We start from the raw sequence: 142,720 nt of genomic DNA on the forward strand, positions 1-142,720 counted from the left end.
CCTACAGCTGGTGCCTTCACCACTATGTTGACAGCTGCGTTGGCAGTCACAAATCAAACTGTTTGGAGGACGGGGAAAAAATACTGATTTCCCTACTAGGCATCATGTTCCAAGCTTGGGCTGTATTCACCCCTCCCCCAACTTTTTTAGCAAATGCATCTAATCTCTATTAGCCTCCAAATCATTTGAGCCGCTCTTTTCTGCACTTTTCCTAACTTGCTTCTCTCCTCCTTCCAAGGGGCCCATGGTACTTGGATGAAGGGGAGTGCTGAGCCAGGAGGAACGAGGGGAGGCAGGGGCTTGGCAAGTTCAGGTGATCTTGTTCTTTGGGAACTGCATTCACTTTCTGCTTGCCCCCATAGCACACACTGAAGATGTGGGTACCAGCCTCTATTTTGTGAACGACTCCATTCAGCAGGTGACCTTCTCCAGCTCTGTGGGAGTGGTCATCCCTTGTCCAGCAGCAGGATCACCCAGTGCCACCCTTCGCTGGTACCTTGCTACTGGGGATGACATCTATGATGTCCCACACATCCGCCACGTCCATGCCAATGGAACTCTTCAACTTTACCCCTTCTCGCCATCTGCCTTCAACAGCTTTATCCACGACAATGTTTACTTCTGCACTGCAGAGAACTCCGTGGGCAAAATCAGGAGCCCAAACATCCGGGTCAAAGCAGGTATTGGCTGGCTGAGGGAGGGCAGTCCTTCTTCTCGACTGGTAAGGGAGGGTGTTGCTAGCTAAGTTTAGTCCCAGAGAATCATATTTGCTGGGGGAAGGAAAATACACTGGGATGCAATAGGAGGTGGTATTCAGCCGGTTCGGACCGGTTCAGGCGAACTGGTAGCAGATATCACATCCTGGATCTATGCTGTCCTATTTAGGCACGTTTTTGAGGCCGGGCACCTGTGCATGTGTGTGTGCTCACATTTTTGGTGCTGGGCGAACTGGTGGGTAAATTATGTGAATCCCACCTCTGATGCAATAGGTCTTCAGTAGCCATGATGGAGATCTGATTCTGCTTTCTGGATGGCACATTCCTTTGTGAGCTACAGGCTAAGCAGTTGGAGGACTAATTAAGCAGAGGGAAGGGAGGAGCAGGTGGGAGACCATTTTTGGTCAAATGATCAACCAAGTGGGTGGACAAGGAGCCCCATTGGTTTCATTAGGTAAACTATTAAACACCAGTTGCCAAAGTGCACAGACCAGCTTGATACTCAACTTCTTCCTTCCTTGCCTCACAGGATGGGATAGGACATTAAAGACCAAGAAGTGAACTATTTACTTGAATTACAAAATGTTTCTATATGTGCACATGATTTTATTTTTATTTTGAGGGCTCCGTGCCATGATGATTTCCTTAGAATTCTTAAGAGGCAGCCTTTAACCTTCTTCCTTTGTATTCTCTTCTCTTGGATGTGAGGAGCAAGGGGGAAGAGACTCTTTTTAAATAGACTTGTGATAGTCCTTATTTCTTGCAACTTTATTTCTTGTTTCCTTCTGGTTGGGAAATTAGCTCAATTAGCTCAATAGCTTCACAGGGGGTTAGCCAAATAAATGCATTGCAGCAGCCACCTAGATCTTTGGAACACCAAGACTAGATCCATAGTCATTCTTGGGTGGTATCAATAATCAAGTGTTGTATATATCTGGGGCCTCCATCCACTGGCTCATTCTCCATTGCAATGGAAGTTCAGCAGGGGTCAGGCCTATGAAAATCCTCCCAGGTGTCGTGTCCAAAATTACATGTCTCCATTTCTTCAGTTGTTAGGGCCCAGCACAGAAAGGAGCAGGTTCAGGTGCAAAGAAACTTGAGGTGTGCCTGGAGAAGCTGAGGTACAGCTTCTGTCTTGGGAGTGGGGTTTCACTGAAGGGCCCCTGGAAGCCCCCAGAGACATCTAATGCATCTGATCATTCTGGAGGGAAGTTTGTTCAGTGGGAGCAAGCTAAAGGATTTGTCTGCTGTGGTCAGGCGGGGAGAGATGCACCTCTGCCCATAGGCCAAACCTTAGCTACGAATGGAGAGCAGCTGACCCACTTGAGACTGAGTCAAGGCTACGATTGTTTAGCTTCAGTTTGCAGTTCAACTCAAAAGGTACCCCATGGAATCAGAAGAAAGCACAGAACCTTTTGATTGGTGATTGGAGGAAGAGCTCCAATATTTGGGACTTCATTAATTAGAAAAATAAGTGAATGAATGTGAACATGGTAGAAGGTATAAAGTTATGCATGCTTTGAAACAAAGGATTAAAGCATTTTTTTCCTTCATCTTGTTAAATCTAAACCCAATGGAGTCGTCTGAGATAAACGGATATGGAAGAGTCCCGAAGGTGATTTTTCAAAAGGCAACTAGACTTTCTTTGTTTTTGCTTGAAGACATTTCGTTTCTCATCCAAGCAAAACCTCTTCAAGCAAAAAAAAAAAAAAAAAAAAGTCCAGTCGCCTTTTGAAAAAGCACTTTTTTCAACTATGACCTGGATGACTGAGAATCTCCATAGACATTTGGACATGGAAGAAGTTGAAAGCAGGCAAAGAACAATGTTTCTTTGACATTGTGTATTTTAAAACGAAGCTTGCTGCCTTGAATGTGGCAAGTGTCAGGAAAACCATTTTATGCTTCTTGTCTGAATTCTGAGCTGATAAGGAACAGCAACAACAAGGAGCCATGTGTGAGAATGGGCTGGGCACTCATGTCCTGCTTGTGGACTTCTCAAACTGGACATGGAGGATAGTGGGAGAACTTCCTAGGAAAGAGAGGGTAGATTGGTGATTGACAATTGATGGATAGAAAACCAAAGAGCAGGTTCAACTCTGCTCAAATGAAGTTCTCCATAAAATGGAACAAATCAGAATCATGATGAAGTAAAGGGAGGGATATGAAGAGAAATGCTTTAAGATTTTTGTTTTGATTGCTTCGTAGCATGTTCTGTTTGATTTATAATAACATATTTCATACTATGATCATTCTTTGTACATTAAAGCAATCTTGGGGGCATGTTAAGCCCTGTAACTCCTGCTAGGTCTACCTTTAAGAATTTTATCTGAACAGCCTATATCCAATTTAGCAGAAAAGCTAAAACAGGGTGTCCACCTATAAAGTATTATTCAATGGTGAGGACACCTGATATTATGAGGTTGGGAAAAGGGCAAGGAATGAAGGACAGGCAAGAGGGAAGCAAGAGAGGAAAGAGTCCTAAAGTACAACTCCTCCTTGCAGTTGGCCATTTGGCTAATGCTGGCCTTGGAATGTAAGTCTGGATAATCATCTATCAGAGAAGCTCTGGTGGATTTTACACTGAAGAGAAGGCTTGACTAGACTACCTCTGAGATGCCTTTTAGGTCTCTGGTTCTATGAAGTTCTGGAAGTTTTCAAAAGCAGCCTCTTCTTTCTTTCTTTGTCAGGTGCCCAGCCCCCTGCAATTCTACTCTAATCTTAACTCACAGCCAGTTTGACCTCTAAAGATCTTTGGGGTTGGGATCAAAGGGTACCCTGTGTGCTTGTGTTCCTGTGAACGTCTGGGCTAGACTAGCAGGAGTTTCCTGGGAGGAGGTAACAGCAACAGTGAAATGCCACCCCCTAGAGAGGCTTATTTGGCACCTGCCTTGGTGACACTTTGATCCCCAGAAAAGGCTTGTTTCTTTATTCTGTTCTTTCATTTTACACTGGTTTTAATAAGCTTTCCATTGAATTGTTTTTTTTTTTTTTTTGCAGAAATTCATTTTTAAGAATCTCAGTTAAAAGTCACCCATAGCAATCAGTTGCACTGAAGACAAATCGTTAACCTGCAACAGTTTTTCAGGTTAAGAACATCTTCTGTCAGCCTTCAGCTTATGATGGGACATGTACTGTATTTCCCATCTTTGTCTTCTCCTGTTTTGACTAGAATGAGATTTTTGAAGCTGGAAAATCAGCAGATCAGGATAAAATACATACCGTATTTTTTGGAGTATAAGATGCACCTTTTTCCCCCCTAAAGGGGGGTGAAAATCTAGGTGCGTCTTATACACCAAATGTAGCCCCACCCACCTCCTTGCAGTGACCTCCTTGCAAGCAAACAGCAAGAAAAAACAGCTCCTTTCAGCTTCAGCACAGCCTAATTAGCACAAGTTGATTGGATCGGCCTCCCGACTCTCAGCTGATTTGCTCTCAGCTGTTTTGCGTAGGGCTCTGTAAATTGCTGGCACATATTTTTTTTCCCCTTGTGCTAATCAAGCTATGCTGAAAAGGAAAATGAAAGTAAAGCAGGCTGTTTTCTGTTACAAGGCAAAATTGCTCAGAGGCAAAGGGAGATTTCTTTTTCTTTTTTTCCTCACCAAAAAAGGTAGGTGCGTCTTATACTCCGGTGCGTCTTATATTCCGAAAAATACAGTATATAAGGTGCAGTCTTATCCTAATTATTGAAGCTATGGTCTGGGGCATTCTTTGGTATACACCCTGTAGGGCAGTGGTGGGTTTCAATTTTTTTTACTACTGGTTCTGTGGTTGTGACTTGGTGGGCATAACTTGGTGGGTATGGCTTGGTGGGCATGGCAGGGGAAGGATACTGTAAAATCTCCATTCCCTCCCCACTCCAGGGGAAGGTTATTGCAAAATCCCCATTTCCTCCCGATCAGATGGGACTCGGGAGGCAGAGAATAAATGGGGGTGGGGCCAGTCAGAGGTGGCATTTACCGGTTCTCCGAACTACTCAAAATTTCCACTACCGGTTCTCCAGAACTGGTCAGAACCTGCTGAAACCCACCTCTGCTGTAGGGTGAAGAGATGTGGGAAGGTGTGAAATTAATTTTGGGTGAAGTATACAAGTTGCTAACCTGTCTGCTCACCTATTGTTTTTCTTCCCAGTGTTCAGGGAACCTTACACAGTTCGAGTGGAGGATCAAAGATCAATGCGTGGAAACGTGGCGGTTTTTAAGTGCCTCATTCCTTCTTCAGTGCAAGAATATGTTAATGTTGTATCCTGGGAGAAAGATACAGTTTCTATCATCTCTGGTAAGAGGGGTAGCGGCAGTGTTCCCCTTTCTATTGCATGGTATTTCTAGGGGATCTCCTGAAGGTCTACTTTTGGGTGTGTCTCCAAAAGTCATTGGTCAAAAGTACAAGCTGATCAAGCTGATCACAAACCTTGGCTAGGTTTTCCTCAATAGTAGATCTCTCTGAGGATATTTTTTGCTTCAAGTGGTTTGCCAAGCTTCTAACAGGTTTTTCACCATTCTCCCAGTATCTTTGACTTGGGATGTCAGTACAAGTTTAATTTGCTCTGGCACTATTCAGCTCAGACCTGTTTAGTTGTATCTCCTTGCTTAAACTTTGGTAGGATATCTGGCCATGTATGCCCAAAGAGTTTGGAATTTATCTTTCAAATTTGTCTCATATATATCTTAATGGTTTTTCTTTTATATAGCCTGTGTGATAATACAGCTGTGCATGTCACCTTTATAAACTTTGCATTCAAAGATTGGAGAAATAGCCATTCCTGCATGAAATTTAAAAGAGAAAATGTGAAGCTGATTTTTTGTTCATGTCAAGAGATAAGGGGATTGGGATTGGTTGCTGTCATGAAATAGGAACTAAAGGTAGTCCTCACACAATGGCCATAATTAGGATTGAAATTTCCATCGCTAAGTGATGCAATCATAAAGCGCCATGTTGGTGATGATGCCTCATAGCAATGGCAGTTCTGGCTGCCTTTCTTAAGCAGATCCTGTGCCGTCATTAAGTGGATGATGTCCCATGGTCCTGATTTGTGATTTCCTGACAGCTTCCCCATTGACTTTGCTTGTTGGATGTATTACATCACTGGGACACTGCAATGTCATATTGCAAATTGGTCACTGAGTGCCAGGAATCACAATCTTATGACCACAGGGATGCTGCAGTGGCCAGAACTTTGAGAACCAGTCCTAAGTACCACTTGTTCAGTGCTATTGTAACTTCAGTGGTTGGTGAACATGTGGTCATTAAACAAGGATCACCTATATACAGAATCAAAGTTTGTGCTCATCTTGGAAATATATTAAAATGGAATCCACCATAGATGAGTAGCTTTCTTGAAACTGTCTTACAGTGAAATACTCTTGAGTGAATTTGAGGGCAAAATTCTACAAGGCCCTGCAGTGGATCTTCCATCCAAGAGAAGATTTCATAGCCTTCAGTTGTGCAAAGGCTATAAGAGTTTGAATAAGCCTGGAAGAGGAAAAAAGGCATGTGCCTCACCCCTCTATTTGACCTTTCTAGAGTACAAGCTGCATGATGAAAAGAAAGGGGAAACAATAAATAGCTCATTGATTTGTGCTTGCCTAGAGCATTTTCTATTTGATCTGTAGGATAAAGGTTGTCCTTTTTTGAGAAATTCCGGATAGGTCCTACTGGTCTTGTGATCTTGGAGTCCTGATTTTAGATGCTGTGGCTTGGATAGCTTGGAGGTGTTGGTGAAATGGATGGAACGTACTTGGCTGTTGAGGTACTTCAGAAAGCTGGAGTCTACAACTAAGAAATGTTCCTGTATAATCTAGTGGGGAAATTCCAACCCCAGGTTGATGGGTGGGAGGGAATTGTCCAAGTTTTTCTTGGCTATGTTGCTGCTCCTGCCGGAGGTACAGCTTTTGTGTGTATGCGTGTGTGCGTATGTATGTGTATATAACTTGCTTTCTTTGAAAAAAAGCTGTAAAGGTGATTTCTTTGTGGCAGAGACTTCAGCAAGTCTGCCATTGATCAAGTACTTGTGCTGTTTATTGGAGGGGAACTGAAGAGGGAAACAGTTTTAGCATTAGGGCCTCTTGTGGTACCTGGCAAGCCTTTGAGGCTATTGGTGGAACATAATTCTGTCAGTCATAATTCATATTCAGGAAGTCGAAATTGACAAAGGACACAAGAAATGTCAGTGTTATAATGGAGTCCTTCAGTCTCCAAGGATGGGTCTGGACTGCAAGGGTTAAACTTATGTCTTGGCTTGACTCTGCATGATGGCTCTAAGGTGCCCTGACTTCTAGGTGACATGAAAATTCTTATAATGTCAAACTCAACTTTTTCATTTCTTTTTTTTTTTTTCATTCAATCATCTCCCAAATCTTTAGTCCTTGAAGCAGCTTCACATCACTTTTGAATATTTGGCAATATCCAGTGTGAATTGGCAAGGAAGACAGGAAACCCAGCTTGACAAGATATTGTTAATATCCAATTACTGGATATTAATATTTCCTATTGTATTGTTAACTATCCACCCATTTAAGCAAAGAGTGAGAAAAGAGTTAGCTAATAATTCCTTTTCTGAGGCTTGTCATCTTGCCAGGTAGCAGAGCATGGTTGCCAAACACGTGGCTGGTTTAATACCAGATCACTAGTACCAGTCGATGCTGTTTCTCTGAAGCATCTCACTTATTTAACGTCTGAAGCCTGATATTAGAGGCTGACATCCACAACATTTCACTTGAAGTCGAGTTTTTTTCATCAGAGTACTGCCGACGTCACAGATGGGTCCAGAAGGTAACTGGTATTTAATCCTAACCCTTAAATACTGACGATGGTTCCTGGAATGTGTTGTTTCCATTTGTCTCATGTGCTGCTTGCAACTTTAGAAAAAGAGACAAGGAGTTTCCTGTCTTGCTGCCATCATGTCACCTAACCCTCCCACACCATGTCTTGTGAGAAACTTTGGCAAGTCCTCTAGTGCTGCACCTTCAATTCGCCTGTACCTTTGAGCCAGCCCATCTCTAAAACTAGGCTTGCCAGGAAGCAATTATTGTTGACTCATGGATTTTAAGTGTTGAACTGAATTGAATTGAATACTTTATGTGGCCAAGTGTGATTAGACACACAAGGAACTTGTCTTTGGTACAGAAGGACTTAGTGTTGTGTTTGCTATTTGATAGATTTCACCAAGAAAAAAAAAAGGCGGGGGGGTGTTATAGCTGATGGCTGACCTGCAACACTTTAGCAGTCTTATCCAGGTACCAAAGTTTCTTATTGTTGCTCTTCCAAGATCCTGCCACGATTGAAGAAAGACGACTTTCACATTATAATCTGGTCTTGACATCATCATTGCCTGAGATTTATGGTGATGCTCCTGTTCAACTTTTGACTTGCCCATAGGTTTTTATATAGGGCATATTTGGTGCTGTAGTCCCCACTCTTTAGATGTCCCACAGCTGGAGGCTTCTGGTCACCCCCTTGTGTATCTTATTGGAAAAGCAAATTGCCTCATTGGAGAACTGGTCAGCTTTTGCAGCACAGAAGTCCTTCCCCCGGGGCTCCCCCCAGGCTCTCAGTTACTGAGGTTTAGGGGTGGGAAGGTTTGCTGCCCCTTGGAGCTCTCCTTTGTTCTCTACCACCACTTTCCTTGAAGGGTCATTACCTTTGCCAGCCTTTCCAGGCTGCCTGGCTTATTTCTTGAGCTTCTCAGAAGCATCCACTGTGAGGCAAACCAATGGCCTGTTTTCATAGCCAATATTTTAATGCCTCCAATGGCCTGTTCTTCATCAGTTCCGGGCTGCAGTGGCTGCAGTAACTTCTTCCTCTCCCCCTTGTTTGTTAAATTGTTGGCTGTATTATTTGTTTAACTTGGCAACGCTGAAATTTACCCTGAAATCAAAGATAAATTCCCTTGTAGAAGGTTATCCTATATATGAACCATTATTAGTCTGCCTCATTTTTGCTTAATGCCTATCTCACTGTGCTTCTGTCTAAAAATGTGTGTTTAGTCAAGTCAAGGGTTGAAGAGAAATTATAGGTTTTTGAAAACCCATTTACTTTGCTGGTGCTCCTGTCAAGATCAGTCTCGCCTTGAGTTCTGACTCCTCCTGCCAAGAAGTCCTTGTTACGGATGCAGGAGTTTAAGAAAAGGTCGTGGGATTAGGAATGGGGCTTGAGGCCATCCCTGAACAGCCACAGCTCTGCAGCTGGACAGGCATCTGGATCTACTGGGGTTCTAATTGGAAGTATGACACAATTCAGAAAATCTGGAATAAGGTACTAGAAATCCTTCTGCAAAATTTCATTTTAAGCAGCAAAACCCGGCCTGGGCACATGTTCTTGAGTAGAGGTGAGACAATGAAGCACAGATGACATTTTGCCAAGTGTGAGGAGGAAGCAAATGCAGATATCCCAGAGACTGGAAAGCCTCAGGTGCCAACCATCTCTTCCTTTCTCCTTTCTCCTTTCCTTCTCCTCCTTTAGACCTTTGTATCCTTTCTGTTGAATCTGTTCTTCAGAGTCAAGTAGACTCAGCTAAAGTAACGTTGTACCTCTGCTGAAGCCTTAGGAGATACCTTGGAGAATAAGGCTCAGTTTCCCAAGGGAGGCCATTTTTTTTCAGCTGGGAGCGGGCAGTGACAAGCTTCTTCGTTCTGCAGGCAATACTTCTGGGGTGAATTCCTAATTCTCTCTGAATTTTGGAGCTGGCAGTTGTAGAGATGTAGGTCCTTGTCAGTGCCAGAGCTTCATAGGTATCCTGAAAAATGTACTATTCATCCCATGATAATTTAAAGCTGATAGACAGATCACTTTGAGTTGAGAGGGGAGGGGGGGCTCTGAAGCAGAAGGCTGAGAGGCAATCAACCATTTTCTGTGGTGACCCCCTTTGAGACAGGGATTACAAGGAACTCTGTGGCAATCCAGGCCTCCCACTCTGTCCAACCAAGGTGGACTGGGAGCAAGCTGGCTGCACCCTCCTAGCCCTTTGTCTGGGAGCCTGCTTTGTTGGATGAGGCAGGAGGCTCACTGTCCAGAGAAGTGAACACAGAGGTGGCCCATGTTCCTGCTGTGAGTCCCTTGGTTTGCCCTGTCCTTTTCCTTCTTTTCACATCCTAATCCCCCCCCCCCAATTCTAAGCCTCACTGCTAGCAGTGGTCAGGTTGTGGGACATCCTGGAGCTGATTCAGTGGCATTGTAATACTTTTTAGGATGCTCTTTTATGGGTTAAATTTTAGCGTTTAATAATCTGGGAATTTCACAAAATTATATTTTTAGAAGTTGTTTATTTCCTCTCCAAATGTAATGAACTCCTGGAGATTCAGCATGAAGCTACACCAAATTAAGGCTGCTGGCGATATTTATGGCTGTGGCATCCACATTCATATTCTGCTGTCTGAGCCAAGCCTTTGCATCATAATTTGGCTGCCAGCCTCCACAGAGTGGTGCCCAGAGGTCTCGAACAATGTTACCTCCTGCCTTGTGGCCTGATCCAAGGAATCCCTGTGCTGGGCACATGTCCCCCTGCCCTGCCTTTTTTCCAGGAGCTCTCTCTCTGAGGAGTAGCAACTTCTGCCTCCCACCAAAGGCTGTCTGGTATCACAAGGGGAAGCTGGGTCGCCAGCTGAGCGTGGAAGGGCTGAAACCAGATCCCTCTTTCCTGGCCCTCCATTGCTGCCCAGAGAGGTCCCTGTTATTAGTGAGCCATGGTTACGTGTCACTGCATGGATGCAGCCCTGCCTCTCTGCCCCATCCCACCCTCACCTGGGAGTTCACAGTTTGGGGCAGAAGAATTGCATTCGACTAAGGAGGTCTCATCACCTGCAAGGATTCCCTCCTCAGGTGACCCTTTTGATTGCTTGAGGGGAACGCAATGAACAATCCCTTTCCAGGAGTTGCTGAGCAGGTTCCTAAGGGGGCTGGGCAGTGGGGGAGGGGAGAGATTGAGCTCATCTCCTGTAGTGGGGGAGGTGGGAATGTGCAGCGGGGCCACTGCTGGCCAGCATAATTCCCTTCCCCAAATTCAAGTCCAGGTTCTGGTTGAAAGCATTTCAGCCATATTGAGTGACTCCTTCGGTTGGGCAAAATCTTCAGCTTTTCATTCTACTCAAGCCAGCCAAATGATGCAAGTCTTGACATGTGTGCAAAAAAACCCATTCCCGAGCTCCTTGGTGGGGCATGTGCTGTGAAATGTGAAATAATGATCCGTCCTCATTTGAATATATTCTGTATCTCCTTGGGAATTCCTGCGTGTGTCTGATGCATTCAAGAAACCCCACAGGGGCTTTGCAGCAAAGCCGCCTGCTCGCTCATGCACCTGGGGTCCGTGCCGGCCTTTTCCTTCCCCACTGTTGACCAGCCCCTTTCTGATGCTTATGCCAGATGAGAGGGGTCAAAAGCATGGCATCCCTGGCACCAATCTCAACAACAGGATGAGATTCTGTCTGCAATAATTCCACCCCCACCCCCCAGTCTTGGTGTGAATTTTATCTAATCACCATGGCAACAAGATAAAAAAAAAAGTGTGAACACCATGTCTCTTTTACTGTGATAATTCAGATTTAGATATTCAGATCAGATGGAGATGAAGATTTCAAATGGAGCAGCAAAACAAGGAATGCTGCTGCGGGTGCCTTGGTGTGTGATCATCCTGCCCTTTTGAGTGAGGAGGAGGCATGTCGCCTACTGATGTATTTGAAATACAATTAATTTGTCAAATCTATATGTATATAGATCGAATGATATATATTCATATATATATATATATGTATATACACGCACACACACACATATATACACACACCAGGGGTGGCTTCTACTTACCTTTACTACCGGTTCACAACAGGATCGAGCATGTGCGCGCCTTGCTTCTGCGCGTGCGCAGATCGCTGATGACGGCATCCAGGGCAGTGGGTGAGGCCTCCTGCCGGTTTTACTACCGGTTCTTGTGAACCGGTCAGAACTGGGGGCAACCCACCACTGACACACACATATATGTATACGTATACATACACATATGTATATATGTATGTGTATGTGTGTGTATATATACACACACACATAAAATATATATGTGTGTCTGTGTATGTATAATATATATATGTATACGTATATATGTATATAATATATGTGTATATACTGTATGTGTGTGTGTGTGTGTATGTATATATATATATATATATATATATATATATATATATATGAATATATATCATTCAATCTATATACATATATATATATATATATATATATATATATATATATATATAGAGAGAGAGAGAGAGAGAGAGAGAGAGAGAGAGAGCAGCCATAACGTTTTCCAAAGTCCCAGAGAGATTTAAAAGTTCCATGTTGAGTTCTGCCCCTCAACTAAGCCCTTGAGCTCCTCCTCCTCCTTCTCATGCCCATGTGTGCTCTGCTTAAAGCCCCCCTTACATGGCAGTGCCCAACTGCTGCATGGGCCTCCTCCTCTCCTCCCTCAGTAGGTCCTGCTTCCTGAATTTTAATTGGCAATTAACTCTGGCTGCTTCAGGTATCTCTGCTCCTGAGATGAAAGCCAGCCCCTGGGGAGGAAGGGGCTTTTACCCATCTCCCTGCCTTCTGAGTGGGTTAGGTTTAGGATAATGGGGGAGGGGTCTTGGGAAGGAGGGAAAAGACCCTGGTTGATTCTGGGTGGGGGGTAAGAAGGTAGTTCCAATGATTTTGAGAACTCTCAACATATTTATAATTCCCAAGTCACCAGCTTGTTGTTGGTTGTTTATATTAGTGCTTCATGGGTGGATCATATTTTCTAGGATTTTCTGGCCAGATGCTGAATAATTCAGCAAAGTACCAGGTAAGGACAAGACCTGGTGATTTGAAATTATAAGTGCTGTGGGAACCTAGGCCAGTTCCACAGAGGATGCTGTTTCTCTGCCTTGGTCTTCAGAGTAACTAGATGGTCTCCACCTCAGGCTCCTTGGTGGGGCAGGATGGAACAGTCCTTTGTGCACAGTCCCCAGGTGCACAAGTGAGCGGGCAGCTTTATGGGGGGCCCTGGCCAAGGAGAGGTTCCTGGGGTCTCCTGAGAAGATATCATTTCCACCAAGGGGAAAGGGGCCCATGTGGAAAGGCAGAATGGCCGTCAGAGGCTGGGGTTGTTAGCCACGTGGGCTCTGACCTGCAGAGGATGGGTTGGGTGGAGGGCTGTGTGTGCCTCAAAGGGTGCTGAAGCCGGTACAGGTGGCAGTCCCAGGAAGCTAAGCTATGGGCAGTTGACTTCAGCCTTTGGCTGCCCATCACCTTCCTTTGCTGTTCTGGATCTTTAGGAGCTGGTGGGTGATAGCAAGCTCGGCTGGGAGCAGATGGTCTTACATTGCAGGAGACAATGTCCAACATCATCTCCCCTTTCGGCCCTGGGCTTCTCCTTCAGGGCTGAGGATGGGCGTCTCTGGCTCACATGGTCAAGAGCACTGTGCAAAGAGAGTGAATTGGGTTCTAGCACTTTGTGGGTGGTGGGGGGTGAGAGGAAGGAGAAAGGATCTCTGCCTGTTCAGATCCCCAGTGACTTTTTCTCCCAAGAAGCTTTGAAGCTCATGTCTTGCTGGGGTCTTTCCCTTCTTCAAGTCAAAATACAGTCCTTGAGTAATGACCATAACTGAGCCTAGAATCATGGTTATCAGTCATTGTGGTCATAAGTTGAGGAACCCGTATTACTGGAAGTAATGTTTCAGCTTTTTTGTACGGTAGTAGTTAAGCAAACACCACAGTTATTAAGCAAACACATTAATTTGAATAGGCCTTTTTTTGTTGGAAACCAGCAAAAAAACACAATCACGTGACTGTGGAAATGCCATGACTGTCATAAAGATAACCTTCCTGACATGCAGTCATGTAACTGAGGTGCATGTGACTGTTTTATGACAGCTGGGCCTGCTTTAAGGGCCATAAAACACTCGTCCTGTGGCTGTTGTAACTTTATAACTGGTTGTTAAGCGGGGACTAGATGTAATTTGTTTTTTACTCTCCCTGCTCAAGGCAATATGTAGCATGTTCAAACTGGGGCATGGAGAATTGAATTTTTTCCTGGTGCTGGCTGATTAGGTGTCTCCCCAGAAAGCTTAACTGCCATTTGTCAAGGTGGCCTGTGAAGTCTGTTTACTTCATGAGTTCAGAAAGCAGATGCCCACCCCCCACCACCCCATGCTCAAACAGGGCAGGGCAAGGCAGGGCATTGATGCGAGCATCTTCCTCCTCCTCTTGCCCCAGAGCCAGAGTTGAAAAAGATCATGAGGTCAGTCCCTCGGGATGCCATCTTTCTCTTCCCTGGCCCCATCTCTGCCTTGCCCTGGGAGGCAGGCATGCCTTGCCCACATCTTCCCTTTCCCCCGTTCTCTGCTGTTTTTACTTTCCCTCTCCTTGGCTCTTTGTTTTTACCTACCTTTGTCTTGGCTGCTCACCTGAACCTCTCAGCCACCCACCCTTCCAGACTCGTGCTGGACCTGCTGGTGGCAGAAGGCTTCTTAATGTCCAGAACCCTCTATGCCTTTCCTGAGCTAAAGCCTCAAAATCCTGAGGAGGGGGGAGTGGAGGCCTGTTCTTGGTCACAAATCTGCTCTAGATTTGCTGAACGTCACCCAGCAGTTGCCCTGTGGCAGCATGGATTTCAGGGGCTGTAATAAACGCTGTTGGGAATGGTCCTCAGACACCCAGCAGGCAAAAACACAAAGGTCTTGCAATGTAGAGCACATAAGATAACTGCCCTATCTATAGGAGCTTCTTTCGCTACCTCATTGTTTGGCCCAAATAGCTCTTCATAGGAATCTCCAATGAGAGCAGTGTGTGTGTTTTTAGGTAGGCTACCCCAAGGTGAGAGATTGTATGGCTTCCGGTCCAAATAGCAATAGCACTTATATACTGCTCCACAGTGCTTTTTAGCAGGGTTGCCAACCCCTGGGCTGTGGCCCACTACCTGGCTGCGGCCCATTCAGAACCGGGCTGCAGAACCAGTGGGCGAGTACATGCGTGTGTGCAACTCTGCTGGCACAAGCAACAGGCAGACAAGCATGTGCGTGCAGCTCCATTTGTGTGAATGGCGGAACCATTCCCCCCTCCACAGGTCTGCAAAGCCAGAAAGACCATTGCTTTACAGCACTCTCTGAGCAGTTTACAATGTCAGCATTTCCCCCCCAACATTTTACCAACTTTGGAAGGATGGAAGGCTGAGAGGGCCTTCAGCCAGTCAGGATTGAACTCCTGACACTAGGCAGAGTTTGTCTGTTATACTGCATTCCAACCACTGTGCCACCATGGCTCCCCAATAATTCAAGAAAGACAAGGAATGACATGCTACCTTGGAACTCAAATGCATGTACCTTGCAATCAAATACTATTAGTTGTGGAAGAAAGTTCTGAAAACCATATAGAGTCTTCCAAAAAATAATTGTCTGGGGCTCAGTAGGCTTACAGGATACCTATCTACAACTTCCATCCAGGAAGTTCCTCAGGGACCCAGCATCAATTCAAGGCTCTCTCTTTTGACCTGTTGTCAGTTTCCATCATATTCATGAATATGATGGAGAGCACTGTAGTTTTGTTCAAATTCATACTTCAAACAGTACAACAGCATCCTCCAATTGTCACATACTTTACAGCATCTTGGTGCCATCTTGGATATCAGAAATGGTTCATTTTCCCTCTCAAAGGAGCAGCAAATGGAATCATTCAAGTGGTGGTTGTCCTAATCAAGTTCATGTACTGTACACATGACCTTGCACTACTAGATCCACTTTACCACAGATACCACTGATGGGAGCCAAAGACAGCAGAAACTTCCTGGAACTGTAGTCAGCATGGTAAGATCTGAACAAATTCTAGATTATTCCAAAAGATCAGTATATACTAGCAGGTTGACCATTAAAGGCCACGTCAAGAAAGAGGGAAGCAGCAGAGGAAGATGGAGGCAGACAAACTTCTACACTGGGCAAAGGAAACCGTATCCTCTCTCATGGCAGATCTTACTTGGGGGAGCAAAAAAGCATCAAAATGTTTTATCTTAAAGAAGATAGATCCTGGCAAATGGTGCCTCAGTCCCAGATTGTTTGACTAAATAGAGCCGATCTTTGGGATTGCATCTATGGAGCTTCTAGCAATTCCCTTTGATTGCACCAGTTCCAATTTAGAGAAGGATTCACCCAAACAGAATGGGAGAATTCAGGCTTGAATAATTTTCTAGTTAGTTTAAAAGCCCAGTTGGACTCCAACGCCTTACCTCCTCATAATCTCCAGGTGGATCAACTAGCCTCCAAGATTCAGAATAAGCTCCCCTCTACCCCGCCTGAATGCCAGGGCCTTGGCTGTCCTCAAAGTGAATACTCCATTGGTCTTCTGGGTCTTCTTTTATATGACAGTATAAGATTATCTTGTGCATCTTGGCTGCAGCATCCTTCAGTTGAACTACAGAAAAGAGTTCCCTGCCAAAACTGGTCTCTCTTGAGAATGCTCTGATTCCATTGTAGGAAAACAATATATTGAATTTACCACAAAGGTCCTTTTTTCACAGTTCTTGCAGCCCAAGCAAATATTGCCAGGAAGAAGAGAGATCCTTGTTGGGAGGCCCATCTGTGTTGGCAATTGACGTGAAGATGGTTGTATCCATCCAATATTTCTGCTTTCTCAAATTTTATTTCTTGCAGCTCTTCGGTTTGTCATTTTGAAACTGAGGAAAGGACCCTCCTCCAACGTCACACACTTCTCCAGCCCTGCAACTGGAGCTGGTGGAAAGGAAGGACCCATTTCACAATGGAAAGGGAGCCTTCCCAGCACGTCCAGCATCGTGCTATTCTTACATGTGCAAAGAGGTTAGGTTCTTGTAGTAAAGAGCAGGTGCTGAACCCTTGGACGGGTGACAGTTGCATGTCTCCACCCCACCCGCATTGTAAAGATGACTGCATAATATATGCAGTGACAGAAGCTGAGGGATGTTGGCTCCCCCCCTTCCTGAAACAGGCTGGGCTTTATTCCTGCTTTCCAAGTCTTTCATTTTGTAGGAGGAACAGATGTGTGGGCTGCAAGCCCGTTCTTCCCCAAAGAGAGAGGGTTGCCTTGTTTGCATCTCCAACTCCTCTCATTTTTAGGACAGAGAGCCCTATTTCTCTTGGTTGCAGAACACAGCCTCCCCACACACCAGGGGGATGCAGCTGATCCCAGGCTATGTTATTTTCATTCTGGAGGGAGCGAAGGGGAAGGTCGCTCTTCTTGTGCCAATCCCTTTACTTCCGTCCTTCTATTCTTCTGCAGGGAACCTCATACCTTTCCCCCAAACTTGTTTCCTTACTGGCCTAGGTTGTTGGGCCACCCTCTTCTCCTGAGAGAGAGTCCCTATGTGTGCTGAAGTGCAGGGAAAAGTGAGGAAGAAGGGGAAGGGAAGCCGCTTATTCAAGTCAGTTGCCTTTTTCTGCCAGAGAAGGGAGAGCAGGGACCTAGAGCAAGAGGGGCACAAGCTACGTGAGCAGTCTCTAACATAGTTAGCATGACAGAGATGGGAGGGGGGAATATGGAATACATATTGTGTTCATTTTGGGTCAGCATTGAATCTTAAATCAGGCTTTCCTTTTGTCCTAGCCCAGCCTATTTTTTATTTGATCTTGCCACCCAAAGGCTACAGAAATGACTTTGTCTGCAAACGATTCTGTACATTTCCCTAATTTAGCACAGTTTGGATTACTGCTCATTCATTCAAAGTTAGTAAAATGCCTTCAGAGAAAGTATGTTTGGTGAGTCAGTGGCAGCTGAGTGGAGGTGTGTCGCATACAGGGTGGAGGTTAGAGAGGTGCTAGACGGGGTGCCCACTCTGGATCCAGAGCGCTTGCCTTGCTTTGGATCAGAAGATGCTGCTGGTGGACGGCTGATACTTGTCTGAGCCCCCCTGCTTGCTCTGCTGATCTGACTTCTTCTCCTGATTGGTCAGTTTGGCTTTCTCCCCTCCACCCAATTGGCAGAAAACAAGATCAGGAAGTGGGTTGCTGCTCTCAGTGTCACCCCCTGTCCTATTCTGGGTCAGACTTCCGATGCCCCCCAAGGGTGTGTCTGGTAAAACCCTCATTGCTTTTATGTACCTTGGGAGCACCTTTGGGTAGTATTGGAAAAGGGGAAAGTTTGGCTAAGGAAAATGAAAGCCTGTTTCCCCCTAGAGCTGGTAACAAGGTCAAGGCAGGGATCTCGGGGGGGGGGGGGGGGCAGGATGAGGACAGGTGCAAGCAGGACATCGCCCAAAGTAGCAGCCTGATGTTTAGAAGCTCATGGCCAGTTGAGATGTTTGGAGCACAAAGAGCACCGCATCAGGCAGTGGGTGGATGGCAACCATTTTGTCCTCTGCTCTGTTCCCTTGCAGAAAGTGCTTCCTTGCTTGGCATGAAATGTTTTGGGGCTGTTGGGAATCAGCTCAGGAGTTTCTTCGCAAGTATCGGATCATGAGAGCCCTTGGGCCGGTCACTTTCTATCAGCCCTAGGAAGGAGGCAATGGCAAACCACTTGTTGAGAAACTCCAGGCAGTCTCCCAAGAATTGGACATGACTGAACAAGGAAAAAAAGTCTTAAGTGCTTCAGAGAAATGCTTTTTGGAGGAAAGGCTCCAAACACCAAGGAATTCTTGATTAACACTCTTCCCCCCCCCCACACACTCTTTTTCCTTTGAAGTCTATCCATCACCTTCTTATTCATGGTGTTACCATGTTTTGATGGCCTTCAGAAATGGCTTGCATCAAAGGAGATTAATCTTCATTTACAACAAGCCTGTGGCTCTTGAAGAGGCTGCTGAAACTGAATCTCCCTCTCAGAGAGTATCGGAGGTTCAGCCCTTGACCTTGCCTGGATCTGTATGGACAGAACAAACACTTCTAACCCTGACTGCAGCTGGAAGCAAAGGACTTGCTCTGAGGCTGCTCCTGCTGGGTTGCTGTAGGCCTTTATGTTGAAGGAGGAGCTGTGCAAACATGCCAGCATGGATAGCAGTGGTGATGTCCTCTGGCATCTGGAGGAGTGGAGATGCCTTTTGTCTGGCAGAACTGCCAGTTACAGACAGCAGCCAGGATGTGGGGCTGAGGATAGAACCTTAGATCCTGGGCTGAGCATCTTTTGCACAGCAGTTGGGCGCACCAATCCCTCCCCCAGCATTCCTGAAATGGTCCCCAGCACCCTCTGAATCCTCTGCTCTACCCATTACTCTTGTGGGTCTGGTTTAGATGGGATCTTGTGATTGCTTGGTCTTCTGTACCAGTTTGGGGATGCTTTGAAGGAAATGGATTTGGGCAAAATATGGCTACTCTTTTGGCTTTTCTAGAAGAGCAAGATTAGCAACTGTCTGTCCCATTTATTGTCTCTTCTGCACAATGTGCCACAGGATGTTGCTGAGATGAGCCTTGTTGTGGTCCTGCTAAGCAATGAAATATGGAGTTTCAGCATATTCTTTGGCTGGGAAGGATTAGGATTGCAATTCATACCTAGAATTGCCTTCCTGTGAGAAAGGGCTTCCCGTTGCTCATGTTGTTACAAGGCATTTCCTTAAAACTATGGATAGCTGTTTCATGTGGCCACTAAGTCCTGACCTTCTGGGGTGGCGGGTCTCTGCCCTATTCACCTCCCCCTAGTTCATTGTTGATCCTGCAGAGGAGTAGTGATTCTAATGCCTCCATCTAGTCTGCTGTGTCTCAGGACATGAAACAAGGAGGGCTTTTCTGTGTTCAGATTAGGTAGCTCTTTGTCCCAAGATACACAGCTTGGACCCTGTGGTGGCTGTGAGGGGCTCGCGCTGAATGAGCATGAGGGGATTGCCGGCTGCCCAAAGGGGTCGGGGGTTGCTCTAGTGCAACTCACAGGGTTGGAAAAGTTTGAGGTGGCTGAGGGATTGCTGTTGAATTCAGTGTTGTTGGGACTTCTTGATAGGATAAAAATGGATTTTTATGATTAGTGGTGGAGTAGCTATTTGTTTTTTTTAGGATGTATCTGAAAAGCAGCTTCTGGAGAGAGGCAGAATTTAGGAGGCAGATTTTGTAGCAACTGATGCATTCCAGCAAATCAGAGAAAGTCTTTGCAGTGACTTACGTGATTAAATACGTGAAAGAGGGTGGGGGAGGGGGAGAGATTGTTTTATCCTTGGGCACTAGGGTTGTAGGCTTACAGTTTTCATGTTGATAATCATTGCATGCTGCCCAGAGTCACCTGTAAGGGAAGAGTGGCCAAACAGACCGATACATTTTCTGCTTTCCATAGCCACTCTATTTTTTTGTGTGAGAGAACTTTCTAAATGTTTACAATTAGATAGTTTATATTCTGTTATTCCCTTTGATAATTGCTTGCTCTTCCTAACAGTCATCAAATGCTTGGGTGTTTGGGGGCTTGTCTTATGCTGAGCCCCCTGAAGTTGATGTTTGGGGAGCAACTGGCAGGAGAACTAGGATACCTGGTTTTCAAACCATCGTGAGGTCCTTGGTAAGAATCTGGTTTAATATTTATTGTTGTCTACTAGCCAATCTCTCAAGGCTTCAGATCTCAGTTGCTCTGGTTTTGGTCAAAGGGAGCCATTTCCAAGATTGAGTGCTAACATTTACTCAATAGCACATTTGTACAGCAGTCTTAGACTCCAGCAATTTTTATCTCTGTGATGAAGCCATGTTTTTAATCAATATTCTTGCATTTCTCTTAAACTTCAGATAAGATACTATGTCTCCAGAAAAATTATGTTTGATCTTTATTTCTATTGGATTGGGGGATGGGGGGGGGGCGGACAACTTTTAAGCACTAAGAGAATGCATGAAGCCTAAGAATTGGCATATTAATCATGTTTTCCCATAATCTGAACAACTTTTTCAGTTTTAACTGGATGTGAGAGAAGGATAAAAATTAGAGCACAATTATAGGTGGATTTGTTTTCAGGGGGCAGGTGCACAAATCCCATTTTGCTTTTGTCCTTCTGTCTGTTCCAGTTAAGAGCAGCCTCTGAAGGATCCAAAGTCTGGTCTGTGCTGCCTCCTTCTGGTGTCCCTTGGCACTCTCCAAAGGCTCCTGAAGCCCCGGAGAGGACAGGAGCAGGCATTCTCTTCCTCAGATCCCTGTCCTGCTGGGCTTCCATCACACAAAAAACGCTTCTAATATGCTCCTATTCTTAGCTGTGCACATGCCTGGTACTTGGATGGTCACTGCTTTCTTTATTAAATCTCTGCCCCTCTCACAGTTTCTGTTCCTTTGGAGGAGGGATGCTGAAGCTGCTCATTGTGTTTCCAGCAGAACAGCACCCAGTCCTTGCCTTAGTTTCCAGCCCACGCCATCCAATTGTGCACACTTCTCTTGGATGCTGGAGTGTTATGGGGGTGGGGGGGGCAATTTGACTTTGCAGAGGGAGTTAAGGGAACCTGATAGAGAGGCACTGTTTTGCCTGAGGTAGTGGCAATGGCCTCTGTTCAAATGCCCCCAGCGAAAAAGAGTCAAGGAAGTTTGGTCCTTGGTAATGTGAATCCCTTTTTTCTAGTTCTCCCTTCTGAAACTATTCTGCCCCCTGCTTTTCATGACAGCTCTTTGGTATTTGAAGGCATTTGCCATCAAATACCCTCCAGACTTCTCTTCTCCTGCTAAACATATCCATCCTTCCAGGTTTTACTTGCAGGCCCTTTTCTCTTGGTTATTTTCTTCTGGACCGACTCCAATTTGTCCATGTCTTTTTGCGAGTGTGATACTCAGAGCTGGACTTGGGATTCTAAGTGCAGCCTAACCAAGGCAGCCTAAAGAGGAACTGTGACTTCTCTTGATTTCAGCAGTATCCTTCTGTTAGCGCAGCCTAGAATTGCATTTGTTTTGTTTGCAGCTGGGTTATGATGCGAATTCAGCCTGTGATTCCCTTAAATAATTACCCAGTTTCTTTTTTTTGTTCCAGTTTATCAGAATCCTCCTGAATCTTGATATTATTCTCTAAAGCATTTGCTATATTATCTTTGTGTCATCTGCAGATTTGATAACTCTTATCCTGATTTTCCTCCAAAACAATTGATCAGCAATGTGGAACAGAATATTTTCTTCTGAAAAGACCATTTTCTAAATTCTGTAAGAGCACAACCCATGGAAGCAAACAAACCAGACAATTTTAAAGCTGTATTTAATGTTTCTGATTACCATAATTAAATTTAATGGAAGATTCTTTGCATGAGTTAATATCTTAAGAAGTTTCTGTGCCTTTCATTTGCGGTGAAACTATTATTTATTTACTTAACATTTCTGCAATCTACTTTGAATACTGACAGCATGCATAAGAATTTTCAAAATCAAATAAATCAGACAAGAAACTCCCCGTTACACATAGAAAATGAATGCCACAAAATGATCAACTCAGGTTAAAGAAAGAGGAGTTTTTGTGACTGACTTTCACAAAACTAGGAGCAAGAGCAGTCATAATGTCAAAAATTCCAGAAGACGTCTTGGTCCTTTGATAAGAATAGTTTCAAAGCAAAGCTTTGGATTTTTTGATTAGAATATCTGAACCACTTTAAAATGCTTAATATAAGTACTGGAATTGAGGGTGTTCAGAAGAGAGATGGATTGGATCCCAGTCTATCGAGGGCACTGGAAAAATTCTCCATTTCAGATTTCCATCCGATGGGGCTGGCAATTTCTCCACCAGCCTTGGAGGCAGGGCTGCCAAGGGCACTTGGGAGGGGAGTGGGGCTGTCTAGTCCTGGTTGCTGCATGATGTATGGTGTGAGGGACTAAGGTGACAAGTTTATTGCTTGCTTCTGATTCATTATATGTCTTTATCTCTATACCATGGTAGGGATATTTCCTGGGTGATTTTAACCCAATGAACCCTTGCTCTCCCAAGGGAACAATGGAAATAAAGAGGAAACAAGGGTATCATCTGAAGGTTGCCATATGCAACCATAAACTTTGTCCTGTCAGAGGATCTGGTGAAAAGGTGAGCAGAGGAATGAATATGGATGGGTAGCTCTTTTATTGCATCCCTAGAGAAAATGTTGTAAGGAGAAACTGGAGAGGGTGAAGGACTTCTGGAAGGAAGGGATGAAGTGGGGGAGAGGAATGATGGCTTGGAAATAATGCGTCTCTAGGGAACCCTAAGCAGAATTGCTTGCCCAGTCAGTTCCAAGGCTTAGAATTTGGAAGACAGAGGCAGAGCCATTTTGCAAAGTAGTGGTCGGGGCCAAAACAAAGCTGGATTTGCATGGCATAATTATAAGGACTGTACCTGCTCTACGATCACTTTCCAGTCTTGTGTTTAAGGTTCTATTGGGAGGTCTTCAGAAGCTGCATGGGAGCTTTAAGCTCTGCCCATGGAGGGCTAAGCTGAATCTGCCCCTCCTGCACAGGATACCCTGCTGGAGGGCTCCTTGTTCCCCCCCTCTGCCACTCAGAATGTGGCAGCTGACCAAGGATCCTTCAAGCTTGGTGGCATTTGCATTGCTTGGCCAGAAATTTCCAGACATTGGTGGAGTTTCCCTTTGACGAGTTTCTTAACTTTAGCTGGAAAGACAGAGAAGCAGAAACTGGTTTATTTTATTTATTTATTTTATTTGATTTGATTTTTATACCGCCCTTCTCCAGCAGGACTTATGACGGTAAACAGCCAAGGTAAAACATAGCATACAAAATTTAAAACAATTTAAAAAGATATTAAATAATTTCAGCCCACAATTTAAAAACACCCCAATAAAATCAATTACAAATTAAAACCGAAAGATGGGATCAAGCCAGCCTGGCTAGATGAAATAAGTGAGTTTTAAGGGCCCGACGAAAAGTCTGGAGGTCTGGGATCATACGTATCTCTGGGGGTAGGTCGTTCCAGAAGGCGGGTGCCGCCACAGAGAAGGCTCTCTCCCTGGGGGTCGCCAGGCGACATTGTCTGGCCGAAGGCACCCTGAGGAGCCCCTCTCTGTGCAAGCGTACTGGCCGGTGGGAGGCTATTGGCGGCAGAAGGCGGTCTCGTAGATACCCAGGCCCTAAGCCATGGAGTGCTTTAAAGGTAGTCACCAACACCTTGAAGTGCACCCGGAAGACCACCGGAAGCCAGTGCAGCTCACGCAGGAGGGGTGTCACATGGGAGCGCCCCGTCGCTCCCATAATCCCCCGCACGGCCGCATTCTGGACCAGTTGGAGCCTCCGGGTGCAGCTCAAGGGGAGCCCCATGTAGAGATCTTAAAATCTTGCATGGACTGAAAAACAAGGACAGATCAGCGGTGGGTTGCCCCCGGTTCGCACCGGTTCTATAAAACCGGTAGTAAAACCGGTGGGAGGCTCCGCCCACCGATCCCAACATCATCAAAACGCTTCTGCGCATGTGCAGAAGAGCGCGTGCAGCCCCGCTGCGAACCGGTAGTAAAGTTAAGTAGAACCCACCCCTGGGACAGATACCTTTATTTCCTGTCTGTAGTGTTAGAACTTGGGGGATCCTAAATGAAACTAAATTTGGGAAGGTTGTGGACCAAGATAAAAGTTACCCTTGTACACTGCAGAGTTACAATGTGGTGGTAATGGGCCAATTCATGGTGGGCAGGACAATCCAGGTCATGAATTCTGATTTTCTTGTGGAATCGTGGCAGGCGATCTTGCCCCCGTCTCTCGTTGCAAGCTCTCCAGGTGTTCTTGGTCAGCTAGTGTGGGTCAGATCTGGCCGAGTGTAAGGATACTCTTTATTTCATTCATTCATTCATTCATTCATTCATTCATTCATTCATTCATTCATTCATTCATTCATTTCTCAGGCTTATATGCACCTTCAATGGGAAATAACTATAAGCAATATATGCTCGATTTGAGTAAAAAGTGTTAAAATGATACAAGCAAGATAGTAATAATGTCATCCATCCCTTTGCACCAAGGAACATACTCCCAATCCTATAAATCGTCACTTTCTGTGCAGGGGAGTCTACTTCCAGTCCCCAAAGCTCCTGTCCTAGTTTAGCCCCCCTCCCCCGCCTTCTTTCTTCAAGAGCTGAACAATTACGTGGTCATGCATGGTGGTAGTGGCTACTTTCCAAGGAACAGGCATTTGGTGGACATTTTGTGAAGTAATTCACATGGCAGGAGGAACCGCCTCTTGGAACTGGGGCTCCGCCTGATGCAAAAAAATGTATTCATTTTATTTATTTAAAAGATCTATACAACCACCCACCTTCTGAACAACTCTGGGCAGCTCCCAATGAGAGGTTGCTTTCCCAAACCTGCCTTTGGGACCTACAAGGGAGAACAAGGTTGTGAGTGCCCCTTCCCAGCGGGGCCTCAGTGAGGGCCCTCCTTGAGCCTGGCTGGCCTCAGGTCTGGCTGGAGTGTGAAGCGTCCTCTTGGCTCTTTTGGGGCTGGGAAAAAATGCATCTGCAGGCCTCAAAAGGAAGCCTTGGGGCAGTGTGGCTCTCAGTCCTCCCCCTGTGGTGCAACTTCACTCAGGCCAGAGTGTTTTGGAGTGGCAGGGCTGTGTCCCCATGATGGGCCCCTTTGCTGGGTAGACCTCCTTTCAGTTTAAGACCTCCTTTCCTCCTTTCTTTTCTGCCCAGGTAGCCGAGAAAGAAAGGCCAAAGCCACGAGGCTGAGCCAAAGTGCATCCCCACCCCCCACCCCCATGCTTGGGGCAGGGGTGGGTGTTGCAGAGCTGAAATCTGCCCCTGCAGCTCCATCTGGTGAGAAGCCTCCCTCTTCAGATCAGGCCAGTGGCTTTACAGTGGAGTCCTGAGAATGAGGATTACTTGGGAGGGAGACCCTTCCGGCTTTCTGCCAGCTGTCGGGGGTCAGGGCACTTGTGGCTTACATGAGCTTGTCAGCCAAGATGAAATGTTACTAAGATTAAATGCTACGCAGAACCCAGTTAGGCTTCCCGCTGTTGCATTTCAGGAGGGCTTTAGTCAGGCTGCCGCAGGGTTTTAGAGGGAGTAGCTGCTTTTCTGGCTTTGTGTGTGCGTGCGTGTATGTCTGTGACTGCATGTGCGCAGGCTAGTGCACCCCCACCCCCCACCCCTACGCACAAAGAAAACTCCTCTGAACCCCTGGACTGACTTCTTCTGGGGCTCTGAAAAATCAAGATTGCTGCTAAAAGAAGTGAAGTCTAAATAAATGGTTATTTGCATACTCACATGTAAAAAAGGTGCATACTCCTGGAAATCCCATTTGCAGGTTGATGTTGTTGAAGCTGCAAAAATGTTGAGGATATGTGTGGTTATAGCAGCATTTTGTAGCTTTGACATGACAGACTACTAGCTAAGCTTTGATGAACAAAAAAAATAGAAATATGTATTTTAAATAGAAATACAAGGAAAGTGAAGTTTGGATGTTGTGTTTTCTTCGACAGCTTTCCTTATCCAGACTAGCTGCTTAAATGTAACAAACTTCTGGCATGTGGGGTTAAAGATCGAATAGTAACTAACCAAAGAATTTCCTCTGAGTTGAACAAATTTTTAATGTATTTTGTATATACCTTGACAGTGTTGTTGAGTTCAGAAGAGTTTACCCCAGGTTATGTGTTTGTGTTGAACTCCTGGAGACTGCCTGGATTGTTCCTGCAGTTTTCTCGGCAAAATTTTTTGACAGTGGTCTGCCATTGCCTGCTTCCTCGGAGAGAGAAGGATTGGCTTATCTAATCTGGATCATCCCAGCCTAATAGGGACAGGTGGTGTGTGAAAGAGAGTGAACACGTGAGTGTGCATAGTGGCTGCATGTCCACCTAACCACAACTTTTCCCTGACTGCTGGGGCCTCTTCTCACATTCCCATATCTACTAGTTCACCTGCTGGCCAGGCCTGAAGATCGCAGGGAAGCCTCTGGCTGGGCTAGATTTTGTGTGTCTTGAAGCACACACCATCTGAGTCCCTTTTATCTTGTGGTGGCACTCTTTTTGATCATGAGCTCATTCTTTAAGATCCCATCTTCAGATAGTCAAGTGCCGTCACCCTTTATAAATTTATAAAATATACTCTGTGTGATAGAATTCGTCCCAAAGTCCTTCTTTTGGGAGCCCAGCTTTGTTATAGGACAATCCAACTTGATCACAGCCTTTTAGAGTTCCCTCTCTAATAGTGACATTAATCATGAATGTCTTGGATATTGGTTTCAGTCATGAAGGTTCTTGGAATCCTCAAGTACCATCTCATCTGCTTTGCAAGACAAACTGAATGGCCCTCAAGGTCTCTCCAATTAAAAGAGAGGATAGGGGGAAACCTATGTTTGTACAGGTAGAGCAGGACAATGGCCAGAATCTTTCATAATATTACTTATGTGTGTGTGTGGTGGGGAGTGGGGTGTGGGGTGGAGGTTGCATTGTGTCACTCTTCCAGAATGGATTTCTGATGTGGGAGAAGTCTTAAAAGGGGCCTCTGCTTGCAAATTCATCTGATAAAGGAAAGAGGTGAGTCCTTCACCCCAGCTGTTTCCCCAGAGGAGACTTCCTGTGGGTTATCTGCAGCATGCCAGGGCCTAAGCACTGGTGCCTGCTTTTAATCCTGGAGCCCTCTCCCTGCTGCCTGCTGTCTTCCCTCCCAAGTCTTGAAAATCAGTTTTGAGGGATTCTGGTTTTGAGGGATTCTGCAATGTTGGACTTGTCCAGCATATTTCCGGCTGGAATCTAGAATGCTTGTTGACTGTTTAAATAAACCAGGACAGTTGAGGGGGCTTAGACTGCCTGAATCTTCTAACCCATATGCTACAGGGCTGAGGCCATGTAATCCTTTTGGAATCACTTGGGCAAAGTTGGACTTGCAGGAAGACCAGACACAAGGGGGATCTACCTCTTGGTGGTCCTGGAGAAATTTGCCATTCTCTGCTAGCTTAGCACAAAGTGGGTGGAGCAGAGCCATTTTAACCTAGTTTCTAAGGCTGGCCACTGGACCTAAGCATTGCCCCCTCTTAAACCATGCTGGCAGCCATTTAGTCTAATACTACCAGGTTTGTTGCCTGCTGGGATTTCATGACTGCTTGAAAGATTCTGGCTGGGGAAGAGAGGAGCCCTCTTTGGATTAACCTGTGAATTGCTTTCTCTCTAGACTCTAGAGTCTAGAGTGTGCAGGTGCCTGCCTTTCTCTGTCCCCTGAAAAATCCCCATGTCCCATGACTGATATCTCTGATACCTGAAGTTGCCCTCAGTTGTTGCAGAATTGGATTTGGATGTGTCTTCAGCAGTGGATACCAGAGCTCTGTGATGTCAGGTTAGGAGGCAGTCTTCTCCTAGAACAGCTGCCTGATTTGGTCCTGGATGCTGATTGTTGGCACCCCTCTTTGTACAGCTGTTGTATCTCAAGACAGAATCTTCCAAGTACACTTCTTTGTCTCATGACTTGGCTGCTAAGTTGAAAGGGAGGGACATTCTTTGTCTCTTTGTACTGATGTATGTCACCAAACTTCTGCAAATGTATTTTCCTTGATATTTTCCATTTAAAAATTATATTCCTCTAACTGGGTCAGCCAACTTTATACTGTAAGCCTCTGAGAGCAATTGCTGAAAAAATCTGTCTTGAGTGCACATTTTCCAGACTTTCTCTTTGCCAGCCAATCATCCTTCCCTCTGAAGGAAGAACCTGCCTCTTAGTGGATAATGAGTGCCTGGGGAGATGGTCAGCCTAGGAGTGGCCTTCTTAGAGGGTGAGCGCTGAAGGGTCGATGGGCTGTAGCCCTTCTGTGCTGGGGTTGAGGAGGTGGGTAGCAGTACAGCCAACTGGGTGAGTGTTTGGGCAAGACTCAGGACTGTAGACATGGTTCCAGAGATACTTAGAAAATCAGAAGGAGATGAAGGATTGATGATGGGACAGCTGAAGCATGCTTGATGAGAGAGCTGTATGGGTGTGAAGGAAGGTTTGATGGACATCTTTATTGTGTGATGCAGAAGGAGGCCAAGAGTTTGCAATGATTTTGATGAAGGGACTGTGTGTGCATTGTGATCTGCTGCCATCTTCCTCTTGTCTAGTCTTGTGCCAGGCTGGAGGAAGACAGTTTGCATATGCTCAGAGTAATGTTTGTTGCACCACAGTGCTGCCTGCTGGTTTAAACCCAGTGGTAGTTCCAGGAGTATCCTGAACATTTAGCCAGCAAAACCAAATTTGGGTGGGAGAAGAGGTGGTGGGTGAAGCATCACAAATTGCATTCTCCCGATGATATGCAGTGGGTGAATAAGAATTAGAAAATCAATGGTTTCCTGCAATTAATGTAATGACCTATGCTAGAAGAGGTTATTTACACTGGAAATAGAACTCTTTCTGTAGACATCAGGGTGTCTTTGTCAAGCAGCAAGCTGATATTGAGCAGGCTTGGCCAGGAGATCAGGGTCTCATGTTTGGGTTGTGGTCAAGAGAACTTGGGAAGGGCAGAATCTCCTCTCCCCCTTGCTTCCTCTTATGGGGACAGAGGATGGCTTAAAGATATCAGAATAGCCAGGAACCAGACTGTCAGTGACCAGAGAAAGGTCAGGTTTGCTTTGCTTTTATTTTTCAAAATATTTTTGTATTTCCTTTGGATTGAGGCACTCCAGCAGAAAGCATGTAGAATAAATAGGTCATGTCAACTCATTGAAAGCAAATTACTTACCACAAATCAGCATAAACATGTGAAGAAACAAACAGAAAAGTGGTGACCTGCCTCAGGAAGAGTAACACTAGTATAGGATATAATAATATTGTTCCAGGGAGGGATATTCCGTGGACCAGGATCATCAAGGAAAAGGTTTTCTTCCTTCTTGTTATTTACAGGGATGCCCTTGGAATATATGGAAAAGCCTATATATGGTACTCCCGAGGATGATTGAAGGGAACACCAATGAGCTGCAAACGGGGCCCTTTTCTAGCCATTTCTTCTCAGTGAAAGGTGGGAACTTGTAAGGTGGTGCTGCATTCCATAGGTTTCTGAGTAAAGATGGTGCTTGCGTGGTGCTCTGTAGATGCACAGCAATCTCCCAAAAGTGAGCTTGTTGTTGGAGCAGTCTGATGGGCTGAAAAAGCCCCTCTCCCTGAATGCAAGGGGATTGGTGCCTTTTCCTCTGTTACAGAAAGGGCCTGTGTGTGCATGTAAGTCCAGCGAAGCTGAGACCGGCCTGGGTCCTTTCTTCTGTGCTGATCTGTCTAGGGCAGAGTTTCTCAACCTTGGCAACTTTAAGATGCATGGGCTTCCAGAATTTCCCAGCCATCCATAATATGGAGAAGAAAGAATTTCAAGATCCCACTCCTTTGGACTCTGTTGCAAGCCACAGCCCATGGTTTTTTCCAGGAGAAATTGTGGATAGGCTTCACCATAAGATGGCCCATCTCTGCCAAACGAACAGCCTGAAATTCTACCACGATGCCAGCAGTTGATGAGGTTCCTTTGCTGGATAGGAAGAGGTTGATGTTGTGACCCACAGTGCCTGGGCCCGGTGAGATGCTTACCAGCTTGGCCCTGTCTTTCTGTGGCTCTTTCCTCCCTTTGCCTTTTCAGTCCCTGATGAGGCAGAGTCGGCGGTCTTGGAGACCATCTCAGCAGTACTTTCCTCTAGGCGTCCTGCGTCACCTTGCTATTCTAGGTCGCTTGTCATTTTAGTACAGAGGAAAGCAAATGTGCGAATACAGTGTGCCCATGTGCCAGCCACTTTTACTGCCTGGTGCCCATGATGATGACAGCTTCCAGCTTGCCATCCTTGCAGATGAGTAACAGGCAAATGACTTGTCCCTGATGGCAAATACTTGCCACTCTTCACCCCCCTGCGGTACAATACTTGCCCATGTTACAGAGGCCCGAAACAACGAACAGGAACCTCCAGACAACGTCTGCTGCTTTTCCGCACTGCTGGAGAGAGCTGGACCATTTGTGCTGTGCGGGGTGATGAGTGTCAGGGATTTGTTCCAAGCCCTGTTGAGATGTGGCTTACATCTGTAAATCCTTTTCCGCTTCACGGCCCAGCCACGAGGCTTCATCTATGTGACTGCCCATCACAGTGGCCAGGCCTCTGCTGGCTGGGGCACTTGGGGAAAGAGAAGGCAGCCGCAGGGTGTTGCTGCTGCTGTGCTCACCTTCCAGGGGCAGGTGGCAACCTGTCTAGGCTGAGCTGCCTCTGGACTGGAGCTGCATTGCCCCATGTCCAGTCCCGAATCCTGATCATCAGCTCCTTCCATGACTGTACTGGATCGCTCTGGATGACTCTTTCGTGGCAGGGCGAAACTGGTTGTACAGCCAAGTGGCCCTGGTGGATGCTGGCTCCATTAGCTGACCAGGGAAGGTGTGCGCCAGAGGTAGGTGACCGCCTGCTCTCCCCCCGCCCCTTGCTCTGAGCAGCTGTTTCACTCTTGGGCCAGAGGAAGGTCTTCCTTAGGGAGTAAGGCATACTTGCATCAAACTGAAGAGATGGTCAGAATCATGGGGAGGGCACTTCCTGGTCTGAGCACCTGGGCTGGAGTCTCTTTTCACTTGGGATTATGGCAGGGTTAGGGTACCTCAATCACCTTTTCCCACTTTTAAGGAAGTCGCAAGGACAAGCATCTTCCCAGGTGGCTTCTTTTCTTCACTATTGGAGGGAAAAGATAGAGGGAAGATACAGACTAAGATCAGTTAGGAGCAACCACAGTGAGCAATCATTAAGAAGTTAATAGCTAATAATGTGCTTTAGGAATACCTAAGAAAAAAACCCACTGTTGATAGTAATTTTTGATTATTGCTAAACAAGGGACATGGTCTATTCTGTAAACAGTAAAAATAGTCCAAGTGGTTTCTTTTTCAAATCCAAAGGAGTTTGTGTCTCATTGCTCAGGGAGCTTGCCCATTCTGCAAAACCTCTCTCTGGCAAAGCCCTCATGTAGCCCGCCCGAGTGAAAAAGGGGCTTGCACCAAGTCCTCTTCTAGTTTGTGTATGGGGTGCCTTTCATGGAACTGTGAGCAGAAGACCGTAAAAGCTGAGCATAACAACCATGACCGTAGAGCAGGTAAGCTCTGTGTTGCTGCTGCTCCTCTGGGTTACGACTGGAGCCCTGGGACCCAGGGCGAATGAAGACACTTGGCGGGATCTTCTACTGGGTGGACCTCATGGCACTGGAACCTATCCCCTTCACTCAGGATTCCTCCAGAGCTGCCATCTGAGGCCAATTGTTTGCTGACCTGAAGGTATCTTTTCCTGTGCCAAGCAGAGAGCGTGCCCAGTGCGGAGTCATTCTTGTGCAAGGCTCTTGGGGTGCTGTCCCAAACAGGTACTCTTCCCTTCCTTCTATCCTGGATAAGATGTTAAGATCCCTGTGGTCCCAAACTTGTGGGTGCTGGCCATTTGGGGGTATCGTATAGGATTACTGCTGGTATAATTAAATTGACTTCCCAGCTACTCTTCTCAGACTTCCATTTGAGTGGAGACTAATTTCCGTATAATAACATTTTGTTATTTGCAATAAATCATCCACAGTAAGGTGACTGGGTTATGTCATTATTTGCAAACCTCCAAGTATAATTACCCAGAGCCTGAAAAACCTTCCTTTGAAGTGTTGGTTGTGCCAACCATTTAAACACAGTGGATGTGTATCTCCTTGCAGACTGTCCTGACTCAAAAATGACGGGCGCCAGGCAGGAAAGGTCCACCAGCATCCTGTCCTTCCCAAAGAGGCTTGAAGTTTCCTCAGTGTTCCCAAGAGGCTGATGGCCTGTTTGCAAGGGAGGGGCTCAACTTTAGTTAGAAAGGGAGGGAGGGGAGATGAAGCCACAGCAGTCATGGGAAATCCTCTCATCCTTGGGTAAGGAGAAATGTCTCTGTGAATAGCTAATGCAATAGTATTAGAAGACTTTTGTTCATCTGAGCCCCGTATGAAGGGCAGCCAAAGTGCCAACTTCTCAGATATATGTACACTACTGAACGTAAAGCAAATAATGCAGGGAAAAATCATTATTTTTAAAAATTATGTTTCTGTTTAATTGTCTGTTCATGTATTTGGGGAACACATATCGACAGATCCCATTCCTATCAAACAATGAGGTTAAGTAGCAGTTAGCTGGATAGAGCTTTAATGATCATTTTTCATTGATTAACATATGTCAAAGAGTCCTTATGGCATGGTAGAGGTTTGTTTCACAGCTTTTTCTGTGCACTTTTTAAGGGTGGAGCCGATGAACAGCTGGACCGGTTTGGTTCAGTTCAACTCAATTCAGAATTGCGTGTCTGAAGATCCTGCTCCTCTCTCACTGACCCGATGCCCCCGTGGGGCTGGAATTCCAGAATTCTAACTGGTGAATGTTTCCCTGGGGACAGAGATGCTGCAGACGGGATCCTTCCTCTTGTTCTGCAAGGTGACCTCTCCTCTGTCATTGGCAGCCCTTGCAAGCCCTGGGAGAATGGCAGAGCTGCCATTTGGTAGAAGATCCCAAAGTAACTTGTGAGTTGTTTCTACAGGTTGTGGTGGTGGATAGTAACTTGGGTGGCTTTGAAAGGAGAGTACTAAATTCATGGAAGACATATTTTATTTATTTATTTGTGCCATTTATTCACTATCTCAATCCTAGAAAGTTTTAAATTTTAGAGATAAATTTAATTAATTTAGTTTTAATTAGAATTTTTGATACAGACATAGACATATGCCTGTAGGTGTGCAGTTAGAATCCTAATCAGATTATTACCGGCTTCTACTCAAAAGACTGTGAGTAGGGGTCATCTGGGTTCAGGAGGAAAGGGTGTTTCATTGATGAGGAACTCTTTTTTTTTTAATAAAGTTTTTTATTTTTATTTTTCATAAACACATTTACATGTACAGTCATTTCCATCATTTTTCATTCATCTTTTCTTTTAACTTTCATTTTTCATTTTTACTTTTTCGGGGCTGCTCTTTTACCCTTTACCTTTACTCCAACCTTTCTTCTCCTCCCCTTCTCTTCCCGTTTCTCTTACTTCCTTCATTCTTCCTCTCCTTCTCTTTCCTACTTCCCCTTCTCTTCCCCCACTCCTCTCTTCTTCCCCCCTTCTAACCTTCTCCTCTACTTCTCTTTCCCCTCCCTCTTCTTCCTCTCCTTTTCCCTTTCTTCTTCTCCTCTCCTCTCCTCTCCTCTCCTCTCCTCTCTTTTCCCTTCCTCTCTTCTACTCCTTCCCCTCTCTCCTGTTGTTTCCCTTTTCAGTTCAATCTAAAGTGGTATTTGAGCAGCCCCGATTTCCTAATCATCTTTATTCTCATTTCAATTTCTTATTCAATTATTATTTATTTTTATTTCATCATTTGCGTACATTTTTATATCTCACTTTTTTCCCTTTTACCCCCCCCTCCCCTTTTTCCTTTTACTTGGCATCATCTGGGTATCTATTTTTCTAATTGTTTTCTCCTATCTATTCGCTATCTATTTTATCTCTATGTCCTTATTCATATTTCTTTTTTAACCAATCATAAAATTTATCCCATGTCTTGAAATACAGATAAAGATAAAGACTCCTCTTTATCTTTTATTCTCAATGTTAATCTATTCATTTCTGCACATTCTAAAATTTTCTTTATAATATCTCCTTCCAACGGAATTTTATCTGCTTTCCAGTTTTGTGCAAATACAATTCTAGTTATTATATGAATTATCAGTTATTATATGCATAATCAAATATGTATCTTCTTTGCTATAATTCTCTGGTAAAATTCCCAAAAAGAATATCTCTGGTTTTAACTCTATATGTTGCTGCAACATTCCCTCTAACCATGTTTATATTTTCAGCCAATATTGTTTTGCTTCTTTACACAACCACCACATATGATAGTATGATCCCGGCAACTGATGACATTTCCAACACTTAGCTGATTTATCTTTAAACATCTTAGCTAATCTTTCTGGTGGCATATGCCATCTGTAAAACATCTTATACAAGTTTTCTTTATAGGCTGTTGCCATTGTTAATTTATAATTTCTTTCCCAAAGTTGTTGCCATTTGTCCAATTCTATGGTGTATCCAAAATTCTTTGCCCATGCTATCATTGTTTCTTTTACTTCTTCATCTTCTAGTTTAATACGCAATAAATAATTATATAATTTCTTAATCATTTCCTCATCTGTTCCTGTCAATATTTCATCCAGTTCTGATTTCCCCAAATTAAAGGCATATTGTCTACGATCTGCTTCATATCTTGATTGTATTTGCAATCTTGTGTACCAATCTATCTCAATTCCTTGACTCTCTAGTTCTTGTTTTTGTTTCAGCTCTCCCTGATCTGTCAAAATGTCTTTATATCTAACAATATTCCCCATGTTCACAATATTTGGGTATGTCACCGCTTCTATTGTAGAAAGCCACATTGGAATATTCAAATGATATTTTTCTTTTACTCTCTCCCACACTGATAGCAACCCATTTCTTACATAATGTCTTTGGAAATATCCATGTATCCTTTGTTTCCCATACCATAAAAAGGCATGCCAACCCAGTTGTAAATCATGACCCTCCAATGTCAATAGTCTTGTATTCCTTAATAAAATCCATTCTTTAATCCATGTTAACACTGCCGCTTGATAATACAATTCCCAATTCAGAAGGCCAAACCCACCTCTAATTCTTGCATCTTTAAGCATTTTTATGTTAATCCTTGCTCTCTTTCCTTGCCACACATATTTCCACGTTATTTTCTTCAATTCTTGAAAATATGTTTTCTCCAGTTTTATTGGTATAGTTTGAAATAAAAATAATATTTTTGGTAATATATTCATTTTTATTAATGCTATTCTTCCCATTAGTGATAATTGCAACTTTCTCCATTTCTCCAGGTCTGTTTCAATTTGTTTTTTTCAGTTTGTGATAATTGTCTTCCTTGAGCGTTGCACATCTTGATGTCAGATAGATGCGCAAATATTTCACTTTCTTCACAATTTGAATGTCCAGTTTCTCCATCATCTCCTTCTTTTGCTTTTGAGAAAATTGATGAGGAACTCTTGTTGGCCCTCTTTCACCATGCCTGCTCTTGAAGAGCGACTGAATCATAGAATCCCAGGACCAGAAATTTCTTATTTCCAGGTGGAATTCCCCCTGACAGAACCCTGAAGAACCCCACTGCACACTTCCCTCCACATAGATGTAGTTCCCTTGAGGACCAGACACTGAGTGTGGTTAGTCAGCCAACTGCAGATCAGTCTGGTAGTGATATTCTGTATTGTAAATTGCTCTATCTCACTGAGAAATAGGCTGTGACCTACTTCATCAAGTGTGTTATTGAAATCCAAGTATGCTATATCCACAGAACTTCTTGGTCCACTAATTTAGTCATTCTAACAAAGAAGGCAGTAAGGTTTGTTTGGCATTCCCTCTTTTTAACAAACCCACACTGGCTTCTATTAACCAGCTTGGGCATTTTTTCCAGAATTTCCCCAGTCCTTGTAGTTCCTCTCTTTCTGTTTGGACAGGCAGAATCCATGTGGGAAAAATAGCTTCTTAAATACTAACTGGCTAAGGTTCCATGGCAGCCCCCTTGGAATGTATTGCTCCAAAATGAGGATAAGAGTGACCATCCTCCTTTCATCCCCTTCCAGGGAAGGCCTTGCTGTGCTACAGCCCCCAGGCCATGGCTTCTACTTGTTTCTTGAGGGCCTCATATTGTGTGCCAACTCTGGCAAGATTCAGAAGGCTTCTGAATTAACAGGCCCTCCATCATGCTCAGGTTGAATCTGAGCTTGTTTTCTCCTGGTCTTAAGCTTGATGGACAGCACTTCATCTCTCATTTGGCCTAGGTGAGGATGTACAATTGGGTAATATTGGCCTGTTGAGGCTCTCTAACTCTGAGCAGGATGGCCTCTCCCTGTGGTTTTCTGTAGATGTTAACAAATCTATCAAGCCCCAAAGACTTGGGGTGCCTCCAAAGAATAGGTGCAGGGGAGCTACTGTGGGAGAAGGGGATGTCTCTATGGCCTGCTTGTGAGCACCAAGACAACCTGGCAGAAACCGAAGGTTTGCGATGTCCTTCTGGTGCTGGGCGTGCTGGGAAGGAGGGCTGAGACTTCCATTTCAACTCCCAGTAGCTGCCAGCACCTTTCAACGGTGGTGGATTCCCCCCAGGCACTCTATCCTTTGAGCAGCAATAGAATGACAGAGTTGGAAGGGGCCCTGGACATCTTCTAATCCAACCCCCTGCTCAAGCAGGAAATCCTATACCATTCCAGACAAATGGCTGTCCCTTTCTTCTTAAAAGCGTCCAGTGACAGAGCACCCTTAACTTCTGGAGGCAAGCTGTTCCACTGGTTAATTGTGCCCAATGTCAGGAAATTTCTCTTTAGTTCTAGTTTTGCCACTGTCCTGTTCTCATGTTTGGATAGGAAAGCCCTTCGCTGCCTCCGGGGCTGCAATTGTCACTTTGCTCTCCGGCTGTTCTCCAGATGTCTCTCTGGAGTCCAGATTCCTAAGGGGGCTGGGGCTTCCTTCTCAAGCAGTTTCTTCCTTCTCTTTCCTCCTCTCCAAAGCAAGGCCCAAAGCTCCTGTGGAAATCTAGAAATAGGGGAAATAAACAATCACCCATCCCAGATTTCAAAGTCAGAATCAGCTGGGTAATCCAAGCCAGCTGCTTGCAGTCGCTGCCTCATGCAAGTGACCAAATAGTATGGCCAGGACACAAGTTTCTCGGAATGGGACAGCTAGGTATGGTCAACTCACTGCCAGCAGCTTGCCTCTGCCAAGTCACTTCTGCCAACTCACCACCACCAAGTCACCGCAGAACAACTCCACAAAGCCAACTTGGCACGGAGACAACTTGCCATGGGTGCCAGAGGGAGAACCGGGTGGATGCACAAGCAGGCGGGTGGGTAGAGCGCAGAGCAGTGGTGGTGGCTGGGGGCATCCTATTTTCACACACACCGCTGCCTCCACTGCTATTGCTGCTGAACCCTAAGCCAAAAGGTTTGGGGCCAGTGGTGGGCGGGGCAGACATTGGGAGAGTGGTGGCTGGGGGCATCCTGTTTTTACACCACCTGCTGTCACCGCTGCCATCCTTGGCTTGGTGTGTGTGAAAATGGGATGCCCAGGCTCCCACCTCCCCACCGCCCACCCCACCCACCACCGCCACCGCTGCCATCACTGACCTCTTCGACCCAAAGCTCAGCAGCAACAGTGGCGGTGAGGAGTGTGAAAATGGGAACCCCCAGCCACCATCATCACTCTGCATTCTGCCCACCAACCCGCTCACCCACCCGCTTGGGTCTCCGGCTGTCCACATCAAGATGTCCCTGTGGCGAGCTGGCCATGTGGAGTTGTCCTGTACCAGCTGGATGATAGTGAGTTGGCAGAGGCAACGTGGTGGTGGCGAGCTGGCCGTGGTGAGTTGTCCTAGACCCCAAGTTTCTTCCCTCTCCCTGCTGCCATTCTCCCCAGTCTGTAATATCAGTGGCCTGGGCTCGAGCCATCCTTCTCCAGCCTCTTGCAAGTTTGCCTTCCTCTTTCTCAGGCTGTTGTGCTTGTGACTGAAATAGCTATGATGGATTCCACCACCACAACACCTCTTCTACACCCCCCACCATTATCATAAATATTTCAGAATAATTGAATAAGCATTCATTCAGCATCCATTTCTGCTCCATTTCTTCTGTAGTTGCTCTGGGCTGGTGGCTAGTCTGGGTGGCAGGTGGTTGAGCTCTGGGTCTTCAGAGCTGCCCAGTGGCATCTTTGCTCGCTGGCAATGTGGTCAGCATGAGGAGGAAGAGCCGCTCTGGGTCTGGCACCTTAGTTCTGGCACTGAGATAGGAACTCAGTTTGATCCTACTGGAATCGAAGGCGCTTCATTAAATCGCCTGTGAGGACATCTGCAAAAAGAGCAAAGATCTCAGAAAAGCCATCTCTCAGAAGCCCCATAGAATCCCTGGTGCTTAAGCTCGGGTGGTGGAGAAAAATGATGAATTTATGATAAAGAATTATATAAAAGGGATGAATATGGAAAAAGCAGGAAGGTTGGAATAGATTATAAAAATTAATATATATAAGATGTGTAAGATGTGACCCAGACAACACTCTGTTCATAAAATATATATGATAAAAGAAAAATGTTAATAAAACTTGTTTACAAAAAAAAAAAAAAAAAAAAGCTCAGGCAACGGTGTCACTCAGCAAAAGTCCTGCCCCTCCTGAATTATTCCTTATCAATCCCAGAACAAGTGTCTTAACTTTAATTGCATTCTTTTTGTCTGGTTGTGACATTCTATGAGGGAAGGAAAGCTGTTTCCTAGTGGCCCATTGATTATTCAGCCAAGCCTGATTAATGCTTAATAGCTTATAGCTTCATTAGGGATCGAGACCTTTTTTACATAAGCAAGGAATATGAGAAAAAAATGGGAGCAGGCTGTGTCCAGAATCCAACAGCAGATTTGGGAAACCATCCATCCCATCTATGTGTGAGGGGCATCCGTTGCTGCCCCCCCCATCCCGACCATCAGTCCTTCTGGTTAGGTTCTAGGGACAGGTGTTCTTATGAAAAAGGTGCTCTTTGAGTCTGCTCTGGATGGCTTTTTCAGGCATTCTGGTCAGGAAGCCCAGGGTTGTTGGTTTCTTGATGTCCCTTTAGAAGGCCTTTGGCATATCTTGCCAGCCAGGGCATTCTCTGCTGCAGAGATAAGATCTTGAGAATGAAATTTCTCCCTCTTCCCTCTGCTTTTAGAAGGCTGCGTTTGGATGATTCTGACATTCTGAAAAATCTGGTCCAAACTTCATTCTAATAGGAAAGTGTCTATTTGCTTTCAAATAAGAAGAGGAAGGAGAATTGGGTATGTTCACAGTCCTGAATTATTTATAAAAATAGTAAAGGTGGGATTGTAATAAATAAGCGCTTTGCCTCTCATATTTCATGTTCAGTATTTGTATGTCTGGATAGGTATGATTACATTGGAAAGATTGGGATGAAAATGGAGTTTTTGTGGGAGGAGGAACTAACTGAAACCCTTCTGGAGCATATTTCCACAAAGTTTTATGCTGATAAAAGTCATAGCTAAAGACACTTGTATGTCTTTTTGGCTAATTGGCCCACAAAAGCCAAAATGAACTTTTATGCTTTTGTCGATCACATATCTCTGTAGTTTGGGGTTTTGCATGAAAAAGATGTTTATCTTATAATGTATTCTATAGAGACGCCATCGATGTGACATACGGTACACAGGTGGCTCTAACAAACCTGTCACCTGCAGTGGCTTTTCTGAAATGGACCTGTTCAGATTTGGTGGGGATCAAGTTTGAGGTAGGAAGAAAGATGGATGCACCTTGTGTTCTTTCTATGCTGGCGATCTTTCTGGAACAAGAAAATTCAGAAACTGTGTGAGAGTTGCAAAATGCAGAAAAATTTCCACCGAACTCCATTACTTATGATTGGGAGTATTTTCCATCATAAGTAGGTTATTGGCCTGATGGCTAAAGAGGATAAGGTACAATAATATTTTGATATTGAAATAAACACAACGATGGATTCTTTTATTTTTGTTGTTCATGAATTGTGACCCTCTTTAGTTTTAAAAGTGTGCTTCCTTTGCATTCAGAATGAGAGGTTATTCTATTAAACTGGGACGTTTTACATTTCCTGCAGTGGGAATGGTGGCTCTTGTTTGTCCATGTTGCCTTTCCTGTGGCTGGAGCTGGGCCTGAAGTTTCTCTGCATTTGTGCATTGATTGACTTTTGCATTTCTGCAGTGTGTTCTCCCCTTATATTGTCCAGTGGAAACCAACTTTTTGGATTTTTGATCAACCCAAATATAAGAGGTACAAATTAATAGTTTAGCACCACTGGAAATGGTGCTTCATTTACTTTGGAGAACCTGAAGCAGCTGTTTGACCATTCAGATAGTGACTTCCTGAAAGCTCTCCAAGGGAGAGATGCTCCCCGTCAGAATGCAGTGAAACTTTGCTGCATTCCTGCTGGAAGATCCTCACAAGACTCCCCGGGACTTCTCTCAGCCCATGAGCCTCTCAGATTCTTCCTAAGGAGGGGTGCCATTCAAGCAAACCTTCCCGCACTCCTGTCCCACTGGTGGCTGTAGTTTCCAGGACCAGGAGAAGTTAGAAGTCAGTAGCGATGGACATTTCAGACTTTGCATTCAGGCTTCCTGGGGTGAAGTAATGAACTGAGCTTCTTGAGGCTTCCCACAAATTCTGCTGGGAAGTTAACCCTGGCAAGGAGCAGAGATTTACATAGTAAGCAGCAAAAATCGTTAGCGGTGCTGCTAGTGTCCTGCTTAATTAAGACATACAGCCTTCGTGTGCGGCAGGAAAGGGGGGAGACAGTCTCTATTTATGGTCTGTGCAGAGGCATCTGTCAGGGAGAAAACACAGAGCTTGTTAGTGTGCGGAAGATGCCGCTTGCCTTGGATTTCAGCAAGCCCCAATTGCAGTCATTTTCCCCCAAGCTGTAATGGCAGAGGCAAATAAAATAGATGGAAAAATAGCAAATATTATTTTTAACCTGTTTTATACTCCAGATTGCTTCATTCTTCAGGACACAACAATTTTGGAACATCTTTAAGAGATTCCTTTTCCTAGGCCTTATATTTTATAACTCCTCCTTATTTTATGTCTGAGAAAATATGTTCCTTGGTTGTGTGGCTTATTTTTAAATCTACAGATGGTTTTGGCTTCTTCTGCCCTCAGCTTTTGCTGCAGCTTTCCACCTCAGTAAACTGCTTTCTAATTTAGCCAGAGGCTTAGAGCAACTGTGCTGTCATATTTGGTTGTCCATTCTCATCTCCTTTGCATGTTCTCATTCCTTCTTTGATAATGAGCAGCTAGAGTGCACATCTGTGCTAGCTTGCTCACTTTGTAATTCTTGTCCTATCTGTAGAAATAATGGTGGAAGTTCAGGGCCAACTTGCCATGTGGTGAATTTTCGATGGAACCATGAATAAGGGCATTTGAGGTGGGAATATATCTGAAAGAGGGCCACAGAGATCAGGAACCATATTGGAACCATAGATGGAGAGGAACTGGTGAATGTGATCTGAGCATCACTAACTGTAATTTTGAGAATTCCTGGAGCATCAAAGATTGGAGAAAAGCTAACATTGTTCCAGTATTTTTTAAAAAGTGGATTCGGGAAACTATTGCTTGACACTAATAACCAGAAAAGATAATCAAACAGTGGGACTACAAGCACCTGGGAAGGAACAAGACAATTTCTAGAAGCCAGCATGAGTTTCTTAAAAATTGATTGTGCCAAACTAATCTTGCTTTTTTTTTTTTACATTCGTAGACAAAGGGAATGCAATCGATGCAGTGCACATAGATTTAAATAAAATATAAAATAAATACATAAAGTTGACTGTAGATTCCATCTCCATGAAATGGAACAGTGCGGGATGGATGATCCCACTACCAGATGGATTTGCTGTTAGCTGTCCATGGTCCTTAATGGATCTAGGTCTAAGTGAGTGTCCCAGATGATGTGGGATACCTCAGGGTTCTGTCCTGGGTCCAGAGCTCCTCAACACAGACAAAGGGCTAGAAAGGTTTGCTGGAGACATGAAGATGGGGGTGGGGGGTGGGGTAGGGTAAGGAGATTGCTAACACCTCAACATTGGGGTTCAAAAGGATCTTGGTAGATTTGAATATTGGGTCTTTTCCAGTAGTTCTGTTTTCCTCAGCACTAGTGCTGGTGAGAAGGAAGTGGGAATCCTGGTAGACTACAAATGAAACCTGAGCAGCAGTGTGCTGCAGCTGCCAAAAGAGCCAATGCAGTCTCGGGTTGAATTCAGAGGTATAATGTTGAGATTATGGGAAATGACAATTCCACTCTACAGCTCTGGTCAAACCACACCCATTGCCAGTTTTGGTTACTACAATACAAGAAGGTGGCTGAAGGCCTGGAAAAAATGCAGAGAAAAACAACCAAGGTATTGAGGGTTATGGAGCCAAGTCCCATGAAGAACTCTTAAAGGAACTGATGTTTCTTGCTGTGGAATCAAAACTGATTTTCCTCACAGAAGAAAAGGCTGAGAGGGGACATGATAGCAGTCTTCCAACACTTGGACACTTGTCACAGGAAAGAGGGTGTAGATCAGGCCTGCACAAACACGTGGCCTACCAAACAGCCTTGTATGATCCATCAGTTTTGATTAATAAAGAATAAATCCACTGTCACCCTGCTCCTGCTCCCAAACAGCTGATCAATAGACCAGGTATTATTTGTGGCTCCGATGATTTTTAATTTATCGATATTGCCCTTTCTATTCTATGAGTTGTGCAGGACTGGTGTAGATTCTTCCTCTGCAGTGACAAAATCTAATGGGTAGCAGCTTTACAGAGATTCAGACTTGAAAGAAAGAGAAACTGTAGTAAATGAGAGTTAGTTCTCTCTCTCCTCTCTCTTCTCTTGTCTCTCTCACACACACCTGTATGTGTTTCCTTAAACATTTTCTAACCTAGGCAGAGTATTTGTGCAAGTGCAGTCTTCCTGAATGCTCATTTTTTGGAGGCAGAGAACTTCAGGGGGAGATGGAGACACGATCTTTTTCCAGGTTCCATCTCGGCCTTTGTGCTGCATTGCAAAATCCAGATATTGGGAGAGTTCAAAGTGATTCTTAGGGATGGATGGAGTTGCCCAAGGTTGATAAAACTGAAGTGACAAGCCAAGAAGTCTTGCTTAATAATCTGGGTATAATGAGGGTGGGGAGGGAGGGAGGGAGACCACTATGCCCAGTCGCTCTGTTCCCTGTTCATGCTTTCAGATGCAAACTTCTGTACAAATTGATCAGATTTTTTCTGTTCATTAGCATGAAATTTGATTAATTCTACATTTTAGTGGAAAAAAGAATCTAACCGGAAGAAGAAACATGGGAGACTGTGATATCTGGGAAATGGCAGACTCAGCCATGCATGGATCTGCATCTCCCTTTTGCCTCTTAGCCAGCAATCGGTTGAGGGAGGTGGGAGCCCTCTGCCTTAGTGGTGGAAACATTCCCTCCCCCAAAAAACTGAGTTTCTTTCCAAACTGCAGATGTAGAACCCAAACTCTACTGCTCAGATTTTGAATCCTGCCACGGGGACTTTGCTTTTCCTCTGGGCAGCCTTCTAACCTGCATCTCCCCTGCTAAATTGCTTTCTGAGAACTGGTTTCTTGGTGCTAGACTTGTACCCCTTGTAAAAAAATGTTTAATTTTTGTCACGGTGCCTTTCCTAAAGTCATGGGCAAACTCGGTGCCTTTCCTAAAAAGCAGAGAGTGATGGAAGAGCAGCAGTGATATCCACTTCTCCAAGAATGAGGTTAAATTGCTCAGGTTGGTTGCAAGGAGGCAGAATTTATAAGAGATTCTGTTTCACTCTCCACCATTTTATAGCCTGTCCATACCTATTCAAGAACTTCCTGCTCCCCCCACCCAACCCTACGCCTTACCACCCCTCCTGAGCAAAATTGCGGCCACTGCGTGGTAGTTGTGGAGGGTACCCAGAGAAGGTCTCAGCACAGCAGCTCCAGCTCAGCCAAGGCGTTGACATGTCCTACTCTGCCACTAGACGACATAAACAATCATTTACATGCTGGCCTATTTTATCTCGAGTCTGAGTGATTCACAGTCAAATGATGGATATAGACCAGGTTCCCTACAGCTGGATCAGCCTGTCTCATAGAGGGTCACATTCCTACAGATTCCATTCTCCTGCTACCATCAATTATTTTAGCCTTTTATTCATTTGTTAATCTGTTTGGATTTGGTATCAACCAAAAGGTACCAATTTCATACATTCCGGAAAGAAAACTTCCTTTTTGTTTCTCCGGCATCTTTCACTTATCAGTTTCTTTGGAGCCTCCTTGAGGCAATGCTGCCCCAACAAGCCGTGGAAAAATGGCAATTTTCCGTCCTTGCCCCACTGAAAAGGGCAACAGCCTCTATTTCAGGGACTTCAGACAGGATGGGCTTGTCAGGGAAGGCTACCTGGATTGGTTATGAATGCCTAGGACACTGGACGTCTCCTAGTAAGTTTGAGATTGAGGGTCAGGGTTGCCAAGGGGATGGGAACCGCTTGGGCTGAAAGGTGGTGTCTGTTTGCATCCCTTCTGTGAATGAGGAGTTAGCTAGCTTCTTTGCAATGTATTTGAATGTGGCAACTCAGACAACCACTGATCTGTTATGCCACAGGGGTAGGCTTCACTCTGTTGGGTGCATGAAATGTTATTCTAGTTACAGATAAAATACAGTATTGCAGAGGGAAGAAAGGAGGAAGCACTGAGAAGTGATGACATAAAATGTAAACAATAGAGTTTATGAATTAAATGTATGCAAAAATAATTGCAGTATAAAAGCTGCATTTTACCAAATCTGGTCTTGCCTGTTCTGATCTCTGGCATGAGTTGCTTGTTGGTGGGCCAGATAGGATGCCCTCCAATGAGCCCAGCCCCTGTTAACTCCTCCCCATCTTCCTTCCCTTCTCTCCCCTCCCACTCCCACTCCCCCTTCCCTTTCTCCCTCCTTCCCACAAAATCCATTTAAATGCAATTCCATTCTTCAGCCCTCTCCTTCATGCATGTCTAATGAATGTCAGAGAAAATGCTATTACAATGCAGCCAAGTAGGATCCAATCTTGTAGAGTGTCTACAAGTCATTTGGCGAAAACCCTGGGAGCGCTCCCAGTTTTATTACGATGTAATTAGAAATAAAATCTCATTGCCATAGTTGAATGAGGGATGGGTGTTAATCCTTTAACCGGGAAAGATAGAGCTGTACTTAGAGAAGAGATTAAGGGCAGGAGTCTGCCAGCTTAGGCAGGCCTGGTGGTTGAGGAACAGTGAAACCCCCAGGCCTGGTGGGGAAAAGATTTTTATGAATGGGAACCTCCTTTCTTCATATTTGTCATTCAGGATTTGGTGGTGGTTGGACTGAACAGGTAAAACTCTCACCGTGGTTTGGTTCGGTTGAAATAGTTCAGCCGGTTGAAACCAGCTCTTGACTTGGTGAGCTGTTAACCAGGCCATCAGCCATGAAAGCATGGCAAGATGCGCTTGGGTGGGGTTTTGAAAACGGCTCTCATCAAGAGTGTCATTTCTTAAGCCTATATGAAATGACCGGTAGTCCAGCAGTAGTCCTGGCTACTCATTCAGCTGGGGAGACATGCCCTCTTGCTAAGGGGCAGAGGCAATGAACCCTCCCTAGCCCTTTGGGGCACAGCCTAAGCACTAAGTAATAGGTGGCCCAGGATCCTCCTTCCCCACCCTCTCTGGAGGAAAAGATTGGCCCAGGACAATGGGTCTGAGGGCCCCTCTGGACCGGCGGCTGAGCTCAGCCAGTGGTTCTCTTTTCAGCCTGTTGGCTTAAAGGGACTTCTGGCTGTTGATATTCCTTTCTTTTGGGGAGGATCTGCCCCCACCCCATGTTTCCCAGAGTAGGGAATCCTTTAACATGCTTTTTGTTAGTGCAGCCTCCTTCCCTCAAGGCCTTTTCCTTCCTTGCAGAATATAAGAGCTGATGCTTCTGAAAAGCTATTCCATCAATTAAATGTGCATACAAATTGGACAGGGGAGAGCAGCCATTTGCAAAGCAGTGGTTGCCTGTTGCCATAGCAACTGCCTTCCCCCCCCCACCCCCAAATTCTGAGGCAGACAGGCTCCAGGCTGTTGGTTCGCAGGCAGCTGGGAGAATCTGGATTCTTTGTTCCCTTTCCCCGCCCTCCACCCTCCCCCCATTCCAGACTGATGACTTTGAACTTCAACCCACGGCTTGTACCAAGGATGATGGGTGTGTGGTCCTCCAGAGAAAAGGACCTTGCCAATGCTGGGGATGCCCTGGGGAAGAAGCTGGTATTGAGCAATGCTGGTGGCTGGGCATCGGCTGGGCAACTGGATCCCATCCATGCAGGCTGTAGAGCAATTTACACCCCCTCCCTCTGATGCCAATTACATTTCATTGCATTCCTTGGCAGGGCTTCTCCGCCAAGGTCTCTTGGTGGTTAGCCCCTTGCAGTCTTGGTGTTACTGCCAACACTGTGCTGTGGGTAAGTGAAGCACGCCTTATTGCTGGCATTTCACCTCCAACGTGTGTCTGTCCTTTGTACCTGCACAGACGCACGTGGATGAGATTGCAGATAGGTATAAGTTGCCCTCTCTTTCTGACAGGGGCTTAACCAGAATGTTTGTTTTAGTCCCAAAACTGTCTTAAGACATCTCAATATGTAAGGAGTGTTAAATTGGGGGCTTAACCAGACTACTTCCAGCCTGCCAATAGGAGAACCAGGAGTTCCCTTGCAGGCTGGGCCTTGGCTCTTTCAAGCACTCTGCTGCTCTTTGCTTCCCAGTGGAAGAGGTTAGAGCCTGCAAGGTGTCTCCTTCTGTTGTGTTGCTGCTGATTCCCTTTTGCACGGATTCTTTTAGTCTTCCGGGACCTAAACATGCTAACGTTGCTCTTTTTTCTCTGCTTGTCTCTTCCAGAAAATAGGTTTTTCATTACTTTCTATGGTGGGTTGTACATATCAGACGTCCAGAAGGAAGACGCCCTGTCCACCTATAGATGCATTACAAAGCACAAGTATAGTGGGGAGACGCGGCAGAGCAATGGTGCCCGCTTGTCTGTCTCAGGTAGGTCTTGCTGGGTCATTTGCCAGGGAGTTGGGCTAAGTTTTGGCTTGCTTGGATGGTTGGCATGTGGGTACTGAAGGACACTTTCCTGAATTTGGGGGGGGGGGCAGGCAAGGATGTGGGGAGTGTTCATGGCTTCTGTGGAGCCCTGCTGGTGGGAGGAAATCCTCCAGAACAGAAAGGCCCACCCACAGCAGCAACATGCTTTTTCTGAAGAACTATCGATGGGAAGAGCAGCCTGAGAACCCGCAGTTCTTGGGGCTGAGGAGCTGCCAACAACGGATTCCTTCACTGAAGAGGGGGTTGCACCAGCTGGCCTCTAGGATCTTTCCATTTTGTGATTCTGGTTTAGTTTCAAAGCCACCAAGCAGTGCTCAAACAGTTCTTGTATTTGTAGGAAACGCAGGAAAAAACCAGTGTGAATTTGAACCAGTGGAGTGGGCAGCCAGGTATCCTGCTAGTTTGTAGCTAGGATCATTTTCTAATCTTTATCTGTGTCTCTGAGGCTTCTGGTTAATCCTACTCAGAGAAACAAGGTAGGAGGTCTAAGTGCTGGTCAGGGGAGCCTGAACATCGGCCTGTTTTCTATATTGGGCCAGAAGAGTTGGGGATAGCACCAAGTGATGTTTAACACCCAAAATGGAAAGGAGACCTACCTTGGGGCAACTAAGGAAAAATATTCCCACCAACCAGGGTGGTACAAAAATCCTTCAGTGGTTCTTGAGTTTTAAGAAACAGGGCTTTCTTCTTCCATTGAGCCTGCCCGTCTACTCAACCTTCAGCTGCTGCAAACGTTTGGGGCAGCGGAGGAAAAACTGCTCCTGGTTGAGCCTGAGCCTTCTCCCCTCTTGCTTCCCAGCAGCAGAAGCTTCATGGATGTGGGGGTCCTACTGAAGGGAGAGCCTGGAGCAGGTTCTTAGCCAAGCAGCTCCAGTCTTCCCACTCTGCCCAGTGAGGGGAAGAGGCTTCTTCTCATGCTGTCTAGGCCTAAAAGAAGCATTCAGTAAATCCCTGCAGAGAGCAGATCTGTGAAAGTGCTGGGCTCTTGAAAGGCCTGTCCTCCTGATTCCTTTGCCCCCATGCAGAGTTACATTGTTCTCCTCTCTTCACATATCTTGAATAACAAACTTCTCATCTCTCATTGGCCGAAGCTGCAGAAGGCCCAACTCAAAATTTTGGTCACCTGTTTTTGTTTTGGGACAATGCTGATGTGATCTGGTATTGGGGGATGTAGCTGGGGCATCCTTTGTTGTGGTCAGAATGTGGTCATTCTCTATGGGCATCAGAATTATTTGCAGACACTCCCTGACACAGGGAGGAAGGATCCGTTTGATTGGTCCATCTCAAGAACTTGGTAGGTCCTGTTAGATTCCAGTGGGAACCTGGGCTTGTTCTTGAGACTCTGATGGTTTAACTAATACATCTTAGTCTCTCCCTGGAAGATGGAGTGGCAATGACTTTGGATCGGATCATACCTCTGCTTCTGGAGTCTGAAAACTCTGGTTTTCAGAGATGCTCCAGAGATGACTGGCAGAAAACAAAAAATGAATCTATGCATGGGTGAGATATTTATTAAGGACAACCTTGTGGCAATGAGTAGCAAAGCATGATTATTTCTCTGCTCTTACAAAATCTGCAAATAGCCAGCTAGTGGCCACAGTTGGTTCAATAAGCAGCAGTGCAGATAATTATGAGCAAACCATGTTATACCCATGTAAGATTTCTATTTTGTGAGCTACATTGGGCTGGCAAGACCCCAGTCTCCAATTGTGTCTCTCAAGAGTTACTTTGGATAGTGAAATGGTTGGCATACTAAATAAATAAACAAACAAACCAAACAAACAAAATTCCATTAATATGAAAGACTAGTTTGCATTCCCTTCACAAAATAATACCATCCAATGACACATCCGATGTCTTCTCTGTACTGGCACCTGCTCTTTGAAACAGTACCCATCCCCAAAGATTTTGGTGGTCTGACCCTGCTGGCCTTTAAAATCTTTAAAAAGTAAATTTTCCTTCTCAAGTTCTTGGCTAATAGATTGAATGAACCCATCTGGGAAAAAGGAATAATTTCAGAATGAGTTGCGGGGGGAGGGGCAAATAAATTTAACAATTTTTAAAAAATTAAAAATTGGTTTAAGGTTTTAAATATGTTGCCTTGTTGACCTTTATGCTCATCTGTTGCATATTGTACTGCCTTTTTATAATTACTGTTGTCTTAATCCCATGCTACTCAGCTGGAAGTGAATTGTGTGATTTGAGTGCCCATACAAATAGTTTGTTTAAAAGAAAGAAAAAAAATTGGTGCTCCATCATAGAGACCTGATGTAGAGAGGGCTCTACGTCCTGTTTTTTTACTGTTTTGTGCAACTTGGGAAAGCTGCCCTGCACATTTCTTTGAGATAGCGGAAGCAGCTTCACCCCTATTGGTATCACCCTCATCTGGAGCAGTTCCTAAATATTTGTCCAAATGGCCATGGGCCAGTGAGAAGACTCGGAAGATTCTACTTCTGAGTTCTGCTGGGCGAGAGCTTTAAATGGATGCCCATCCCTGGCAGAGACCTTGGAGCCAATTCGGGAGGAAAGATAAATCCTTAAAAGGCTTTGAGAGTACCTTTCATTGTAATGCACTGCATTTATAGAATTTGGGACACGGGTTAGGGTTAACAACTGGGGTGAGATTGCACCACCTGAATTCCATTTGTTTTTCTGTTCTCAGACCCAGCAGAGTCCATCCCAACCATTCTAGACAACTTCCAGGACCAGGAAGCAAAGGTGGGGCAACTAGTGGAATTGCCATGCATTGCCTCTGGATACCCGAATCCTGCCATCCGATGGGTAAAGGATGGAAGGCCCCTGCCTGCTGACAGTCGATGGACCAAGCGTATCACAGGCCTGATGATCAGTGATTTGCGTGTGGAAGACAGTGGGACCTACATCTGTGAAATCACAAACACTTTTGGGTCTGCTGAGGTCACTGGGACCCTGGAAGTAATTGGTGAGTGGGTGAAGACTTAATTCCCAGATGCTGTGTGCGAAAAGTCTTTTACTAGGAGGGAGAGGGAAGAGGACAAGAAGAGAGAGCATGGATGTGCTCCAAGATCTTCCATATTTTTTACAGAGGATGTACACCTGGGGGACCTGGCTGCTTGGGATACTAGTAACCTACCCTTATTTATGAATGAAATGTAACTTATTCAGGATGCAAAACCAAAAATATACTGAAGAGCTCCAGAATGGTCTCCTATGTGATTCTCCAATCAAAGAACAAATGCATTTCCACTAAAGTCAGAGAACTTATTTAAATAACACTGCCCATTGGGGCAAAACTCCTCAGCTTCACAGATACAGTTGGGGTATCAGCTGTCTGTAACTAACTAGGAAAAAGATCTTGGGGTCATAGTGGACAATCTAAGGTGTCTTCATGTAAGGCAGCTGAGGAAAATGAAGGGAAGCTTTCAAAGACCCGACCCATCAAGAGGCATCCCCATAGGAATTGTTGTGGGTCAGGATGATCATCTTCACCTCTGTGTTAACATCCTGCAGACAAGCCATGGATGATGGGATTAGGAAGAGAGGTTGGGTTGCTGGTGACCAGACAAAGATGGCTCCTATGTGGGTATCCTCCTCCTCTCTTGAAATTGGTTGTGCTCTTTGTCTTTCACAGAGCCACTGCGAGTCACCCTCACACCAAAGAAGCTAAAGACTGGTATTGGAAGCACTGTTATCCTCTCGTGTGCACTTTCTGGCTCACCGGAATACTCCATCCGTTGGTTCCGCAATACGGAGCTGGTGGTTCCAGATGACTTCGTCTCCATCCGGGGAATCCACAATGAGACGTTGCTCATCACAGCTGCCCAAAAGAGCCACTCAGGGGCCTACCAGTGTTTTGCCACCAGAAAGGTCCAGACAGCTCAGGACTTTGCTGTAATTGTCTTGGAGGGTGAGCATCCAACCCTGAAGAGGGGCTTCTAGGCTCCCAATGTAGTTCTGGGTTGTTTCCAAAGAAGGAGAGATCCTGAAAGGGGTTTCTAGCAGCTCGTACTTGTTTGAGAGGATCCCATAGCTGTTGCAGCCCAGATCCCCTCTCTCCTCCACATCCTGATCCATGGGATCTGTTTCCAGCAACAAGTGGGAGGAGAGGGAGAGAGAGAGAGAGAGAGAGAAAGAGGGAGGGAGGAGAACTAACTCTCATTTACTACAGGGGAGAAAGGAAATTATTGGACTGGAAGGTGTTGAACAGGGCGGCCATTAAGCCAGCAAGGCTAATGTAATTTCACAATGAATAGTATTCCTACAAAAAATCACTTTTGGGTCAGAGCGAGTATGAATTGCCAGGGCAGGAGGATAATTATTCTGTAAAATGCTGAGGGGCCTACAAAGTTATGCCCTACTCTTTCCAGGCTTTTGGGAATGTTTTGAGTTTTAGGGCTTGAAATTTGGTGTTTCAACATTTTTCAGCCCTCCTATCATTAAAAAGATGTGCTTGGATGGAGAAAGCAATTGCATTGATCCACGTCTCTGCTGTGGTCTCTCTCCTAGATGGGACCCCCCGGATTGTCTCCTCCTTCAGTGAGAAGGTGGTGAACCCTGGTGAGCAGTTCTCCCTGATGTGTGCAGCCAAGGGAGCCCCTCCCCCCACCATCACCTGGTCCTTGGACGATGAGCCCATCCAGAGAGATGGCAGCCACCGCACCAACCAGTACACCATGTCCGATGGCACCACTGTGAGCCACATGAATGTGACAGGCCCACACATCAGGGATGGAGGCGTCTACCGATGTACTGCGCGGAACTCGGTGGGCAGCGCCGAATACCAAGCGCGAATAAACGTAAGAGGTGCCTGTCTACTTTTCAATATCAGCCTAGGCTCTTCTTGCATTGGTTTTTCTTTCTGGTTGGTTGTGCTGTTTGTTCTGCCTTGTTCCCTTGCCTTTGTGTGTAGTTTCACCATAGGATGCCTTTTGGCAGAGCAGAGGGTGCTGGGGGAGAATGCAGATCTCAGATGTCCAAGCAAAGTGTGGGTAGAATGTTGCCCCCATGGAAACTGGGTGGGAGTGCAGAAAAGGCAGGGTGGGTTGGAGCTGAACTCTCTTCCAATGACATGGCAGAGTGCCATTCTGCACCCTAGCCCTTGGCAAAACTGGTAATATGAAGCCCTTCCCTAGGTTCCTACAGTGCAGTTCAGTGTTCCATGCATTTCTTTTGGACATCTGCTATGCCTCCTCCACGCTCCTTTGTGGGGTGCCTGGAAGCCTGTTGAATGGGAGAGGTCGGCCTTTTGGCTCTCACTCAGTAGAAGGGCAACAAGCACTTAGTCTCTGGCTACCATTCATAAAATGGCCCACTAGCAAGACGGGGTTGTTGCCTGCCATTGCTTGGAGTCCCAAAGGTGCTTTTTCAAAAGGCAACTGGACTTTGTTTTTTCCTTGAGGAAGACATTTTGCTCCTCATCTGAGAAGCTTCTTCAGTTCTGACAGAATTGAAGAAGCTTCTCGGATGAGAAGTGAAACATCTTCAAGCAAAGCAAAGAAAGTCCAGATGCCTTTTGAAAAAGCACCTTTGGGGCAACCATGACCTGGGTGACTGAGAATCTCCATAGACATGTCGCTTGGAGTGTTTGAAATCACTTGAAGGAAGCCAGCTTGACAGAACTATTGCTGGGCATGGGTGGGGGCCCCCTCCCACATTCCTCCTTCTTGGGAGCGAAGCCACCCTTTCCTTGAATTGCCCTAGCCTGCCCTTTTCTCCTCCCCTGCTTCAGGCCCTCCCAGCATCCGTGCCATGAAGAACATCACAGCTGTGGCAGGCCGGGACACCTTCATCAACTGCAGGGTGATTGGCTACCCATATTACTCAATCAAGTGGTATAAGGACTCATTACTCCTGCCGGATAACCACCGACAAGTAGTCTTTGAAAATGGCACTCTCAAGCTGATGGATGTCCAGAAGGGGATGGACGAAGGAGAATACCTTTGCAGCGTCCTCATTCAGCCGCAGCTCTCTATCAGCCAGAGTGTCCATGTCACTGTGAAAGGTGGGTGGCCATAAGTAGGAATTCTCCCTGGCACTCTCACGCCTCTCCTTCCATGGCAGGCTTGCTATCTATCAAGGCTGTCCCTCTGACAGGCTCCATGGCTGGCCAGCAGATGGACCAGGACTGGCACATGGCCCCCCTAATGCTGTTGGACATGCCTGGAGAGGATCAGCCTTGCACTAGGGGGTTTAGGCAGGAGTTCCGAAAGATGGCACCCTGGTTTGCTTGTGGGCTGGGTAAGGCCTTCCCTTGCTAAATAGCCAGCCAAGGAAAGGGATAGAGAGCCAGATGTGTAGTGTGTTCGTTTCTTGGAAGAGGGGAATGGTTCTTGAGCAGGCAGCCATCAGCAGGAATGGCTTGGCGGGGCCCCTGTGTTCCAAAGGGGTTTCCAGCAGCTTGCGCCTGCTTGAGAGGATCACATAGCTGTTGCAGCCCAGATCTCCCCCTCTCCTCCATCTCCCAATCCATGGGATGTCTTTCCAACAACAAGCGCTAGAGTCGAGTGGGCGAGTGTGCCGTGTAAACATGCACTTTGAAACAGCCGACCTTTGCTCAGAGCTCCTTTGGGGATGGCTTTCTCTGTTTGCATCTCTGTAAAGGATCGTTCTCTCATCCTGCCAAATGCACAGAACACTGTAAGCGTTCTCCAATTCATCCATTATTCAGCTCAGTTTGGGGAGCCATCAGCCCTAATGAATTAAAAGAGAGGCAGGCCTGCCTTGCCTTTCCATCCCAGGGCTTGCTCAGTGTGAGTTCATGGCTGGACTGGCCCTTGCCAGACTGCATTTTGGGGGCAAGGACTTTGGGGCGGGGTGGGGTCGGAGATGGTTTTGAACTGCATGAGTGCTTGCAAATGGGAGGCAGTTGCTGCAGCTCTGGAGAAGGCATAGCAGCTGTTCAGGCTTCCCTGGGGTTGAGTGTTGCTGTCTTGGCCTTCTCCTTTCAAAAGGGCTCCTGCTGGCTCCCAGCAGGTTTGCATGGACATTAGGTGAACAAGGTTGGCTCAGGCTTCAGGTTGGATGGTTCTTTGTATTTGCCAGATTTTATGCAACTTTCTTAGCAAAGGGAATCTGCTTGGATGCTGCAGGGAGCCCTGAACTCTGTGGTAATCGTTGGGCAACTGGACTGCCAATAAAAGGGGCAAAGGTTAAGCTGCCCTGCTGGCTCTTCCTTCCCCAAGGGCAGAGCAGGGGGAGGCCCTAGTTTGGAAGCTGCCAATCTTTCTTTGTGCCAAGAAATGGAAGGCCAGCCGTGCCCCACCTCAGGGAGATGAGAAGCTGAGGCTCAGCTGCACTGCTTTTCTGTGGGGATGGCTGGTCTCAGTGGCCCTTGAGTGGCCTCCACCTTGACTCTCTTCTGGAGGGCATTTAGTCTTACTTTGACAATCATTTGGTTTAGTTAATTTAATTCAACATTTTTGTTAGTTCATTACTTGTATTCTTTTGTTTATTTTTCTTGTAAACCATTTAGGAACAGGAAAAGCTCAGATGTGTTTGAGGGACAGGAGTTGCTGAGATGTAGCTAATGTAGCACTTTGGTTCTTGGCAGAGGTGCCTTCCAGGAAGGGAGCAACATGATGAAGCATATGTCATGGTGCAAATTCCACCTCTTTGAACTTTTGTGTGAAGCTGCATTGCAAATACTAAAGAATGGATCTAGCGTTGTGGCATCATAATACATTTAAACATTTTGACATCTCTATGGTTAGGAAGGCTGCTTTCGCCAATAAATCCAATCATTCACAGCATGCCTTCTTCCTGGCTAGGTGGAAGATCTACCTTTCAGAACCCAGAAGAGATGAGGTAGGCCAGGTATCCATGGGGAGAAGGAGATTCAAAGCTGAAGGGCAACAATAAAAAATGCCCATTTCCTGGGTCTCATCCGATAACATTTACAGGAAGTGGGATCTGGACAAAGTTAACCTATTTGGTTTGATTGAACAGACAGATAAGTAAGATGCTCCCAAAGATAATCCAGCTCAGAGCCACAAAGCACTTTAAAAGTGACAATTAGTGCCTCAAATCCCACTTAGAAGTCAACCAGCATCTAAGACATCTCTGGAAGCAGTCTAATATAATGGGAAATGTCATCTCTGCTCAGGCTGCTCATTTTGTTCCGGCTACACTCTGGAAGGTGTTCAAGGACAGCTCTGTGCCAAGCACAACACAATCACCCAGGAGGAGGCAGCTAGAGTGACTGAGTGTCCTGATCCCAGAGGAGACACAATTGGTGCACAGGATACAGCTGTGCAAAAGTCCTCACCACAGCTGCCCCTGTTCCTCCAGCAGGAGCTGAATCTGGAAAGACCCCTTGCTTGTGAAGGGCCTCCAAGCAGGAGATAAGACCCCGTTTAGAGCCCAAATTACTCTTATATCTTGGAGGAAGTTGGTCTAGCTCTGTTCTTCACCATCCAGAAATCAGACACCCAGCATTATTACACTTATGACGGTCAGCTTCATTCAAAATCTTTTAAATGAATGAATGAACTTCTTTTGTCCACAAGCTCATAAAACCCTGTGTTTCATATGTTTTGTGGGTGCTGTGGCAAATTATATGGGACATGTCAAACTTGTGGGGCAGTTTGGGGAGAGTAGTTAGATTTTTGTGTATGTTTTGACTGTCATGTGTCTGTCTTAGGACTTGCCACTAATTGATATGAATTTCTCATCTCAAAATGGTAGGAAACTATTTCCAGCAGTGACGATCAAAGGGATTTGTGAGGCTGCCATAGGCCTTGAAATGGGTTGAGCCTTCATCCGATTGATCCTGAATCTTCCACCAAGGTCTCTCTAGCCCTTTGTCCACCCTTTCATCACCATGGGCTCCTTGGGAAGAGCAAGGGATCTCAGCAGGGAAAGGGCACTGGGAAACAATTGTATCAGTTGTTAGATTAGAGAGAACCAACAGTTTTGGTGCAAGATATTTTCTGAAAATTCCAGAAAACAATTTGGATCTAAGAGGTTATCATATCTCCCTAGCCACAATCAGAAGACCAGCAAAGCAGCTCAGGTTAATAAGATTTATTAGGAAAATGGTTTTATACAAGAATTCTAGTAAGTAACCTTGCTTTCAAATGTGACAACTCATAATTGTTGGATTCTAGCTTTCTTTCTCTTGTGCTTGTACTATAATGCACGATAGTTTCTAGCCACATTCTCAATGTGGGATTTTTCCTTTCTGGTGGTTACCCATCCCTGCGGTAAAAGGTGTTCCTGTAAGTCCTGTCTATTCTAACAGACAGGCAGGCAGGGATTTCTCCACAGCAGAGAATTATCTGCTACCCATCCAACTTCAGGTTGTATTCTTGCTCTTTTGCAAATCTGCTATTCAGCAAGCTTGAGTGTGCCAAATCTTCCCATAAGGGCTTGCAACTGTTTTGCAAAATAGGTAAGACTTATCATGAAGGGAGAGCTGTGGCCCCTGGATGTGTGGCTGAGAATTCCCTTGGTCCCCCAGAGCTATTTCCAAGCTCTCAGGTGCTGTGCAGAATCTCTTCCCATTGTCTGAGCAGGCCTCCCCTCAAGCCATGGGCTCATTCTCGGGGGGGTGGGGGGGGAGGGGAGCAGCTCCACTAGGCGACCTATCTCCTCTTCCTGCTTTCCCACCCTCCAGGGCCCTTTGGTGTCCAACACATTCCTCTTTTTGACAGTTCCTCCTCTGATCCAGCCCTTTGAGTTCCCTCCGGCTTCCATTGGGCAGCTTCTGTACATTCCATGTGTGGTCTCTTCTGGCGATATGCCGATCCGCATCACTTGGAGGAAGGACGGGCAGGTGATTGTCTCAGGCTCTGGCATCACCATCGAGAGCAAGGAGTTCATGAGCTCCTTGCAGATCTCCAGCGTCTCCCTGAAGCACAACGGCAACTACACCTGCATTGCTAGCAATGCTGCTGCCACCATTAGCCGAGAGCGGCAGTTGATTGTGCGAGGTAAGGAGCCGACTGGGCTTTGGTGGGGAAAAGTCCCTGATGGTTCCCAAGGTAGTCCTGGTTGGCTTCCTGCCCAGGAAGGGACTGTGCTCCTTCCCGGATAATGATCCGGATAGTTGAGGCTGCTGGGCCAAGCTTGGCGCCGTCTGCCATACATTACCAGGAAGCCATGGAAGAAGTTGCTTGATGAACTCAGCAAAGGGTTAGGATTTCAGATGGCCCAGCTCTAGGGGGCTCAGAACAGGGGAACAGGGCTTGGTGTGACTGAATGTGTCAGAGGAGCAGAAGTGCATAGAAGGGCAGTTACAATGATATGGTGACGGGAGAGTTAGAAAGGGGCTTTAGAAAATGGCTGGGGGAGGGGTTGCTGTCAGCACTTTGGGAAGCTGGATTTCTGTAATCATTTATTTAATCCAATTTTGAAGTTGCTGGATTCCTTAACAACTCTGGGTGGCTTACATACAAGAGTTTAATGTAATAAATAGATAAAAAACACTGCCAACCAGAACAAAGCTAAGCTAAACTCCACACCTACCCTATCTCAAGGCCCAAGTAAATATTTTAATCAGTTTTAAAATACTGTCTGGAACATCCTAAGGATGGGAGCTGTACAGGTCTTGGGGGGAAGTGGAATATCACTCCAGAGGGCAGGTATTGCAACCAAGTGGGTGCACCTCCTGGGTGCTGCAACATGACATTGCTGGATAGATGGCACCTGGAGGGAACCCACGCTGCTTGAACAACACAGATGGGCAGAAACAAGCGGAGAGAAGCATCCCCTCAGCCAGCCCTATGCCATGAAGATTTTAAAAGTGATAACTAGCCTCTCGAATTGATTGGCAACCAGTGCAAATTGTGGAGTAGAGTGGGTCCCATGAGCATAAAACGCTGCTCCCATCACTGCTCATGGATCTACTACAGTTTCTACAAGGACAGCTCCCTGTAGCATAAGGAGAATTATAGTAATTCAATTGTGAGGTGCCTAGGAATTGAGTGAGTCCTTGAAGAGCCTCCCAATCGAGGAAGGAAGGGAGGAGAAATAAGAGTAGGTTAGAAAGGGAGAAAGAGAGGAGGAGAGGGAGAAAGGAAGAGGAAGTAGAGAAGGAGTAGGAGAAGAGGGAAGAAGAAAGTAGAAAGAAAAGAAGGGAGGGAGATGGAAGAGATTGAGAAGAAAGATTGCTGTATAATAAAAAAGATGAAATGGAAGAAAGGCAACCCCGAACATGAATAAATGCACTAGGATAAAGAATGAGTTATTAAAAAATAAAAGAAAATAAATATGAGTTAAAACAGAAAAATTAGAATTTGAGGGCGAATAAAGATGTTGTTTATACAAATAAGCATAGAAATTTTAAGACACGATCAAAGAATGGAAAAAGAAAATTTTGGCAAAAATTGTAACTGAGTAAAATGTATTTGAATATGATAAATTGTATAAGTTATGATATGGCCAATACTCTGTTCATAAAATATGTGGGGGAATGGGGGGGGGGGAATCAATAAAACTTGATTCAAAAAAAAAAAGAAGAAGAAGCTAAAGAGCCTTCCAATCCAGAGAAGGGCATATCTTGCACACCCACATGTACTGTACCTATGCAAAAGACCTCCGGGCCACAGCTACTACCTACTTTTTGAGAGTTCTACGTACATCCTACCATCCATCTAGCTCTACCAAAGGTCATCAGCAAGTGCCACCAAAGTAACTTCCACACGAAATCCTGGCCTGAATACCAACTGAAACAGGTCAAGATAATCTGCTTCTGCTGGGGACCTTGAAGCTGAAGCCTGATTGCCTTTTCCACCAACTTCCCTTGGTGGAAACTTCAGATTGGAGACTGAATGGTCCAGGGCTGTTGGGTGCAGCTATGACCTTTTGAAGCGAGGGCACAGAAAAAGGCCAAGGGTACCATACTCACTCAAAGAAGCGGACACCCCCCATGAACCCAACCACAAGTCACCTCCTGGGTTGCTGTCACTGCCCCTTCCAGCCTGTGGCCGATGGCAGACTGTCCACCAAACCCTCAGGGGAAGCCCCAAGAAACCAGTCAGGTCCCTCGCTGCAGCTCTGCTTCAACAGGCCTGGTGCCTGAAACTTTTCTGAAGGGAAGAAGCAGCCAGGAGGCTGAGGTTGCTCAAGTGGACTGCCCCCACTTGTTCAGCTAATGCCATGCGGCTAAGGGAGGTGTGGGGTCTGTCTTCCCAGCAGAAAGTGAGGTATGGGTAGGGCAAACTGCTAGTGCAGAATTGTGGGGGCACAGGCAGAGGAGTTGGGGGGCTGTGATTTAGAACCTAATACCATGTAATGTGACAAATTCTCCGGCTGAGCTGACCTGTAGCAGCTCCAGGCCTGTGTTCTGCCCCAGCTCTGGATTTCCGAGGATATTGACACACACCAACGGTCCTTATCAAATTTATTAAGTAGCAAGAATAAACAAGACCGGCAAAGGTTGGCAACCAGCCCAGAAAACAAGATATGATAAACCAAAATACTCTGATAATAAATACAAGTTGTTTCCAGCAAGAAAGCACTAGCTGCGTGCGACTTAAATAGGCTAAGGGAATGGCCAATTATCCTCAAGCCCTACTCTTGAGTAGACCTCCTCCTCCTGAGTAGCCACTCCTGCCTTTTGGCAGCCCTGCGTGCTCGAGCATTGAGGAGAGCCTCTGGAGGTTCTGAAGGCCCTGGCTGAGTCTCTGCCTCTGGCACCACATCCTCTTCAGCCTCCTCACTGTCCGACGCGAGCACCGGCTGCGCAGGCTGCTGGCGCGACACCACACCAGCCTTGTCGTCGGGATCAGCCACGATCCGTGCAGGCCGCTGGTGGGCCACAACAGCCTGTGGGTGGACATTTCAGAGGTGATTTGGAGTTATTCTGGTCCAGCAAGCATTAGAACAAAAAGACACATCTGTTGTAAAAGCCGTCCCTCAACACATGCTGTTTGGGATTTCCGCATTTTTCTTCTTGTACGTGTTATGCTTCTGATAGAGAAAAAAAACAAGGCAGCAAAACTGGTGAATTGAATGACAGCACTGCTCTGTGTGGCATTGCTGGCCTTGGATCATATTCTAGGCCAGGAGAAAAGTCCATCCTGCCACACAGGCTCTGATTCTGAATCCTAACCCTAACCCAGGGGTTGGCAACCTTAAACACTTAAAGAGCCATTTGGACCCGTTTCCCACAGAAAAAAAAAACACCGGGAGCCACAGAACCCTTTTGACATCTAAAATGAAGATAACACTTCATATACACTGCATATATCGTTTTTTACCTTTATGCTATGTATAAAAAAATTATAGTGTGTTGTATTTATGAAATCAATGACCTGCTACAGAGAAAACACATTTTTATTTCTGCATGCAACAAAAACATTTTGAACTCCCCAAAAAAAAAAAAAAAAAAAAAAGATGGGTTGAAAAGATCAATAAATTGGGTGTCGCACATTGGCAGTTGTGACGCATATTTTGAGTGACAGGGAACCGCAGCAGAGGGATGAAAGAGACACATCCGGCTCCAGAGCCGCGGGTTGCAGATCCCTGCCCTAACCCTATCCCTATCCCTGATCTGGTGGCATGCTTCTGCATCTCTAGCGCAAGGTATCTTCCGAGCCCCTGAGTGGCTCCCCATCCCACACATCTGCCGAAGGAAAAGAGGATGCCTTTTCTCCAGATGCAGATGTGTGTCTGTCACCATCTAAAGAGAGCAGGTAGTCCTGCCTGTGGCATCCTCTGTTCTAACGGTGATTGCCCAGAGATTGGACACCCATTTCTTCAGAATCATATAGGTTGAGCAAGGGGTTGGACTAGAAGACCTCCAAGGTCCCTTCCAACTCTGTTATTCTGCAAAAGGTGGAGGGAGGCTGCAAATGGGAAGTGGGGGGGGGGGGGCTCATGAGAGGAGTCTTCAGCATTTCTTTAGGCCTGGCATTTTTGAGGTGTTAAGCCAGATAAGGGAAGGCGATGGGGTGGGAATATTAGAGTGAAGGGAAGAATTGGCAGTAAAAGACCCCTGAGTGAAGGGAGGCTTTGGGAATGTCCCTTCACCTGCTCCCTTGTTCCGCAGTGCCTCCTCGTTTTGTGGTCCAGCCCAACAATCAAGATGGGATCTATGGCAAAGCTGGGGTCTTGAACTGTTCAGTGGATGGGTATCCCCCTCCCAAAGTCATGTGGAAACATGCTAAAGGTATGTGAAATCTTTCCTTTGGGGTTGCAGTGGAGGGGGCTATGCCCTCAAAGTGTGTGGAGCAGGGACCAAGACTGGTGAATTGAATGGCAGCACTGCTCTGTGCGGCATCGCTGGCCTTAGATTGAGGCCAGCATTGAGAAGAGAATCAGTGGTGGCCTGGTAGATGGCTTGGTCCGGCTAGTGGCTCCCCTCTTTCCCCAGCCATTGAAGGGCCTTTTTCTCACTTATTTTCTTCCAGGCAGTGGGAACCCCCAGCAGTACCACCCTGTCCCCCTGACAGGCCGCATCCAGATCCTGCCAAACAGTTCACTGCTCATCCGGCATGTTTTAGAAGAAGACATCGGCTATTATCTGTGCCAGGCCAGCAACGGGGTTGGGACAGACATCAGCAAGTCCATGTTCCTCACCGTGAAGAGTGAGTGACACAGCTGTGCCTGGCCTTCTCTCAGGGAGAGCGCAGTTTGTGTGGGCAACCAAGAGTCTGCTTTTGTTCGTGGGATGGGGCCACTCCTGGATGCTTTGTGCATCTATTAGCCCCTTCCGAATATAATAGCTGTTAGGTTGGTGTCCCTTCTTTGCACCATTTGCCAGGTTATTTTGCCCCTCTGAACAAGGTCTTGGTTGTTCCATTTGTTGGGACTGTCACCCAAGTAGTCTCTGATCACAGATACTGCGTGCTTGGCAGATCAGATTGGCCCTTCAGTTGTTCTGGCCAGGTTCACTTCTAGCACTTCTCTTGCAATCTTGGAAGTCAGTATGCAAAGAAGGGGATGTTCTCTGGTGACACATTGACTTTAATAAAAGTAGGCCCTCAGCTGACCTTGAAGGGAGGCAAGACAGCCGTCCTAATAGCAGGCATTTCACCGAGAAGCCCAGAACAGTTTGGGGCAGGTGAATGGAAAGACCTGTGAAGCATTAGGGGATGTTCTCCAGAGAAAGCACCCTTATGGCACTGAATCCCTCTTTTTATCCCTTGCTTTGGAGTTTTGCATGAGACTAATTATTTTTTCCACTTGTCAGTCATTATTCTGATGGCTCTGAGAAGACCTTCACCTTAAGGCGATTATAGCTTATGAAATCCCCCTCTTCAGTTTTTATGCTCTACTCATGCCATACTCTTGGCACTGACAGCCAGACGGGGTTCATGGGGGGCCTGGCTGGGCTGGGCTGGGCTGTCCCAAGCCCATAACAGGGACTTTGCCCATTTTGCAGCCATCACTCACATGCTCCTGGTAGTCAGCAGGTGCATGAAGGCTGGAGAAGTGGCCTCACTATCTAAGCATTACTGATTGCTTCCATGCATTTTAAATTAATCTCATGCTTCAGGTGAAATGCAGCTAATCAGGGAAGACAAGAAGCTGAAAAGGGTGCAATCAAATTAACATCACAGAGCTTGCACTTAAGACCACCCCCCACGTTTGCTTTGGCTCTCTTCCCTTTCAGTACTCTGTTCCCTTTTGTTTGCTGCTCTGCTCTAGTGGGACTATGGCAGGGCAGGGCGGGGTGGTGGGGGGTGGGGAGAATATCCCAAACACTGAAAATTTCCATTGTAGCTGCCTTATCTCAAGCTAACAAATGAAAACAGCCTCTTGTCTACAACTTGTTCACAAGACACCAAAATGAAGAGCCTGAAAGGAGAACAGGGTTTTCTTGGGGGTTGGGTGATGGCCTTTTGCAGGGTTTGCTTCTTCAGGAGAGATGGAACAGATGGTGGTGGTGGTGGGGGGGGGGAGAGAGCTGACTTCCAGAGGCATGCCTGTGGTCTACTCTTTCACGATGAAGGGCTGGTGGGCACACTGAATGTCTGCTTTGCACTAGTGCTCCCTTCTCAACTACCAAACAGCGTTCCGGCAGGTGCCTGGGACCAGCCTTGCTCCTGGCAGGGAACTCAACAGCTTCGTGTGTCCTCTGAAAAGGTCCTTTTTTCCTAACCTGACTTTCCCATTATTCAAATCTATTGGATGACCTTCAGGGCCTTCCTGCTGTCTCCTCATCTGGTATAACTTAAAAGGTGGTGACCCCAGGGACCCATTTTTCATAGAAAAACAGTTTTTGGGGAGTCAGGGATGAGCATAACTAGCAGTGGCCTTGGCAACCATTCAAGGTTTTAGATGGCTTTTAAGAGCCATCGTGGGCAATGGGCACATGAGGATGGCTTGCTTCTTTTTGCTTTCCCAGCTCCAGAGATTTCTGTGGGATTTTGGGGGCCTCTTAAGATCAGCATTGGAGCTGATAGGCATAATTTTCTGCTTTGTGAGGGTGCTGGTTGGAAGCTCAGTTCAAATGGTTTGCAGCTACCGTAGTAACCAAGCCGAAAATTGAGGCCTGTGGGTTCTTAATTTATCTAAAATACATATACATTTAGAGGCTGCCCATCTCATACAATCACCCTAACCTGTTCACAATAATCCATAAGATATCATTTTAAAAGTACCCTCTTTTTGGGGCGTCAGGCCCAACTTCCCATCCCAGTTTGATGCTTGAGGGAAGAACTGGTCTTCACGTCTTCTAGAAGGCTGAAAGGGTCCCTCTGATCTCCAGTGGACTGGAATGGTCACTGAGAAAGCAGTTTTTGAGGTCCCATCTGATGGCAACATTTAAGGGAGGGGACCCTACCTAACTTAAGATGGGCAGATGCTCTCAGAGAGAGGTGGTTGAACAAGCAGCCAGCCCTGGTGCCCTGCAGGGTTTTAAAGAAGTCAACCGGCAACTTGCATTGCACCTAGAATGCAGCCAATGAAGCTCTGGGGAACCAGGGGGCACCCAAAACTGCACCTGCTGCTGCAGTGTGGACCAGCTGCAGCTTCTGGATGGTCTTCAAGGGCAGCCCCGTGTAGAGCACATTGCAGTAATCCAAACAAGAGATGACTAAGGCATGGGTGATTGTGAGCAAGAGCTGTTAATGCTTTCACTAAAACCCCACGTTCCAAAAACCTGGACTCTTCATGGTTAACCATTGCAGTTATCAGCACAGCAGTCTCCCAGTGGTGGAAAGGGTGTCGAACAAGGTTAGCATCTTAACTGGCCCATCTCCAAAAAGAGGTTGTGACTGGCTGGTAGGCATACCTGAGAGGGGATCCCCTTGCTGGTTGCCACTCCTGTGCCCTCAGGCTGAGCTCCAAGTCACCCTCCCGGCTCTCTTTCCTTTCTTGCCTCTGCCCCTTTTTGCTCTCTCAGGACTCATCCAGCCTTTTGGGGGAGGGGAGGGGTGGTTTTCATGCCATCTGCCTAGCAAAACCATTCCTAGTTTCTATTCTGCTAAATTGCCCAAAAGAGCACTTTCCCGAGTGAATGGCCAGCATTAAATGCACACCATTCTTTTGCTTGCCCTTGCCTGCCCCCTCCCCTTCAGCCATTGGGTTATGTGCCACTCCAGCCCTGCAAACAAAATGGTTTGTGTGGCGATGTGGCATCACAGTCCACCCTTGGTTCTGTCCACATGCTGCCAATGGGAGCAAGCTGAAAGTCAGCCTTTTCCCAGCTGCTAATTGAATTAGATTGCCATGGAAAGCGGAGAAGCTGTAGTTCATTAAACCCCCCAGTGTCCCATTAGAACTGTGTGTGTTGCCTTTGCTGATTGTCATTACCATATATTACCGCGCTCTTTGGGTAAGCAGTGCCTTTTTAAAATCTCTGCCCTCTGAGCCAGCCTGGTTGCATACTCAGCATTCCCTTCCCCCCATCATTTTTGGATTAGGAAAAAGAGGAGGGGATAGCATGTATTAGTGTGACTTTGTGGCAACTGCCCCTGTGGGGAGGAAGAGGTTCTGGCTGTTGCTGGGATCTTCTCCAAAGCTTAATGGGCAGGCTAAGCTGCTGTGGAAGCTGAGGGGTGGGGTGGGGGAGCCAGGCAGCTGGTGGCCAAAGCAGCCCATGCAAGAGCAGTGGAGAGCAAAGTTCAGAAAAGGGGGAAGAAAAATGCCCGCCCTCAACCCTTCAACTCGGCCTGCAGTGACAAGGAGCCCATCCATTCCTCCATCTACTCAGATTTGGCTGCCCACCTGGTCTCCTGTGCCCTGAGCTTCCTGCCCCACAGCTGTCCCTAAGTGGGAAGCTACCCTGCTTCTCCTCTCCTCTTCTCTTGGCAGTCCCAGCTATGATCACCTCCCACCCCAACACCACCATCGCCATCAAGGGCCAGGCTAAAGAGCTGAATTGCACAGCTCGTGGTGAGCGCCCCATTATAATTCGTTGGGAGAAAGGGGACACCGTGATCGATCCTGACCGAAACGTCCGATATGCCATTGCTACGAAGGATAATAGTGACGAGGTCATCTCGACCCTCAAAGTAAGAAGCACGGCTGCCATGCTGGGGGTGGGGATGGGGGGTGTGGGTGGGCAGGGCTGCAGCTGGGCCCTTAACATGCTGGGGTTTGTGGGCCTTTTGTGGCAGGGGAGAGCATAGCCAGCCTGGGATTTGGAGCACCCATGTGTGCAGCAGGGGTTGCAGCTTTCCTTTGGTGCTGAAATCTCCAACTTGCTGCCTTGTCCAGAGATCTTTCAGGGAATGGCATTGAGATTTGAACTGATGTTGTTTTCTCCACAGCTCAAGCCCGCTGAACGAGGAGACTCTGTTTTTTTTTCCTGCCATGCGATCAACTCCTATGGTGAAGACCGAGGACTTATTCAACTTACTGTACAAGGTATTGGCCTTTGTTGGGTGTGTATGCACGTAGCCAATGGTGCCTTTGGTGTGTAGCTTCCGCTGGATTAATCCCCAGTTTATGACAAGGGAGCTTTGAGGGTGGCAGAACACCGACCACATTTTAGCTGCTATTAGCAATAAAAACTTAAGGAAGTCAGCTCATTTTCTATTTTTTCACGGACAATTTCCTGAGAAAAGCATGACATGAACATGGATTTAAAATAATTAAAATATTATGTCTGATTCCCTGTTGAGATCTTTTAAGCTAAATTTTAGCCCTCTATCTGCTCCTAGATGTTCTCAAGGAATTCAAATGCAAAGTGGAGATGGAAGGGTGCTTCCTTTTCCACCCCGCCACCCCCAAACAATGCCCAGATTTCGGAAGATGGGGAGCTGCTGGTCTCCCATCATTTCTGAGCAGGTTCTGCATTGTGTCTAGGGAGAACTAGCAGGGACTTCTGAGGCAAGGCAAATTTCCCTGGTTGCACTCAGCTGCCATGGAAATGGAATTCAGTGACCCACACCTGGCTCTTTGGAGCTACACTTAGGAATGGTCCCAGTCATTCCTTGTCCACCATCCGGCATGCAGGGGACCTTCCAAAATGATATTCTCTCCCTCTCAGCTTTTACATTTTGTGCAATTGGGTGGAAATGCAATTTCAGTTTATTCACTCTGATATTTTGTTCAATATCTAACCTTTTTTTGACCTGCATTTTCAAGAAAACCTACTGAATGTGGAAGTCCTTCTTGGGACTTCTACCTTTCTTATTAATTTTTCCAACTGTTGCATTTTCTGGGTTGGAGGCTGGTGGTCTGATGTATGCTTGTATGCTGTGCATGGGGGGGAGGAGGGTGGCATTTCCTATTTTTTACTGCTGCCCCCCTGTCCCTCCCCAGAGCCACCAGACCCTCCAGAACTGGAGATCCGAGAAGTGAAAGCCCGCAGTATGAATTTACGGTGGACTCAGAGGTTTGATGGCAACAGCATCATCACAGGCTTTGATATTGAGTACAAGAATAAGTCTGGTGAGCAGAAATAATGATGTTCTGGGTGGAAACAGGAATTGGAAAACATCTTGCTTAAGATTCATGCATTTTTTTTAAAAAAAGTTATTTATTACTACAGGTTGTCCTCGACTTACAACAATTCATTTAGTGGCCATTCCAAGTTACAACAGCACTGAAAAAAGTGATTTAAGACCGTTTTTCACACTTTTGACCATTGCAGTCATCTGAACAAAATCCAAATGCTTGGCAACTGGCATGTATTTACAACGGTTGCAGTCTCCCGGGGTCACATGATCACTTGTGATCTTCTGACAAGCAAAGTCAATAGAGAAGCCAGATTCATTTAACAACCATGTTACTAACTTAACAACTGCAATGATTCACTTAACAACTCTGGCAAGGAAGGTTGTAAAATGAGGCAAAACTCACTTAATAAATGTTTCACTTAGCAATAGAATTCTGAGCTCAATTGTGGTCATAAGTTGAGGACTACCTGTTCTGAGAAAATGGGAGAAATTCAACTTGAATAGAAGGTTGGCTTGGATGATCTCAAATGATGCTGCAAAACGCAGTGCCAGGAAAAAAGGGGTTTCGGGGCAAGAAGTTGTGCTCCAGCATTGCAGGTCCTTGTAGATGCATTGAGGACCCCATGTCAAGTATGTTTGGTCAGCTTGTTGTGAATCCATCTGCTGGTGATGCTGTCTATCCCACATTTTTGTTGTTGTTGTTGTTAAATGCTTTACTGGCCTAAGTAAACTATGTCCATAGCATTTCCCTGATTCACTAATGTAGTCACTTTGTTAAAAAAGGCAATAATTGTCTGGCATAATCTGTTTTTAACAAGCCCCTATTGGCTTCTGGTAATCACTTTGCTCATTTCTAAGTTTTCGTAGATCCACTGCTTGAATATCTTCTTCCAAGATTTTCCCAGGTATTATTGTCAGGCTGATTGGCCTCTAGTTTCCTAGATTCACTTTTTTTTTTCCTTTTTGAAGATTGGAATCACATGAGTTCTTTTCCAGTCCTCTGGCAGTTCCTTGGTTCTCCAGGAGCTTTGAAAGATTTTGCTCAGTGGTTCCGAGATCACTTCTGCCAGTTTCTTCAGAACTTTGGGATGCAATCCATTTGGCCTGGCAATTTGAACTCATCCATATTGCATAAGGGATGTCTTACCATTTTCTTGCCTATTTTGACTTGTATTCCTACTCTGCCGTCTACTGTACTGCTTTTGATAGGTAGGACAGAGGCAAAAACTGATTAGGCAGTTCCATTTTCTCCCTGTTATCCATCACTTCCTTGCCATCTTCTCCCATTAGTGAACTGATCATTTTCTTGACTTTTTTCTTGTTTCTTCCATGTTGAAAAAGGGGGCACGATGGTTCAGTTAGCTGGAAAGTTGATAGTCCGGTTTTGAGACCTGAGTGCCATGCAATGGGGTGAGCTACCGTTCCTGCTCACCTAGCAGTTTGAAAGCATGCAAATGCAAGTAGATAATAAGTACCACTTTGGTGGGAAGGTAACAGAGTTCTGTGCATCTTTGGTGTATAGCCATGCTGGCCACATCACCACGAAAAATATCTTTGGACAACCCTGGCTTCCCCAGCCAAGAAATAGATGAGCACCATGTCCTAGAGTCAGACACGACTGGACAGGGAAACCTATACCTTTACAAGTTAAAAAAATCTATTTTATTATTTATTTATCATTCTTTGCACAGTCAGCCAGATGTTCAGACTGGATTTGGCATTTTTATCCACCTATCCGGTCCTTCGCAAGGATCTGGGATAGGCCAAAGTGGATGTTTGATGGTGTTACAGATATCATTGCAGGATGTCAGCTGTTCTGAGTAAATTATGATGAATTTGTTAATGCTCATGGTGTTCAAGTTGTTTTGGGATTGCACCCAAGGCCTATTGATACCAACTTTGCTTTTGCCACAGTTATTCCATTTCTATTTGCAGGCCTTCATATTTCGTTAGCTTCCCATTTCTTTATTCTGCTATCTCCAGGTGCTGTCACATCCACTATCCAGATGGTTTTTGTCCTTCTTATGGACAATTGTTAAGTCAGGCATGTTGTGTGTCAGATGCCTGTCTGTTTAAATTCTAAAGTTCCAGAGCACTTTAGTTTCTTCATTTTCTATTACTTTATTTTATCATCCCACCAGTTCTTGTTTGCAGGCATAGGGCATTACTTGCAAATCTTCCAATGCACCAGTGTTGGTATTTTGTCATGCCATTGTTTGTAGTCAATCTGTGCAATCTTCTGGCAGCAACTAACCAGGTGGTCCATTGTTTCTTCAGCTTCTTTGCAGAGGCAGCACTTTCTACCTGTTGCTATGTTCTCAATTCTGGCTGTGCATGCATTTGTTCTTAAGGCTTGTGCAGCCAGAATTAGCCCCTCTTTCTTCAACTTCCTTGTTCTTAGCCATTGCCATGTCTTATTGTTGCCTGTTTTGCCTACTATTTTTTTAATGAAGCGGCCACACGATGCTTTGTCTTTCCATGCTTCTTTTCTATTCTTCCATTTGGTCTTTCTTGCAGGCCAGTCTGGTCTCTTCAGTACTACTTGGTAAGCCTTCCTGATATACTCGTTTCACTGCATCTTCTTCACTGTCCTTCAGAGATTCTTCCAGTGCCCTTTTTTCTTCTTCAACTGTTTGGTGTACTTGCAACATTCCATGCTCACTTATTTTCCTTGGTAAGTAAAGTCTGTCAACACCTAATGTGTGAACAAAGGGCATGATTCATTGCCATTATTTTTCTGGCCTTTCTATCCAGGGCCTTTGGTTCTGCTTGAGTCCAGTCTACTATTCCAGCTGTGTATCTAATGACAGGAATTACCTAGATGTTAATTGCCGTGATAGTATTTCCTCCACTGAGTTTGGACTTTACGATCTTCTTTACTCTAATGGTGTTATTTATGTTTAACCTTCTTCTTTATTTCAATGTGGTTGATGTTGTGAGCTTGAAGGATGCCCAGGTATTTGTAGTCTTCATCCAAATTCTTGATTTACTTTCATAGGGCCTTATAGATTCCTTCAGTTTTCACTATTTTTCACCATTTGATGGTAAGCATGGTACATTTGTCCATTCCAAATTCCATTGCAGTTTCGTGGTTGAATATATGGACAGTGCTGAGCAGGGATTCTATTTCAGGTGGTGTTTTTCCTTACAGCTTCAGCTCATCCACGTAAAAGAGGTGGAAGAGCCTGGTAGAGGTTTTTGATGTTTGATAGCCATGACTATTTGTTATTTATTTATAAATACATTTATTATTCATTGGTTGATATTATTTAACTTTTCAGCGCAACTACTTTGGCTGACTTGTTACTCTATCTTAACCTCCAGCCTCTGAGGAGCATATAATTTTAGAGATGCGAGCAGAAAGCTCAAAAGTAAAGCTTCTTGACATCCTTCCCCATCTTCCCAATTATTTGTGGTTTCAAAGAATTTATGACACGCAACTGTGTTTGAAACTCTGGATCAACAAATAATCCCTCAGCCGTTCTGTTTATTTCCAGATTCCTGGGATTTTAAGCAATCTACCCGGAACATCTCTCCCTCCATTAACCAGGCCAATATTGTGGATCTTCACCCGGCCTCTGTATATAGCATCCGCATGTTTTCATTCAACAAGATTGGCCGCAGTGAGCCAAGCAAGGACCTGACCATCAGCACGGAGGAAGCAGGTGCCCATCTGCCTCAGGGCTGTATCCACAAGATAATTTATGAAACAAATTGGGTGATGGACAAAGTGTGAGAAAGAGGAAGTCATGAAGGTTCAGAACACATAATTGATGTCTGTGCTTAAGACCCATATCTTCTTTACCCCCCACCCTTTTTCTGCCCAAGAGTCTGTTGTCCTCACTTAAAAGTCTTGGCTCCATAGACAAGATGTGTGTGTGTGTGTGTGTGTGTGTGTGTGTGTGTATGTGGAATGCTTAAGCCTCTATGGCAACAATGTGTGTGTGAGTGCACATGTCCTTGTCAGATTGGCAGAAGTCCTTGTTCCTTGGGGCAAAAGCCATTTGCTTGTTTTCTTGGGTTGGTCCTGTCAGGAAGCTCCCTTCATGAGCTGAGTGGTGGGCCAACTGGGCTAATCTGTTCTTCAGAAAGAACTGGACATGGCTTCCTTTAAAAGTTTGCCTAGTATGTTGCACAATGAAAACATTGGTTTAGTGGAATTTATCTGATGAAATGCCTCGTATCAAAATAAACAGGTCTGTCTTCTAAAATGCCACAGAATAATTATTTTTCAGTATAATTTATAGCATTCTCTGAGGTTCATCCTTTAAACTGAAGAACTTTGTTGGTTTTCCAGTTGCTCTGTTGATTGCTGTCTTCACTACTGGCCTTTCTCTCCCCACTCTACTCCCTTCCCAGTAAGCTAAAGCAACTGCTGCCACCTCTGAAGTTTGTGGAACAGATCCTAAATCCATTCCACTAGGCCTGGTTCCCTTGGCATTTCAGAGGCATGAGCCATGGGCATGCAAAGCCACTGTCAGAAACGCATCACATTCAGGCGCTTCTTTTTGCTACCTTTCAAGAACTTGGAACAAAGAAAGAAATTGTCTGTCCAATGTGTAATGTGACTTCCACTCTTTCAGCTCCTGATGGTCCCCCGCTGGATGTCACCTTGCAGCCAATGACATCCCAAAGCATCCAGGTCACCTGGAAGGCAAGTATGCGTGTTCCATGCTTGAATGAGGGCTGGGATCAGTGGTGCTTCTTATTTATTTGAACTACGAAAATAACAGCTCATGACCAGACATGGTCCGTTGGCTGATGTGGTGCAGAAGGTGCTCTTGTCCTTTTCCCAGGAAACATGTTTGTGAAGGCTGGCCCTGGCCCTGCTCCTGTTTTGGAGCTCTGGGCTTTCACACCCGAGGCAATCAGAAAGGAATGAAATAGTGATGCAGCCCAGAGGGGGGCAATGTGCGGGAGACCCTGTGGCTCTAATATTTAGCCCACCAGCTTTTGCTGCTGGCTTGTCATGTGCCAAAGTTCGTGGGGGTCACTATAGAGCCTCTGTTTCAGTTCTGCTGAACTGAAGAGCACTTACAAGAAGGCATTTGACTCCTTGGCACGTGATTGGATAATCAAATGCCTGGAAATAATAACAGTAGAAACATCAGAAGCTTTGTGCAAAGATCAACGGCACAATGAAAGACATGGTTGCTGGTCAATTATGATAGACTGGGAGAAGTTAATATCAAGAGAGGAGTCTTTCAAGGAGACTCACTATCACCAATATTATTTGTCATTGCACTGATTCCTCTTTGAACAATACTGAACAAATTAGGCCATGGCTATCAAACATCAAAAACCTCTACCAGGCTCTTCCACCTCTTTTACGTGGATGAGCTGAAGCTGTAAGGAAAACCATCACCTGAAATAGAATCCCTGCTCAGCACTGTCCAAATATACAACCATGAAACTGCAATGGAATTTGGAATGGACAAATGTACCATGCTTACCATCAAATGGGGAAACATAATGAAAGCTGAAGGAATCCATAAGGCCCTATGAAAGTAAAATCAAGAATCTGGATGAAGACTACAAATACCTGGGCATCCTTCAAGCTCACAACATCAACCACATTGAAGTAAAGAAGAAGGTTAAACATAAATAACACCATTAGAGTGAAGAAGATCTTAAAGTCCAAACTCAGTGGAGGAAATACTATCACGGCAATTAACATCTAGGTAATTCCTGTCATTAGATACACAGCTGGAATAGTAGACTGGACTTAAGCAGAACCAAAGGCCCTGGATAGAAAGGCCAGAAAAATAATGGCAATGAATCATGCCCTTTGTTCACACATTAGGTGTTGACAGACTTTACTTACCAAGGAAAATAAGTGAGCATGGAATGTTGCAAGTACACCAAACAGCTGAAGAAGAAAAAAGGGCACTGGAAGAATCTTTGAAGGACAGTGAAGAAGATGCAGTGAAACAGGAAGATGCAGTATATCAGGAAGGCTTACCAAGTAGTACTGAAGAGACCAGACTGGCCTGCAAGAAAGACCAAATGAAGAATAGAAAAGAGACAATGCAAATATTACATGGCCACTACTTTAAAAAATTAGCGGGCAAAGCATGTAATAATAAGACAATGGCTTATTACTGGCAATGGCTAAGAACAGGAAAGTTGAAGAAAGAGTCAAAGGAGATAATTCTGGCTGTTCAAGACTAAGCCTTAAGAACAAATGCATGCACAGCCAGAATTGAGAAGACAGCAACAGATTGCCTCTGCAAAGAAGCCGAAGAAACTGGACCACCTAGTTAGCTGCTGCAAAAAGATCATGCAGACCGAGTGCAAACAACGGCATGGCACAGTATCAATATTACAAGATCTGCAAGAAATGCCATTTGTCTGCAAGCAAGAACTGGTTGGATCACGAAATAGAAAAAGTAATAAAACGTAAAAATAGTGATCTGGGACTTTAGAATTCAAACAGACAAGCATCTGCTATAAAACAATCCAAACTTTACAATTGTTGATAAGAAGACAAAAAAGTTTGGATAGAGGACATGGCGGTATCTAGACACAGCAGAAGAGAAGAGAAAGAACTGGAGAAAAATCACAAAACATAAAGACCTGCAAATACAAGTAAAAAAACTGGTAAAAGAAAGCAAAGCACCAATATATGTTTTAGGTGTAATCCCAAAATATCCGGAGCGCCACTTGAACACCACTGGCATTGACAAAATCCCCATCAGTCAATTGCAAAGGCAGCTTCCCTAACCCTAACATTTAACACAGGGGTCCCCAGCCCCAGGCTGTGGCCCACTACTGGGCCTTCAGCCATTTGGAATCGGGCTGCGGAAGTGATGGGTGAGCATGCATGTGCACATCCCCACTTGTGTGAGCAACAGGTAAGTACGTGCGTGCATGGTCCATTGGTGTGAGAGGTGTGTGTATGTGCCTGCTGTGCATACAAATGGAACTGTGTGCGCACGTTTGCCCATGGCTTGCATGGAACCATTCCCTCTCCCCCCCCCCCCACTGCTGGTCCACAAAGCCAGAAACGTTGGGGAACTCTGCTTTAACACCCTCAAACAACATCTGCCTACCCCAGGTTCTTGGGAGGACTTGATGGATAAAAATGCTAAATCCAATCTAAACATCTGACTGACTATGTGATCCACCATAATAATAATTCATTAAATTTATATGCCACCTGACTCTCAGTGCCCAACTCCCAGTGACTCTTTTTGAAAATAGATTTAAAAAAAAAAAATATTTTTTTTTTTTAAAATACTGAGGAGAGAACTTTATTTGCAGAAAGTCCTTCATTTGAACGACTGGGTTAAATATCTGAGACAGGGGCTTCCTTCTTGGCCTGCAAGGAACTCGCACACTATCTTAAGAGGAAGGTAAAAACAAGAGTGCTCTTAGCTCGTACTGAAACAAGCTGGCCTTCTTGATGGAGATCTTCATCTCGGAGCCCTTCCTTCCCAAGATGCTGGCAGAGTGCTGGAGAGGTCTTCCACCTGCCCACTTTTTCTGTTGTGTCCTTTTTTTTGGATCTGTACCAATAGGAAGACCAACTCTTCTGCCTTTCTCTATTGCCGGCTGGGATCCTGTCATCCAGAGCATGTGAATGTAAGGAGGGCAGGCTACATTGAAGGCCTGGTAGACTCTTGGGCCATTTGAACATGCCTGCGTATCCGTCAGTTGAAACTGGGGTGGGAATATAGACAGTTAACATTTAGGTGGTTGGGTAGGGGAATTACCCCCCTCTCTCACCCTGAACTTGCCTGCCAAGCTCTGACTTTTCCCTGAACTCTCTTCTCTATTTTTACTCCTCTTCTTTAAACGCCCATCTCCATCTCATAGGCCCCAAAGAAAGAACTCCAGAATGGGGTTATCCGAGGCTACCAGATTGGCTATCGGGAGAACAGCCCAGGAAGCAGTGGGCAATATAGCATTGTGGAGATGAAGGCCACGGGGGACAGTGAAGTCTATACCCTTGACAACCTGAAGAAATTTGCCCAGTATGGTGTGGTGGTGCAGGCCTTTAACCGGGCAGGCACCGGCCCCTCGTCCAGTGAAATCAATGCCACCACGCTGGAGGATGGTAAGTCTTCGCAATTTCTTGGCTGTTCAGCAGCTCTTGCATTTTATTTCAGTCCAGCCAGGCTTTCCTGCAAGATGGTACCCCTCCACCCAAAGCTGCTACTATCTTCCCAAAGGCAGCCCTTTTTCTGTTTTCCATACATAAGCTGACTTGTTTGTTTCATCATCAGAGGCAAAGGTAATTGTTAGGAGAAGCATGTGGGCTCCCCAGTTGGGTTTTATTGTGCTCTGGGCATTTTTGGGTTCTGGGTGCCTGCAAATACTGTAGGTGGCAATTTCTCTGTGGGAGCTGAAATAAATGATAGTCACCATTCTGTAGTGGTCACCATTAGGACAAGTGTGTGAGTGGGAGAGAGCAAGCTTTCCCTTCCCTTTTCAAGACTGGCACAAGATAAAATTCCTGACCTGGGATGCCTCGTCCCTCTCCCCAGTGTTAGTGTGACATCTGGAGGTGAAAGGGCCTGCACAGGCTGCCAGTCTGATTTTGCTGATTACAGGTGCCCTGTGCTCCTCCTTACCCCAAGGGCATCCTGGGCCATGAATGCCACTCTGATGAGTGCCTGAAGTGTGCCATCCTTCAGCATCCCAGTCTGGACTGGCGAGGGTAACTTGAGTCTCTCCGGGGCTCCCTCGTGCAGCTGCCACCCCGTCTCCAGAGCTCTCCACCAATAATTCCTTGTGCAGAATGCAACAGGTGGCCTTGCCAAGGAGCAGCCCTGTTGTGTGTGCAACAGCCCTGTTTCCTCTGCGGATTTTTCACAGGTTTTCATAAGGGAGAGATCAGCACTTGGAAAACAAAATAAAAGTTTCTTCCTTATTGGTTCAGCAGTTTTTCATACTTAATTAAGGTCCTCATTAGCCTGTCAAAGCAGGATCATTTCTTGCCTAGATTAGCACTCCTCCTGGGGTATTCCAGGGCCCCTGTTTTAGCAATAGTGTTATTTCCCATAATTATATTACCTTCATTTTCTTCAAATGGACTCTCTATTAGTTTATAACACCAGCCCCTAATTACACCATGCATTCAGCTTTACACGTAAATAAACTGAAACAATCATCCTTTTCCGAGTGGATCATTAGGATGATATATCGTCATTTAAATGCTCATAAAAATTAGAGATCTCTCTTTGGGGGCAGCGGGCTCTCATTACCTCTACCCCAATCACTCGCTAAGTCTTTCCTTCTTCAAGCAACTGCACAGCCTTGTGGGTCTAGTGGAAAATGCCACGGCAGAAACCTCATCCTGGGACCCTGGGGAGCATGGATGGACTGGCAAATTAATCTGCCCACCTGTTTGAAGGAACAGCCAAGGTGCTGTGGCAACCAGGGGCATCCCTTTTAATGCATTTTCCTGTTCAGTTCCTAGCCAGCCCCCTGAAAATGTGAGGGCGTTGTCCATCACCTCCGATGTGGCCGTCATCTCATGGTCTGAACCCCCTCGGAGCACTCTCAATGGCATCTTGAAGGGCTACCGTGTCATCTTCTGGTCTCTCTACATGGATGGTGGTGAGTTGGGAGCAATGTGCTCATTGCCTCATTTATTTCATTTTCACTAATTGAATTTAGTGTAGCATCATATCTAGAGGGCAGAAGGCTGTTTTTCCTCCACCAACACATCAGATCTTCAGATGGTTCATGTCAGAAATGATGTTCTTCCTACCTTCCAACTGGATACTGGAGGCCAAGCTGGTGCTGCCTGTCACTCAGCGGCTCTCACATCACTGCAGGATAAGGGAATTCAACTCCACTCTCCTTTGGGAACCTCTTGCAATTGTTTGCCTTCTTCTAGTAGCTGGCTCTTGCTGTGTTTGGCACAATGGCCCCAGTGCACTTTCTCAGGAATTCCTGGAGATTGCAATGCTCCCTGAACCTTTCTCCCGCTCAGTGCAAGCAAATAACAGAAGCAGTCACTTGGACTGTGACAGAGAGCAAATTCCCTTTCTGAGCCCCACAGCCTCCCTCAGTTGAGTTTCTGGCAAGTGAATCAGGCTCTGGGCAGGAGGTCCTGGGGTGTGTGGGAGGGTCTAAGTGGCCAGTGGTTCTCAATATAGGCCACAGGGGTCCCTCAGGCCATACCATATTATTATGGAGGTACAGTAACTTTCTGAGGTGGCCTCATCCTCACATAAATATTGAAATTTATTACTGTTTTACCTGATATGATATAGATTAGAGTAATAAACAGTACAGGTAGTAAATTACCTTTTGTTTCCAGAGAACAGTGACTGTGAGGTAGGTGTGTGTGTGTGTGTGTGTGTGTGTGTCTGTGTCATACAGGTAAACGAGGCTCACAAGGGGGCCCAAAAACTTTAGAGCAGCTTCTTCTTTCTTTGCTCCAACATGTAATGCAGACTTACTACTTTTGGGGATTCTATGGGCTGGATTATTAGGGGGCCTTTTAGGCTGTAGCAACAATTCTTTGCCTGTGTGCGTGAGAGCCCACGGGAGTGAGTGTGTGCTTCCTTCCACAGAATGTGGCTGGCCCTTGAAAGGCTTCCTCCACTGTTTTCGGGGACCTTCCCGTGCTGAACCTTGTGTCCTGGGGGGTGGAGGTGGGGGGAAGCAAGCTGAAGATGGCAGGGCGGCATCTCTATGACAGGGGTTGCAGGGACACTGCTGCTGAGCTGGGTTCTGGCTTTGTCCATGTGCTGGATAGACAGTGGCTGCTCTGGCCCATTTTTGGGCCTTGGGGCAGCCGCCAGCCAGATCCCCAGGCTGCTTTCTCCATACCTGTCCTGGAGACTTGCTGGGCAAATCGAGCCACGGCAGGCTGAGTCAGGAGGCTGCGGAGGGTAGTGGGAGCCTTGCCTGCCTCTGCACGGGGTGTTCTTGCTTCCTGAACAGAATGGGGGGAGATGCAGAATGTCACCACCACTCGGGAGCGAGCAGAGCTGCGCGGCATGGAGAAGTTCACCAACTACAGCGTGCAAGTCCTGGCCTACACCCAGGCAGGGGATGGGGTCCGCAGCAACGTCCTCCACATCCAGACCAAGGAAGACAGTGAGTGCCTATGAAGCAGGGTGGAGTGAGAGTGGGGGCATCCGTTCCTTGCCTGTGCTCTCCCACAGCATCTGTATGGGGTGGGGGATCTGTCCTCTTTGGAGTGTGGATGATTCTGCTTTGCTATGGCTCCATGGGGCCCACTCTGGGGGGATTGGGACTTTGCTCTTCCTCTTTTTCTCCCTCCCTCTGGAGTTGGGGAAACAAGAGTTTTTCACCCCACGTAACCCAGTTATGTGGCCTGGTCTACCATCTCAGGGCAGCCCAAATCGCTGCAGTTCCTGGGCCTGGACCTCTGGTCTCTCTCCTGGGAGGAGACAGAGTGTCTTTTGGACCACAGGACAGAGTCAGGGGCTGCAGGGTGTTAGAGGCCCTCGAGAAGCCAGAGGGCCAGAAAGCTTGGAAGGAGGAGGCAGTACAGAGACCTACAGAGTCCATACGGGGAAAGCAACCCATTGAAGGATCAGAAAAGGCCCTCTGGAGCACATGCTGACTTTGGCCAGCCTGCCTTTTGGGCCCATCCCCGGGCACGAAAGGGGCGCTTCACCTGGGTTGCACTCTAGCGCTTCAGGGGAGGGGAAGTGTAGAGGTCAGATAAGTGCAGCCAGAAGGAACTGGGGTTTCTTTCTAGCTATGACATGATTTGAACGGTGGGCTGGATTGGCACTGGGGACACTCAGGTAAAGCCCACCTGGACAGCAGCATTTCCAGGTGTGGGCTGGCCAGCTGATCCCTTCCAATAGCCTTCCACATGTGACAAGAGAGCGTTTTGCTGGAGCCCCATTTCCTTGAATCCTTGCTCTGCTTCAGAGGTGGGTTTCAGCAGGTTCTGACCAGTTCTGGAGAACCGGTAGTGGAACTTTTCAGCAGTTCGGAGAACCGGTAGTAAAAATTCTGACTGGTCCCGCCCCCATCTATTCTCTGCCTTCAGAGTCCCAGCTGATTGGAAGGAAATGGGGATTTTGCAGTAACTTTCCCCTGGAGTGGGGTGGGAATGGAGATTTTATAGTATCTTTCCCCTGCCACGCCCACCAAGCCACGCCCACCAAGCCACACCCACAGAACCAGTAGTAAAAATTTTTGAAACCTACCACTGCTCTGCTTGTCTCGGTTGGACAAGAATCTGCTGGAGACAGAATCCTTGTCCAGCTGGGCTGAGAGTAGGCTGCTGCCAGGACATTCCCTCTAATGGCAGAAGCTGCTGTAAAGGGAGAGACTGTTGTCCTGCCAATGAGACCTTTGCTGGTTGGCACAACTCGGGTATAAAAGAAGAGCGCTGTCCCCCCCTCCGGCAGGGTTCTGCCATGAGTTGTGCTCCTTCGCTCCTGCGACGGCATGGCTGCAGTGCGGCCTACCTAGAGAGGCCAGGGCTGCAGGGAGGCAGGGGTGGGTTCTACTTACCTTTACTACCGGTTCGCAACAGGGCTGCACACGCACGCTCACTTTGCTCGCTCACTCTTCTGCACATGCACAGAACCATTTTGATGGCGTCGGGGTCAGTGGGCGGAGCCTCCCGCTGGTTTTTCTCCCGGTTCTATAGAACCGGTGCGAACCGGGGGCAATCTACCACTGGAGGGAGGCCTTGAGAATCATGCCTCTTCTTTCCTCTTGCAGTTCCTGGTCCTCCTGCCGGGATCAAAGCGGTGCCTTCCTCTGCCAGCAGCGTCGTGGTGTCTTGGCTGCCACCTTCAAAACCTAATGGAGTTATCCGGAAGTATACCATTTTCTGCTCCAGCCCAGGCTCTGGCCAGCCGGTGAGCAGCTGTGATGGGGTTTCTGGGAGAGTGGGCATGCTGTAGTTGCCTGGCCACTGAAACAGCGGGTGCCAAGCACTGTCGGTCCCCTGGGCTGGCCTTGGGCATCTTTGCTCTGGGGATCCTCAGCCCGGGTTGTAATCAGGAACTGCCAGAAGCAGCCCTCAATTTGGTGGATCATCTCAGGCTATTTTGGACACCAGGATGGGGTAGGAAAGAACAATATGATAATGGGTCAAACCTTTCTCTCATTGGGTTTTCTCTCCCTCCCTCCCCCCTCCTGCTATTGTTTCTCTTTTACCATATCCCATAGCTTATAGGCTGACAAATGTATCACTGCTTATTTTACAAAGCAGAAATAGATTTAAATGGCCAGCATTAATTTGTTAATTCAACTTAAATCCTGCCTAGTGGCTAACCCCAATAATGCACAAATCTATATTTAAAGCACAAGGCATTTAGCAACACACCAGTAAAAGTCAAGGATAAATGGCATTCATTAATGCCATTTAATGTAAGAGTTAAAACTTTGTCAAAATCACCTACTTGAGATACTCCTTTTCCAGTGGGGAGGGGGAAGCATCAAGTGCTGACTTCACCTGCTGCAGCGGGCAGGCCCTTCCCTGATGGAGAAAATCCCATCCCTCAGGTCAGTCCGAGCAGGAGGGTGCTGAAAGGCTCTGGAGAGAAAAAAGTTCTTCCCTTCCTGCGCCACAGGGTGGCTGCCCTTTGGTCTAGACTGGCCATACACATCTCTTACTTTGACAGCTGCAGGAGGTAGGATCAGTTAGGATGGCCTGTCCTAGGCCAGTATGGATCTTGTTGATTTTCAAGCCTGCTTTGCAAATTTCCCAGTGAATTGGCAGACAATTTGACCTCCTGCTTAATTGAAGCATGATTACTTCCATGTCCTTATTGCAACAGCAGTCAGTTAAGGTTATCTCAACTGGGTTGGGTTGGAAGAAGTACCTTCAAGCCACGATGACCTGTTTTGGTTAGTCACATTGCAGATAAAGTCACTCATAGCTTCTTGAGCTGGGCAATGACCAATGAGATGCAGAAATCCGTGCCTTGCAAAATCCTGTGGGATTCATTTGAACTATGAACCCCAAGAAAGTTGACAGGGTTTTCTGTGGGATGGACTCTGTCACATGTAGGCTAGCTCCTTGTCTCTCCTGGCTTTTCAGAGTTGCCAGGAGCAGATGATATGAGGAACTGGACGACAAATGCCTTTTTGAAAGTGGGAATGGTATTGCCATGAAATGAGCATCTGCTTCCATCTCAAACTTGCCCTTCTTTGGGAAGATTATAGTGAAGGTGTTGGGACCCTGGGATGAAGTGGCTATGGATTCTAATTGAGCTTGGGATGCTCCATATAAAAGGGCTGTGAAGATGGCCTTCTCCTGTAGAGATTTCAAGGCAGCTGTCCTGATAACACCGGTTTCAAGTTTGATTTATTGCAATATGAGAGCTGACATATGATGGCTGTGACCCATCTTGTAATAAACAAGCAAGCAAGCAAGCAAGCAAACAAACAAACAAACAAACAAACAAACAAACAAATAAATAAATAAATAAATAAATAAATAAATAAATAAATAACAGAAGTATCATCTACAGAACAGGCTGCTGCCCCTCTGGTCATTTGCTACTTGTGGTCCATGCAGAACACGGACTCCTTTATTCCATCTACTGCAGTTGCACCAGTGGCAGCAGCAACATGGAAATGGATGCAGCCCAGATCTTAGTTGGCCCCCAAAGCTTCCTGGGAACATTCAGGCTCTGTTAGGTTGCGAAGGAGGGCGGGGACAACATTTGCTTATCAAGATCGCTTTCTGCAGTTCATTTTAACATCTGAGGCCTTCGTTTCCAGGGCAACATAATCTTTTCATCAAAGCAACTGGTGAAGCTGCTGGGATCTGATATTGTTTCCTTGGCATCTTGTCAAGGCTGCCATTTGGCATAAAATTATGCATGCAATGTAATATTTATGCTTGCATATTTAAACACTGGTTAGATTTAAGTATTCTGCTGTGGATCTATCAGTCCATGTTCCAAGCATGCCAAACCAAAACTGTTTGGGCGCAGGGGTGAGGTATTTGTCTGCCAGTCAGGCTTGGCATTGGCCTTGATGGAGCTTCCGAGGCAGCTGCATGTGCCCATGAGTGGCAGCCTAGAATCTGGAATGCAAGACTTCCCCAGGGAGGAGGAGGAGGAGGAGGAGGAGGAGGAGGAGGAGGAGGAGGAGGAGGAGGAGGAGGAGGAGGAGGAGGAGGAGGAGGAGGAGGAGGAGAGAGCCTGCTTTCCTCCTGACCCCAGAGAGGAGCCCAGATGCTGAGGACCTGAGAGCTTTGGGGTGGCTGGCCGGCCTGCTTGCCTGGTTCCACAGAGATGTGCCTCAGGCCACAGTTTAAAAGTGGTCCAGCCAGGCAGCTTGGATGCTCCATCAACCCAACAATCGGTGGAAGTCCCAGCAGCCTGAAGCCTTCCTTGAACAGGCATTTCCTCTGCTTGCCCCAGATCCATCTTGCAGGAGTCAGAAGCAATGCATGCCGGGAGTTGTGAGTTGTATAATAGGACGACAAACACACAAGTAGGCACCATCTGCTAGCTCTAGGGCAATAATGTAAGCCTTGTGTTCTGATGGCCCAAGAGACAGGGTGAGGTCCAGCCTCGGAGCTGAGGTCTGAGATATTTCCCCCTTTAGCTTCTTAAACGGCAGAGATTGGGGCTTTATAAAAGAGCCCAAGTTAGAGGTGAAAAGTGAAGTTGCTCCTATTTTTTGCTTAAAACAGAAACAGGAATCCAAAAGTGTGTAGCTTGAAGAAATGGAGAGCAAATAATAAACTTGGTCCATTGGAGGAAGAAAAACCTATCTGCACAAATGTATGAGCTCTTGTAGAAGTTGAGGAAAGCGCTTAGGGAAAAGCCTTTCTCCTAAGACCAGAAAGCAGGGGAGTTGCTGAGATTTGGACAGACCAAGAAGAAAGTGAGGGCCCTAAGCCTGAGATAGGCAAATTTAGCAATGGCTCAGGGGTTGCTAATGCTGCCTCCAGGGATACAGGCCTGTGGGGAGCAGCTCTTCGGGTAGGTGGGCTCCCGAGAGGCCTCCGCTGGGCAAGCAGGAAAGCAGTCTGATCCAGCTGCAGGCCTGTTCTCCTTCGGTTCTTCTGCAGGCTCCCAGCGAGTATGAAACAAGCCCGGAGCAGCTGTTCTATCGCATCGCACACCTGAACCGCGGGCAACAGTACCTGCTCTGGGTTGCTGCTGTCACTTCCGCAGGGCGGGGCAACATGAGCGAGAAAGTCACCATTGAGCCTGCTGGAAAAGGTTTGCAAGCGGAACAGGGAGCGCCTGGCAGCTCGGCTGCCGTGGACCCCCCACCATGTCACCCTCCCCTTCTTTTGCAGCTCCAGCCAAGATCATCTCATTTGGGGGCACAGTTACGACCCCGTGGATGAAAGATGTGCGACTGCCATGCAGTTCAGTGGGGGATCCTCTCCCAGCTGTGAAGTGGACTAAAGACAGGTTTTTTTTTAACCAAAGGGGAGGGGGGGCTTGGAAGGTCTCTGGCCAGACTCTGCCTTTCTCATGTTCAGGTCTTCTTTTGCAGTGATGATTCAGCTATTCCAGTCATTTTGGATGGTCATCGCCAGATCCAGTCCAATGGCACCCTGATTCTGCGCTCTGTGAAAGCAGAGGACTCAGGCTATTACACTTGTACTGCCACAAATACCTGGGGATTCGATACCATCATTGTCAACTTGCTGGTGCAAGGTGAACCATTAGAAGGAATCCCCCCGCCCCCCAGGAGGGAGCTTTGTCTTTAGGACAGGGAAGCTGGACAGCTCATAGCCCAAAAGACTTCCTAACTTCCCTGCCCCGGAGTGCCGGGTGAGAAGGAAGCTGACCCAAATGCCTTTCCCTTTCAGTCCCTCCAGACCAGCCCCGGCTGATGGTGTCCAAGACTTCAGCTTCATCTATCACCTTGGCCTGGATCCCTGGTGACAATGGTGGCAGCTCCATCCGAGGCAAGTTGCAGGGAGGGTTGCTGTGCTTGCTGGATAGATGGAGGAAGCTTGACTGTTCCTGGATGTCTCCTCAACTTTGTCTCCCCTTCCTTCTCTGGGTTTCGGCCTTGTGCAGGTTGTGCTCTTGGTCTTCTGGGTGCAACTGCCTCATGTTGCTGGGGCCAAAGATTTACCAAGGGAGGCTGATATTGGGTGAAGGCATTCTTTTGACGAGCACTAAATGGCTCCTTGGCTCTGTGAAAGATTCCTCAGAGCTTCATCTGAGGGTTGTTGTTTTTTTGGTGTGTGTTTGTGTAGGGGGGAGGGGGGAGGGAGAGGGAGGGAGGGAGGGAGAGAGAGAAAAGATGGGAAAAGCTCCGAACAGTTCCAACTGCAGCTTATTTAGGAAAGCCAGGGAAGATCAGGCCATTCCTTCTTACCTGTGCTCAGTTTTCTTGTGCCTCCCCAACCAGCTTGTTTAGGGAGGAGGAGGAACATCCTATCCTCCATTTTTATTTCACAACAGGGCTTTAGTTTGTTAGAGTTGAAAGGTAGCAGCTGGTGCAAGATCACCCTGGAATCAGTGAAAATTCCAAGAGGCATTTCCCCGGTCTCAGCCTGATTCCTGGCGTGAAGCTGTGTGTCAGTGCTTCTTTATCCACTTCAATGCCCTCAGGGAAACAATGGCAGCCCCAGAAGGAGGGAGGGAGGGAAGGAAGGGAGTTTTCACATTGCAATTAATTAAACACATGGAAATAATTACAAGGCAGCCTCCCTAGCCAGCAGCATTTGCTCGATGTGTTTCCTTTTAATTGAAACAGCCAGAAGTGCTGCGGTGCAACTGATGGGGGTAGAATCCCCTGCCTGGACTGCTTTATTGTTTGGTTGGGGGCAGTGGGGGAGTATGGCTTCCAAGAGGAGCAAGCTGACGAGCAGCAAGAAAGCCAGAAAAAGGATGGGCACGGAGCAGCATAACTGCAGGAGCCCAAGAGGCTGTTTTCTACTTCATGGCGCATGTGGGGGGAATAGGTGGGAGCACGTCCCCAACTGCCTGAATGGATCCTTACCTCTCTCTCTGGCACAAGCACACAAGCGCAGGACCCACACCTCTCCTTGATGACATGCATAGGTGGGCCCTGAAACAGCTTGCACCTTTTTGTTTGATGGTGCGTTTTGTAACTCTGATTAGCTTTGCTTAAGTGAGCTCTGAATTTGCCTTTTGCAAAGGGAAGATGGCTGTCTAGAAGGCTGGGCATCCAATGGAAGATTTGCCATGTCTTCCTTTGGAGAAGACACCTGGCTCTCCCAGGCGTTGGGGGAGGCTTCAGGGACTTAAGCCTGAGCTGCTGGCATGAACTGGGGGGGCGAGGAGATGGCAGGGGCTCCTGCCGCATGGACTCCCTTCTCTCACTTGCTGCCTTTGCTGCACCCCTGCAGGCTTTGTGCTCCAGTACTCAGTGGATAATAGTGAGGAGTGGAAGGACGTGTTAATTGCTTCCGCAGAGCGCTCCTTCAAGCTGGGCAGCCTGAAATGCGGGACCTGGTACAAGGTGAAGCTGGCAGCCAAGAACAGCGTTGGAGCTGGTCGTATCAGTGAGATCATTGAGGCCAAGACCCACGGCAGAGGTGACTGGGGCCTGGGGAGGCAGCAGCCGGGAGTGTGTAGCTGGGAGGAAGGACGGAAGGAAGGGAGCCTTGCAGAGTGGAAGTTGGGATTTGTCCAGAGGAAGACTGAGAGGCTTTCTTAGAGTTCACTAGGAAGGAAAGACTTCAGAGAGGGAAATTGTGGTTCTTGCACACTTTTAACAAGTGGTGCATAACAATGCCATGCATTCCGATGTTCTCCTGGCTAGAGCTCATCTGAAAAAGGAAAGGCCTCTTGTGGCAGTATTTCACCCTGGCCTCCTAAGGGATTCGTTTTAAACAAGGCAGACAAGTTTATTATAATGGTTTGCAGCCAGCACCAATGGTTTTGAAGATTTGCCAATTTCAGGAATGCCAGAGACAAGTGCATCACCTGAAGCCTAATTGAAATATTACACTCATCGAGTCGATTGCAAGCTTGGTGGTGTTCTTAGCTGGACCATTTAGAATCAAAGCCTTCTTGTAAATCTTCTTGTATTAAGAAGATCTCCTAATGAATGCTCCTTATGGAAGAATCATGAACACTTTTCCCTTTAATTTTTGCCATGAGGTTGTATGTAGAAAAAAAATTGTGTTGCTTTTCCCAAACCAAGTTCAAATTTGTGCACCACAATAGAGTAAAGGAGGTTGTTGCAAATACATATAATAGCAGTATGTTAAAATGTTTGAATATTTCTTGGTTAAAGTATAGAAACTAGAAAGTATAATAGTATGCCACACGTGTCACATGCTTAAAAGTTATGCCTTCACGTTACACATTACTCTGCAGTTCTCTTGTCAGCCTTTTTCACACATGCTTTGCCCCTTCCTTCCTCTCAGGTCAGAGATATGGAGCTGCTTTGGGCCTGGGGGGGGGGGGGAGGAATGACAGTGGGGGAAGGTTTCTAGCCTGGTGCCTTAACTATATAGCAAACTGATTCTCCATGTACATGTGTACAATTATAATATAAACTCAGAAGTCACTGATATCTGACAATTGCAATGTAAGCATTTAAGATTATTTCCCTTGGGGGGAGGATTGAAATTAGAAAAGGCATTTAGATAGGCCCCTCTCTTTCTCTCCCCCCCACCCCCATTTTTCCTTTTTTTCTGGAGATATTTTGAACATTTCTGAACTTCAATTACTAATGATTTAAAATTAATTTTTATATAGCTAGAAACCAACATGGATGTTGTGCAGCCTGCAACTCAACAAATATTAATTCAATCTTTTTTGGCGGGAGGAGAGAAATTAATTAACCCCTTTTTTAGAGTGGGGAGGGAGGTGATCCTTTGTGAGGAAGGGCCTCTGGTGTTCCATTGGGTGTATCTCTGCAGCAGGTCAGCTGCCACTGCACAGCTGGGAAAGGGCAGCTGTCTTGAGGAGCCTGGCCAAAGGGAGCCCCAGCCCAGACTGGCAGATAGCTCGTGGAGAGCACCTTGGGTGCTCTGGGTTTTATAGTGCCTAAATTGATGATGAAAAAGAAACTTAATGTGTACTCTACATTTTATTGATTAGCGGGTTAGGCAGTACACTTTAAGGGAACATAGGTCATTAAAGAAACCCTTGAGGCCACTTTCCAAAACCCGGCAAACTGCTCTATTTCATTCTATTCTATCCTATCAAAACTCACCTTCCTCTTCCTTCTTGTAGAACCATCTTTCAATAAGGACCAACATCTGTTCACCCACATCAACTCCACCCATGCCAGACTGAGTCTGCAAGGCTGGAACAATGGGGGCTGCCCCATTGTAGCAATTGTCCTGGAGTTCCGACCCAAAAGCACCTGGGTTTGGCAGAGTCTGCGGGCTAATTATTCCAGTGAAGTCTTTCTGACTGACCTGCACGAAGCCACTTGGTATGAACTGCGCATGAAAGCATGCAACAGTGCCGGCTGTGGCAATGAAACCCTGCAGTTCGCCACCCTGGACTACGATGGCAGTGAGTATGGATTGGCTGGGGGATGTTAGAAGCCCCAGTTGCCTGTGGGTTGGGCTTTTTCAGGGGGTGCACAGCTTGTGCTTTGACGTGTCTTCTGCACAGGCACCATTCCACCTATTAAGTCTGCGCAAGGGGAAGGAGATGATGTCAAGAAGCTTTTCACCATCGCTTGCCCTGTCATCTTGGCCACACTTGGCGTTGCGTTGCTGTTTGTTGTTCGAAAGAAGCGGAAGGAAAAGCGCCTGAAGCGTTTGCGAGGTGAACGCTTGATTCTTGGGAATCCCTTTACAACAACCAGGAGAGAAACCCCAGGGTCAGATGAGCCCAAGCAGGCGTCACCCTGGCTTTCCCCTCTAGATGATTCGGTCCCTGTAGCTGCCTATGTAGGTGGGTTGGGGGCAGAAAGGTGGATGCTGCAGGATAGGACCCTCGTTAGAGCTGGCAGTATGGATAGTCCTTGACCTACAACCACAGTTGGGACTGGACTGAAATATTCTTGGTTAACATTGCACCCATTAAGTGAGGCTTTCCAGGACCGCGCCTGGTTTTACAGCCTCTTTTGCTGCATTCGTTAGGGAGCATCACATGGTCATGATTTGCAACCTTCCCTGCCAGCTTCCCCACTGACTTTGCTTGTCTGAAGCTGGCTGGGACGGACACCAATGGCAGGACGGGAGGCTGCAACTGTCAGTTGCCAAGCCCCCAAATTGCAGCCGGGTGACAATAGGGATGCTGAGACGGTCGTAAGTGCAAGTACTGGTCATAAGTCACTTTTCCAATGCTGTCATCACTGAAGGAATGCTGACAAATTGAGACTACCTGCACGGGCTGCACTCCTCTTTGTTTCTCTGTGAACTTGGGGCCCCGAGGAAACTATTTCTGGAGTCTCTTTCCTTTAGCCTTAGCTCCCCATAGAGAGGACCCACCCTCCAGGCTAGAGTGCCCACGGTGACCTCTCGGCCTGATTCGAGCTGCACAGGAGCAGCTGCTTCTGCTGCCTCCATTCAGGCGTCTCTGCTCTTTCCCTTGCAGATGCCAAGAGTTTGGCTGAAATGCTCATCAGGTGGGTAACCACATTCAAATCTTGTTGGTTTAGCATTTTGATGCAGGGTGGATACAGATGACCTCAAGTCCCAAATGCTCTCCTCCTTCTTCTCCTTCACAGTAAGAATAATCGTAGCTTTGATACGCCCGTGAAGGGTCCTCCGCAAGGCCCTCGGCTGCACATCGACATCCCCCGGGTTCAGCTGCTCATTGAGGACAAGGAGGGAATCAAGCAGATCGGTGAGCGGCTTCGCTTCACCTACTAGTTCAGGGAACTGGCCTTGTCCTCAGAGCTGCCTCCTTTGCATTTTGCCCTCATCCAATTACTCTCCCTGGGTCTGGGAATGGGATTGCTCCTCTGTCCTAGGTGCACTCCGGGTTCTCCCCTTCCCAGCATCAACTGGATTGAATGGTGTTTTGGGACTCCTGGCAAGCATTTTGGGCATGGCCAATTGCAGGTGCCGGCCTTCCTCTCCACCCCCAATGAGGTTCTAAGTGCATAAAGGGTCACCCTCCAATTCTGTGGTTTTCTCTTGCAGGAGGGGTCGAGGGGGGGGGGCTATCGCTTTATAGCAATCCCAGGATGGGAGGTCATTATCCAAATTTATTTCCCATAGGAGATGACAAAGCAACAGTCCCAGTCTCTGACCCAGAATTCAACCAGACTGTTAATCCGCAGACCTTCTGCACAGGGGTATCGCTACACCACCCAGCACTGATCCAGAATACGGGGCCTTTGATTGATATGTCTGACATCCGCCCTGGCACAAGTAAGCCTTGCAGATAATCCTCCACTCCGGCCCCACAGGAAAAAAAATCAGAGGCCTTTGCCCAAGTAGAGCATACCTCTGAAGGCATGGAGGGAGGGAAGAGATCTCTGGGGGACTCTTGACCCTACTTGTAGCCAAATTCTCCGTCTCTAGGTAAGGTTGGGTTTCTCACAGCAACCAGCTCTGATAAAAGAGGCTTTGAATCATGTGGCTATGTTCATCTATACTGATAGTGCTGGAACAGTGAGGTTGTGAGAACTTGACCATTTATGCCTTTAGCTGCAAAATAAATGCACTGTGGTTTGGCACGTGACCAGACTATAGTCTGCTTTTAGTGATTTCAGGTCTTGCCTCCCCAAAATTTAGAGGGATCGAATGAACACTGGTCTGTCTGGCCCTTCTCTGCCCTCTGATGATCCTATACAGCCTGCATGCCAGTGCCTGCTTTATCTCCCGTGTGCTTTGCTCAATCAGGTGGCACACCAGTCAGCCCCATAGCTGCCCCTCTCCTGCCTGACTGGTTCATCTCCTCCAGCTGCTCAGCACTTACCTGTCCCTCATCTTGTCAGGGTTCCTGCCCTCGTACAGCAATGATTTTGTGTTCTGCTTGCTGCTTTGGTCAGAGAATGGGCTTTCTAGGTTCAGGCCAAGTCCATGTCTTGATCCGTGTCATGCTCCATCTCATATGCTGCATGTGACATATTCAGTACCTGGAATGTTGTATACATCCCACCATGACTATATGCAAAGGGGAGGGGGGAATGATCTACAAGTACAAAAAATCATTTTAGATACAAGGCATCACCAACATAAAAATGAAGCTATCAGTGAGAAACTACAGCATGAGGCAGATTTCAGCCTAGCCTTGTAAGGTCCAACCTACACAGTTCTCATTTCTCATTCCAAAGTCAGAAACAGCAGCCATCTTCTTTTGCAGATCCTGTTTCAAGGAAAAGTGTGAAATCTACACACAGTGCCCGGAACAGATACTCCAGCCAATGGACTCTCACCAAGTGCCAGGCCTCCACGCCAGCACGGACTCTGGCCTCTGACTGGAGAGCGGTTGGCTCCCAGCATGGCATCACAGTGACTGAAAGTGACAGTTTCAGTGCTAGTTTGTCCCAGGACACAGGTGAGTTGAGTCACAAAGCCCAGCCTTTCAAACCCAGCTGCAGTTTGTTGTGTCCTGCCACCCCAGAACTTTCAAGAGCTAAAAACTGAGGCTCACTCTTCTTTCCCCATATTTTGCAGAGATTTTATTTGGTTATTATAATTTATATGCATACCGAGAAACTAGATTCTTAAATGGTTCTACAAAATAGCACATTCAATTAAAAACAACAACAATTATAACATAAACTGGACTAATTCTACCAATAGCTACCGCCCCCTTTCATACATCATCACAACAAGGAATGTTACTCAGTGTCTATTATACATTAAAATATCCAGATCTAAGTAGCTCTTCTGAACACTAGCAGCTTGTTGATCTGAATTCGGGGGCAGGATCAGGAGAGGGGCAGCAAAGAAAAAGTCATCCATCCTTCATGGTGCCTTATTCTTGGGTTGAAAGGGTACCCTTTCTGTTGGAGATTAGTGAACAAATAGAAGCTTCTGGGAGAGTTCATTGCAGGAATTAAGTCAAGAGGTGATAAAGAAATAAGTAGCTGTGAACAGATACTTATAATCCAGGAAGTGCTGTAACTAGCATGCGAGATAGAGTTGCACAAAAACTCTCCTAGCCACAGCAGCCTTCTGGTCCTTGAGCAGTTGTTGCAAATCCAAGAGGACCCCCTTATTTCTGAAGCTTTTCGGGTTTAGGGAGCACGACCCTGTCCAGAAGAAAAGATGGGATACCACTGGCTTCCAATGTCACATCTACTCATGTCTTGTCAGGATTGAGCTTGAGTCTGTTTATTTCTGCCCAGATCTTCAAAGACTCTGAGATAACACTTCCACCACATCTTCTCTTTGGCTTTGGAGTCAGAAAGTGCAGGAACTGGCTTCTCGCATCCCCGGCTGTTTCAGCTTAGTAAAGGAGAGTTGGAGTGCCATCAACTGTCTTGCTGGTTGTCCTGGCAGGGCTTGCATTGTCTCCCTCTTGTTCCCACAGACAAAGGCCGAAACAGCATGGTGTCCACAGAGAGTGCCTCATCCACTTATGAAGAGTTGGCTCGGGCTTATGAACATGCCAAGTTAGAGGAGCAGCTGCAGCATGCCAAGTTTGAAATCACAGAGTGCTTCATTTCTGACAGCTCCTCTGACCAGATGACCACTGGCACCAATGAGAATGCTGACAGCATGACTTCCATGAGCACTCCCTCCGAGCCAGGCATCTGCCGTTTCACAGCCTCTCCTCCCAAACCACAGGACAGTGACCGTGGCAAGGGTGTAGCTGTGCCTATCCCTCACCGAGCAAATAAAAGTGAGCTATGATGCAGCTGCTGCCTTTTGGTGCCCCAAACGAAGAGCTCAGCCCCAAGTAACAATAGCAATTATGCTTGTATACTGCCCCGTAGCACTTATATATTGCCCCAGGCACCCTCTGGGTGGTTTACAATGTCAGCATCCTGCCCCAGCAATCTGGGTCCTCATTTTGCTGACCTCGGAAGGAGGGAAGACTGAGTCACTGTGCCCCCCAGGGCTCTTGATTGCAGCTCTTCATGAGGCAGTTCAGGACAACCTTCCCAGTGAAGTATTTGAATGAGCTTGGATAGTGGAATAGGATGTGCTCTGGGCAAGGAAGAGCTACACAACTTTCAAGTTAGGTAGCCAGAGCCAGTCTGAGAGGTTTATAAATGGGGATAATAAGGCTTGCCCCAGAGAGCTGGCATCTGGAGGGGATGCCGAGAGGGAGTGCTGGCACTTGCCAGTCATGGAATGGGCTGGATATTTAGGCTTCTTTCACCTGCTTTGCCTTTTCCCTGAAGGAGTTGCTTGTTTTCAGTGGACTGGATGAATTTTTCACTCTGGTCCTGTTGCACACCATTTGTCCTTGAGTAACCTTGGGGCTACTCCTGGCCCCGCTTTCAGCATCTCTGTTCACCCTCTTTCTGCCTTCTACAGGTGACTACTGCAACCTGCCTTTGTATATGAAATCTGAAACGTTCTTCCGCAAGCCAGACCTTCAAGACCCTTGTCCTGTAGTGCCACCCCGGGAAGCCTCCATACGAAATCTGGCTCGGGCTTACCACACACAAGCCAGACACTTGACTTTAGATGCCAGCAGCAAAGCCTCGGCTGCGCCACACGCAACTGCAGCCACCACCTTACCTCAGAGAACTCTTGCCATGCCAGGCTCGGCTAGTGGTGCCCCTCCTGCTGCTTCCACTGCTGCTCCCGCCCCAGCCCCCGAACCTAGCCCGGGTCCTGTTGCTGAGCCACGCTTGCCTACGCATAGCAAGATTGGGGGGTCCAAAGACTCACTATTAGAAATGAGCACATCTGGCGTAGGGAGGCCACAGAAGCAGGGAACTGGTGCCTACTCGAAATCCTATACGCTGGTGTAGCAGTGGGTAGGAAGGACAGCCAAGATGTGGCTCTTTCTCCAAGTCATTTATACTGGAATTAAGTGGAGCTCTTGTACAGAATGGATTTTTTGTTTTTGTATAAATGAAACTATTTTTCTCTTCTCCAGAATTGGGGGGGAAGTCACGAGGGCTCCAAGCATTTGCAGGAACTTCTTTTATGGAAGAAGCCCTGCTCTCCTTTCGGTGTTGCGGAAGAGGGTGCTGAATTCTGATGGGCACATGCTCTTTCCCATCCTCTCATCGCCCTCATTACGCAGCCTGGTTTTTTTTTTGTTTTTTTTTAACCCTTTGGGACACTGCATGTTGTTTTAATGTTTGGTAAACCATGGGATTTGCTTCCAGTTGCATCTGCCTGTGTTAATACTTTTTTCTATTTAAAAAAAAAAAGCCAGCGCAGTGTGCAATAAAAGTTATGTTTCTATAACACCAGAGTCCTTTGTTTGGTGTAGGCTGATCTCCAAGAACCAACAGGAAGCTGCGATGCAGGTGGCAGTGAGAATAAATTCTGGAGTCCTAGTGCAGAGGCCCTGCAATTCAAACTCTGTTTTAACATGAATGAAGCCGTTCTAGGAAATGTCAGACATAAAGCAGATCATTATTTTATATATACATCTCTTTGGCATCACAGCTATTTAAAAGCTGTAATGTCTAATATGACCTTTTAAAGTGTCATTTTCCTTTCCTCACCACAGGAAATAAAATATGAATTGTCAGACAGGGAGAGACTGACCAGCATGCTTCCAGTTGATCGAGACCCTCAAATGGTTTTTAGTAGGGCAGGTTCAGGCGGGGAAGACCTTGCATCAGCTCCCCTGGTTGGCAAGGAGAGTTTCAGCCCAGGCAATATTCTACCTTGCCTAGCAGAGGGTAGCAAGTTCATCACTAGAGTATTTGTTTTCCCTTCCAGGTAGCCTTTGTCTGAGCAAGTGAACCTGTTTACTGCAGGTGCCAGGAGTAAAGATAAACATAGCAGCTGGCTCCATTGGATCGCTGCTTGGCAAATCTTCTAGCAGCTCAGAAAGAAAGCCCCCTGCCTCAGTAGGGAAGGATCATCCGAGCACCCCAAGGTGCCTTCCTCTCAGCAGCGCAGGAGCCAGTGTCAGATGGGCAGCCATGTTACTACCGCTTCTCTTTCTGTTCATATCGGAGCTGATTATGGTGAGGAACCAAGAATAGCAGCAGCAAAACATGTTTTGTTCAAGACATGTCTTGGAATGCCTCCAAAGAATTTTCTGCCATGCTAGGGCAGAGGACCAGGTAAGCAGAGTGAGCAGGTTGGGTGGGGGGGATGCGATTCCTGTAACAGCATTGGCCGAAAGAAGGAGCTGGTTGTAGGAAATGCCTGGAGGAGGGTGAGGGTGAGGATCTCCCAGATCTTCTTTCCAAACAAATCCAGCAAGCAGAGTTATTAGAAAGCTCACACTGATTGGCCCGGGGGGGGGGGGGGGGCAGTGATTAAAGTTTTTAATTAAAACTTGTCAATTGTTAATATGGGCCAACAGACATGATACATGTATAACACAGATGCCACGTTTCATTGTTTATGGCAAGGGAGCTGCCCCCAAGAAGATGCTTTGGTGCTAATACTCCATAACCATAAGGCACTCCCATGGCTTTTATTTTCCCATATATGGATGCCATGGCCCCTGGCTGACAATTCTGGGTTCAGTTCCCAGCAGATCTTACAGCTCTAGGAATTGAGACACTTCTCCTTCCTCGATCCCCTTTACTAGCCCCCATGGATAGTTCCAGACAACATTTCCTAGAACATGCTGTGGCCAAGGAGGGAATTCAGTAAGGAAGTGTAACACGAGGGTAGCAATTATCCAGACGAACTTGCGCAACTCATCAATGTTTACATTGCAAAGGTGTCCATTTCCAAATACAGTCCTGGGAGTTTCAGGGCCAGTTTCCAGAGGCAAAGAAATGCTGCCCCTAACACATGGGCAGCAATGCTGGCCTAAAGCGATCAGCGGTACTGAAGAGGAGCCTCGAAGTGGCTTGTCCATGTGCTTCTCTACCAGAGCTCCTTTTTGACATGACAAGCAGCAGCCTCAGGACAAGAGACACGGCACCACCTGCCATCTTAGCCAATTAGACGGCCACACTGGAAGTTGCCAATACTCCACAACTCCCTGTCACCATGCAAGACGCGGTGGCAACCTTCTAAGCAGAGGGCTGGGCTGGGAAAGAAGCTGGTGGCACATCAGTACAAAGACCTGAAGACTGTTATAGGGGCTCAAATTCCATGGCCCCTAGCCGGCTTGTACTGCTGAGATGTAACATGATGCTGCACAGTGATATGCCTGCAGCTAACTCCATCATTCCTTAGCAAGAGGATGCAAACAAACACCCTCCTTACTGTGCATCTGATCAAAGGGACGGATTCACCAGGATGCTCCCAGCATGGGATGGAATGTTACGACCAGCCGCTAATGGTGCGGTGGGGCTAGCTCTCACTGAATGGCCTGCCTAGAAACCTCCCGTTTTGGAACCTCCAATCTTTATTCATGAGGCCTTAGGGAGGTCACATTCCAATGGTGCCCACTAATAGAAAGCCCACCAGGGGAGAGGGAAAGGGGTGGAGGGGTAAGAATTAGGCATGGAGCAGAAGGCACAGGAATCTGCTCAGCATATAATCCCTGGAAAGCCCACCACCATTTACACTCCAATTACAAAAGGCACCAGAAAAATCTGGCTGAAGCTGATCAGCTGGATATCCAGAGAGACACACTTTTCTCCTAGCAATCTCCATGATTGCCTCTGCCTTGATTAAGGAATACAGCAGCTCACAAAATAATATCGAAGCAATGCAAATGTGAGCCATTTTAAAATCTTCCTGGAGAAAAATCTTCCTGACTGCAGCAAGGAAAAAGCAAGAAAGTCATGAAAGGGGTAGGAAATTGAGTACATTTGATCAGAATTTAAAAGTACAGTTAATAACTGAAGGATGCGCACCACCAATTCTCTGCTATCATATGCATTTCATTTATTGGAAGGGCAACAAAAGTCCTTCCAGTCCTGTATGACCTTTCTCCTGTAAGGACAGGAGAAAAGCTGCTCTGCCTGCCCCACAATGGAGAGGCCCAAGACCACTTGTAGCACCAGCCGTGGGGGAGGGTGGTTTCTACTGCCTGTTTAGACACATGGTGATCATTGTTTAAAAAGCAACCCTGGAGATCAGCGGTCCAGTTGAAAGCAGAAGTGGGGGAGGGGAGGTTGTTGAGAAATTTAGCTTTCTTCTGGCAGCTTAATCAAAGGATACACCAACCATTTGCAAGGAAGAGTACATTGGGCCATTGCCTGCTCTCATTTTCCCCAAATCGCTGTTTACCTTCTGGTGTTGGTGAGAGCACTGAAGAATATGCCCAATGAGTGCCATGAATACGCCACCAGTGCTCCTGACAAGAGCAGGTCAGGCACACGAGCCCTTAGGGAAAGGATAGAAACCAGGAGTAGAAATGAACTCCCAGAATCCAGAAGCACCTGGGGAACTGGACTTGCTCATTACCTGCTTCAGCCTCTGCAAAGACTGATTTTGTAGTTCATATTCCCAGTTGCTTCAAGAGCAGAAACACTCTGCCAGTCCCCTCAGCAGCCATACCTGAACTGAGGATTCTGTGGTGTGGAAGGTGACAGTGGAAAGAGGAAGCTGAGCAAGAGATAGGAGAAGACCCAGGTGTTTCAGATGGGCCCTTTGTTTCTCTGGCTCCCTAAGTATGGACAGGTAACCTACCAGCCACCTTTCTCCATTCAGCACACACTTCTTTCTCTTTCACATTTATGACATTCCCTGGGATGGATAATCTACAAAAAGGCTTGAATTAATTTCCCAAGAGAAATTTAGCTAAGAATCAATCTCTGACTGCAACGCAAGAAAACACGTGGAGGCTGTTGGGTACAGAGATAATAATATATATTGTTGTTTGACAGGTAGGTAAGCTTTTTGCAGACAAGCAGGATTTTTGTCCATCTAGAAGTGGTAGACCTTGATCTGATTGTTCTCATCCAGCCCAAGCTGCACCAAACCGGAGCCACTGCTGGAGGAATGCGAAGGACTTGGCAAAAAAGAGCTGGCAACTTGAGTGAAGGAAAAGCATAAGAACATGGCGACAAAAACCGGAAAGGCACGAATGGGTGGAAGCACACTGGCCACAGCCAGACCTGGAAGAGAATTCCCCTTGAAAGGATTTTTTTTTTAAAAAAACCCTGGGCTTTCTATTGCCATGCAGCTGGTCACAGACCGAGTTGGAGAGATACGTTTAATTAGGAAGATTCAGAAAATCAGGATTAATCTGATTCTCCCAAAAAAATCAGGATTTACCTGAAGCAAACAAAGAGTCCACTAAATCACTCAGAAGCAAATCTCTCCTAACGACTCAGGAGAAACTTGGAGAGAACTATGGTCTACAAAGGAATGTAGAATAGAGTCCTTCCACCCGTGTTATCTGCCCTATTAGGAAATCAGCATGGCCAAAAAATCCCTCACAAAACAAAACTAGAAATTGAGTGTTCTGGAATGGCCAAGTCAAAGCCCAGATCCAATTGAAATGCTGTAGGTAATTTAAAGCAAGCTGTGCATGGCATGAAACCCCTAAATCATCACACAAGTGAACAAATTCTGCATGGAGATATGGAGAAAAATTCCTCCTAGTCAAAGCCAGAGGCTGGTAGACAGTCTACTTGAGGTTCTTTTTGCCAAGCGGAGAATACCCACTATTGGAGCCAAGGATGCACTTTCCATTTCCACTGAGGGAAATCTCTTAATTTTTAAATGACTGACTGCAAAGTCAAATTTTCATTGTTTCTTTGTTCAACTATATCTACAGGTTGAACTATGTTGAAAAAGATAAAATGTTCAGTGGGCTGTGCTTATTTTTTCACATCACTACAGGATTTTGAGAGAAGGGAAGGATGCACAGCTTTGTTTTCTATAGCTTAATGAGAAACTTGATGATCGAAGTTTGAATCAGATTGAACAAATCTGATTGAAAATGAGGTCAAGAAACAATCTACCTGCCAGGCCAAGCCCACAGCTGGGTTCTACACGCCTCTCCTGCCCCCATGGATACGAACTGTAATGCAGATTAATTTTATAGCACTTGGCCACTATAGACACAGCTTATTATTTTCAGTGTCTCTCAATCTCGACACCTTTTTAGGAATTGGCTGCAATGGGAGATATCAGTTATCAGCTACGGGGCTTAGACAGGACAAAAGGATACCTTTTGCAATCATGCTTGAAACTCTCTAGCCATTTCTTATTGGCATCAATCATGCGCTGGATGTTTGGCTTCTCAGCCTTGGAGCCCTGAAAATGAGGGTGCTGGAACAGGCAGACTTGCTCGCTGTTGGGAAGCAGGAGGTGGGGAGAATCAACCAGGAAAAGAGGTCAAGCAGCGGACAAATTGGTTGTATGCAGGCAATAACCTTAATCAGGTCAGGTGAAGACCAAGGAGACCCAAGGAGGCCTGTGGGAAGGGTATTTTGCTCTTCTGAGAGCACTGTTGATGTCAGAACAGTCTTAATTCTCTCTAGAGCACTGGTGTCAAACTGAATCGCGTCACATGATGTATAGCAATGCTTTTTTGCCTTTGCGGAGCCCGGGTAGGTGTAGCCTGTGCGTGATGCATCCGGCCCGCGGGCTACCAGTTGACACCCCTGCTCTAAAGAATATCTTCTCTTCAGCAAAATTGCAAAATGACAATTCTAAAACACTCCCCAGGAGACAGATTTTGTTTTGTGCTAGCTGACAGTCAATGCTGTAAGGCAAGACACAATGATCTCATCTGACATATCAGCTTGAATGTGAGAAGTTTCCTTACCCAGTTATTAAGGAGTCCAGCTTGTCATCTTGAGCACCGAGCCCACCACAGGGCAATGGAAACTTCCCTGAATAGAAAAGACTACATTTACAAAATAACAAAAAGCGTTCCATTATTAGAACCATACGGAGACTAAAGGCAAGTCATATTTTTCATTCAGACATCAATCCATTCCAAGAGCTTTGGATTTTGCTAAACATTTCTAATAAATTGTATTACTTATTCCAAATCTATCTCCAAGAGCTGGGTGGATTTGTTTAGATGTTTCCATCCCCCAAACGCCATGTTGGACAAAAGATGGACACAAATCAAATTAATTTTGGTTCAGACACTGAATGTTCTTCAAAGAGTCCTTTTAGGTAAGATATTTTCAATAACTAAAATGTTTTCTTTGCTACTATTACATCATATAGCTCAACTCAGTTCTTATCCTTAAACTTAGATCAGTTGTTGATCAGGAAAGGAAGTGGATTTCTGACTAGTGAATAAATAGAACACACTTTACATTTAAACAAATTCTCAGCTTTTTCTTAGAGGGGGAAAGTTCAACCAACAACCAACCTATACATAAAATCTGTACTAAATAAGAGCATCAACGACTGTGAGCTTGCTGCTTTGCACACCTTTTGAGGAAAGGATTCTACACCATGGACCAAAGATAATTGAGTCTTAAATGCCTCTCACTTGTAGATCTTAAGTCAGTTCTTGAAGATGATTTTATTTCTGCTCAAACCCGATTGGTGATTAAAAGCAAAGGTGAAGAAACAACTGTAAAGAAAATTCCCCGTGTACTAGGCTCCAAATAAAAGCTACTACTGGGAACATAATTTTTACAAAATGCTCAGAATGCTCTTGGGATAGAAAACAAAAACACCCAAAGGAGAAAACCTCAGGCACCCGCTTTGAAAGGAAGTCTCAAACACGACAAACAGCTCCTAACACAGCTGTAAATTATGGTGTCATGCTGACTCTTAATAATCCAAATCCTAATTCTGGAATCAGGCCTCATCTTTGGTGAGGGAATGGGGGAAAGAAAGGAGAAAAAACAAGCTCTATCAATTGGCATCAAAACTCTTTCTCCAAAACAAGTTGGTAAACTCAATGCCAGACTGGGCTTTGGACAAAAGAAAGGAACAGCTCAAGAATCCATTCTTACCTGGGAAATACTTGCGCCATTTCTCCATCAACATATTGTCCACAGACTGTCTGCTCACAGCGGCAGAACCGGGGCCAGAATTGCACCAGACTGACTGAAGTCCGGCGGAAGGTGCAAATGATGTGGCCGAATAGGCACGTGCCAGGGAGGTATAAGCAGTCAGAGGAATTCCATCCCTGGCCAGTGGAGCCAGTGACTGGCCTTGGGTGGAAGTGAAAAGAGTCTGCTGGCTACTGAAGGTACTCAGGAGACGAAGGACACAGTTCAGGTCACTGGTGATACGTTGCAGTGATTCAGTCAAATACTGGATCTTGTCAAAGGGAGAAAACGGGACATCCGGTTTCAAGTCAGCTGCTGTGAAAGGGAGGGGATGGGGGGAAAAAACTATTGATTATTTAATGGACAAAAAATACAAAGGTAATAAAGCTCTGAACCCAGAAAACTAAAATCCAGCCACAATTCAGAATTAAAAGCCTCCTGTATGGGGGAAGGGGCGGGCGGAGAGGGGGGTAGTAGGTTTCTAGAAGATCGAAGTCAGACCAATTTAATCCAGCTACTCATCCACTGCAGAAAACTAGAGGAGAAAAGACCTCATCAAATTCATCAAGGAAAAACAGGGCTGTTGGGGGGAGTTTATGGGGGGAGCTTCTCCTGCAGATCTGTGAGGGAGATGACAGATAAATGACTGGACTTCTATGGCAGGGTTTCCCAGTTAAGGTTAGGGACGTACAGAGAGAGATACAGGGAGGGATGAAGAGCTTTTTGGTTTCATTGTTACGATAGATCCACCTTTCCCAAAGTTTCACTGTATTGTTTTCATTGTTCATTTGTGTTCATTTTGGATTTTTCAGGGAGGAATATATATTAAGATTACAGTAAAGGGAGATGTGAAAGTTTAGAAATTTATTCTATAGCAACACTTGTGTGAGGAAACACAAATCCTGACACATGCCACATCTTTTTGGCAAGTAGGAAAAGTGGAACTCTGGGTACAGTGTGTCCCAGACCACCATTCTCCAGCTTTCCAAATGTGTGGCCAGAATTCTCAGTAGCTACATAGACTAGCAGTGCTTCAATGGGAATGAAAGGATATCCATCAGGTTCCCAAAAATGAGTGTAAAGTCACAGATTGTAGGTTGTAGGATACCGGTCTTAGCATTCATCCAAACACTTACTTTTGTGAAGAGACCGATCAGCACTCATAAGGCTACTTGTGTCTTCAGAGTCACTGAGGTCAAAAGTCACCATTTTCTTGCAGGCCACTCCCTTGATTGTATCTTCATCAGAAAACTAGTAAAGAAGAAGGGGTTTTCCTTGCTGCTGTGTCTCAATAACTCAGAATAAAAAAATAAGCAGCCACTTGTCACCAAGGAAGGCCAGGCCAGCTTGCTTAGTTTCTTTGGCTTAGCCAGAACCAGCAGTTGAGCCAAGTGTTCACAATTAGCAGGATGCCCAATTGGGTTGCAGGTTACTGGCAGAGCCAGTGACTGAAGCACCCAAGCCACCTTGTTCAGCACCATCTTCTAAAAGCACATCTCATGGTTAGATCTCAATCAGTTTTGAATAGGTAAAATGACAGGTCGATGCCCTGGCTGATTACATGACAACAACAACTAAAATTGGGCCACCCCACACCCTGGGATGTAGTTAAATAAGAGAGACAAAAGTTGTTCTGACAATTCAGAGGCTCCTTCCTCCCCAGAGGGATAGGCAGCTGCAATGGCACCGAGGAAGACTTAGGATGCTTCCTTGCTGGCTCCGACAGAGCTACCTCTTCCAGAAGAGAGGATTCCAGCTGGCTGAGCCTCTCTTCTTTCTTCTTTAGCAGTTCCTGCCCTTTCCGCATGGCAGATTTCATTTCATCTAGCTGCCTCCCTTCCTAGGGGGAAAGAAAGTCATACTGCAGTAACACAGGCCAATAAAAGAGGAATGTTTGTTAGGACTATTTCTTTCTTTCTTTCTTTCTTTCTTTCTTTCTTTCTTTCTTTCTTTCTTTCTTTCTTTCTTTCTTTCTTTCTTTCTTTCTATCTATCTATCTATCTATCTATCTATCTATCTATCTTTCTATCTATTTATTTATTTATTTATTTATGATTGGTTCGATTTATATGCCGCCCTTCTCCGGAGACTCAGGGCGGCTTACAATGCGTTAAGCAATAGCCTTCATACTTTTGTATATACCTGCTTAGTAGGGCTTTCGCCCCCCCCACCCCCCAAAGCGGTGTTCTTTTTTATACAAAGTCAGCTTATTGCCCCCACAATCCGGGTCCTCATTTTACCTACTTCAAAAGGATGGAAGGCTGAGTCAACCTTGAGCCTGGTGAGATCTGAACTTGCAGTAATTGCAGGCAGCTGGTGCTACTTAACAGCACTTTAGTCTGCTGCGCCACCAAGGCTCAAGGATTTAAATGTTGCTGCCATTGTAAAGTCCTCTTAATAACAGTGTCTCCTCATTTGTGAGCTGCTGCTTGCAGGGATGCAAGCGTTACAGGAGAGGAGGGGGCCGGCTGCTCAATCTTTCCCCTGGAAGTGGCTCGCAGGGTGACTCATTGCAAAGGCAGAAGGGGCAACCCTTCCTCGCTGCATGGCCACTTGTCCAGCTGCCAAACTGCAGTAAGGCAAGCCAAAGCAAGCCAGATTGGTATTCTCAACCCCAAAGGAAGCCTTCTACCGCTATCTCCCCCTTCTCTTTTTCAAGGCATCAAACCAAGTTAGTACGGCCTGGATGAGTTGTTGTAAAGTTCAGCTCAGGCTGATGGTTTCAAGCACTGCCTTGCTTTGTCTAACTCACCACTCACCTCTTCTAGGTTCCTGCGCACTCCCTCTAACACCTGAGAATGGCCTGAGTCTTGCACAGCAGGTGTTCCCTGTAGACCACCATACCAATGCTGCTTGGCTGCTCTTAAGGCCGTTCGCCTTTTTCTCATGGAACGAGTCTGGCACACCAAGAATTCCTTCGCTGTCTTCAGGGAAGCTCCCTCAGAGGAAATGTAGTGCCGTACTCTGTAAGAACAGGAAGAAAAAAAATCTGAGTTTATAAAGAGGCCAAGCAGTCACTCCTCTCTATCCTGTCCCTACCAGCTACCAAAGCCTATAGAGTCACACCACACGTGTAGTTATTTCTGGGTGCCAATAACTTTTTTTTCACTTACTGGTTCAGGAGAAGGCTGTTTTCTTCATTGCTTTTTGGTATTTCAGATGTCATTTCTCTGGAGGAAGGCTTTAGGATTAAACCATTTTTAAAGTTAAGTAACAGGCAAATGAAGCGGAAACATCAAGAACAAATATAGGGTGTGGTTTCTTAATGGAGGGAGCTTAAATCAAAGCAGTGGAATATTAGGTAGGCAATATTATTTCCCATCTCTTCTGACCCTGAGGATCTTCCTCCTGCTTACACCTACATCTGGAGTATCTGATCCGTATGGAATCAGACACTGATTTGTCTCTTCCAGATGGTAGCAGCAAAGGCCTCCCTTCTCAGCAGCAGAGGGTGGCTTTTCACATGCCGTGACCAAAGAGCCAAGGGGAAATCCCACACATTTTTAATAAAGTGCTTTTTGAGGTAGTCCAGCCCCTGCACACTGGACTTTCCCAAATTTCGGCCTCCCCAGACTCTCTTCTCCAGCCCCTGAAGCTCATTTTCTTAAGTAATACCTTGCAATTCAAGGCATATTTGAACATCCCCTCCCCCTGCCTCCCCCCAATTTCAAGATGGTGGAGGAAGTGACTGTGGGAGTCTCATCTCAGGGGTAGCGATTGGTTAGTGTGGCATCCCTCACAAAAGGTTTTGTCTTTCCCATTCCTCAACATCCATTCAATATTGGCTGTGTCCTTTTATAGGCAGAATTGTAAAAATCCATGCACCTTGAAGGCATTTAATAAGAATGCTGCCAACAAACTATTTGAATGACATGCTACGATACATACTGCTTTTCTTGAGCTATATTCTCACTGTAAAGTCCAGGCTGATCTGTGCCACTGAAAGTCCATTTTATTCCCCTTCATCTCTGACCCTGCTTCCACTGACCTCTGGACCGTCCCCTTGTAGGTCTTCCATTCGGAGCGCTTCTTCCTTTTCCCTTGGAGAAGTTGCTTCACTCCATTCTTTATCCAGTTTCTTTAGCAGCTCTTGCTTGGTCCTGATGGTCTCTTCCAACTCACTGAAAGTGACAAGGAAGAAGTCAGATGCCACTCAGGATCTACGTCTGTACTTCTGGCCCGCTCCTTCAGGAAATGGCCAATTCTTGTTCAACTTTTGGAAAGTGAAAGTTAGGAAACATTGCTGAATTCAAGCATGGTGGCAGATGGGCCTGAAACACAGTGGACACCTCCAGGTCAGTGAGCCATGTAGCTTCCCATTCTTCCTAGATCCTGAGAACATTCTCCACCAGTCGCCGGCATAGCTCTATATGTATGCGTCACATGGCTTATTACCACATAATGCCTGGTCCAATCCTGCTTGTCCAGTGAAGAACAAATCTCACCTGGTATGCCTCTCAAGTTGTTGGCTCTGTATCTGTAGCAATTCCACCTGAGACTCCAGCTTTATTTTCTGATCCTGGAGTTCCGCCAGAGCATTGTGCAGCTGCTGTAAAGTATCTTCAAGATTCTCCTGTGCTTTTTGAGACTCCTCAAGGCAGGAATGAGCTGCCAAAGCAGCTTCCTGAAAAAAAAACGGGAGGGGGGGGAGAGGGAGAGTCTAGCAGATGCAACGTTAAATATTCAACTGATATGTAAAGTTTTTTGGCTAAGGTTAGTGCATCCTTGGCCATAGATAAAGATGAGCAGATACTCAACTGCAGCAGTGCAAAGGAGGAACTCATCCTGCCAGCTTGTTTCTATTCTACAGCTGCCTTTCCACTCACATCTAGAGAAACGGCCCCAGATTGTGTGAGTTGCATGCTAAGTGCTCCATTGACTTCTCTGGGCAAAACTTCCTCCCTACAACTTTAGAAAGCTACCACCAGAGAAGACAATCTAATGCTAGTTGGAGTCTTGGTGAACAACACCATCTCCTAATTCTCAGCCTTAAGGCAGCCCTCAGCTAAAGAGGACCGGCTGAGAGCCAAAAGATGGAAACATGTACCTGAAACTGTGCTGCTCCTGCCTCCCCATCTCCTCCCTCCCTCTCTCCTGCCATTTGCATCAACTGCAAAAACTTCCCTTATGTCATCCTAAGGAAAAAGATTCCTAGCTCATTGTGAGAGCTGCCAGTGCATACATTTCTTTCTTCTTCAAGCTGCTTCTCTTCTTCTAGGACCTGCTGCCTTTTCTTCTTCCAGGCTTCCTCCTACACATAAATGAGAAATAATCTAAGAAAGCTGGGAAGCCCACAAAACTCCTCTCTCAGGAGAAAGATTTACAGGGGCTAAGAAACTGGACTCGCTGCCAGCTCAAAATCCAGAGCACTGATAGGCCAGAAGTGCCTCTTGGACAATTCAGGACACCAAAGACTGAGTACAGCAAAATCTTATAAAGATCAAGAGCTGCTTAAGTTTCAGCTCAGGCTCTATGCAGGAAATTCTACGTCTGAAAGCTGTGCCAATGTTTGTCCTCTAGAGGAGAAACCAATAAGCCAACAGAAAATAGTGGAAAAGGCATTCAGATGATGGACAGAAAGAACTCATCTACTCCTCCCAAAAGATATACATGGAGATCTGTGTTATGGGTTAACTAACAGTCCGAGGGGCCAAGTTGCAGTCTTCCCCACTGGTGTGATGAGCTACACAGTTGCGCATACGTGTGCTCACCTGGGCACAGAGTTGAGCTGCTTTTGTCTGGGCATCTTTCGCTCGGAGCTCCAGCTCCAGTTCTGCATCCTGGGCCTTCTTCTCCTGTAGGAAGTAAGCCATAAGAGATGCGACCTCTCTGCCAAGACCCAGACAATGAAGACAGCCAGGTCACGAGGAATGAGGAAAGAACAACTAAGGTGCCAGAAGAACAAGGGAACCCTCCCCTTGTAGCCATTGGGAATTCAAGAGGAGGTCCAATGAGGTGGGAGTTACAGTTAGAGAGGCACCCTCAAGCTCTTGAGAAAGCACTGCCAGGATCTACTGGAAATGTCCTTTTCATGGGCAGCTGAGCCCCATGAGGTCCTGACCTCCAAAGACTCCTCCTCCTCACCATTTTCCCCACCTGCTCCTGGTGCTTCTGGTGCAGCTCCTTCATATTCTCCATGTGTGTCTTTCGCAAGGCCTCTTGCTGGGCCTTGTGGAGCAGTTCCATGTGTTCCAGCTCATCTTGCAGCCCTGCAAGCAGTTCGGCCTTCTGCTTCTTCTCCTGCCGGGTACAAGAGTTGACGTGATCCAAGACGAGGGAGGGAAACAGCAACTCATGCTTCATCATCACCCCTTTGGATTGCTGCAATATGGTCTGCATGGGGCCATCTTTGAAGACCCCCAGGAGGGACAGATGATGCAAGTTGCGGGGGTCTCTTTCTGGATGGTCCCTACTTTCACTGAGGCTACATCTACAGATCCAGAAGTAAACTTGGCGCTGATTGGCAGGAGAGTGTTACTCCAGCCCTAATCAATAGATTCTTCCTAAGAAAAGTGGCTTGGGATTTCCCTTTCTAAGGAGATGCAGAGGGCTGAGCCCAAAACACTACAGTAATTTTCAGTTGCAGCTCCTTTCAGAGGTAAATTCCTTTTGTTTAACTTTCTCTATGGGGGTATCTTGACATCCTTAAAACTTGGCTGTGTCAACAGGCTTAGAGAGTCTCAGGGAAATGGTGATTTAATGAAATGGCTACATTATTTGTAGTATGTAACATCTCTTCCACCGTTTTAACAATAATATGAATTTTTATTATTAATATTAATAATTATTATTAATACTATTATTTTATGGGTTTCTGAATTGTATGCTGTCCAGGTCTTGTAGGCCAGGTAGGCAGCCACAAAGTTATGAAAAACTGTTATGTATGTATTTGTAGTCTGCCATTATTATTTTTATAAATAACTCAAGGCAGCGAACATATCCAACACAACTTCCTCCTCCTATTTCCCCCATACATCAACTCTGTGAGGTGGGCTGGTCTGAGAGGGAGGGACTGGCCCAAAGCCACCCATCTGGATTTCATGGCTAAGGTACGACCTGAACTCAACTTTCCCACTTTCTAACCTGGTGCCCTAACCATTAGACCGATGTCTCTTATTTTGCACACAGTTGATGTTAACAAAATTTACTGTGGATGTTTTATGCTGTATTTTATTATTACTTAACAGATATTGTTAAGTGTTATTATTACTTAACAGCTATTGTTAACAGCTAAGAGACTTAGAATTCAGTGGCATAAAAGTCTGACAGACAGTCAGAAAAATATATAAAAGATGTTTTTAAGCTAGCTCCTTCTCTTCCTTGGATGCTGTGAGTAAAACAACTATAAGCCTACTGGATCTTTTGCTGGGCATCCAACTTATAAGTAACCTTACCTTGTCCTCATGTTGCATTTGAATCCTAGCTAGAGTCTCCTGGTGTATCTTCTGCATTTTTTCCAACTCTCTAGCATGTTCTTGCTCAACCTCTTGACGCTTCTCTTTCAGAAGATCGCTGAGCTACAGTTGGGGTAAAGGCATCCAGATTAAACTGCTGTTATTCCCACTATCATCACACACTGACAAAAAAATGATCCAAAACTGCAGTCAAGGAACAGCACAGTACATCACACGTGAGCTACTGTGACCCTTGTACTGATATAGGTTGTCTAACGTGTTGTGTGAGTTCAGCAATTGAGTTGCTAAATGGCTGCCATTGTATCTATAAAGGACCACCTGTCTCCACCCATTCTGAGGCATTCTGAGACTTCAGGGTGTTGCCTACCAGGTAGGCTAGAACAGAAAATCAGCTCTACCAGACAACCAGAATGGTGCTTGATTGAGATTGGCAATTTTGCAAATCTGACCGTGATATATGTCCCTTCCTATACTCCAGGGAATCAGGGAGGGAGTTGCCTGAACAGATTCCTAATTTCTTATTTCCCAGATTATTGAGTAACAACAATCCCACCTCTCTCCGCTCTGTGCCCGCCCTACCCACGTGTCCTTAGATTTTAGTTTGTTTATGTTTTTATGTATATGTCTAAATACATTTTTTAGGGCTGTAAGCCTCACAGAGTTACCCTGTGGCAAGATGGGCGGTCAATAAATTTTATAAATAAATAAATAAATGCACTGAGGGGAGAATAACAGTCTGACTAAGTAACAGATCTTCCATCAGTGCAGACTTGATCCTGCACATTAGAGACCATGTTGTAAGAAGTGCGGCATTTACTCGTTACCTCTCGCTCATATTCTGCTATGTGATGTCTCTTTTGCTGAATGTTTTGCTCCACACTCTCGAGCTCCTTCTGAAGTTCTGCTTTCTCTCTTCTCTGAGCCTCCATGATTTCCATCCGGAGGGTCAGAATAACCTGGCCAGGAGACAAAGCAGGAGCCTTCAGGGATCTTCAGCCAACATGTATGGTGTGCAACTGGAGTCGACCGGAAGTGTTGCGGCGAGACAGTCGGGGATTAGCGGGCTCTAGTGAGTCCCACGAAATCCTGGGCTGACGAACCGCTGCACAGGGGTCTTCGGACCAGATCTATCCTGTAGGGACAGAGAAGAAAGAGAGGCACCTCAGAAGACCAAGAGGAACAGGCAAGTTCCTCGGAGGTCAGAGGAAATTCTCTTTGACTCTGCAGTGGGGGGGGGGGGGCGGCCATTACGACCGCCAGTAAACTGGGGCAACCGGATTAAGCGATGTGCAGAAGCGGAGAATTGAACAGAATATTGCTGCCGGGTGAATGATATCTAACTCCTAGGCAGAAAGGGGAAAAAAAGGAAGGATTTTTAAAACAATTGCAAATGTCCTGGCGTCATAATAGCGGCTAATAGGCGTGGGAAAGGACGGAAGAAGAAGAGTAAGGCGGAAGTTACAAAGTAACAGAACCCGAACTAGAAATTTGCTTGTTTTGGATTTAAAATACTTGGAGAACTTTAAAAAATTTTTTAGAAAAACCAAGAACCCGAAAAGATTCTTTTTCAATTTGGAAACTTTAAAGGGAGTTAAAAAAAACCCCGAAGAAAAGCCTGTAATAGAAAGGACTGGTTAATGACTCTAAATTGGAACCTAATTGGAATGTAACGTGGAATTTGGACTATATAAATCTGGACTGAATTTTAAATTGACTTGGTGTAAGTAAAAACTGTTAAAACGAACTGCAACCAAAATGGATGCCTGTTAAGCTTGCCAATTGCAAATGTGGATTGTACAGAGCCATCTTCAGGAGAGAAAAAAAATAATTATAGCACTGAACTTTTTAGAAAGAACAAAATGGCGCAGGAACTGAAGAAAATGTTGATAATGATGTACCTATCATTGAAAAATGGAAATTAAGGAAATGACTACAATGTTGCATGAAAAATTGAAACTTGATGACCAAAAAATTGATTTAGGATACATTCAAGCTGACAAAGAAACAATTAACGAGAAGCAAGGAAAAGAGACTGAAAATAAAGACAAAGCCAAGGAGATTGATTAGGGAAAATTAAATGATTATTATCTTGGGTTTAACAATGGAAAAAATGGAAAAAGGGGAAAGGAAAAAAAAAAAGAGGATGGAATAGAAAGAATATAAAAAACTTACATGATTACACTGGGGTTATCAGTGAGAAAATAAGAAAAAGGGAAAAGGGATGGAAAATAATGGGAAAGATACAGCAAAATAGAAGAGTTTATGATCTTAAAAAACAAAATGATTACATTGGGATTAGGGAAAAGAGAGATCAGGATTTTAAAATACAAAAGAGAAGAAGGTAAGAAAAAGAAAGTAAAATATAAAGATAGAAAAGGAAAAAGAAATGGAAAGAGAATATGGGGTAAAGAAAATGAATACTAGGGAAAAGATGAAATTGTATTTTTAATGAAGTGATTTTTTATGGGTGTATGAATAATTGGAATATTTTTAATTAATGAAGGGGATTGTAATAAATGAAATATCCTTAATTATAAATGTCGTATTTAACTAAATAAGAACAGAAAGCTGAAATAATATTGGATTATGAATTAATTAGATATATTTAACTGGTCTTTATAAAAATGTTACAAAAATGTTGAAGCCTATTAGTTGGAATAAATGTTACCAAAAAAATTATATATAAAATTGTGTTAAAGATTAACAAAAATCTATATAAATCTAAAACCGGGCCAATATTCTGTTCATAAAAGATGCATTTTATGTTTGTTTGTGTATTTATTTATCTATTTATTTTTATTTTTATTTATTTTTATATGCCGCCCTTCTCCGGAGACTCAGGGCGGCTTACAATGCATTAAGCAATAGCCTTCATACTTTTGTATATTTTATACAAAGTCAGCTTATTGCCCCCACAAACCGGCTCCTCATTTTACTCACCTTAGAAAGGATGGAAGGCTGAGTCGACCTTGAGCCTGGTGAGAATTGAACTCGCAGTAATTGCAGGCAGCTGGATGTTAAATGCTGCCTTAGTAGGAGGCATTATTAAAAAAAAGTATGGTATGCAACCCACTAGAGTTTTTTTCCTAGCTGGTGGGAAAGACCAGTTTCTTTTCTTAAGATAGCTATACTTCATTAAGTATTTAAGTCACAGATAAGCCTCTGTGCCTGCATGAGGAACTTACAAAGCGTCACAAGAATTTGCACAGGGTCTCCCTCTGTCCCCAGTACTGCTGTCAATTGGCTTGCATATTTCCTTGCAATTTCTGGCTATAAAGGCCATACTCAGGGAAATCCATATTCTTCTATCTTGAGATATTAGGATTAAAAGAAAATAATTGATCTGTTTGACAAGAAAGCCTTAGCACCCCGTGTTTTGGCTGTCCGATCCTAAGAATCCCAAAGTCCTCCTGACAGATAGCCCCAATACTGAGCAGACCTAAGAGACACAGTGTAAATGTACGAATTAAGAGGGATTGGGTGCAGGAAAGAGATTTGTACAGTTGCCAGCACCTCAGAAAATAAGGTACGATAGCAAAACAAAACCCCCAAAAAACCCAGGCATCAAATAAGGAAAATCCAAGGGACAGCAGTCAGTCGTCTCTGGGCCTCAAAACTCTTCTATGGGTTTTAAAAATTCACAGATGAGGTTCTTCATGGCAGACAACAGGACGGAGGTACCTCTACAGCTTGTGAAACCGGGATTAAAATTGGAGACCCCAATGCAGCTGCAAGAACCAGGGTCAAGGCTTGCTCTATCCCTTTGACATAGATGTCTTACCTTCTGGTGCTCTTCTGCTGCTGCAGTTTTTTGTTGCTGGATATCTGCTGCCAGCTGCACCTGTAGTTCCTGCAGAGCCTGCCAAAGGATCCAGAAGACAGCTTGTAAAGAAATCCATTTATAGCTTCCAAATTAGAAGACTGGCAGATATCCCTGATCTATATCCATAAACATTTTTACAGTTGTATTGTATGACCAGTGGTCCCCAAATTTCTTCCTGACTTGTGTCCTACTCTACCTGTAAAATATATCTCCTTAATTTTCTTTGCTAGGCAAGCATTTCATGGTTACAAGCAGGGATAGGAAATTGGTTTTGTACCAATTTTGACAGCCAAATTCTTTTTGCAATAATAGTACGACCAGAACTAGATAGAACTCACCCAATATCATGCAGTGAGTTCCATCACTGAAGTCACTGAACGTGAATCTGTCCATCATGACCCAACCTTCTAATACTGTAAGAGACTGCTTTTCTAAACTTTCTCTAAACTTTCTGAAGGCGTTTGACGCTGATGAGTATCAGTTCATTGAATTAATTTCTTCACGGACATATTTCCTAAGAATGATTCCCCCTTTTGAGACCCAGTATCCCTGTAATGTGGCAGTTTTCACAGGGCCGCATGTCCCATTGGAGCACTGTTGCCAGGCAGCTACACTCTTGCCCCAGGGGGCGTCTTCTGATTTCCCAGCCCCTGGGAGGGATGAAGGGGGGCATTCTCACCAGTTCCTTTTCTCTGCACAGCTTCTCCCTCAGTTCATCCAGGGCCCTCTGGTTCTCCTGCTCCAGCGCCATCTGTTCAGCCTGCTCAGCCATTTCAGCCTCTTTTTTTATCCGTTCCAGAGAAAGCCACTTCTGCTTTTGGAGCTTTTCTCTCTCCTGTTGCTGAAAGGATTCTAGCTCCTCTTTCAGCTGGTTCAGTGCAGCTTCTTGTGCCAGCCTGAAAGGAAGTGACCAAGAGATAGCAAGAAGACTTCTCTAGGCTTTCTTCAGAGAGTCCTTGCAGGCAGGCAGCCAAGCTCCTTGGGATACCTTGCCCCCAGAAGCCCCCGTTTGCATCAGCATTTTGACCAGGGTGATCATATGGCCAAGGAAACCCCAAATTGGAATTCAAGGGCAGAGAATCTAGAATTCTGTCACCAGAAAATAGCATGCAAAGTTGCCAAAGTTTTCGGAAAAGTTATTTTTCTCCTTTTTGGTGATGGTGAGAAATCTGCCAGCAGACCCATAGCTTCTGTAGAGGGAAGAGGATTTTATAACAGACCTCTGGGACCAAGTCATATACAGCTATGAGCTCTTCCAGTTGTACAGATTTTCAGGGACAGAGCCTCACAATTTGTCCGCTGAGTTTCACAAGAAACCTCCAGCATCATTTAGTAGAGGAAAGTGTGCACAGAACACAAGCCCAGAGACCAAAGACGACTAGCAGTTGGCAGTGGAAGGTTGACTAGCCTGCTTTGCTCAGCTCTTCATCAGTCAGCAGAGCGCAATTTTTTTTTGGAATTTTTTAAAAAAAATTTATAGACAAACAAACATACAATACATAATCAATCAATCAATCAATCGTTCAGTGCTTCATCTGAATACATCTTTTGTGATTTCTTCTTGTTCTCCAGTATTAATCATTTCATAATATCATTTCATTTATTATAGTATTTCTGCCATATTTCTTACTTTGCTATTAATACATTTATCTTCTCTCTCCTCTTTCTTCTTCCCATGTTTCATTACAACATTACCCTATATATATTTCTTCTCTAACCACTGGTAAAATTGTTTCCATATCTTAAAATATTCAGATTCCTCTCTTTCTTTGATTGTCAAAGTCAATCTATTCATTTCTGCACAATCCAATATTTTCTTAATTACTTCACCCTCTGTAGGGATTTTTTCTGCTTTCCATCTTGAATTGCGCAGGGTGCAATTCAAGGTGCCAGTCATCACCTACACAGGCCTACCTAGCCTAGAGTCAAGTTATCTGTGGAACTGCCAGACTGTTCCTGCTTGCTCTACCAGATCTAGCAGAGAGCACTGCTTTGGGTCTCTTCTATTAAAGAGCATGATCTTGCTGGACCTGGAGTCCTGCCTTCTTTGCTGCAGCTCTTGCCTGTGGAACAACATCCTTCTGGAGTTCTGAATGGCCCCAACTCTGACAGCCTTTCATAAGGCACTCAAGTCCTTAGTGTATAAAGAGTATAAAGCCTTGAAGTGCATGTCCATAATTTAAAGAAATACATAATTATTGATTTTTTCTGCTTAAGTGAGATGAAACTGCAAATCAATCCTATCTTACCCATAAATCCAAATGTTTTTGTATGACATAAAAATCAGTCTCACTCATGAGACAGTGACTTTCCCATCCACAAATGTTCCAAACTACAGAGGATGCACACTTCAGCAGTACTAATCTACAGATAAGGCTGGCTCCAGTCCTACAACCGTCATAGGGGACAGAGGTCGTCCCCTAGGCCCCTTGTCTGCGGGCTGCCTCAGGGCTCGGTCCTCTCTCCCCTCCTATTTAACATCTACATGAATCACTGGATGAAATCATCCGACGACATGGGGTGGGATATCAGCAATATGCTGATGATACCCAGCTGTATATTTCCACCCCTCATCAGTTCAGTGAGGCGGTAAATGTGATGTGCCGGTGCCTGGAGGCTGTGAGGATCTGGATGGGAGTCAACAGGTTCAGACTTAACCCAGACAAGACCGAATGGCTCTGGGTATTGCCCCTAAAGACTATGTCGATTGTCCACCCGTGGTTCTGGGGGGAGAGAAAGTGCCCCACTCAGAACGGGCTCGCAATTTGGGTGTCCTTCTAGACTCACAGCTGAGATTGGAACAACATCTGACAGCTGTAGCTAGGGGGACCTTTGCACAGGTTCATCTGGTGCACCAATTGCGACCCTACTTGGATCAAGAGGCTCGCCTCAGTCACTCATGCCCTTGTCACCTCACGGTTGGACTATTGCAACGCGCTCTACATGGGGCTACCCTTGAAAAGTGTTCGGAGACTACAGTTGGTCCAGAATGCAGCCGCATGAGTTACAGTGGGTGCACCTAGATACACCCACATTACACCAATTCTCTGCGAGCTGCACTGGCTCCCTATTGGTCTCCGGGCGCAATTCAAGGTCTTTATTATTACCTTTAAAGCCCTACATGGCTCAGGACCAGGCTATCTTCGAGACTGCCTTCTACCATATAGCTCCCAGCGACCGGTAAGATTCCAGAGTCGGTCTCCTCCGGGTCCCGTCAGCTAAACAATGTCGGCTGCCGGGCCCATGGGGGAGGGCCTTCTCTGTGGCTGCCCCGGCTCTCTGGAACCAATTACCTCCTCCTCCAGACCGCCCCCACCCTATTGGCCTTCCGGAAAGCGGTGAAGACCTGGCTCTTCCAGCAGGCTTGGGGCCGTTGATCTCGTTATAGTGATCTTGCGAGACCCGACCACAAATTGGAGTGTTATGTGTTTTAACGTTTTAATGTTTTAATGTCTTCTTTTAACTTTTGTATGGGATACTGTTGCATTGTTTTATTCTCTGTTGTAAGCCGCCCAGAGTCCCTTGGCAGTTGGGCGGCATAGAAATGCGACAAAATAAAATAAATAATAAATCGCATCTTCCCCCGAAGAGGACAATTAGAAGACTTCAAGGCAATCTGATACCTGATCTTCTCCTTCCCTGCATCCATCTCAGAATGCAACTCAGTGTGGAGTTTTTGAAGGTCCACTTTGATCTCTTCCCTCAAGCGTATCTCTTTTTCCTGCCTAGTTGTCTCCAACTCAGTTTTCAGTAACCTAACAGATAAGCAGAGTGATTTGGACTGTGAAACTAGCTGCTAAAAAAAAAAAAAAGGAACACCACCACTAAAGTCTGTAGAAACCTTCAGCAATTTACAGCAAAAGCCGACTGCATGATTTCTAAGTAAGGAAGATACATGAATGAATAAAGTCAATATGGCTCTAGAGAAAGATTTTAAAAAGTCCATCTTGCATGTATTTTGGGGTCAGCCCTGGCAACATTCCTTGAAAACAGTATGTAGAATCAACCGTACAAGGTAAATTGTGACATTTTTACATATGACATTCTAATCTTTACAACTTGAAGTCTCTGAGGAACCTTCCAATCTCATCTGTCCCTTCCCTTCTAATTCAATTTGTTTATTGATTAGTCATTCAACCATATCAAGAAGCAATATAAACAGCACAAAGAAAAATGGAGGCCATCACTACTGCTCCTGCAGTCAATCCCAATCTGTTCTAAGTGGCACAGACTCTTCTGGATGCTTTTTGATACAGAAGTCATGATTTTCCTAGTAATATGCAAGTTCGCTCCCTACAAAAGGTATGCCAAGTTGTCCTAACCCAACATTTCTTATTCCGGAAAATAATTTGATCTTTCATCTTCTTGCTGTCTTCCCTTCCTTCCACCTTTTCTGTTTACAGTTATTGCTAAATTAACCAGATAATTGATTGGTCGAGATGTCTTCCCCATCCCACAGCTTGGTGAATCCCTGCACTGTTTCTCATGCACGTGGGATAAAATTTAGTGAAAGACTCTCTACACTTTCCCATCTCAAGGACACTGGGGCCAGCTGTGTAGTTTTTCATCTGAAAATATGGTAAGATTTTGTTAGTTTAAGTGAACTATCAAAAATATGCTAATGGTAACCAATTGTATAATTCTGTTCCAGGCCTAATGAGAGATGCTGTAGACACAGTCACCTGGTGCCTGGAAGATATGATAGATTGGATAGGATAAAACAATTGAATCCCATCAAGAAATGCTAGCACTGATTCAGAAGTTATCTAATGTCCTGATTATTCTGAGTTAGTATCCGCATGGCATTGCATGTGGCCTCCTATATGTACAGTTTGTTTGTTTGTTTGTTTGTTTGTTTATTAAAATTATATACCACCCTACTCCTGAGGGACTCAGGGCGGTGAACAGCCAAAAGATAAAATACAAACGTTAAAAATCATTTAAAAATACATTAAATTCTTTGGCCCAAAAACAAATTTAAAACATCCCAATTTATAAAACAAATTTAAAAGCAATTTAAAGGGAGGTTAGGCCAGGCCAGCCTGCTGGAATAAGAATGTTTTGAGGGTACGGCGGAAAGTGCGCAAATCCGGGATCCTCCGCATCTCCGGGGGGAGCTCGTTCCAGATGGCAGGTGCCCCCACAGAGAAGGCTCTCCCCATGGGGGCCGCCAGTCAACATTGTTTGACCGATGGCACCCTGAGAAGACCCTCTCTATGGGACCGTACTGGTCGGTGAGAGGCTACTGGTGGCAGAAGGCGGTCTCGTAGGTACCCTGTTCCTAAGCCATGGAGCGCTCTAAAGGTAGTAACCCAAACCTTGAAGCGCACCCGGAAGACCACCAGGAGCTAGTGCAGCTCGCGCAGGAGGGGGGTCACATGGGAGCACCACATTGTTCCCATAACCACCCGCATGGCCGCATTCTGGACCAGCTGGAGCCTCCGGGTGCTCCTCAAGGGGAGCCCCATGTAGAGAGCATTACAGTAGTCCAGGCGGGAAGTGACGAGGGCATGAGTGACTGTATGTAACGAGTCCCGATCCAGAAAGGGACGCAACTGGCGAATCAGGCGAACCTGATAAAAAGTCCTCCTGGCCACAGCCGTCAAATGCTCTTCTAAAGACAGCCGTGAGTCCAGGAGGACACCCAAGTTGCGAGCCCCCTCTGTGGGGGCCAACGACTCGCCCCCAATAGTCAGTGACGGCACCAACTGACTATATCGGGACGTCAGAAACCACAGCCACTCGGTCTTGGATGGGTTGAGCCTGAGTCTGTTTCTCCCCATCCAGATCCGTACAGCCTCCAAGCACCGGGACATCACTTCAAGGGCATCATTGGGGTGATCCGGGGTGGAGATGTACAGCTGAGTATCATCAGCGTACTGATGGTACTTCACCCCGAAACCACGGGGTAGTTCTTTCTTGACCAGCAGCTAAAATCACGGCTGGGGAGCTTTTGCCCAGCTGCAGGTGGTACACTAATTGTTGGCCATCTTTGGGAGAGACAGTGACACATATCTTCAGCACCTTAAGGTTGGATTACTACAATATGCTTTGAAGACTACTCAGAAACCACAGTTGGTCTAAAATGCAGGAAGCTACTAGCAGGTGGGACTCCTTTACTGACGCTGCACTAGTTACCAATCAGTTTCTGAATGCAATTTAAAATGCTAGTTGTAGTCTATAAATTCTTAGAGGGCCCGATTCCACTTATCTTAGAGGCTGTTTCCTTCAGAGGATATATGCCTGGCCTTAGCGGTCATTGACTGACCACAGGGCAGTGATGGTACATTGATCAGACTGCACCTACAATATGAGTCTAGTTTCAGCCAGCATGTTTTAAAGAGAACTCTGGGATATTGATCTACTGAAATTAATTGAGAGGTACGCAACCAAGGTGATAAAGAACTGGGAAAGAAAACACTTTTGAGGAACAGAGGTACTGGATGTTTACCATGGAGAAGAGAAAACTGAAGAACTGATGTAGAAGACAGGCAGAATTGTTCAACATTCCAAAAGATGGAATGAAAAACAATGGGAACAAGGTTTAGTTGGACATCAGAAAAATGGGAGAGAAAATGGAGCAAACAGATTGCCTTGGGAAGAAGTGGAATCTTCACTAGAAGCCTTTAAACAGAGGAGGCTCTGTGGCAATCTATTAAGGATGCTGAAGGAATGAATTCCTGAACAATGCAGAGGGTTGGATCAGAGGTATACCCTAACCCTAACCCTAACCCTAACCCTAACCCTAACCCTAACCCTAACCCTAACCCTTTCCAGTCCTGGCACTCTATATTTTAATCACTGGTAACTGAGAGTCAATGTAGTATAGAACTGAAAGTATTAGACCAAAACCCAGTAGAAGGAGATTCAGTCTTCGCAGGTCCACAGAGATCATGAAGTGACTTCACTGTAGCTCTACCGCATCTCCCAGGGCTGCTTTTGTGGAAATAAAATAAAGGAAAATCACTATGTATGGCCCATTCAGCTCCCAGAAGAAAAGCAGGACATAACGTAATAGTAAAGACAACTGCCATGACTCACACAAGCAGTACAAGCAGTATCATGTTCAAAACTTACTACTTTGTAAGTTATTCTGGTTAAGAGAGAAAAGATGCATACAACCTCACTGCAGGAATGGGAAAAAAAAATGGAAGGAGAAGAACGACCAAAGCATCAGGCAATGCAAGAGTTGGATGCTGATGTACATCAGAGTCCTACACAGAACACAAATCAGTACCTATCCAATCCACAAGTCATGAGTAGCCTAGGGCAAGTGTCAAATAGCTGTGGTCTGTATCGAACAGATAACGTTACATAAAGGCAGTCAATTATTTTTTTAATGGATGAGCTTTTCCTAAAAGTTTCTAATTAAGTAGCTTCTTTGACATTTTCTGTTGGGATTTGGGATCTCAATGTTACAACAAATAGTCCTTGCCTCTTTCTAGGAAAGAATTTTAAAACACCAAGACTTTGGATTTGCACCCTTAATCTATGTGACAGAAGATGAGCACTACTGGCATTCATTGGGGGTGGGGTGGGGGAGGAAAGCCAAGTATCCATAGTATAGATGCAAAGAAACTCACCGGAGGGCAGACTCTTTCTGCTGATGTAACATCTGGATCTCTTCTTCCTCTCGTTGTTGCAATTCTTCCTGCAAATTCTGAATATGTATCTGTTTTTCTTCCAGCAAATACATGTTTGTTTCTTCCACTTTGGTTATTTCCTCCAGTGATTCCCCAGTATGGACATTCCATGGCTTTATTGGATTAATTTCAGTCTCAAACTGCCTGCTGTTAAGAACAACAAGTTCACACTAATTATTACTTGAAATGGACCAGGGTAGAATACAGAAGCCTAAAAAGACCCAATGCAGAAAAAAGACCTGTGAGCAAACAGAAGCCTACTTAGGACAATTCTTCATCACTTAGCAAGGCAAATGCCAATTCATTCAATTTTGATATACTCGGGTTGCTTCCAGATCACACCAAGATGCCTGAAAAAATGTTTTAATCTGATGTGCTTTCATCTTATATTTTTATCACTTGCAGTAATATCGCTTCTTTACATCTGCAGCCAATCAGCTTCTCAAACAGGAAGAGACACAGAAAATCAAAATATGGAAAGGGTTCAGAAAGCACTCTTTAATCAATTGTTCAGCTCAATATCTGGCTGTTCACCGCCCTGAGTCCTGCGGGAGTAGGGCGGTATATAAATCTAATAAAATAAAATAAAATAAAAATAAATATAACAGTGAGCTGCTAACTGCACACTTGGCTGTAACCTTTCCCATTAAGATAGCAGCGGTGTAAAATGGCTTTTCTTTTCTAAATCCCTAGGGCAGAGTTGCGGAAGGGAATTTCCCTAGATGCTTAGTTTTATATGTACTTTCAGAAAAGGAGAAGAGTACTTGGAACACTCTCCTTACAAAATAACGAGATTTACCGCTTAATATCAGGATCAGATAACAATATCACATTCCATGAATGGCCTGAACACCTTTAAATGCAATGTATCTTGTATAGTTTTAATTTTTCCTATTCATCTGGATTCTGGATACCAACATTATGGGGGGAAAGGGCTAACATGGTACAATATAAACGCCTTTTTGTAAATATGTTTATTTTGTTTTCCTGGCTTGTTTAAAGTTTACAGGTATACCTTAGAAGCATCAGAATTGTTATTTGTGGGAGTGTCTTTGAATCTAGTCTAGAATATTTATTTACTGCAGAATTCAGCAGCCAACTGGTCTCTGGAAAGAGTCAAAAGAAGATGTATTTCATTTGTACTAAAATATTATTCTGGGAGAAATTCCAGGCATTGGTTATTACCCTTAAGTCCCTAAAAGGCACTCAAGATACCACTTTTTTCTAGAGTATTTCACACTTCATCCTACTCACTGAGTTCATTTAAAAAATCTATTCCTACAGATACCACAGCTTGTTATTCAGGGATTCGAGAATTATGCTTTTTCAGCAGCTCTTCCTGGTCCTTGATACGATCTCCTTGTTAAAATGAAGGAACCCACCTGTTTTGTTAGAATTTAAAAAAAATGTTTAAAACCAATGTGCTTCAGAAGGTGCTGTTATTTTCAGAGACAGTACTCTTAGAAACCTGATCAGATTTGGGGCTTCCAGCAGCCCAAGACGATGTAGTTGGCCTTTAAATCCATCACGCCAGCCTATGAAACACTGGTAACTCTTCATACCAGCCAAATAACTGGCTCCAACTGACAATCCTTTTTAGCCGACCCCTTGCAGGCAGTGCTGCCAGGAGGAGGGTGGGAGAAACAAGTGGGGACAGAGTGGAATTAAAAGAAGCGAGCCCTGAATAAAGTCAGGTCTCGGAAAACAGATGTGCAACAGCCATGCTTTTTGCAAAGAATTTGGGCTTTATACCTCTCTTCTGCCACAGCAGATCCATTATTTTGTTCCTCTTCCAAGCTGTCTTTGTCCTCATTTTTCTCCTGCGCCAACCAGTTTTTGTTCTGCAAGAGAAAGGAAAGGTGGAAGCTTTGCCACAGCCCCGTATTTCAGTGAAAAGGTGAATATCACAGATCCAATCTGGACAAGAGATTTCTACATTTAACTGTGATAGCATGATCCGATGCAAGATTTTATGTACTGTGAAACCAACAAGAAACAGTAATCATAACACAGTTATGTGTGTGAAAAATTGAAAGGAGTTTGCAATACTTCCCCCTGTGCAACAAAAGTGAATGACAAATAAAGGAACTCATGGAAAAGATTGAAAGAAAAAGTCAAGAGGACCATATCGCTCAATAAAGTCTGGAGAATATTTAAAAGTACAATAACTGAGGCTCAGCAAGAATGAGTTAGGTTTTCCATCTCTCTTTGCTATTGAGTGGATAGACCTTGGATTGACTTTCACAGGGAAGAACCAGAACTGTTGAGCAAATTGAGATGACAAAATACTCTAGATTATTTGAAGATATTACAAATAACAAATCATTGAGTCCTCATGGCATCTACCCAACAGATCTTAAAATAGTTCAATTGCAGACTTGTTGATTTCCTAGAAAAAAACATGTAACCCTCAACTTGGGCACAGTGCTGGAAGATAGCAAATGTGGCATTGATTTTTAAGAAAGGATCCAAGAAGATGCAGAAAATTAGTTTAATGTCTGCTCTTGAGAAATTGGCAGAAACAGAAAACCTTAACAAAGAAGCCTGGTGGAAATAAAAATTGTATGGATTCCACAAAGATAAGTCTTGACAGTCCTTTGAGGTAGGCCATGTCTGCAAACTTGCACTACAGAGTTCCTGGCACTCTATTTTATTGTTAAAGGATATAATATCAGAATTTGAAAGTCTGACCATGTTTCTTTTTCCCTCCCTTGATACCCAAGAGAGTCAAGGTGGGGCAGTCTTGAATTTCTTCCTCATCCCCTCCTGTCTTCTGGGCAAAGCTGATATTTCTGTAATTGTTGTTGCACCTCTACTTCAAGGCTCTCTCTCTCTCTACTCCTCTGCAAATATTGCTCAACAAATAGCCAGTGTTTCTGAGGTGTAAACAAACATCTGAATAGAAGTAGCTCTGTGATATCATATACAAGGACTTTGAAAAAGACTTTGACAAAGATTCTTATCAAAGGGTCTTGTGTAAAATTATTGTCACTGATACGTAAAGCTGTTTTTTGACGGATTGCTAACTGATTCAAAAAAAATCCAGCAACTTACTTCCTCTTTCGAAGTGCTTTCAATGGTCGATTTGTTCACCCCAAATTTTGAACTGTTTAGGACTGGAGGTATTTCACCCACGTCCAGGATTTTTTCTACAATAAGTTTCTGGAAACCAAAGGCCACAGAAGACAAGAAAAGCATGTGTGTGGAAAAGAAAGGTTATCCTAGATCATTAGTCTTACTATGTGACCTAAAACCAACACAAGGTTGTCGAAAAGCATAAAGGAAAACAAATTATGGGCACTAGGCGACCTGAGATATTTCTAGAAGGACTGCATTCCTGAATAGGTTGTTCAGGAACCAATGAGTCCTGAGTTCAAAGATGTAATTTCAAGGTAACAGCTCGGTTTGGGATAAAAAAGCAAGTCAGTGAAGAGCCAGCTTTGAGCAGAGAATCATAGACGAAAGGAATCCAAGCGAAAGCCTCCCCACTCGATGGCTTTCATCCTCTACTGGAGCGCATTCAGGGAAACATACCACCTCCTCGAGTTACAGATACTGTTCTGAAACCGCATTTTAAAAGACGGAAGGGTTTTCAAACAGATCAGTTGTTCAGGGTTCCTGTAACTTTATTAATCACCCTCATTAACTTGGTTCAAACTTTCCTGCGGGTTTGGGTGTTGATGACCTGCCTGGATGGGCCAATCCAGTTCTGTCAAGGTGCTGCTGGTGCTATACCATTTAAGTTTTTAAAGATAACGATGAGCAGTTTGAATTGGGCTTGGAAATCTTCTGGTAAGCAGCACGGTGACTTTAGGATTCTGTTACCTGGTCTACAAAGGGCCCATCATGAAACCAGGCAACTACTGCATTTCACAATAACTACAGTTGTTGAACCACATAAAACACATTTAGGACGGACTAAAACTTGTCCCCTGTAGCATTAAATGCCCTGTTTCTTTTACAGGAACACATCACCCCTCCCCTGCCATCTGGGAGCTGATTTCCCATGCTCACAGGGGCAGTGCCGGGAATGTCTTTTTCAAAGATCCTTCTGGCATACATTATGAACAAAAATATGTTCCCTTCAGAGATATATCAGATGTGTTTGATGAAAATACTACCTCACTGACTTCTTTCTTCTCTGTCACATCGGATATTAAGTGAGGCAAACAAGCTTCTTTTTCCTCCTCATTTTTGGAATTTGAAGTATTTTTTCCACAGCTGCTGGGCTATCAAAGGGAAACCAATCAAAATATCAGTGCGTTAAAATGCGAGAAGGAGTCACAAAGCCAGTCCAACTTGCAGTCACGTGCCTTGCTCAAGACAGCATGCTAGTCCTACAGAGCATCTCCCACTTGTTCTTAGGGAGCCGTGAAGAGCACCGGTTGAGACAGCCACAATATCACATAATCAGGACACAAGACTCTCTTGGAAAGCCTGGATCAAAGGAGGGAAAAGAGAACCTCTGGATGGGCATTGTGAAAAATTAAGTGTTGGAATATTGCTGCCTTTGACCAAATGCAGCAGGACTATTATAGCGTTATATATTACGAGAGAGAGAGAAAACAAGTCTTCTCTTACCTTTATTCATACTGTACATAGCTTTTATCTTGACCCTCTCTCCAACCTCCTCCAGTATTTTAATTATAATCTGCACTTTTGCCAATTTTACTGTTTTTTGAAATTAGTTTGAAGTTCCACATGCAGTCACACCACCAAATATAAAAGCGTATTAAAACGTAAAGGACAAACAATGTAGTGATTTCAATCTCTTTATATGAAATCTTTTTTCGGCTGTCATAATGTACCAGTCTTTTCACCAAGCTACCCAAAAGGATCCTGAGATCCTTTCTCTGGTTGCTCACTATTTACTGTGTATGCAATCAGGATAGGATTTTTTCCCAACAGGCATCACTTTGTACTTGCATACATTAAAAGAAATTTACCATTTTAGTTTAGTTTAGTTTTAGTTTTATTAAATTAAATTTTAATAGCTGTTCCCCAAGCCTAAGCGGTCCTTTTGGAATTACTGAAACATTTTACCGCTCACTTTTAAGCCCAGATAATCTCTGAACCAGTTAACAATATAAACATTGCAATATAAACATTAGAGCTATCCAATAGGGGATATTCCGATTCTCTCTTCCAGTTCAGGAGCCAGTCAATAAGATAGACACAAGGTAGGAAGCTGGGGTTCAAATCCAGCAAATGATTCTAGGCTTAACGAATCTTACACCATTTACCCATTCTTGGCCTAACTGGATAATGCAGTAGTTTATAGTGGTGAAAAAACTCTGTTCTCAGAGAAAAGACAGATTATAAATGCCAGCTGCCTACCTCTTCCATTCCATCTCCGTCTTTTGGAAGCTCAACCCTGCAGGCTCCTTCCATCGTATTGGGCACCATCTGTTCTCCTGCCTGGTTGTCTTGGAGGAGGCATGTCTGACCTTCACAGGGCTTCAATCTCTTTCCTTCAGGAGTTGCTGCTTCTACTGCTGCTGTTTCTGTAGCTCCTTCCCCAGCAAGATCAGGCTGAACAGTCTGATCAGAACCAGGCCCTTTGCTGCAGCCCTTCTGACCCTTGAGAGACTTGGGTACACCCGATTCTGTTCTAGACTTCTGCACCATATGGAGGACATGTTGATAGAACTTCTGATCCTCTGAATAGCACTCACTAGCTGACTGATTGTCTGGGGAGCTTTGTGCTTGGCTATTTACAGCTTCCAAAAATGGTCTTTGGGGAGAAGGCAGGTGCTTTGTGGGATGTTCAGATTCACAAGAGCTCTGTAAATCCCAGGATAAATTGTCTACTTCACCCAAAACCTGAGAAGCAAGGTGGTCAGACAGGCTGCTAGCAACACTGACACTATTACCGCTGTCAGATTCTATCTTTGAATCGTGTTTCGCCCCCCCTGTGAGTTGACCAGGTGTAGGAGATGACACTTCACTCTCTGAAATTCCTGTCTTGGCTCCAAGCTCAACCGAACCCTGCAGCTGAGAATGAGGAACAAGAGTCTCGATCTGCCATGGGCTGGACTCTGTGGCCTGGCATTGTTCAGAAGGGTTCTTTTTCCCCCTTCTGCTCTCCTTTATTCTCTCCAGAGGCCTTAATATTTCATTTTGAAAATAACGGATGTCACCTTGTCCCTCTAAAGTCCTAGATGAGATCAATGTGAAAGCAGCTGCAGAGGGAGAAAGCTGCATTTCCTTTTCAACGCTATGCAAGAAGTCTTCCTTCCTGACTAGTCCATCTCCCTCCGCATGGCCTTTCTCATGGTCCTCACCTTGTTTTTCTCCCTCTAAGAACAGCCTTTTCTCCTTGATTCCTCCCAGGGCTAACACAGTCATAGCAGCTGCTAAAGTTTGAGAGGGTTTCTTCAGTGTTTGGAAAAAAGGCTTTATGAGGTGGATGCTATCTACATCCTCAGGTTCCAAGTCTGATAAAACACCACTAGTAGCTGCACATCTGATTTCTGTATTCGCATCTTGTTGTGCTTGATGATTAATATCTGACCTGCTGGAAGATGCATTTCTTCCAAGAATTTTCTCCACATCTGCAAGGATCTGTTGAGTGCGGTTTGATTTTTCTGGCAGAAGAGGTTGTAGTTTCCCTGGGGCAGGGCTTGATAGCAGCCTGGACAAATCACCGTTATCCGAAATCTTTCCCTTGGGGTTTTTCAGGAAGGAGTCATTCTGTGTCACCAGGCTGCCCTGTTGCTCTAGGACAGGACTACCATGCTCCGAATACAGGATAGGAGATGATACTCGATAAAAGGATGTTGACGGAAGAATCCCTGGCTCCGACTGCATCTCCTAAGTAGGCAAAAACTATCAGGTTACTGATTTTGTAAACAGGCTAACTTTTCTTCTATATGAGCCATGCAAGGAAAAATAAGCTTGCATTTCTTGCTCTTGCTTGCTAGAGGAACCCACCATGATGATTGGCAGACTTTTGATATCAGCTTGGATATGGTAATCGGCTGTTTGAATAACATACACAGTTGCAATAGTTTTTGTGGAGAAAAAAATTCAAGGCAGCTAATTTATTCAAACCCTGCCAAGTCTTCAGCACCAGAGACTGAAAGAAACACCCATGAAAGAAGAGCAAGTGCCAAGGCTAGAACTGGCCTCTACGTTGCTGGAACAATTTGAAAAGCTGTACAAAACATATCGTTCTCTTCAGTTATTACTTTTTTTTTTTTTTAAAAAAGAAATCTTTCCCAACCATGTCGGGAAAGGGTTAAAGAAAACCGAAAGCAGAAAAGGCTTGACTACTGCTAGTCAGGGGTATTTAAAGCCCAGCTCCTTTATCCCATGGGGAGACAGGTCTTTGGAGGGAGAGATGGAGATGAAGAACAAGAACAAAACGAGAAACCAGAAATATTTTATCTGTTTCCGTATTCCAATAGCAGAAATGCTTGTTCAAATACTCACCACAGGATGCTTAGGGGGGTCTCTTTCTTTCTTATCCTTTTTCTTTTCTGCCCTTTTCTTCTTTTTCTCTTTCTTTTTAAGACCTCCATGTTCCAGAATTTTTTCCCTTTCCTGGATCACAAGTTGGCGGTAGCGCTCATCACACGGATGGTCCCAGGTCGACTGGCCATTGGCAAAATTGAAGTAATAGATATCGCCAGTGGTATCTTGACTGCAGACAAGGGAGAGAGAAAGTAACAACCGCTCAGGGAGAAAAAGAGCAGGACAGGAGTTATCATGGGTGTGTGTGTGTGTGCGTGCGTGCGTGCGTGCGTGCGTGCGGTGCTCAGGCTCCTGTTCCGCTTCATCCTTTCCGGGACAACCAGAGGGCATCCAGGACCTCCCAACTAGAGGAACGCAACGCGCTTTCTTTTGCTTCGAGAAACCATGCCATCAATGGGACCTGACGGAAACCGCGATCGTCGTCACTGCACCCGAAACCGGAGGCCAAGTCGTAATCGTTACCCAGGCAGGAAGGCCTTTGGGGTCCCGCGGGGAGCTGGGCCGTTGCGGCGCTTCCCGGGACCAGCTGACACGGCGGTCAGCCCCGGCTCTTCCGGAGCCCCTCCGCCCGGCCTCGCCTCTGAATTCTCCAGCCAGGCCGAGCGGCACCATCGCCTCCGCCCGGGACCTTCGGGGCCGCCAGAACCGCGCCCGGGAGGAGGAGCGGGAGCGGGAGCGGGACAGCCGCCCCTGCCGCGGCGGCCACAGCTTACCACGGCTTCCACTCGGCGGGCAGCGGGGCCACGATGCCCTCCCGGGCCAGCCACATCAGCTCCGGCTCGTGCTCGGGGTCGATGCCCACCACGCGAGCGAACTCCTGGATCTCTGCGGAAGAGATGCGCCCGTTGAAGCGACCCCGCGGGGCCCCGGCTGGCCCGAGGAGCCCCCGCGCGGCCGCCGCCCGCCCGCCCACCTCGCTCGCTGGGGATGTAGCTGTCGTCGTAGTCCTCCTCCAGGATGAGCTGATCGCCGATGCGCAGGGCGGGCCCGGCCATGGCCTGCGGGGCGGGGCGGGGGGGCGCCGAGCGAGGGACCGCGAGCCCCGCCGCCTCAACGGAAATCTTCCGCCTCCGGAAAGCGACGCGGTCGTTGCCATGGCGCCACGCCGTCTCCTAGCGACGCCCGCGCGCCCGCCCACCCGCCCTGTGTTGTTCAGGCGGCGAGGGTGGAAGCGCCGGACCGAAGCCCCTCGGGCCGCCCGGATGGAGGGACTCGCGTGGCCGCCCTTTCATCTCGACGAGCCGGGCTACCGGTCTAGGCGGCCCCATTCCCCCCCCCCCCCAATCATGTGACGGCCAGCGGCGACCGCTGCCCTTGCTCCGCTGCCCGCTGGCCCTGCCCGCGCCGGCTGTTTTGGCAGCTGCAGCTTCCTAGGGAGCCGAAGGATGGGTAGGTGGGGATACAAATACGGCCACTATATTGTGTCCCCGTTGCAGACTTTCGGCTTTGAGAAGCTGGGCAAAGATTTGTGGGAAGTCACCCATTAACTGCGGCATCCCAGCAGATCCCAAATGCTGCGCAGAAACTCAGGGTGGAACAGAGGAAAGTGAAGATATTCCCGGCGAAATATCTTCCTTAAACGTTTAAGGGAAAACGTTTAAGGAAGATATTTCGCCGGGAATTCGCACGCCTATTTAAAGGAAGAGTCTTTCCTTTCCAAAGTAAGGGGGAACCTCACTCACTCGCTGTGTTGCAGCCTCCTTACCCATGACCTGATACTCCTTATTTTTGCCTCCAGAATCTGGAATCTGAGTAATCCAGCAAAGAAATTCAGAACCGAAGGTAATGCCAGCCATGTCTACTTTGCCAGAGTTGTGGTTTTACACAAAGATATCAATGTGACAGTGGTAGGAGGAGGTAAGGGGATGAGAGAGCAGGCTGAGTTCTGTCAGGCTATGCATTTCTAAGGGGCTAAAGGCAAGGTGTGGACCCTACATCATTCAAAAGCCTTTTGCAAGCTTTTCGCAAGAGCTCCACTGAAGAGTGGAAGAAGAGGCAAGCTTGGAGGTTCAGGAAGGCTGGGCCCACACCGTTGGCTCCACCGTGTATTTTTAGAAGGGATGCAGAACACCGAAGTCATTTATCAGCCAAGTCACACTGCTGTCTTCTCTCCTGAAACTTTCCACCTTGTGTACAGGAGGATTGCAGTTTATAGCCTTGGGAAAATTGTACAGCAGGTTAGGAGGTGGATATTTAACCCACATAATACAATTGTTTTTGTTAAGATCTTCAAAAAACCCTGCCGGTTTCCTTGTTTGATGTATGGATGCTTGCTGCTTAAATGAAAGAAATGGTAGCATTTCAGCTTCTAAGGCTTGACATAAATGGGGTAGTAACTTAAGCATACTCAAATGTAGAGTGCCTTGATGGTAGGATAAATAGAACAGATAGACATAAAACTTTTTAATAAAAATATGTCTCAAAAATAGCAGTGAACATAAAATCTAACCTTATTAAGTCATTTTAATACTACCGCAGTAAATTCAAAGACAAACCACACCAAACATTAATGTCTTCCTGTCCCCCAGTGCCTGTAGAAAAATGACCCTTCCATCATGGATTACTTCCTGTCTAACTGCCTTAATTGTCCCCCCAACTTCCTTTGTCAGCGACTTTCCCAGGATGGCCGACTTCCTGTCCATCCTTCTTAGTCATCCCCCAACTGCCTTTCGCAGCGACCTCGGTATGGTGGGATTTTTTAAATGAGATTTTAAGTTTATTATCCCGTAACAATTATTAAATGCCTTATAATTAATATTAATCGGGCAACAGGAGGCCCATTTGCTGCAAGACAGGTACAGAAGAAGGAATCCTGCCTCAAAAGACTTAAACCGAGTTAAAAAGGCGCGCGATAGCTTCAATGCTATGGGACAGCATAAAGGACAGAAAACAGTGCCATCCTGTGGTCCAAGCAGGAACAGCAATCACAATTTTCTAAATGGCATTTAAAGATTAGTATTCTGTATCTTTATTATTAAAAGCCTTATTAATATTAATTGTGCAACGGGAGTCCCAGGAGGTGCACAACAGGAACAGAAGAAAGAATTCTGCTTCAAAAGCCTTAAACCGAGTTAAAAAGATCTATGATGTCCTCAATGCTAATGCTAAGGGACAGAAAACCGCCATCCTGTGGTCAAAGCAGGTATAGCAGCCACCAAAAAAATAAATAAAATAAAACCTTTTTGATGTCATTTTAAGATTGACGAAGCATAGGCCTCTTTAACTCGGTTTAAGACTTTTGAAATAGGATTCTTTCTTCTGTACCTATTCTGCAGCCCTTGGGAATGGAAAATACCGATCAAAGAAGGAATAGTAGCCACCAAACGAAATAAAGTTTTAATGGCATTTTAAGATTATTATTCTTTATTATTAAAACCTTATTTTAATATTAATAGGCCATAATAGACCTTCCTAACTCGGTTTAAGGTTTTTGAAGCAGAATTTCTTTTTCTGTTCCTGTGTTGCAGCAAATGGGCCTCCTGTTTCCCTATTTATATTAATAAAGGTTAATAATAAAGATAGAGGATAATAACCTTAAAATCCCATTAAAAAGGTTGGTTTCTTTTTGTGGCTGCAATACCTGCTTTGACCACAGGATGGCACAGTTTCCTGTCCTATAGCACTAACATCTGTGTTAGTGTTATGGGACAGGAAACTGTGCCATCCTGTGGTCAAAGCAGGTATTGCAGCCACAAAAAGAAACCAACCTTTTCGATGGCATTTTAAGACTATTATTCTGTAACTATTGAAGCTACTGTATCACGGGCCTTTTAATTTGGTTTAAGGCTTTTGAAGCAGTACTCTGTGCCTGTTCTGCATCTCCCGGGGAGCAGGAAACAGTGCCATCTTGTGGTCCAAGTAGGAATAGCAGCCTCAAAAAGCATGGCTGCTGACTTCTGTGCCAGTACTTCTCTGAGTGACCTTCCCAGTATGGCTGACTTCCTTTCAGACCTTGGCCAGCGTCCCCTCAACTTCCTTTTGCAGCACATTTCCCAGCACGGCCGACCTTCTCCGTGGCTGTCCCCCAGGGGCTCCGGAAAAACTTTTCAATCACGTCCAATTTCCCGTCAATCCTTAGTCATTGAGTTGTTTGCTTTGCCTCCATAGAATTCTGGTTTGTTTTTGGAAGATTTAGCCAACACCTGTACAGTCCTTACTTATTCTAAGATCGATTGTTCAAAACAAAGGGCAAAGAAATCTACTATAACAGCATTTAATAATGTAAGGTCCCAGATGTTTCCCCGAGCCACTGAAATGCCAAAGAGAGTGAGACTCGAGACGAGGCTTGCAAAAAATATCAGCTTTTTATTCTTTGCCCAAAGCAAAAAATCTGGGTGATACTATTTCCAAACCACAGACAAAAGCATATAAGGAATAGATCCACACTGCAAGAGTGGCTCAGTATTATATACATTTTACGCCGATAGAAACAAAGTTTATCCAGTCAGACAAAGGTTCGTCACCAACATGATCTTTCTTTGTTCAGGCCTCTATCTCTGCCCATGCTTTGCTATCTTACAGAGTATACCTTGTCCTTGTGTGTTCAGGCTCCTAGGCAGCTCCAACCCCCCCCCCAAATCTATGGAGCAGGATGTTCCTGGGAACTGCTCTGAAACAAATTACAGAAACGAGAAACCAGGATACAGTTCTCTTACAGAATGAATTCCTAACAAATGATTCCCAACCATAGCAAAATAGTACAAGCAACTTCTTTAACAGAAGCAAAAAGCAAAGGTTAGATTGATTCATATCAATATGGCCTTTCAATAACAATGGTGTGTATTTGCAAATCTAACTTGTTTAGGGTCTTTATTAATCATTAATGTTTTTAATTAACAGCATAGCCATCAACATTAAGAATGATTCCCTACGCTCGTTGAAAGGTAATACAAATACAATATTCTCTCTCTCTCTTTTTTTAATTGAAACATTTTTAAAAAGTTTACACATATTTTCCCCCCTCTCCTCCCCCCTCCTGCTCCAACCCTCCAGCCCCCCCCCCCCCCGGACTTCCCAGAGCAAATACAGGGTATAGCATTTAACAAACATAAAAAAAACATAAACTAACTAACTATAGATTTATCTCCCTCTTGCACTTTAACTCCCCTTGTTCATATCTAAATATAACTATTTAAACCAATTATTACTTGAAAGTAATCAATCCAACTTCGTTCTTGTCCATTCTTCAATAATAAGCAAGTCTTCTTTCTTCCAGCATTACACAGTCAGAGCTCAGTTACAGTTAACCATCAGATCCCCAACCCTTACATATATTAACACCTTAACAAAATATTTTAACCAATCTCAAATAAAATATATTGTAAAAACCTTATTTTTACTTTTTACCCCATAAGCTTATATTAATTCTTCCTGAAAACATTCCTTGCTTAATAGCTTTGCATAAATTTATTCATCTTATTCTCTACAAATCCACTACGTGTAATCTAATAACATCTTCACTATTTAATATCTATATAAAATATTATCAAAAACCTTCCCTCAACCCTTGCACCACTTATATTTTCCTTATATCCCACAAGTTTATATTATTCTTCAACAAAGCATTCTTTAATATAGTATTAATGTAATTTAAAATAAAGTATAAAGTTTTAAGTAATATCCTTCTTCTAACCCATAAACTTATATTGAATGATCTACACTGTCCATAATTTTTACATCCACAATATTTTTCTTTTAACCCATAAACTTATATGAATTCTTCACCAATTCATAACAATTCAACCATAACGTTATTTAATATAACTTTTCAAAACAAATCATGTCCCTAAATATAGGTAAATCATTCATTTTCACTATAATATAACATTTCAGAACAAATCATATCTCTAAATACAGGTATAATCATTCATTTTCACTATTACTCTCCTCCACAAGAAAAAGGATTGTAATTTTTCCTTCTCCATTTTTTCCTGACTTTTTTGCGAACCTTCTGCTTCAGTCTTTTTCCTCCACCTTCTTTTATTTTTATAAGTTCTTGGATTTTTAACTGAAGTTGCTGAACCTTACAATCCTGTTCTCTTCGCAAAGTAATTCCTTTCAGTAAAAACACCTCTTTAACTGCGATTGGGAATCCATTTTTGTGAAAAAATTGTAAAGTTCCACTTCGAATCTTCCTTCTTATATAAGAAATCCCAACGCCTCCTGACAATTTTCCAGTTGTCTGTATCAAAGCCTCTGAAGAAATGTCTCTCAATATTTCCTGGTTACGCTCCTTCAAGCCTCTCTGCCTTTCCTTCTTAATTTGAAAAGCCTCCATTTCATTTTCCAAAGGCACATTAAACTGGATTGTTTCGTCCGCCTCTTCATTCAGCAATTCATTATTGTTTGGCAACTGAAACGATACAGTATCTTCACTTGTATCTTTGTTTAGAATTTGTGTAAAATCTTCTTGAAAAACCCTTCCATTCTTTCCACTAACGTGGAGGTAAATGATTCTAAAATTTCTTCAAAGAAATCCACAGTGAGTATTTGTGTATTTACTGATGTATGTAATGGTGAGCCTTCATCACTTTCAGAAAAGCCAGCCATTTTTTTCCCCCCAATAAAACTTTCACTTTATACTTTTCCAGCAACTGTCAGGTTTTGAGGTCGTCTCAGCACTTCAAGCTGCATTTACTCTAGTGCTGACAGCAACTAAATCAATTATTTCAATCCTTAAGTGGTACAAGTCTTTTTTTTTTAGAAATGATTTTTAAATCCTTCTCCTTTTAAAATAACATCCTCTTCTTTTAAACGGGCTTTCAGCACCACATAATACTTTGTATCTAACTTTCACTTCTCCACGTCCCGTTAGAATCAAACGCCATCTTACTTTCCCTTTCTCCCATAGAAATTCAGAGGGAAGTGATAGACTTTTCCGAGTTAAAGTTTAGTACTTGCAATCTTAGTTTCTCCTGTACTTGCTCTGCCAGCTTTCAAGTGCAAAATTTTTTTTCTTTAAAGTTGAGTTGCTGGGGTGGTCGCGACGTCTAGTTCTGCTTAAAGCAGAAACGTCCCAGGTCCGGAGCAATGACGGGCTTCCCGGGGAGCTCTCACCTTTTAAGCCCCAGATTTAAAAAGAAACCTGGGGCTCTTGGGGAGCTCTACCCACACCTGTCGGCTCTCTTTCCCCCCTTCTACCAGGGGGAAAGTTTTCAAGCCGCTAAACAGCTGATTTTCGCTGTTCTAGTGGCTCTAACGGAGTCCTGGGGTTGGCGCTCACAAAGGAGCGTCTTTCGGCGTCGGCGGAGCCACCAGAAGTCCCAAATACAATACTCTCTTAGGGAACAGTTATGTTATAAACAGAACTAAAGTTTAACCTAAAGTTCATACTCAGCGGTTTAGGCATTGGAATTGGGAAACCACAAGATATAAAACTAGCAAAAACAATAATTAATTGCATGTGAGAATGAACTTTTGCCTTTCAAGAGCAATTGCCAACTTGAGGCAAAAGGAGGCGAGGGCTGTACTTGCTCCAGTTTTAGGCAATAGCAAGAAAGGGTGGGTATTCCAAAGATGTGGCTTTTGTCCATCCACATTTGTCCACAGTGAGGCAGGGTTAGGAAGGGCAGAAGATTCCTTTCCTTGCTCTCCAGACCGTCCGAAGCAGCCCACCCACTGCCCAGACAAACAAGAAGGAAAAGTGGGTCTCTCAAGGCAACAGAAGCCTTGAGCATTTGCAGAGTACGGCTTGCAATTTGGTAATTTCCCCCAATCACAACTGCATTCACTGATGTAGGGCCAGTGTGGGCCAGGCAGAAGGGTGGGACTAGTCCTATAAAGACCTGCTGGCTGAAAGCTTCACCCTTTCAGGAAAAGCAGTAGAGAAAGGAGGATTTCATCCCCTGACTTTCCTGTCTAAGCACCACCTGATGGGTGCTCTGCCCCACCGGCTGTTACAAAGGAATTCAGGAAAACAGATAAATTGTCCTTGAGGAATTGGGGGGTTTTATGGCACAGTTTCACTGAGGTTTAGGTTTTTCATTTTAGAGAGATGGGGATGTTGGGAGGCAAAGAGAAGGCAGCAATAGGCAGTTGGAGATACGGTATGAGGTGAACAGAAAAGACTTGTGGGGGAGATGGATGGGATGGAGAATTGCCCATGTGTCGGGTGTGCCTCTATTCAAAACCCAAGAAAAAACCTCTGCAGAAGAAACATTAGTCCAAGGAAAGAAAACAAAATAATTTGGACAGGATAGATGCCTCGAGGAAGTGCCTCCAGGTTAGCAGGGCCCAGCGGACCGCAAAAGCCACCTCCTCCCAGATTGCCCATCTCCTTTCGGTCTCAGTCAGTTTCCGGGAGGTGTAGGTGCAGGGTTGTAAAGTTCCACCAACATTTACTTGAAGTAGCACTGCTCCCACGGCTACATCACTGGCATCGACCTGGACTACAAAAGGGGCCTCCATGCCGGGGTGTTTTAAGGACAGGCTCGGCTGCGAACAGTCGTTTCAGTTTCTCAAAGGCCACCTGGCACTCCATGGTCCACTCAAGAGGCCGGCTAGGCTTTGGCTTAGCCTCTCCCTTTGTTTTTAGGAGGTTGATAATTGTTAATGCAATTTTTGCAAACGAGGGGATGAATTGTTGATAAAAGTTGGCAAAACCCAAGAAGCCCTGTTTTAAATTTTTATCAATAAAGTTCCGCAGCTCCTCCAGCTCACGAGGGGGTCATAGAGTAGATCTTTGGTTTAGGGAGCTTCACCCTTGGGAGGATTTCTGTGGCGCAGTCCGTGGGCTGGTGGGGTGGGAGCACATCTGACGCCCTCTTGCTGAAAGCCTCCCTGAGGTTCCAATATTCCTTAGGGATTTTTTCCTCCCCAGCAATGCGTTCGCTCACTGCCACTGCCAACTCCTTCGCAGCTTTGGCTATGCAGAAAGGTTTTCCCCTTCCTTCCCCTGCTGGGTGGAGCGGATGCGTAACAAGCCCTTCCTCCAATTCACCTGCGGGTTCCATTTTAGGAGCCAGGGCAGTCCAAGCAAGAGGGGTCGTTCCATACCAGGAGCTACGATAAAGCTCAAAGTCTCTCGGTGGTCCCCTATCCACATTTCAACTGGTTCAGTCACAAAGTGGGCTGCCCCCCCCAGCTACTGACCCATCCAACTGGCAGAACGTGAAGGGCACTTTCATTGTTTTTAGTCTGTCCTATTTTTTTCCACCACCTCTGGGCTGATGACACACCTAGTACATCCAGAGTTTAAGAGGGCTAACATCTTCCCCTGGGCACCGGATGATGGTACCCTTAGTTCTACCGGGATGGTCATGGGGCCCCCATGCTGACTTACCAGGGATTCAGCAGCCCAGTGCCCTTCCTTCCCACATCTGAAGCATGCTGTGGACTTAGGCTTGGGAGCTGGCCCCCCTCTGGCAACTCTGGGAGCCTCTTTCTGGGAAGAGGGGGAAGGCTTGTCCCCATGGTAGCGATCTCTGGCCAGGTCAATTTCCATGTCACACATTCCAGCATTGCAGGTCTCGGGGGGCCCCTTGGGAGCTGCAATCCTTGTAGACTTCCTCATTGAGGCTATCCTTATAACATTCCATCATGGCCTCCTGGGACCACCCCCTCTTGTGGCGCACCAGCTCATGAAACTCCTGGGTGTATTCGGCCACCGAACTCCGTCCCTGATTTATAGAATTCATCCTGATTCTAGCCTTTCGCTCAGCTAAGAGGTCCTTAAAACGCACTCGGAGCACCGTCATAACCTGGTCATAATTCGTCAGCAGGGGAGAATCCTCATTATGGAGACCCACCATCCAATCAGCCGGTATCCCCTCCAGGGCCATGGCGATACACTTCATGCATGCTGGCTCTGATGTGAAATCTTCTCCATACTTCTAGCATATGGTTTCACATTTGGTTTAGGAAGAATCCCAAACCCTTGGGATCTCCTCCATATTTTACTGCTAGCTTTGGAACATTTGGAATTCGACGCCTCCGGGGGACAACCCCTCCCACGGGGGGGGGGGGGCTGGGCTGCAGCTGTTGCTTGAGCCTAGCTCTGGCTGAGCTCTGGGCATCTCTTCTGGGCATGCAGAGGCCTCTGCTTCTCCCCCTGGGTGTTCAGTCTCCCCATGCGCAGGCAATGCATACCTTTCACATGCTTTCCGACTTTCAAAAGCTTCTTTCAAGAGATGCAGAGCCTGGATCAGCAGGAGGTTTTCCTTATCCTCTTCTGCCAGGCAGCCTCTCCACACCGGCATCTGGTAGCCATCAACCCAGGAGGGATCTCCTCCAGGGCTTCCATCCTTCCTACACCCAGCAACCATTTGGCTCTAACTGGCTTTTCTTCAAGCTGTAATTCAGACATCCACTCCAATGCTTCCCAGCTGCGGTGGGACTGTGGGGAAATGGACCCAGCAGCTCCCATGTCCTCCTGGTCGCTGCCTTGGTTAGACATTCTTTGCTCAGCCTACACGGTTGAGTTTTCTCCGGGATGGCTGTTAAGGCAGATGCTTTGTCCTGATTGCCACAACTTGCCAGTGACCATGAGGAAGTAGTACAGGCCATAATCCCAGCTTCGTCACCTGAGGGTAGTATAACAAACCAGACGGGGGCCACTGCTCGTTCAAAACCCCATAAGACTGAGATAACCTGAGATATTCAGACAGCCCTTCTGACAGACGAGTGGTTCCAGGCCAATCAAAACATCCTTAGTCGGAGGGCCGGATTGGCCTGGAAAGGCTCCAAGATCTATGTACCGAAAGCCCTCCAGATGGAGGTGCTGCGACAGTCTTGTGATGTCCGAGCGGCCGGCCACTTCGGTTTTCTCAAAACGTTACATTTGACCAACCATCAATTCTGGTGGCCCGGGCTCAAGAAAGACTTCAAAGAATATGTGCGCAGTTGCGTGACCTGTGCCACAATGAAGAAACAGCCAGGAAAGCCTGCTGGCCTCCTACAACCCGTGGCATCTCCTCTTAGGCCGTTGGAGGAGATAGCCATGGACTTCATTGTGGACTTACCCACCAGTCAGGGAAACACGGTAATCTGGATGGTCATTGACCTTTTCTCAAAACAGGCCCATTTCGTGGCTTGTTTAGGGTTACCGTCAGCCAGGAAATTAGCTAAGCTTTTCATTGTGCATATTTATCGATTACACGGGGTACCGCAAAAGATTGTGTCTGACCAAAGGGTTCTGTTTATCACCAATTTCTGGCATAAATTCCTGGCCATGATAGGTCATCTCAGGGGCTTAGCTCAGCGTTTCACCCGGCTACCAATGGAGCAGTTGAAAGGACCAATGCCATGGTGAAGCAATACATCCGGTGCTACGTTAAACACCAGCAAACAGACTGAGCGGACTTACTACCGTTTGCGGAGGTGGCGTATAACAATGCCGTCCATAGTAGCACCAGATTCACTCCCTTCCAAATAGCCACCGGGACTGAGTTTGTACCTATACCAGAGTGCCCCCAACAGAGGCCCAAGGGTGTAGAATTACAAGAATCAGTATCACATATGCAACGTGTGTGGGAGAATATTAGGGAAGCCTTGCGGAAAGCGAGGAAAAAATACAAATCCCAAGTCGACAAAAAACGATGACCACAGACCCCCTTTTATGTGGGCCAAAAAGTGTACTTCTCCACCAAATACCTGAGTCTGAAAGTACCCTGCAAAAAACTAACACTCAAATACATTGGACCGTTTCCAATCGAAAAAATCATAAAACCTGTCGCTGTTAGGCTAAAGCTCCTGCCTTTATTGAGAAGAACACATCCAGTGTTTCACAGTAGCCTGCTATGTTCACTCAGGACGTCTATGTTATGGGGAACCCCTCCTCCTCCACCTCCCCCTGTTGACGGGGGAATCCGCCATTGGCTCAGGGCCAGGTTATCTTCGAGACTGCCTTCTGCCGCATAGCTCCCAGCGATCCGTAAGATCCCACAGAGTTGGTCTCCTCCGGGTCCCTTCAGCTAAACAATGCTGGCTGGCAGGCCCAGGGTTAGGGTTAGGGTTAGAATAGGGTTACCCTATTTTACATATTATTATAATATATTTGATGTTTTGAATTTTAAGTAAAGTTTTGAAGTGATTATTTTAATACATGTTAAAATGTTTGTAAGAAAATATATAATTTAATTGTAATTTTTTTAAAAAAATTTTTACTACTTAACCCCCCCCCCCTCTTGTCCGCTATTTTTTGGAAGCAGACCTGGCAACCCTACTCCTCTAGGATTGACCCGTTTGATCGCCTTGCAGACCAAGGGGCTCGAAGGAGTCTTTTCCAGCACCAGAGTTCAAAGGCCTCCATTCTTTGGCGCTCAGCCTTCCTTACGGTCCAACTTTCACAGCCATCCATTGCAACTGGGAAAACCATGTCAGGGTGGCAATTAATCCCATTCTGCTTTTGGGTAATTGCACCTTGATCAGAGAACGGATCGTGACCTTTTCTTGAAGTATACTTTAAGAAAATAAAACCGAGATATATTCTAATAAACATGTTTTATTATAAAGAAGTAAAAACATCTTACTAGCTAATCAGTTACATCTTGGTAAAGCTTTCCCGGCTACCTCTCTTGGCCGGAGAACAAAGAAAAGATAGAAGAAAGTGAAAGAATGTGGACATGTGCAGTTAGCTTAGAGATAAGAGCTCTGATCAGCTACGGTAAGTCTTAGAGTTCAAGCACAGCTGGCAAATACAAAAAAACACAGTGACAATCGCCTTCTTTGCCAGTTGAGCGGACATCAAGTACATCATCAAATAAGGCACATCTTCTTACGCAGATACTCGTGTTGAGCTGCTGGAAGCGGTTTGTTGAGCATATCAGCAATTTGATCATGTGTAGATACATCCTGCAATTTAACAAAACCTTTTTTCACTAATTGTTTTACGTTTTGATAACGGATGTCAATGTGTCTGGACCTAGAACCTGTGAAATGTGATTCAGAAATGTAAACCACCGATTCATTGTCTTCCATCACGGTGATCGGTCTGATCGGGCGTGTCCAGATATCTGTGACCAAAGCATCAAACCACGTTAGAGAATTACATGCATCTGAAACACAAGCATATTCAGCTTCAGTAGATGAACAAGAAACAAAATTCTGTTTACGCACTTGCCAATAAACAGGACATCCATTTAAGAACATCATATAACCCGAAGTACTTTTACGTGATTTCTTATCACTCGCCCAATCAGAATCTGCATAACAACATAATTCTGCATAATCAGTATGTGTCAGTTTCATATGTTTAGTGTGTTTTAGGTATTTCAATAATTTCTTAACACATGTCAAATGAAACAGTTTTGCCTTACCTACGTGTCGAAACAAAAGATTTACACTGTGCAATGTCGGGTCAGGTCCAACTACTAATGTACAACAGTGACCCAATAACTGAACGATAAAGCGTTTGATCCTCGAACTCAGGACTCGCTTCATGTGTCAAGTTGGGCATAGGGCCTAGCTATCTTCGAGACCGCCTGCTGCCACCGACGACCTCCCATCGACCCGTGCGCTCCCACAGAGAGGGTCTCCTCGGGGTGCCATCAGCCAAACAATGCAGGCTGGTGACTCCCAGGGGGAGGGCCTTCTCTGTGGGGGCACCTACCCTCTGGAATCAGTTGCCCCCAGAGATAAGGAGAATCCATGACCTCAGTGCCTTCCACCGTGCCCTTAAAACCTTCTTTTTCCAACAAGCCGGGCGGGCCTAATTCTTTTTAAGTGTTTTTTAATTGTTTTGTTTATTGTTTTAATTAATGGGGCCAAATTTATATATATATATTTTTAACTGTATTTTAATATTTGTATTTGATGTTTTTATTTGGCTGTTTATCGCCCTGAGTCCTCAGGGAGAAGGGCAGTATACAAATTCAAAATAAAATAAAAAAAATAAAAGTTGTGAAAATCTGTTTGCATGAGTGTCTTTGTTGTGTTAGCATCCTTCATGTTGCAATGATGCAAAACTTGTTCAATTTTATCTTCTTGTGAAAGACTAAACCCCTTCTGTGTTTTGTCAATCTGAATATTAATAGGCCATCACAGGCCTTCTTAACTGCGGTTAAGGCTTTTGAAGCGAGATTTCTTTTCCAGTTCCTGTGTTGCAGCAAAGGGGCCTCCCGTTGGTTTAATAAATATTAATAAGACGTTAATAATAAAGGTACAGGATAATAACGTTAAAATCCCATGAAAAGGGTTTCTTTTTGCAGCCGCAGTACCCGTTTTGGCCACACGAGGGCACAGTTTTCCGTCCCGTGAGTTCAAAGTTATCGCTAAGGTGCAGAAAATTGTGCCACCCTGTGGTCAAAGCAGGTATCGCAGCCACAAAAAGAAAGAAACCTTTTCGATGGCATTTTAAGATTCTTCTGTGCCAGGTCCGCAACCCTGGAGAAAACAGTGCCCTCCTGTGGTCCAAGTAGGAATAGCAGCCAGAAAATAAAAGAAAAAAACTCCCTTTTTAATAGCATTTAAAGATTATTCTTCTGTATCTTTATTATTAAAAGCCTTATTAATATTAATAGAGCAACGGGAGGCCCAGGAGCTAAGTAACAGGCAAAAAGAAAGAATCCTGCTTCAAAAGCCTTAACCTGTGGTCAAAAGGTCTACAACGGCCTCCACGCTAACGTTGACAGAGAACAGCGCCATCGTGCGGTCCAAGCAGGGATCGCAGCAACCAAAAGAAACTTTTTAAATGGAGTTGTAGGGTTGTTATGCTATTCCTTCTTGGACCACAGGAGGGCACTGTTTTCTCCAGGTTTGCGGAACCGGCACAGAAGAATCTTAAAATGCCATCGAAAAGGTTTCTTTCTTTTTGCGGCCGCGATACCTGTTTTGGCCACAGGAGGGCACAGTTTTCCGTGCCGTGACTTCAAAGTTATGGCTAAGGTGCAGAAAATTGTGCCCTCCTGTGGTCAAAGCAGGTATCGCAGCCACAAAAAGAAAGAAACCTTTTCGATGACATTTTAAGATTGTTATCTGTACGTATTGAAGTTATTCTTCCGTGCCAGTTCCGCACAGTGCCATCCAGTGGTCCAAGAAGGAATAGCAGGTAGAAAAAGCACGGTTGCCGACTTTTTCCGTACCAGCGCTTCTCGGAGCGACCTTCCCAGCGTCAGCGCAACTTCCCGTCCGTCTCCTGTCCAACCCCCATCGCCGTTGGAAAAAAACGACCTTTCAACTTTCATTTTTACTTTTTCAGGGCTGCTCTTTTACCCTTTACCTTTATTCCAACCTTTCTTCTCCCCTTCTCTTCCTTCCTCTCCTCCTACTTCCTTCGTTCTTCCTTTGTTCTTCCTCTCCTTCTCTTTCCTACTTCCCCTTCCCTTCCCCCACTCCTCTACTCCTCTTTCCCCTCCCTTTTCTTCCTCTCCTTTCCTCTTTCTTCTTTCTCCTGTTCTCTCCTGTCCTCTGTTCTCCCTTCCCCTCTCTCCTGTCGTTTCCCTTTCCAGTTCAATCTTTTAGGGTTTAGGGTTTAGGGTTTAGGGTTAGGGTTTTGTTTCGTCTCCTTTCCTGACTTCCGGTGGGACTGGAATCCGTTGGCCAGCATGTGCATGCACGCTGGAGTTGAGCTAGGGCAACACTCGCATGCCCACCAATATGGCTCCGCATGCCACAGGTTCACCATCACGGGACTAGAGCTTCCCATCTCCTCCCAAGGGAAGGGAAAGGAGGCACGGGGCAGGCAAGCCTGCAGGCTCCGGCACCCGTTCTCAGGACCTTTAGTTATCGCTTAGAGCTCTTCGCAGGTAACCCCGGCCTGCATTTTATGGAAAGAAGCTGGGGAGGGGAGCTTTTGTGCAGGGCCGTTGACACCATTGGGTGATGCGAAAAATCAAAATCCAGGGGAAACCATTAGCATGTTGTTGTTGTTGTGTGTGTGCTTATCTACATATACCCAGCTAGTTACCAAATAACTTTTGGCAATAAAGTTTCAGCCAATAGAAACTTCTGGCTGAATGATTCCAACACTTTAGGAAGTCTTTGACCGAGGAGCATTCGGGCGAACGCTCCATGGATGGAGAATGGAGCCGGAAGCCCTGCCGTGTTGCAGTTTGAAGCACCCGTGGGTGTGTGCAGAGATTAATCCACTCCGTCGGGAGAAAGAGTGCCTGTTTGGTGGATAGGAGAGTCTCGGGGCCTCTCGGTAGAGGTAGGCCGGTTGTGTTGCTTTTTGGAAGTAGTCTGACTCTTGTTAAGAAGGACTGCCGTTTTTCGCAATCAAGTTGTCACACTTTAAAAAGAAATAATAAGTGCAAATTTTATATCCTGAATTGGAAACACGCATCTTACGATTAGTCACTTTAATAGGGAGATTACCAAGAAAAATATAATCCGTAAAAATACTATACACGTGTGAAATGTATGTTAGTCTATTTAAGACTAAGGATGAGAGCAGGGCCCGAGGGATCAAGCCAGGGAGGCGTTTCCACACGCCCCGATCAGCTCTCTCCTCCTTCTCTCCTCCGGCAGACCCCTACGACCAAGCAACGATCGCCAAGGAGGAGGTGAAAAAAAAGGAGCCCGAGCCCTTTCAGAAGATCGGTCCAAGTACGATCGACGGAGTTTGCAACTTAAGTCATTCACTAGCTTTCAATGTTTCAGAGCTGAGGTTTCAGGCCCAAGCCAGGGATGGAGCGTTTCTCACAAAGGCAGGAAGCTCTCACTAGTCCAACAGAAAGAGCACATTCTTTGCCTTTGCCTGTCCGGGACCCGGACTCCATTCCTCTGGGCACGGCCGG

General features: G+C 45.6%; 2 protein-coding genes across 13 annotated transcripts; one reads left to right on the forward strand and one right to left on the reverse strand.

The window, feature by feature from the left end:
* Positions 1-4,873: 4,873 nt before the first annotated feature.
* Positions 4,874-92,982, forward strand: DSCAML1 (DS cell adhesion molecule like 1). Of its 2 annotated transcripts, none has more exons than XM_070952570.1 (31): positions 4,874-4,991; positions 46,961-47,107; positions 49,830-50,108; positions 50,778-51,053; positions 51,653-51,949; positions 52,875-53,147; positions 56,797-57,075; positions 61,137-61,256; positions 61,498-61,674; positions 65,348-65,547; positions 65,806-65,902; positions 66,803-66,931; positions 70,437-70,604; positions 71,523-71,593; positions 74,758-74,998; positions 76,357-76,503; positions 77,842-77,997; positions 79,612-79,751; positions 82,895-83,081; positions 83,162-83,279; positions 83,365-83,528; positions 83,684-83,782; positions 85,199-85,387; positions 87,039-87,326; positions 87,429-87,584; positions 88,359-88,389; positions 88,492-88,610; positions 88,988-89,140; positions 90,078-90,272; positions 91,254-91,565; positions 92,207-92,982. In XM_070952570.1, the coding sequence occupies exons 1-31, from the start codon at positions 4,889-4,891 to the stop codon at positions 92,647-92,649; spliced, it is 5,754 nt and encodes a 1,917-aa protein (XP_070808671.1). In that variant the 5' UTR covers positions 4,874-4,888; the 3' UTR covers positions 92,650-92,982. The 2 variants fall into 2 exon arrangements, with proteins under 2 accessions (XP_070808671.1, XP_070808672.1); XM_070952571.1 differs by having other exon boundaries at positions 82,928-83,081.
* A 3,587-nt stretch (positions 92,983-96,569) lies between these two features.
* CEP164 (centrosomal protein 164) lies at positions 96,570-127,072 on the reverse strand. 11 transcript variants are annotated; one of them, XM_070952224.1, is made up of 25 exons: positions 126,961-127,072; positions 126,761-126,872; positions 126,006-126,216; positions 123,909-125,384; positions 122,693-122,800; positions 121,626-121,733; positions 120,324-120,412; positions 118,512-118,718; positions 111,608-111,824; positions 110,887-110,964; positions 107,930-108,061; positions 107,085-107,207; positions 105,775-105,930; positions 105,402-105,485; positions 104,873-104,941; positions 104,136-104,314; positions 103,679-103,811; positions 102,804-102,871; positions 102,450-102,654; positions 101,423-101,530; positions 100,827-100,941; positions 99,652-100,005; positions 98,496-98,562; positions 97,896-98,018; positions 96,570-96,834 (listed from the first exon to the last, which is right to left on the reverse strand). In XM_070952224.1, the coding sequence occupies exons 1-25, from the start codon at positions 127,040-127,042 to the stop codon at positions 96,675-96,677; spliced, it is 4,764 nt and encodes a 1,587-aa protein (XP_070808325.1). In that variant the 5' UTR covers positions 127,043-127,072; the 3' UTR covers positions 96,570-96,674. The 11 variants fall into 11 exon arrangements, with proteins under 11 accessions (XP_070808325.1, XP_070808324.1, XP_070808322.1 ...); XM_070952223.1 differs by having other exon boundaries at positions 96,570-96,743; positions 105,787-105,930; positions 126,961-127,065; XM_070952221.1 differs by having other exon boundaries at positions 105,787-105,930; positions 126,961-127,065.
* Positions 127,073-142,720: the final 15,648 nt, after the last annotated feature.

This window comes from Pituophis catenifer, unplaced genomic scaffold (assembly GCF_029215685.1).
Source record: "Pituophis catenifer annectens isolate HBS135680 unplaced genomic scaffold, rPitCat1.0.hap2 SCAF_12, whole genome shotgun sequence".
NCBI lineage: Eukaryota > Metazoa > Chordata > Lepidosauria > Squamata > Colubridae > Pituophis > Pituophis catenifer.

Excerpts from the sequence above, each read along its gene's own strand:
- DSCAML1 (XM_070952570.1), top strand. The coding sequence starts at position 4,889 with ATGCGTGGAAACGTGGCGGTTTTTAAGTGCCTCATTCCTTCTTCAGTG. Across the intron at positions 51,950-52,874 it reads AGCGCGAATAAACGTAAGAG|GCCCTCCCAGCATCCGTGCC; the intron begins GTGCCTGTCTAC and ends CCCCTGCTTCAG. Across the intron at positions 53,148-56,796 it reads TGTCCATGTCACTGTGAAAG|TTCCTCCTCTGATCCAGCCC; the intron begins GTGGGTGGCCAT and ends TCTTTTTGACAG.
- CEP164 (XM_070952224.1), bottom strand. The coding sequence starts at position 127,042 with ATGGCCGGGCCCGCCCTGCGCATCGGCGATCAGCTCATCCTGGAGGAG. Across the intron at positions 104,315-104,872 it reads AGCTTGAAGAAGAAAGAAAT|GAAGCTGCTTTGGCAGCTCA; the intron begins GTATGCACTGGC and ends TTTTTTTTTCAG. Across the intron at positions 98,563-99,651 it reads ATGGCGCAAGTATTTCCCAG|GGAAGTTTCCATTGCCCTGT; the intron begins GTAAGAATGGAT and ends TTTTCTATTCAG.